The sequence below is a fragment of the Panthera onca genome, chromosome A1, assembly GCF_046562875.1.
Source record: "Panthera onca isolate mPanOnc1 chromosome A1, mPanOnc1 haplotype 2, whole genome shotgun sequence".
Taxonomy (NCBI): Eukaryota; Metazoa; Chordata; class Mammalia; order Carnivora; family Felidae; genus Panthera; species Panthera onca.
In genome coordinates, this window is record NC_138339.1 from 81,001,624 (window position 1) to 81,145,802 (window position 144,179).

At 38.0% G+C, this 144,179-nt stretch overlaps 1 pseudogene; it reads right to left on the reverse strand.

Moving 5' to 3' along the window:
- Nucleotides 1–102,662: 102,662 nt before the first annotated feature.
- LOC132682649 (U2 spliceosomal RNA) lies at nucleotides 102,663–102,891 on the reverse strand (annotated as a pseudogene).
- Nucleotides 102,892–144,179: the final 41,288 nt, after the last annotated feature.

Below are 144,179 nucleotides of genomic sequence, written 5' to 3' on the forward strand. Positions count from 1 at the left end.
AAGTTGTTCTAAATGGTTGGGAAATGAGACAAGAGATGTACACTGGCTGTGATTAAAAGGAAAGGAATAGATTTTAAGAGAGGGAAAACTGAGATGCTCTCTCCCAGGATGACCAGTGAAGAGTGTGCTTCTGAGTGAAGTTGAGCTTTTCCCTAAGATTTCCAAGAAGACATCAAACATTCATCTCCAGCTCCATTCCTAGACTTTGCTACTTCCATCCATGTTCTTGGGCTCAAAAAACTGAAACATTATCACCATGGACTTTTTCCCCTTCTTCAAATTTAACCAGCCACTATGTCCCAAGAGTTTTGAATTTCTAACACCTCTCACATCGTTTCCTTCTTTCCCATTTCCACATCTATTAACCTACATTGGATTCATTTCCTCACAACCATACTGCAGCAAGTTCCTGTCTTGGCCTACACCTCCCCAATCCAAATCAGTTATCGATCTTCTTCCAACATTGGTGGAACCATCCTCATGGTGACACTCCTCTTTGTGTGGGGAGTGAAATACCAGCTCCAGTCTCTGCTCCACCTGTATCTTCAGCCTCATTCCCCACTCCTCCCTCTCCCTAGAATTCCTAAATGGTATTTTCAGTCTTACTGAAAACCCTCAGTGGTGGCAATTATTTCTTCCTTTCTCTGTTCTGTAAACATTTACTGGGTCTCAATTCTCTTCCATTGGTGTATATTTCTATCTGTATGCCAGTGCCCCTAAGTAAGTCTTAGGGACAAAAAAAGGTAAACAGAACACAGTCTCTGTCCACATGCAAGGGAAATTGACATTATACAAATTTGGGCCTTTTGGTATATTGTGGTGGGTATTAATAATACAAGTCTATGCCCAGCAGAGAGAAAACACTGAATGAAGAATTATCAGTTCTCACTTGGGGGAAGTGAAGTTCAGGGAAAGTTTTACATAGGAGAAAATGCTTACTCCGAAAATCAAGAAAACAATTCCATTTACAATAGCATCAAAAGAAAAAGAAACACTTAAGAAAAAATTTAAGGAATTACAAAGGGGCACCTGGGTGGCTCAGCTAGTTGAGTGCCCAACTTCAGCTCAGGTCATGATCTCACGAGTTTGCGCCCTGTGTCGGGCTCTGTGCTGACAGCTCAGAGCCTGGAGCCTGCTTTGGGTTCTGTGCCTCCTTTCTCTCCGCTCCTCCCTCGCTTCTGCTCTGTCTCTCTGTTTCTCAAAAATAAACAAACATTAAAAAAAATTAAAAAAAAGAACTACAAAGCTCATATACTGAAAACTACAAAATAGTCTTAAAAGAAATTAAAGATCTAAAAGAATGAAAAGATATCCTGTGCTCATATATTGGAAGATTTACTATTATTTTTTTGGAAGATCTACTAGTATGGATAGGGCAATACTACTGAAACTGATCTACAGGTTCAAAGCAATCCCGCTTAAATTTCCAATTGCAAGGGACACAGAATAGTCAAAACAATCTTGAAAAATAAGACCACAATTGGAGGACTCACATTTCCCAATTTCAAAACTTTAAGTCCACAGTAATCAAGAAAATGTGGCACTGGCATACAGATAGAAATATACACCAATGGAAGAGAATTGAGAGTCCAGAAATAAGCCCATACATTTATGATCAACTGCATTTTGATGAGAACGCCAAGAAGATTCAGTGGGGGAAAGAATAGTCTTTTTTACAAATGGTCAGGAACATAAATGCATATGTACTTCTTTCTCACACTATAGACCAAAGTTAATACCAGATGGATCAAAGACCTAATATAAGAGTTAAAACTATAAAACTCTTAGAAGAAAAAATAACTAAGTAAAACTCTTAGAAGAAACACAATACCTACAAGACCTGATGTTAGTCAGTGGGTTTTTAGATAGCAGTAAAATGGGGTTTTAGATATGAATAACAAAAACAGAGGCGTCTGGGTGGCTCAGTCGGTTAAGTATCTGACTTTGGCTCAGCTCATGATCTCATGCTTTGTGAATTCGAGCCCCACATCGGGCTCTGTGCTGACAGCTCAGAGCCTGGAGCCTGGTTCGGATTCTGTGTGTCCCTCTCTCTCTGACCCTCCCCTGTTTGCCCTCTGTGTCTCTGCTTCTCAAAAATAAATAAATATTTTTAAAAAATAGGTGAATTTTTACTTCCAACCCACTAGAGTGTCTATAATAATACTTAAAAAAAAAAGGGCACTAGCAAGTATTGGCAAGGATGTGGGGACATTGAAATACTCATATGTTGCTAGTGGGGATGTAAAATGGTGAAGCTTCTGTGGAAAACATCTTGGCAGTTCCTCAAAATTGTAAATATAGAATTATCATATGACACAGCAATTCTGCTCCTAAATATATACCTGAGGGAATGAAAACAGGTGTTCACAGAAAAACTTGCATACAAATGTTCGTAGCAGCATTATTCACAATAGCCAAAAAGTAGAAACAATCCAAATGTCTATCAGCTGATGAATAGATAAACAAAATTTGGTATATATACACAGTGGAATATTATTTGGCCACAAAGAAAAGTAAAGTATGGATCCATGCTACAACATACGTGAACTTTGAAAACCTTATGTTAAATGAAAGAAGCCAGACACAAAAAGCCACAGACTGTATGATTCTAATCATTGCATGATTCTAATATGCAGTGTCCAGAATAGGCAAATCCATGGAGACAGAGGTAGACAAGTGGTCACCAGGGCATGGGAGTAGAGGAAAATTGAAACTAAGTGGTAACAGTTACTAGAGTTCTTTTTGAGGTAGTGAAAATGTTCCGGAATTAGATCATGGCAATGTTTAGTATGTTCAAAACATAGTGAATAAACTAAAAATCACTAAAGTATACAGCTTAAAATGGTGAATTTTATGTCATCTGAAGTTAATCTCATTTTTTAAAATGCTATTTAAAAAAGAGTAGTTGCTTAAAGTGAATCTTGAAGAATAAGCAAGGAAAGGCCCTAAGAGTGGACAGTGGAGAAATAAATCCCAGGAAGAGGATATCAAATGCACAACAGCAGAAGCAATATATTAAGTTCAGGACTCCACAAATGATTACAAAAACAAACAGACAAACAAACAAACAAACCCAACCCATAAGCATCAGTTGTAGGCTAAAACAAACAAAACTTTTAAAGCATTTCTTTGTAAGTCAATACAATACTTCATTTCTTGTGTGATTAGAAGATGATTTTCTTCCCTACTGCATTTTTACCCCACTTTAATTTTTTTTTTTTACATTTGAGAGAGAGAGAGAGAGAGAGAGAGAGAGAGGGAGAGGCAGAGCACAAGTGGGGGAGGGGCAGAGAGAGAGGGAGCCACAGAATCTGAAGCAGGCTGCAGGCTCTCAGCTGTCAGCACAGGGCCCGACGCGCAGCTTGAACTCACAAACCATGAATTCATGACCTGAGCCAAAGTCAGACACTTAACCGACTGAGCCACCCAGGTGCCCCATTCCGCCCCCCCCCCCCCAACTTTAGAAGTAACTTCATTGATCAATAAATAAAGGATGATTGTGTATCATCCCTCTGCCTGGAATGCTTTTCCACGGACTCTCCAGGCCTTTCTTATTTTCATATTTCTTATTCTTCAGGCCCAACCTAAGTGTCTTTTTCTGGAGAGGACTTTCCTAACCCCACGATTTAAGTGGATCCTACTTCTCACTTTTATTTTCCATCACTGCATTCTCTTAGTATCCTGCACAGGCAATTACGTTTACGTGCAGGTTTATTGATTTTAAATTTTTATTTCCCTCCCTAGACAGTAAGCTCTGAGGAAGGGAACATGACTGTTTTATTCAGTGATATGTCTCCAGTGCTAGGACATTGCTCCGTAAATATGAGTCAAAGGCAGGAAGCCTTGATAAGTAGATCAAACCCACCAGGTTACAGGCCTAGAGTCATCTGGCATTGCCTTGTTCTGGAGCTGACACTGTCGAGCCCAGTCCACAATATCCCAGGGTTAGCTGGTCTAGGGCTTGGCTGTGGTTTAACTCTGTGCAAAATTTATAGCAATTGATAGCAAAGAAATTCACCCCTGCCAGAGTCAACACCAATAAATGCTGTGACTCATGGTTCAGTTGCATTAGTCAAGGTTGGGCAGAATGAGACTGGGAGGACATTTCTCTAAGGCAGCAGAGGATTGGGTTTTGAAGATGAGAAGCGAGCAAACCCACGCTGCTTGAGTGAAAGGCTTGTGGGAGAGGAGTTGGGGGACGAGGTTAGAGTGCAAGGTTGAAGTATAAGAGTGTGAAATCAAACTCTTGTAACAGCCCTCTGATTTAACTCTGTGTGAACTGCCTGACAGAAAGTGTGCAAAGTGTCAACCTACCCTTCTTAGGAAAGTATGATGCATTTAGTTGCAGGTCTGGTTCTCTGAATGAGATGCTGAGACAGAGTTTGTGGTACACATTATTTATAAGGAGTGACACTTGGGGATGGAAGACAGATTGACCACTGGTAGACACTGGACTGCAGTGGAGGTTTGGCAAAGCCTTGGCCGACCCAGGGCGAACTCTTGGAAGAGAAATGTCAGGCAGGGTTGCCACACATCTTGCCAAATGGCAGGCCCTTTTTACACCCCTTACCCCCATTCAGTGGCCATATGTAAACTGCTAAAATAGGGCATGACCTCAGTCAATGCAGTTCTCTGCAGCTGAGTCCCCCTGGGTGAAGCTGACAGCTGGAGACTGTTTGCTGAGCACATTCTCTGCAGGTGGGACCAAGTCCTTGCTTGAAGGGATCCACTCAACATACCACTGCCTCTACCATACAAGCCCACCTCAGTGTTGGTAGACATGTGGAACAGGGCTTCTCTCTTTCTTTGCTTTCTTTCACTGTAGACATTGTCCATAGGCTAGTTTTCCCTCATATCTTAGCCCTCAGAAATATTACCAAATTTCTTCCTCATGAAACAATAAGTAGCCAGAAGCAGGACTACTTTATCTTAACTCATGCTAAGGGTGTCACACCAGAGATTACATTTCGCTACCCCGAACTTTGGCTTGATTTTTGAGCTTTTTGATTATTGGTTTTTTGGTTTTTGGTTTTTGATTATTAAAATCACTTAGCCTTTCAAAACCGTCAACTGATAAAGAGAGGCTAATATTTCTCCATGCGTCTGGAAGCTGTTTAATTCTACCTTTCATGTTATTATCTTCAAGGAAAGAGAAATAAAAAAGGAAGGGGAAATGAACTTCATTGAAGCCCCATGTCCAGCTATTTGAGGTGACTTTTCCATATTGTATGTCATTCAATTAGAAGGAACTGCCTTTCAAAGATTGGTGCTTTCAAGGGATCAGTGACATTGTCTATCTCTTATGCCTAGGGACAAGGCATTAGTTGTGTGGATGTTAAATTCTTCTAGATACTTCAGTAGGAGATATGCAGTACAGAATTCAAGTTCATCAGGAACCTCCTTCCTCAGTGATACCCTGGGCATCCTAGGGCTAAGAAGGGCCAGCACATATAAAAAGCAGTTGTGTAATCATCTGACAGTTTCATTCAGTGACAGAGTCTTTGTTAATTGCTTATGTTCTGAATGTGCTAGAAACAGTATCCATACTTACTTCTAACCTGGGCTCTGAAGGTTAAACTAATTTGACAACTTTGAGAACAGAACTTCGCAGGTCTCTGTGACTTATATTATCTCAGAATATTATTATCCTCACTTTGCGAATGAGGAAGCAGAGTGATGAGCGAAGAATGACATCCTAAGGTTTCACAAATGGCAGGTTCAACCTTGGGGCAGATCTGTATGCCTGGCTCTAAACCTATACACTTGTAATAACATCACCCAATTTCCTACAAAGTGGTTGGGTGTATGATTTCTTTAAAAAAAATGTTTATTTATCTATTTTGAGAGAGAGAAAGAGGGAGAGAGAGAATCCCAAGCAGGCCCTGTGCTGTCACCACAGAGCCTTATGTGGGGCTCGATCTCAGGAACCATGAGATCACGACTTAAGCTGAAATCAGGAGTCAGACACTTAACTGAGCTACCCAGGTGTTCCTGATTTCTATATTTCTTTTCATTTTTACTGTTTCATGTGCATACTTATCAAACATGCTTATCCAGGGCATACTTATCAAACAGAAATAGAAACCTTATTCAGTTTATATACACAGTATTAATGTTGTGTCTTTATAGAAAGGTTAAAACTGATTCTTGCCATCTTTGAAGATATTTCCTCTGAGCAGCAAGATATTGGGTGACACCCTCTGAATTTCAAACATTTTAGCCATGGGAGACTGTTAGATCTGCTAAAGCAATTTATTAACTTCCTTCTTTACAGAACACTTTTTAAAACAAGGTAAACTGCCACAACTATTTAGTGCATCCTATTACAAATGGGGCCTTTGTTTGGTGAAGGATAAAAGGATAATTAAGTGGAGAGAAGTTTTTATTCACTGAAATGGCCACTTTGAAAGGATGGTTTAAAAAATCAACATTGCTTAAAAGGATTTATTTCCTTTCTAAATGTTTGGATGAGAAAGGGTAACATTATTTCTACTTTCAACTGGGATTCTGCTCCCACAACAGTCTTGAATGGCAATCAACCGAGCAACTGATCTTTCCTGTTCACCTTGTAAGAGAAGCCACACTCCAAGCGAAATGAAAATGAAAGTATGGCAAAAAGGTAAGTCTCAACTTCATCTTTTACTTTATGAACAGGAAACTTGGGCGTCTGAGGCATAGTACTTGAAGAGGATCCAAACACCTCCTAGTGGTATCAAGGGGCAAATCATCTAGTTGAGTCCCTGGCTTCCTCTCCTCTTCTTCCCAGGAACCACAAGATCCAGGAGACAGTGAGGACATTTACATTTCTGGGCACTGAGCAGAACCTACCCTTCAGACAGTTTCCTCAGTCGGTTAAGTGTTGGACTTCAGCGCAGGTCCTGATCTCGCAGTTCATGAGTTCCAGTTTCAGCTCTATGCTTACAGCTCGGAGCCTGGAGCCTGCTTCAGATTCTATGTCTCTGTGTGTGTGTGTCTCTCTCTCTGTCCCTGCCTTGCTCATACTCTGTCTCTCTCTCTCTCTCAAGAGTAAATAAACATTAAAAAAAAAAACCAGTAACACCTCATTTTTTTTTTTTTTACACTTCTGTAGCTTTCCAAGCATTTTCACGTAGTGGATCACAAATTTTGGGGTTTCACAGACTAGTAAAATTACCACCCCCCAAGTTAACACCCCCCCAATCTAATAACAATATAGATCATCCAACTTTGTATTTTTTTCAAATAGTGATATCTGAGAGAAAAAAAAAAAACTTGCAAATTCCATCACCACCACTGATGAAAGAAAGAACATGATCTTAGCAAAAGAGCAAGGAGGTCATTTTATATATATATACCTTTAAATAGCCTAAAATGGAGTTTTTGGAAAACTCACTATACCATCTTGAAGTTTCTCCTTCTTCTACAGGGCAGTAAAAACTTTGCCTCAGATTTTCACAACCAATTTCTGAAGGAGGTGAAGCAGGTATTATGTTCCTCTTACCTGTTGAGAAATGTGTGTTAAGAGATGTGAAGTCAGAAGGTCTGGTGATGTTACATGGCTTGTCTCTAAACCTTACTTGGGGCATCAAGGCCCTAGACCTGGGCTAGAATCTTGGTTTAGACACTTAGCAGCTAGGAAAGCTTGGGACATTTTAGTAACACCTGAAGGCCCTGGAAATAGATTGAAATCAACTTGCCCTGAGGGCCTGCTTTTAATATAGGGCCAAAGGGTAGATGAGGTTTGGTTGGTTCAGTTACCCTTTCTTGGCTCACCTGCAGATTAGAGTGGACTCCTCAAGGCCAAGGCTGCTCAGTGCTTTTCCTGGATTTCCCAGATTACAACCATGGACTGGGTTGCTCAGCCAGCAGAATCCAATTTGTATCTCTTACTTTCCCTGTGGCTTTGAGGTTGCTGAGAAACACTTAGAATGTGAGTAGGTATTGCTCTTCAGAGACTGGCCCTCTTGGAAAGTCTATGAGCTCCCTAGTATTTCTTTAATGACTTCTTTTTCTTCTTAAAAAAAATACCAGGGAAAATAAAAGAAGAATAGACAGGGATGTTCTTTCTTCTGAAAATCTAAAACTGCATCCCTGTATGTCTGGGTAGACTTGGGATACAAATTTAATGGGCATTAGGTAAGCCAGCTTCTACCTTCCCCAACTGTGTGGATTTTTTTTTTTTTTTTTTGGCTGGGAATACATTGCTTGAACCTAATGTAAACAATAACCTGAAAATTCTTGGGAGGTTCATGTGTGTGCTTGGCCAAAAAGAACGTAATCTCTTTCATTCTTTCTTTACTTTTATGACCACTGATTGTATGGAGGAAAAAGGAGCAGAGGTTGTAGTAGAGTGGGGATAGTGACAACACTAATTTTCTCTTCTCAGTTTTTCCCTCTTCTCTCAAACTGGTTTTCCTTCCTTTTATTAGTTTAGATGATTTTACTGATGAGAAAATGGATGCACAGAGAGAATAGGGAAATTGCCCAAGATTACAGAGATTATGGTAAAATGTGATCTGAATTCTGGCTTCTAGCTTTCTATACAATTTTGTTGCCAGTTTTACGGATTTACCAGAAAAAGGTTATAAGGAGAGAATACTGGAAAATATTTCCTTTGAGTAAAGATTAAGAGAAAATTCCTTTCCTACTTTCTGTGTGAGTGAGTGGGCGTGCCTAGAACCTTAACTAGGAAAACCATCATTGTTACATACTACACTAACTAGTAACCCTAAAAAGAACTTTTTTGTGACCTTTTAAGAGGGAATTGTCATGAAAAATGAGATGTTTTCAGAGTACCGGTACTCTTTATTGCTGCTCACAGATTTATCGATATTAATGAGTTCTGAGAACCAAAACTGTGTCTCACTTCTGCTTCAGAGATTTACAACAAATGAGGCAGTCTCACAGGGAATTAAACTTAGAGGGACGCGTGTCCACAGCACATAGCAAAGACACCAAGAACTCTTCCTTGAATCTATGTGTTGCCATGGAAATAGAGAACCAGACTGATGCCCTGATTTCTTATCTCTAGACACAATCCTTGCACACAGGGCATGCAAACACAAAGCCATACAAAGGGATGAGCATATTTTCTTATTAAATGATACTGGTTCATATTGATTAAGTCCATGAAAAACCTTTTGGCTTTGACATTTTTTGCGACTAGTTTATCTTTCCAGCTAGTGAAAAAGTGGCAAAGAGGTATCACAGATCTTTATTATTAATGATGTTGATAAATAACAGGTGCAGTATTAAGAGGCCTCATACTATATGGCTGTGCCTCTAGCCACTTATTGCATGATTCGAGAATTCTCCTGCCCAGTCAAACTATTACTTTGGAGGAGTATTATATTAGCAATATTCCTTCATTTTAGGAAATTTTGAAAACCCCCAAAAGAGAAAAGAAAACCACTTGGAATCCTACCATTCAGAACTCTATTACTATAGTTCTGGTATAGTTTTTTTTCCAGTTTTCATTACATGCATATATTATGAAATAAACTAGACACATGCGTGTGTATGTTTATGATTGGAATCACACTATATTTCCCCAACTCCTCTAAACTTGTTCAATGCCATATGCTTGGTTGAAATACTCTACTATCTAAGAATAGTTGCCTCTTTCCCGAAGAAGGGTGTGCTTAGAAAACACACAAAGAGGGTGGGTATCAGAATACTCTTCCCTTGAAACAGTTCTGGCTATTTTCTCATTATATCTATAAACATTTGTGGGGAGCCCCAATTCAGTACATGGATAAAAGACAGGCCCAATTATAACCTAGAAAAAACACAGAAAACTTTGTGTGCTACTTAGATCTGGCTGAAATAATATGGCTTATATTTTATTGAAAAATTACCAAATTATTGTGATACAAAAAAAAAAAACAAAACTCTAACATTTCTTTCTTTTTTATTCTAATAAGGTGTGTTAAAATGATGTCAGAGGAGAAAAGAATTTGAATCCTCATGAGGATTCAACCAAATGTAGGAGAAAATGGCATGGAATTTGATTCAGACGGACCCAGATTTAAATAACCACACTACCACTTGATATCACTGAAACCTTGAATCTTACTTTCCTGTTCTCAAAAATGAGGATATAAATACCCCGTTAGAGTGTTGTTGGGAGAATTAAATGAGATTATGTATGTAAAGCTATTAGTAAAGTGTCTAGCTCCAATGGGGCACTCCATGTTGACAGTTGCTATGATTATTTTTTAAACATTTTTTTAACATTTATTCATGTTTGAGAGTCAGAGAAAGACAGAGCACAAGTGGGGGAAGGGCAAAGAAAGAAAGGGAGATAACAGGATCTAAAGCAGGCTCCAGTCTCTGAGCTGCCCCATGCGGAGCTCAAACTCACGAACCATGAGATCATGACCTGAGCCGAGGTCAGTTGCTTAACTGACTGAGCCACCCAGATGCCCTGACAGTTGCTATTATTATTATTATTATTATTGAGTTGTGAAAGCATTAACACAAATGTTTCATGCTCAAGCCCATGTACTATGCTATGAATTTAGCAGTATCCATTAACTTTAATATTCCCTTCATGGCTTGTTTTGAAACTAATAAAAACAAATGCTATTACTGTGTATAAGAGTCGATGAACTGTCACTAAGACTAACACACAATCACAGAAGAAGAGCATCAGGTTATAAAAATTATTGAGGTACATTGGGTCTGATGCAATTTATGAAATACCACAGATACAACCATTTTGTGGAGGAAATATGATTTACATTCCTTGTGTAATGAGGCATTTCACTAAGAGACACAACTAGACATGACTGACTGCTTTGACTTCAGAAGGCAGTCTGTGCTAAGCCCTCCTCCATCAGGACTAATATACCCTACCTGCTAATGTTGCTGCTGGCAATCATCTCCTTCTAGAGGGTTCCACAAAGGATGAGTCTGCACATGGCTTGTACATTTCACACTTGATCTTAGCCAAAAGGCTGAGAATCAATGGCTTGTACATTTCAAATGTTGCTTTTCTCTCTTGAGAAAAGGGAGTGTCCATTTTCATTTTTTCAGTTTAAAATGAATATACTCCGTTTTCCTTTGTTTTCAATGTTTTCTCTAAATAGGTAGATGCTCTCCAGGGCACTTAATGTTTCCTACTCTCCTGATTGGTCAGACTCACATATCTAATGGTGCTTCCACCATATATCATAGCTGTCATATTTGTGCGGTCAACTCCAGCACGTTTTTCTCATTGCTATTTTAGCTGAAAGGGTGATTTAGTTTATGACCTGCACTCCTGAAATTAAGCCTGAATGTTATAGAGAATCACATGTCCATAGAAAAAGAATCAGGAGAATATACTGGACATTAGGTTCAGTACTGTGTGCATTATATCCATCCGATGTCTTTAGTACTATAAGCTGAGAAATCCTAGCTACAGTCTGCAAGCAGCAACTAAGTTAAAATGATTTATTCTTTTGGTGACAGGCAAGAAATTGTCCCATCAGATTAATTTTTTCCTCAACAATCAGCCACCACTATGTTACCAACTCTGTCATGAGCTGAATGCTCATTGGCCATTACACATTTTGGATGTGAGGCATGATCAATATATGGTAGAAAAGAAATAGCCTTTGTTCATAAGAGTTTCTGGCTGCTTTCAGAATTTAATTTCATAACCCAATTGAGGAACAACCAGAAAGTTATAAATAGAATCCTAAGGGAATGTAACAATCCTTAAACCCACAGATCAGCGAAAAGTATACTGTGGTTTTTAAAATCCTCAGACAGAACATCCCTTGGAAATCTGACCTAGTAACTAGCAACTAAATGTAACCCCCTCCAATATTAGTATAATTCCCTTCATTCTTTCTTTTATTGGTCACCGAGGGGTGCCTAAATTTGGTCTGGTCACCAGAACTGGGGAACAGAGGGGCTTGAAGCTATGGTGATTCTGATCAACCAGCCACCAGGGAAAACAAGGACAGAAGCTTTTACCAGTGCAGTCTCCCCATTTGCTGCCTTTTCTGTAGGTGCATTTTCCTTTTCTTCCTTAGTATCTGAACCTTACTTTTTGTGAAGATGCAATCTACCCAAAGGAGTGGCTATTTCCCAATATCTTTTGTAACTAATAGTGACCATGTGATTAAGCTCTGACCAATGAGATGCTACTATAAGTGTTGCCTGGGACTTTTTGGAAGACCGTTTACTTGGAATGGACTTGGTCAGCAGGTATTTCTTCTGCCCTTTTACCTTTCCTATTTCTTATGCCCTTAAGTGATCAATAATGATTGGTGCTTCAACTGCCTTCTGGATCTAGGAAGCAACCTTCAGATTGGAAGCCAGCACTTGGGTAGAGGGAGGGACAACATGAAGATGCCTTGGCCCATGATGGGCTATGAAACTGCCTCACCAGACCTTTTATGTGAGAAAGGAACAACTTCCATCTTGCTTAAACTAATCTTGTGTTTTCTCGTATGGGCAGTTGAATCTAGCCTAATATAGCCATAAAAGTGTCAGACACTCTGGTGTATGAACTCCCTTTAAGAGGAGAACAGAGCCTTTTTTATTTTTTATTATGTTTTCTATTTTATGAGACAAGAGATTTAAATGCCAACACTTTCTGGAGTTCCTTTTAAATCATTTAAGGTACAATGACTATTAGCAATTCCTTACCTGAGGTCAGATTTTGAGGTGGAACCCAGGGAGTTTGAGATGCCTGTGGGGAGTGTGAAGAGGAAGAATGGGCAGGAAGAACAGAAAATGACTTGCAAAGGGGGTTGAAGATGCTTTGCCTCTGTCACATTTTCATCTTGTACAGTCCTCCTGACTCCTGACAGATCTGGGGCCTCATACCTTGCCCTGCAGACCCTAGAGGACATGGAAGAGGGAAGTGCATGCATCTGAGTAGCCCTGAGGCACCCTGAAAGCCTGGCCTTCCAGGCAGCAATAGCAGCAGTGGTAAAAGACTGCCATTCTGCTTATTGCCTACCTGCCAAATACTGGGCATTTACCTGCATTGTTCCATGAACCTCTCCAACGTAGGGTATTAGCCTTATTTTGCAGATGTGCAAACTGAGGCTCAGGGAGATTAAGCATCTTGCCCAGGGTCATTATCTGAGACTCCAGTAAAGGGAACAACTGTCTCAGTCTTCCCAGAACTGAGGGGTTTCCTGAGATGAAAGACTTTCAGGAGAGGACCAGGCAACTGGGACAGTTGGTCACTCTGGCCCATCTGACTGCAAAGCTGTTTTATACCATCTGTAAGCCCCAACAAAGCACACACCTCAGATTTCCTCAAAAGCTGGTTCTAGCATCCTAAAATGCTCAACTTTGACCTCTGGCTTGGGAATGTGCTCCCCTTTCTGAAAGTAGGCCCTGCAGTGGACCTCGTAGGATTGTGTGATGGAACTGAAGTGTCCTCTGTGCTGTCTTACCATTCCAGGCAAGGAACGCCAACTCCACACACCCAGTAGCTAACACCTGATAGAGCCCTGTGTTGTACAAGGAGCAGAGCCCTGTCCTGCATGGGGCAGAGCCCAGGTCCTTGTCCTACTGTGTTGAAATGTTCTCCAAATCCTTTGCCCTCCTTGTCCTCCAGATGTAACTGTTTAAAAAACTATTACAGTACCTTTACATTTTTCCTATTAAAATACTTTTTCCAGAGTTTTAAAAGCACTATTATTTGTCTGCCTGAAGATGCAAAAGCTACAAATTTAAGATGAGTAACTTCCAGGTTCTATCCCTTTCTATTTAAGCTTATCTCTTACTAAATGACACCAATGGGATTCTGTGTGTCTCAACTTAAATAAACCCAAATAATGGCCATCTAGGGTAAGGGTTCCTGGCTTGGGGTTTCTGGACAGAATTCAGGGATACATGAACCTCCCTGAAATTCTGTGCCCTCGTGTGTGCGTGTGTGTGTGTGTGTGTGTGTGTGTGTGTGTGTGTGTGTGTCTGCACACATGTACTTTTTTATAGGGTGGAGGGTCTGCAGCTTTCACCATATCCTCAGGGGAGTCTGTGAACAATAGCTGAGAAGCAGTGGTGAATTAACTTGGAAGAATTTTTACCCTTTGTAAAAGGTGTCTTTGTTTTATGAAATGATTCACAGTAGCAACTAATCCCAGTGTATTAGCCTATGATTCAGGCTATGGCCTTGATGCATCAAAGGAAGAAGGCAGAGAGCCATAAAGAACGAGTGGTCAAGGCTGTGGCAGGGAAGTGAGGCTAAAAGCTCCATCAATTTGGTACCACTCCCGTGGCAACAGAACCAGAATCCTCAGACCCAGAGGAAAGAGCCATGGGGCCCCTGGGGTCCAGAGCCAACTGCCAAAGACTTTTTTTACTTTCTTTGCCACTAACATAGCTGTAGATGGTTGGTTTCTTATTTTTGGTGCTTTCTTTTATATTTTTGCTTGTTTGCTTTTTGAAAAGTGTAACTTCTCTCATAAATACATGAATTCAGCAAACATCTATTGAGTATTGTAGTCCAGTGTCTGAAAGCTTCGACCTCAGTCTTGGGTTTGTCACCCAGCTCCATACTTCATAGCTATGTGACTCTGGGGAAGTGGCATGGCCTCAGTGGCATGGACCCTGTTCTCTGTCCCTCTCTTTCCCAGTAAATTCTGGAAGCAGCGACCTTTAAATAATAGGGCCACTGATAATCTGGTTGTCTCCTCATGACCACAGTCCTTCGGCCAGCCCTCCCAGGCTCCCTGCCCTACCTGCCTGGCATCCTGAATAATGCAGGGTCCATCAGTGCGAGGATCACCTAGCACAGCCTCACACTACCCTTTCCTGTTTGTTTCATTTTCCACGATGCCCATTTGCCCCACTGGTGAGGCAATCTGTGTAGCGTTCACTGTAAGATGAGTGCTGTCTACATCAATAGGAGAGACGGTTATTGCAGAATAAGGAGAGATGAAGAGGTGGGAACTTCTGAAGGACTATGGATGACATTGGTTGCTTCAGCCTGCTCCAAGTACGCTGAAGGCCACTGCTGGGGCCTCCCCAGTGCACAGGCTTATGCTTGTGAGTTGGGTTTTTTTTTTTTTTTTTTTTTGAACTAAAAATCAAAAGCCAAGCCTGTGATCCTTCTTAATGAGGGTGAGGTATTTTCACCTCACAAGCTCAGGGTGGAACATTAGGAGCTGATCGTTTCCTTTTCATGGTTAAAACATATATATATATATATTTTTTTCTTTTCTTTTTTTTTTTCAGGTTCAGAAGAAAAAAAAAAGAACTGAGTAAGAGGGATGGCCTGAGGCCCATTGGCACAAGCTGGGCCTGTGGCTAATAGTCTGACATGAGGCTAATGGTCCACGGGCATACTGTTTGGATTTTCCCAGAATCTTTGGACTCAGATTCAGATTTATCTGCCTGAACAGTTTCCCCTTCCCCCACAGAGAATGAATCATTTCCTCCTCTCATATCCTGCCAGACATTTCAAACCATGCCTCCTATTCTTGGTTAAGTACCCAAACTGAACACACGGTGATGAAAAAGCAACTGATGGAAAACAGTTTTTCATTCTCATTTACAAGCCTCTTGAAATAAGCTTTTTGGAAGAAGCTTGCGGGCATGATACCCTGTCCCAGCTGGATGCTCTTGGTGAAAACTCATTGTCAATGCTGCACCGCTACAGCAGGTTGTACATCACAGAGCCTCAGGAGACAAGGGAACCCGATTCATTTCCCTGAAACAGTCTGAGAAGGTGGGCCTCTGCCAATGTCAGATACTTCATCCAGAGGGAAGTGAAAAATCACTCAAGATAAAATGATGAGCTTCTGCTGCCATCTGGTGGAGTTCTCACCTTTAATAATCGTTCATTAAAGAGTCCCTTGACAGAGGCGACTATATAGGGCAGTGGTTCTCAAAGTGAGTTCCTTGGACTAGCCGTCCTGGTCTTACCTACCATTTACTATCAAGGAATTTGGTGAGTTACTTAACCTTTCCAAACCTAGCTTCCTTGGTGATAAAATCTCTAACTCAGAGCACTGTGAGGATTAATACAGAAAGGTAGATAACGTGAGCAGTAAAAATCAAAATATAAGGTAGCTAGCATTAAATTTAAGGATGTCTGGTTATGAAAAATGTAAAACCTTTCTTTGGAAGACCTTTGTGAATCCCTAAATAAAAGAGTTGTTTGGAAAAACAGAATCTCAGACTCTACTCTAGACCAACCGATTGAGATGGACATTCTAACAGGAGCTCCAGATCATTTGTATAGACATTAAAGTTTGAAAAGCACTGCTTTTCAAGTTTTCCCCAGAGAGATTAATGATTATTCTTATTTTATTCCTACTTTGTGCCTGTAAACATCCTTACATTATTTCCTTAAAAAAAAAAGCTGTCATCACAGACACCCAGCACAAGAAACATCATAAAGTGGATGTTAAGAGCACTGGACTTGGGGTCGGACAGCACTTATTTTATATTCCATCTCTACTACTAAAGACATATGGTGAACCTTTTTGAGCCTTGGTTTTCTTAGTTGTGAAATAATCATGAAAATATCTAACTCACAGCACTGTGAGGATTTAAACAGAAAATGTACAGTAGTAATAAAAAAATATAAGGTGCCTACTATTAAAACTAACAAAAGATGTGCATTTATGAAAAAAAGTATAAAATTTCATTGAAAGACATTCAAGAATACTTAAAGAGAAAGATGAAACCATGTTCAAGGATAGGAAGACTCAATAATGTAAAGCTGTCAGACCTCTTCAAATTAATCTCTACTAATGCAATTCAAATTACAACCTCAACTGGGCTCTTTGTTGAACTTGACAGGCTGACTCTAAAATTCATGCAAAAAAAAAAAGGACTAAAAATAGCTAGACAACCTGAAAGAGAAGAATCAGATGAGAGAGTCACTGTACCACATATCAAGATTTAATATAAAACTAACAGTGAAAGCAGTATGGTGTGACACATGGATAGATGTTAACTAGCCTTAGTTTGGTAATCATTTATCAATATATACAAATCATTATGTTGTACATCTAACACCAATATAATGTTACATGTCACTTATACCCCAATAAAACAATTTTTTTTAAAAAAGGAATAATGAGAATAAAATAATCATATTTTACAACAATCAGCTTGAGTGTTATGATACCAACTGAAGAACCCAGTAGGGACTCTCCTTTATTCTCAGTGTGGATGAAAACCATCCAAGAACCCATGGAGGACAACTGGCATAACCCTATAAAGTTAAAAGCATGACCTTATAAAGCCACCAATCCCATTCCTATGCATTTGTCCTGGAAATGATTTAGAACAAGTGCCCAAGGAGACATTTCCAAGAACTTTATGAAGCTCTCCTTGTAAAAGCAAAAGTGTGGAAACAACCAGAAGTACACTAACACAGGAGGATAAATGAATACATTTTCTCATGGTACTGAATGCCATATAGCAGTTAAAACAAATGGATTAGAGCTGCAAATGATAGCACACACCTCGGAAGCACAATGTTAGGCAAATAATAAAAAGAAAGCAAAGCAATTGTCAAATATATGAACCATATGTTATTTATAAAATTTTCAAACCTGCAAAATATTAGTAAATTGTTTCTGTATCTGTTCATAGGAACTAAGAAACAATATAGGCATCTTAATAAATATCAAATTTAGGCTCATAGCTACTCCTGTAAAGGGAGAGATGATGGCATTCCAGTAAGGACCCAAGGTTTCAATAGGATCTGTAATGTTTAATAATACAAGGTCAGTGGTAGATATATATATATATATATATATATATATATTTCTGGAATTCTTACATGCATGAAACAATTCAGAAAGGAAGATAATGTACAAAAGGGAGTGGCTAATATTAACATATGGCTGTGATTATAATAAAAAAAAATTTCTAATGTTTATTTACTCTTGAGAGAGAGTAAGAGAGAGACAGAACATGAGAAGGTGAGGGGCAAAGGGAGAGAGAGACACAGCATCTGAAGCAGGCTCCAGTCTCTGAGCTGTCAGCACAGAGCCTAATGCCAGCTCAAACCCATGACCCACAAGATCATGACCAGAGACTAAGTCAGATGCTCAACCAACTGAGCCACCCAGGCACCCCCATATGGCTGTGATTACTAGAGAGGAGTGAAATCCTTCCAAATAAATGATTCTGATATTAAATATTTATCTCTGGGAGGAAAATTCTTAAAATACTGCACTTTGAAAGATTTCCTACATCAGCTTAAATCTATTTTTTTTAATCAACATGTCTACAGAGTAAATTAAACATCTAGTAACTTTTTTGGGGGGCACATATCAGTAGACTGGCCAGCAAGCTACTGTGTGTGTGTGTGTGTGTGTGTGTGTGTGCGCGCGCACATGTGTGTGTGTGTGTGTGTATGACACAAAGGGGAAAATACATAGCCTTTAAAATACTTGAAATAAGGAAGAAAAAGGGGAAAGAGAAAGAGGAAGACAAAGAACAGGAGGATGAGGGAAAAAAAGATAATTATTCCAGGCTGGATAGAGATAACATGCATAATATGATAATATTGCTATTTTTATTTTTTTTGTATTTATTTGAGTACACTTTATACATAATGTTACATTAGTTTCAGGTGTACAACATAGTGATTCAAGATGTGTGCATGAATAAACACACAGGAATATTATGCAGCCACAAAAAAGGATGACATTGTGGCCTTTGAGACAATGTGGATGAACCTAGGGAGCATATGCCAAGTGAAAAGAGTGATACTTCTATTTTAACAAGCACACTATTGCAAACATAAAAATGAAGGCTATCCCTTTCACAGTAGCCCCCAATGACTTTTAACATTTATCCTGGAAATGCCACCAATTAGAATATTTTTGGAACTTCTTTTACAATTACCTCTAGATTATATAGCACTCTAGTTTGAGTTTCTATAAATAGGATGCTATTTTGGAGGAAAATTTGTTTTGGGAGAAGAGCTAAGAATAGTGGCCAAATCAGATGATATGACTTTTGGTCAATAACTAGATATGAGCATATAGTATTACTTCTCTTTGTTTTTCATACCACAAAATGGTATTTGAATGGCACACTGGCATAAAATGGACATGGCTGTTTATGACCAGTGTGGGTAACCTGGTGGGGTGGGGGTTGGTCCTCTTAGCTGCCATAATCTCTGTGCAGCCACCCTGGGAACTGAAGGAATTAGCATCTCTACATACTTATAACTAATGATCGCATACAACTTTGCCTCAGACACTGACTGAAAAGCTTTCTAACACAGGGCAACTGATCTTCCTCACATCCTGCTCCATGACTCCGTGTGGAGTCACTCCACCAATACTATTTCCTCTAACTAGGCATATAAATTTGCTAGATCCTCAAAGTTAGCTTGGGGTCACTTGATTGGATTTTGGCCAGTGACATATGGAAGCCCCTTCCAGTCCTGATCACAGATCTCCTGGACAGTTGTCCATGCTCTTCTTAGCCCATAACCAAGCATTCCAAGATGGCAGATTCACACAATGGAAAGGGCCTTAATTCCTGGATCACTATTTGGAGCAGAGTCTGCATGAAAGCTCCCTGACTTACACTGGAATATGATGAGTGAAAAATAAGCTTTTGTAACATTAAGCTAATGAGATTTTGGAATATTTTGGTCACGCAACATAGCCTAATGCATTGTGACTAATGCAGAGGCAATTCTAAAGAACAAATTCCAAAACTTTTCTAAGCAATGGAACCAGTGTCATAAACATTGATTGTCAAGTATATTAGTGCTGGAAGTTTTACTTAAAATGTGGTATTATCATTTCAGAGTCACAGGATGCAGTGTTGCATGGTAAAGTATGCATGTTCTGAGAGCTACATTTCTTCTGAAAGAGCTGGACCTTGAGGTCAGGTTACAATTTGGGTAAGAAAGACAAGGGAGGGCATTCCACATAGAAGGGAAGTGAAAGCACATGAAGAAAAGTATCTGAGTGAGTGCAGGGGAGACAGAAGCAGCTCATTAAAAGGAGGAAAAAATACTCCCCTACACAAAACAATTAAAAACAGATCATGTAATCATCTCCTGGTTTTGATGAATATAGATTCCGGTATATGTCCATGTACTCCAAAATTCTGAAAGTATTTCAAACTGTTAATCAAAGCAAAGAGGCTTCTGGAAGTCACAATACCAAGAGCTAATGTTTACTAACTATTTATCATGTTCCAGGATGTAAGCTCAGTGCTTTAAACTGGGACACATTTCATTAGTATTCCCTGGGAGCTTGTTGGAAATGCCAAATGTCAGACCCTGCCTCAGACATACTGGATCAGTCTCCAAATTCTAACAAGGTCCTTGGGTGATTTCTATACATGTTCAGGGTTTTTTTTTAAACTTTTTAAAAAATGTTTATTTATTTTTGACAGAGAGAGAGAATGAGTGAGGGAGGGGCAGAGAGAGAGGGAGGCACAGAATCCAAAGCAGGCTCCAGGCTCTGAGTTCTCAGCACAGAGCCCGATGCGGGGCTCGAACTCAAAGACCATGAGATCATGACCTGAGCCAAAGTCAGACGCTCAACCGACAGAGCCACCCAGGAGCCCACATGTTCAGGTTTGAAAGCACTGCTTTGAATGCTTTGTTACAAAACCTGCAAAAAGGTTGATTCCATTCATCCTACTTCAAATATCTGCAAGTATTTCACACCATAATTAAAAGCAAAGTACTTCTAGAAGTCATAATACCAGAAGGTAGTATTTTTTAAGTATTTTACATGTTCCTCAAAAAGTCTATGAGGCAAGCACAGGTGTTTTTCAGTAAATAGGAAATAAGGATTTCAGAGATTGTCATTTACTCCCAAATACAAGCTAGCGTAATATTATACATGGGGATGGCATTAAGCCTATGCCCAGCTAACTCCAGAATCTAAGCTTTTACATCCTACACTAGTGGTCTCTTCTTGTGCTGTGAAGAGCATCGTGGCCAGAAATTAGGTTCATCAGTGACCACAAGACTGACGTGAAGAACATACTTAATTGGGAAGCATGGCAGAATAACCTGAGACATCTGGAAAAGCAAATGTGAAAGGAAATCTTTGCAAAGTGAACAAATGGATAAATACACATTTGCTCATATGAAACAACACACATTCAGATACAGGCAGATATACCAGTACTGATATGTAAAAATGTAATTTTAAGTGTTGTCTGAGAGCTTAAGCAAGTAAAGTCTAAAGGATAATTTTGTATTTCTTTCTGAGGGAGAATTCAGTTATTTGGATATCTCCTCATTTAGTAAATTTATTAAGCCAGGAGATTAGAATTAGGAGTTGATTTAACATGACCCAATAGTGAATGGAATGAAAAGTGCTGTGGTCTTACTTATTGCTAACCATTTTTGTTGCTGAGGGCACCTGCTATAGTACTTTAATACAGTGCTTCTCAGATTTTAGGTTGCATCAGAACCACCTGAGAACCTTATAAAACAAGTTGCTGGGCCCCATCCCCAAAGTCAGATTCAGTAGATCTGGGGAGGGGCCCCAAGGTTTTGCATTTTTAATTTTTTTTAAGTTTATTTATTTATTTTGAGAGAGACAGAGAAAGCATGAGCAGGGGAAGAGAGAGAGGGAAGCAGAGAGAGAGAGGGAAGGAAAGAGAATCCCAAACAGCTTCCACACTGCCAGGGCAAAATAGGACACAGGGCTCAAACTCACAGACCTGTGAGATCACGACCTGAGCTGAAACCGGAAGTCCAACAATTAACCAACTGAGCCACCCAGGTGCCCCAGGTTTTGCATATCTAATAAATCTCCATGGGATACTGCTGCTGTTGATCTGGAGACTACAACTTGAAGAACACTCGGTAGTATAATGTTCTAGAGTAAGCATCAGACCCCAAGAGCTAGATTTCAGGTTGTGCACAGGTGGTATATACCTTCCCTTGGTCAAAGAAAATAAAGAAGGGTGATTGGGAGTATTCAGTTTTCTCACATTGTAGACCTTCCTCAGGGTAAAATTTCTCATTCTCTCTAAGCCAACCTTTTGCTTTTAGCTGGATTTCAAGAAAAATATGAGAAACACAAAGCTTTATAAGGTTAAGGCAGGCCTAACTTGGCTTTGTAGGGCTCTCTCCTGCCTCTCTTCTCAGCTCTGGCTTCTCTTCTTCCTCCAGGTCCTCCCTCTGTCTTAGCCCTCATCCTGGCTCTCAGCCATTCCACGAACATTTACTGCAACGGACACCAGGCACTCATGGAGGCATCTTATCTCCAGTAACTCAAAAAGTAGGTGTTATTCTTACTGTACATATGGAAAAACTGAACCCCAGAGAAGTCAAATAATTTTCCAAAAATGATGAAGCCAGTATATAGTGGAGTAGGATTCAAATTCAGGTTTACATGCTTCCAAAGCTCATTTTCCTTCTCTGCACTGCTCACATAGAGACAGTGGCAGTCCGTGTCAGCTGCGTATTAGGATCATACTGATGCCTGGGCCCTGGGTGGTGGTGGTTTTAAAAGCTCCAAGGTTATTCAAATGTGTTGCCAGTATTGAGACTCACTGCTTTATGAGTATTGGTGTGATACTTATGGTTTATTAGGTATGTGTGTTTGAGTCTGTGTGTGTGTGTGTGTGTGTGTGTGTGTGTGTGTATGTATATGTATACATATACAGCAAAACCTTGGATTGCGATAACTTGTTCTGTGAGTTTTCCGCAAGATGAGCAAACATTTCTAATAAATTTTAACTTGATAAACGAGTGATGTCTTGCAATATGAGTAGTATGTGATGCTGAATGTCACATGATCACAACTGAGCCCATGGTTCTTCTGTCTCTCTCTCTCTCACATGCATGTGCTGCAGGATTGAGGGTGATCATATCCCATTTTTAGTTCAAAGGTCCACCTGAATGTTTTCCTGGAATTCCATACTCAGTGTATTGGAAACATGAATTTACCTTTCTCTTCATTGTTCTGTCTCAATGTGTGGTATCACCATCACCTGACCCCCTCAATAGTGAGAGAGCTTGAAGTCAACCTCAGTGCCTCCTGCCTTTTTCATGCCCTCTGCCCATCACAGAAGTGTTGTCAGTTCTCTGTCTCCTAGGCCTCTTAAACCCATCTTCTGGTTCCACAGGCACCAACATAAGTTTTCACCTTCTTTTACTTGGACAGGCAGCAAGGCAGCAGCTAAGGGATACTTCTTCTCTAGCCTTCTTTGCCTTTTGCTTACTGAGCCCAACCTATGAGCTGCTGACAAAGATACTTTTTTTTTTTGGTCACACATCTTTTAAAAAAATTTTTATGTTTATCGATTTTTGAGAAAGACAGAGCACAAGTGGGGAAAGGGCAGAGAGAGAGGGAGACACAATCTGAAGCAGGCTCCAGGCTCTGAGCTGTCAGCACAGTGCCCAATGCAGGGGCTCGAACTCATGAGCTGTGAGATCATGACCTGAACCGAAGTCCAACACTTGACTGACTAAGCCACCCAGGTGCCCTTTATCACACATCTTTGATGGATTGCCATTGCTACAGAATAAAATCTAAACCCCATGCATGGAAATTGAGTAGCCTACAATCTGCCTTCTATTACTTTTAGCCTAATTTCCCATCAATCCCCATTCCTTGTCCTACAGCCATCCAAATACACTTAGTGATTCAGTCCTAAAAAATGAGTCCATATTCTTTCAAGGGACCCTTTAGCATTCTTCTCCACTCCTTTTACATACTTAGAAATTTTTTCCTTCTTCAAATATTCAACACATTCAAGTCCTACAAAGGTCAGTTCCATTACTATGAACTTGATATCTTTTCCCCACAAATTTCCAATCACAATGAATCATTCCATCCTCAATACACCGCTGTCACACTGTTTAACAATTGCCATATAGTGCCTAGCATGAACATTATCTGCACATGTTTATTTTTTCCAGTTCCAAATTTCTAAAGGATTTTGAAGACCAAGACCTAGGGTTAATTGTCATCTTATTCCAGACATGATGGAGTCCATATACTATTGGGATCCCAGAACTGGAATTCTGTCTGCCTTATTCACCCTTGTATCCACAGTGCATAGCACAATGTAAGTGTTCAAAAAACATTAGTTGAGTCAGTGAGTAAATAAATGGGGGAACAAGTCAGAAACTCTATACAATCTAGATGGTATTTACTATTTTCATTTGATTTTTATTGTCATTCCTAATTTTGTACAACATTGAATCTGTCTTCAGCAGAGCTAATGTTAATTTTTATGTCAAAAGCAATAGAATATAAAACCTTCTTCAAAAATTGGAATGCTGGTCATGCTGAAGATAAGGCAGCTAAGATCCAGAGGGATATACACACACACACACAGAGCTGAGCTGTGGTATCCTACAAATTGAAGAAGCTATTTTCCTATAACAAGTGATGAGCAGGAGAGCATTTTGTAAAACCCTTTAGAGAGAAGTTTTCTTAGCAAAAGAGATGGGAAATTTTATGTGAACTAACAGTGAGAAGTGACACAGAGACTTAGATTTTCCTGTTGACAATTTTGCAAGGAAGAAAAATCTCAAGTGAACTGGTGTAGGACATAGAAGCACATGAACAGAACGTGAATCATGAAAGAAGAAAAAAAAATCTCTTTCGTAAATAACTAAAACTATCCCTGGCTATGCTAAAGGTTCTTAAGTTCCTCATTGAGGACCTACTTTAAATTAATATCAGAAATTTGATAATGTCAAATTAAAATGGGATGGGCCCAAGAGGGGCCAGCTCAGAGATACTGGCTAGCTCAACAATATACCTTACCATGGGAACCACTGTCTAAGACTTCCTCTCCCTCACAAAGCACTTAGTGAGAATCACCAAGGCTCATCTCATTGACTTTCCTCTTTTGTATTTTAATGGCTGACCAAGTCTCCTTCAGAAGACATATTTTTTCTTTGGATAGTATTAATGCCCTTCAATAGTTTGTTTTTCCTGTTTCTTTTTAACCTAAAGAAACATCTTACTGGCATGTTAGCCTTAATCCAATTTAGTGTACCTTTTTTTCTCATCTCTGATAGACACAGTAGAGTGACACTGATATCCCAGGGGCCGTATCTGTGCTACCACATATTTCCCCTCCATTTGTAGTAACTGACATGACCATAAGGATGGGCACATGATGCCAGCTAGGTGGGTCATAGTTCCTCACTTCCCTTGCTACAACAATTGGTTGTAGGAGTGAGCATAAAGGGCAATCAGAGTCCTTTCTTGGGCTTTTCAGACTGAGGTAGGAGGTAAAAAGTTCTAGATCAGGATGCTGTATGTCAGGTCAGAGCTACCAGCATCCACGGTCCTAGTGGTAAGAGAGACTGAATTCAACATTCAAAGATAAGCAGACAAACAGGAGCCAGTAACAGAGTCTGTAGTTCCAGAATCCCCAGATACACCTGTGTCCTTTCTGATTATGAAAACTACTAAATTCCTCTCCCTCTCCCACAATAAAACTTTTTTCCTCTTAATTTGGTTTCATTTAAAGAGTCCCAATAAATATATGATCCATTATGCATTGATTTCAAAATTTAAATCTCATAGAAAAATTTTATTCTTTTTATGCCCCTAGTCAGCAATGTTTAGAATCAAACACAACTTAACCTCATTCATTACACTGCAACTACATTGTCCTTCACTCTGGCCCTCAGACACACCAGACCTCTTTCTTCTCCCAGGCCTTTACGCTTGCTGATCACTCGAATGACCTTCCCCAGCTACTTTTAGACCTGGTATATTCTCAGTATTTGAGTCTCATTCAGTGCCACTTTCTCAGAAATGCCTTCCCTGACTACCTTTAACAAAGCCATCTTCTCCAATAAGCTTATTTCATGACGCTGTTTATTTCCTTGATAATATATATCGTGATGAGTATTAATCTTGTTTGTTATCCTTCTTGCTCCATAGAACACAAGCTTTATGGCAGCAGGGTCTCTCTCTAACACTCACTGCCTCATTCCCAGTGCCTGGCATGGTGCCCAGCTCATAGTAGACACTTAAACATTTGTGAAATATTAAATTAAAATGTCATTTCAATTGCTACATAGAACTATTGTTAACAGTATGACATTTGTATACTGTATACTGTATACTGACAGCTGTATACACTTTATATGCTTTTTATTCCATGGTATGCTTCAGCAATTCTCAACCATACTTTGCTCTCCTGTAAGGTTCTGAGTCAGACCATTCCTTTGGATATTCTTCCATATAGACCAGAGGGACCCTACCCGACTGTGACAGGTGGAATTCTGCTGTTCAAAATGGAGAAGACAGATCAGTAGTATTTTATCGAGAAAACTGCCTGCCATCAAGAAGAGCTTGAAGCTAAGTTCAAAGAGGATTTCAGAGGCAGCCCAAAAGACCTTGTCTAAGTGGATCATTACTGCAGTTTTTTATTAAGACACTAGGTGGCAGGTGACTATGCTCTTGGATACAAACAGGAGTAATTGGCAGGGTAATGCTCACCAAATGCTGGATAACTTTCTCTGTTGACACTAAATGTCAACAGGGATTTTAATCATTTGACAAAAGGGTGAGAATAGTGATAAGGGCTTTGGACTTGGTCTATGAAGCGTGAGACGTATTTTGAAACTTGACTTTCAGACTCACAAAGGATATGTGCAACGTGGGAACATTAAAAAACTAATCTAGTAGAAAAAATTAACAGCAGCTCCAGAGCACCACCAAGAGTGATAACTTCTATGCAATGAAACTAAAATCACTATTTTCACTGCAATAACAGCTGTGTACATTTTGGATTAATAATCTAATTTAGTAAATAATTGATTATATACTTTTTTTTCTTTTCAGCTTAAACACCAGGCAGATTTAAAAACATTTTTTTACAACTAGAAAGTGACCAGAGAATCTATTGTCTCCTTGGTAACCTTCTATGCAGAGTCCTGGGTTTGGACAGCCTTTATTTTCTGCCAAGGCCACAGAATATTGGAGAAAACAATCAACTGAGGGACACATGCAAAGCAGATTGTTTAGGTATTCCCTTTTGTTTAATAAACGTCACCTGCTATTAAATAAAGAAAATAGAACATGAGATGTGATAAGCACAATAAATTCTAATGAATATATTTCTTTTCTATCTTGTGGTCTTTAACATATGGTAGTAAGGAAAGTAATAAAAGGAGGATGGGAGGAGAAGCAACCAGATAAGGAAAAAGGGGGAAAAAGATGATTAAGGGAATAAGATATTGAAGGGGAATGGAAGAGAGACATTCACACAGAAGGGAGAGACCAAGGAAAGAGAAGAAACAGAGAGAAATCAAGGGAGAATCAAGATAATTATGCTACCATAATCCAAGATAAATGGTAGCAGGGGAGACGGGAAGTGAGTACACAAAAAGAAAAGCAGAAGGAACACAGACCAAAATCTAGAGGAAGAGGAGCAGACAGAGAGGGTTAGTAGTTTAAGATGTTTTCATTGGTGGCTATTTATCTGGGACTGCTTAATCTTCAAACTTCAGAATAAAAGTCTGTTATTTGCTGCCCTTTGAAATGTTTATTAATCTGTGAGTCATAGTTGACTGTTCTTTAAATGATCTAATCTTAAACCTTAGAAGGCTCTTTTCAAATAAATGTGAGTGAGCCTCTTTTAGGTCACCAGGACCAGAGAGTGGCTCAGGTTTGTTCAGAAAATTAGATTAGATTGTGTGGAAAAGATTCTCAGAGAAAGAAGGAAAACAGGAACAATATATAGCCAGGCCTTTCAAAAAAATAGGAACTGGAAGATATTTTAGGTGACAACCCAGCCCTAGCCACCAGGTGTCCTGTCACTAGGTCAGCTCCAGAAATCTACTGTTCTTCCTTTGTTTTCTTTTTTTTTTTTTCCCATTGCTGTCACTTTACCTTTCATCTCTGCTTCTGCTGATCTTCCAATTATCAATGATTTTCTTCTGTCTCTAAACTCACACTTGGTAACGCAGAGGACCCATGCTTGGTCAATCATCATTTCTTCCCTTACAGGGGAGAGCTCTTGCTTGAGGCCATGTGAGTGACTGGCTAACCTTGAGTTAGTTGCCTACCTATGGTTCAAAGTCTGATCAGGAGTACAATGTGTATATGAGAGATATTTCCTTTTTAGACCATATATATGGCAGGTATCTAGAAAAAGAGAATAAAACTGAAAGGAACAAAGGTTGGTGGGACCAATGCATTGCACCCTGACCCATTAGGCATATCACACCTTTTCTTCTTGGACATATGCTTCGGTTATAGCCACACAACCTAGTTAAATTACTGCATGTATACTCACTTGCCCAAGGTCAAATTTAGTCACTACATCCAGAAGAAATATCAATTACTTCATATTTGCAGTCTGAAGTCAGTGGCCTTTGAGATTCTTTTTTTCTTTTGTTTTTGTTTTCTTATTTTTTGTTTGTTTTTAAACCCAAGCCCAATAAAGCACTAATGCACGATGTTTGGGGTAGAGAGGAAGGGGAAATGAAGGAAATGGGTAAGCTCTATGAGGGAAAGGAAAGAAGGAAAAGGGGAGGCAAAAATATTTTCCTGTGTTGAGAAAGGGAGAGAGGTTTGTGGGGAGTAGATATACCCACACCCAACTCTGTATGGGTGGCAATATATCAAAGAAATGATTGTGAGGCACCTAAGGAAGGGGTTTGCAGCCTCTGCAGAACATTTATGTTCCTCCCATGTTACCTGACTTAAAGTTATCAGACTTCAGGGGACTACTGTGGGCTTAGGCAATGTCAGCGGTGTCCATGACGGATTGAAGAATGGAGAGCCAGAAAGGCAGATGGAGGACAGAGATGTTCCCTGGACATATTGTAAGACTTCCAGGTTCTTATCAGACCTCAACAAGGAGTTCCAATATTACCTCAGATGAATTTCCCAATAATGTGGTTAGATGTATGCTTGAATTTATATTTCATCTGAGTTACAGAAACAGATACTGCTTAAACCTTGAGTTTACAGACTGGAAATCATACACTTGCACTGATTTCAGCACTGGAGACAGCAGTGAATGCAGTCAGCCTGAAGGCATATTGGGACTGTAACCACCCGATCCCCCTTTTCTTCAACCTCATAAATTTTGTTTCCTGCAGTGCTTAGATGGGAGGAATGTGACTGTCCTTCTTGGTCCTGGTCATAGTAGAACCATGTGCAGGGAACCAGCCAGTCTGTGGACAGATTTGGGGCCCTATTCCAACTTGGATGGAGAGAAGTCTATGAAAAAAAAAGGCTTAAAAAGTATCTTTTCATGCATTTGGGATGAAAGGAAATCAACAGCAGAGATAGATGATGTTTTCCTTCGGGGTGACTGTAAGCTCTCATTAGGCATAGGAGCCAGAGCTTATTTATGGAATTATACTACAGTTTTGCTGTCTGGACAGCAAGTTCAACCAATTCTAATCAAGCAGGTTATACAAGTTCCTATTACAATAAATTCCCATAAAATTAGTCTCTGGGTATAGAGCCTCTGGGGCATATGAAAGGCCATGTTGATCCTGAGGGATGGCAGATGTGAGGCTCATCTGACTTTACTACTCCTATCCCCCACTCCTGAAGATTTCTCCCCTTTCTCCTTCCCCCATCCCTCTTTCCTGTTTTCCTTCCCCTTCCCTCTGGATGCCCACTGTGATGATTCAATACTGGTGCCAAACCACATAACTGCTTTGATACTCACTTTACCCACTTATGGAGGGATGATGTCTACTTAGCAGAATCATAATGAGGCCTGAATAAAACAGCATATATGAATATCCTTGCATGACAGAGACACTGAATAATTATCTGGTAGGAATTAGAGAAAGAAGAAAGAAGGCAGTGGTTTAAGTGCCACCCAGTACATGGAAAGATAAATCACTCAATGGAAGGTTTATTGGGTGGGAGACAGTGAGGAGAGTGAGTCAGAGCAGACTAATGAAGAAGTGTGATGTTGGAAGGTGCAGGCTGTCGCTGCTGCTGCTGCTGCTGACGTTTATCTGAAAGAGATAGAAGACTAAATCTCTAGTTGGTGGTAATTAGAGGAGCTCCCTAGGCACTTTATGTGGCTGGGATGGTAACCTTCGTGTCTTGCTTGAGACCAAATCCACTTTGTACAATTATATCCTGACAGCAGGCACCCAGCTACATGTTTTTTTTTTTTTTTTTTTTGCAAAAAGATAATATTAAATTCATTGTACTTTCTGTAATTAGCATTTCACATAGGTGAATGAGGAAAAGATGACAGTGTGCAACCTGGTTTCCTTCTCTTTCTTTGGGCAGATGGGCAAATTTCTGGGCAGATTGTGACATTAGGAAAATCTTGAAAATGCATGAAAATTAAAAGGTGTTCTGGAAGTACTTTCATAATGCTTCCTGATATAGTCTTCATAACATGATAAATATGAGGTCACAGACCCTAAAGTTAAAAGATGGTGCATTCCTAATTGTCATCATCTGGTTTGGACTCAATTGAGTCCTCTCCAAATTCATATGTTGAAGCCTTAACTCCTAATGTGACTGTATTTGGAAATAGTTCTTTAAGGAGGTAATTTAAGTTCAATGATATCATAAGAGTGGTACCCTGATCCAATAGGACTGGTGTCCATATAAGAAGTGGAAGAGATCTCAGAGATCTCTCTCTTCATGTGCACACATAGCGGAAAGGTGAGGACATAATGATAAGAGAGCTGTCTTGTGAGGATACAGTGACAAGGCAGCTATCTCCAAGCCAGGAAGAGAGGCCTCATCCAAAACTTGCCAGCACCTTTATGTTGGCATCTGAGGGCTCTCAACACAGTGTGGTGGGCTGCTTTGGGCCTCCACTCTCCAAAGCTTATTTTTGAGGCACCCCACTGTGATGCATGTGGAGCACAGAAGAAGACAGCGTCATGCATCGAGTTCTATCATTTGCTTGGCTACATCTGGTTTTTACTGACACATCCACAGTGGCCACAAATAGCTTTGCAGCTTAGACCATGCTTCCTAGTGCCTTTACAGGTTTCCTACTGCCGCTGCAACAAACCACCACACACCTAGTGGCCTCAAATAACAATTTTAACTCTCACACTTTTAGAGGTCAGAAGTCCAAAATCTTTCTGACTGGGCTTAAGTCAAGATGTTGATAGGGAGGTTTCCGCAGGGAGGCTCTGAGGAGGAAATCTGTTTCCTTGCCTTTTCCCGTTTTCATGGTTGCTCATATTCCTTGCCTCAGGGTGGCTTCCTCCATCCGCAGACGACGTCACTGCAGTCCCCGCTTCCATTGTCATGTCACCTCTTCTACTGATTCTGACCCTTCCTGCATCTTTTTTTGCAAGGGCCACTGGGATTATAATGGGCCCACCAGGATAATCCAGGATGTGCTCCACACCTCAGTAATTTGCTCTCATCTGCAATTCCTTTTGCTATATAAGGTAACATGCACAGGTTCTGGGGAGTAGGACATGGACATATTTTGGGGGGCATTATTCTATCACATCGTTCTGCCTACACACCACATTCCCAGGCACAGACTTCTTATGGAGCCCATTCCCATCTGCAGTATTCTGTAGGCTCATTATTATGACACAAAGTATCTCCTTCTTGAACATCCAGGTCTTATGCCATTTTGTCCAGGAATCCTTTTCACATTTCTCCAACCCACTATGACTCCTCATATTACTTAAAATATGAGCTCCATTATTTGTCTCTTGTATGTCAGGCTAAATTTAGTTCTATTTTGTTTCACAAGTATTTGTCTTGTGACAAAAACTTACAAATTTCCTAAGTTTTGTGTATCTTCCTCTCATTCCTCTGAAATAATTTCTTTGGCTGTGTAGGTCATATTCTTATCTGGACTCACTGATGCCCATGGGGTCTGTGTCACTCCCCAACCAAGTGATTGAGCAGATTGGTGTCACTGCTTGTTTGTACCCACTCACCCTTGGCCTTGGTTGTGGGTCAGCCTCCTGCTCTCATCCTTGCTGCGGGTTTTTTTTGGAAACTTCTTTTATGCTAATGCCCTCTAGGACTGGGCTCCTTTCCTGGGGCCTGGAGTTCTGCTTCTGATTCCTACTTCACTAATGAGCAGGGCCTAGGTCCATGCACATAAATTCTCCAGATAAGACCTATTTGATAGGAATCTGGGGACCTAGGCCACCTCCTGGCCTTAGGACCTTCCTACCTCACCTTGAGCCATTGGGGTTGTTCATGCAGGAATTTTGCTTTTGCTATCTAGATAAACCTCCAGTTTGGTATCTGTCACAACTCTTCCAGCCCCTGTTATGTCTCAATGCACATGTCTCCTGTGAGCATGAACCATCTTTACCTTTTATCCCGTGTTTCTGTGAATAAGCAGTCATATCTCACAAATCACTCCAAGATATAATCCCTGTGAATTTCCCACAAAGCCTACTACAGACCTAGCAGGTATTTAAAACCAGTACCAATTGATTGGAGAATTGGTTTTATTCTCCTTACTCCATATTGGCACATTCAAGGCAAATATACTTTGTTAAGGACACAATCTGGAGAGAGAACTGCTTCTTTTGTCTCCCTTTTCTGGAGATATGGAAGTCAGCTGCAATTGCCACATGACATTTATCTTTTGCGAGCCTGCTATATGGGAACAGTAGGGATACAGAGATAAAAAACAAAGTCCCTACCTTTAAGAAACTCCTAATCTAATATGGTATACAGAGAAGTAAAACAAATTATAACTGGAGTGAACCACAAATATGCAGTCTATTGCAAAATGAAAATGTGGAACCTCTTGTTAAAAAAAATCAGGAAAAAAAGTACCATTAGCAGTGCAAAAATTTTAAACTTTTTTTCTTCCACAAGCTCTCTTGATTTGGCATACTATTTTTTAATGTGATGTTTAATATCATTCTAAGTAAAGGAAAATTAGAAATTTAAATTGTTAGCATAAATTTTGTTATCCATCTTTATATGGTGCAGTACCAGCTTCAAAAAATCCAAATATGAAAGCATTTGACTCACAGGCAGAATCACTGAAATTACATAATTGTAGTATCTTGTTCTTACCGGGACAGTAGAAACGTTGCACAAAACTAACTCAACTATTTTCATTTCACTTCTTGATATGCATGCATTCTACCACCACTTGCCACCTATAGGCTACTAACGAATAAGGAAGAACTAGAATTAAAGTGACTATGATTACTCTATCTTTCCCTTTTTTGTGTGTTATAATTTTCCATGTAAGGGTTTGGCTAACATGGGGAAATAATAAGAATAGGAAAGGATGTTAGGGTTCGTTGCTCATTTTTAGAACATTACTGTTCTTTAAGAACATTACTGTCTTCTTCTTGTGTTCCAAGCAAGCTCCAGTTGGAATAGAGAGCATGTTCTTTGGGGTTGTAAATGTTGCTTCCTACTTAGCAGTAGATGTAACATGCTTATCTTGTACTTGTTTTCAATCTTCTGGAAATCTCATGCATTGTGGGTCTACTGGAATTCTGTGATCTTGGGGCATTGCAACTGTTTTATGTGAAGGGGGTAGTCAAAAATGGCTGACACCATTACTGAAAGTATCTCCTCTGCTCAAGTGCATGCTCTGCTGTCCCAGGTGACTTGATTTGCAAAACCCAAATTCAAAGATAAAATTAAGAATTTCAAGATGGTGACAGCAGAATATTAAATAAAGTGTGGGGCCCTTCAGAGCAGAGCTCTATGCAACTGTACTGGTACTGCATCCATGAATCTGGTCCCGATGACAATACTCAGTGAGAAATTCCATGATAGAGACAACATGGGGTTCCCTGGGAATACATTACTAGAAGGGGGGAAGAGAGGACTTTCTACAGGAGCTGACACTGGAGCTGAAGCTTCAGGAATGAGAAAGGTGTTGCCAAGTCAACAAGGAAGGAAAAGAGCATGATAGCAGGAGAAATAGCAGGTGCAGACAGAGACGTTATAAAGCACTGCATGTTTGGGAAACTACAGCTGTATGATATAGTTGCAATGCAGTTGGGTCTGGAATAGCAAAGGAAGTTGACTCAAGAAGTCCTAAGGGAATGTGAATGACAAATGAAGGAATTTGCTCTGAATGCCATTGGAGCAGTATAAGCAAAAAAGTGACATAAAAGGATTTGTATTCTCAAGGGGTCTCTCAGATAATTATGTGAATAATAGGTTTGAAAGAGGGAAACTAGCAAGAGAAACCAATTTGAAGCCATTGCAGTGCTACAAGAGAGAAGCTAAGACAGTGGGATTCTTTAATTTTGACCTTTAAAAAATGTTCTTTGAGAAAGACAGACCCATATTAAGTAATAAGAATTAAAATATTAAGTGAAAAATTAACTAAATAAAAGCCCATGCATAACAATAACAATTGCTATAGATTTGGCTTCTTATATCAGCTTCTAAGCCACTCTCTTCAAAGCACTGGACAAATGCTTCAACAAATGTGGATAAGAGAAATGTTTTTTTTTTTTTTTTCCTAGTTTGGTCTATGTTCCATTATTATTCAGTGATTCTTCTGTTGCCATTGCCAAGGGCTTACTGCTAAACAATTCTGTGCATGTTTTAGGCTACGCTGGTTTATATTAAAGCAAAAACTAAGAAAAAGAAACCTTGCCAGCCAGGAACTATTCTTCCAACATTGCTTGGTTGTTGTATAAACTCTACTTATGTAACTTTGCAAGGAGTTGGGGAACTGAAGCAAATATCCAAGCTTATTCTGACTTCCTCACTTTTGATTTGTCTGCATTCAAGAGCTTTGATTTCCCCTTTCTATTTACCTTCTCTCTTTAATCCTTCCCATCAAAATATACCATTAAATGTAATTCATCAGAGCAGTGCATTGCTACCTTTTTTCATGTAGCAGCCCACATAGAAAATGATGATGTGGATATGGCACACTGGGGTTAATGGATAAGACCACCTGCAACTGTAGCGACTGCTCTGGGGGTTCTGGCTGAGTCAGCCTCCACCCACCTGTTCTGAGGGCTGAGGGCTTGAGTGCACCTGTGATCCATTTCCAGCACAGCAGTCTACATCTGCATACAGACCCACAAACTGTCATGATGAGGCTTTGGCCCTTCCAAGAAGCAATGTTAACTAGTTCAGTGTTTCTTAAACCTTTATATGCTTCTGCAACACCTGGGGATCTCATTGAAAATGAATATTCCGCATCAGGTCTGACATTCAGTATTTCCAACATGACCCCAGACCAATGTCAGTGTGGTTCATGGACCATACTTTGTGTAGCAAGGAACTGGGTGATTCAATGATTTAACTTGCCCTGGAAAAATTACAAAATTCTTCAAAATTAACAAAATTTTAAAAAATTATAAAACTCACAAATTTCCTGACTTTTAATATTGGTTACCAGAACACCAGAAACAGTATTAAACAGCCTCTTTCAAATTCCAGGAAAAGTCTGCCATTCTTATTTGACTAAACCTATCTTGTTTCAGTTTTACACACCCAATATATTAGAAGCTTCAAATTGTTGTTCTTGGTAACCCTCTAACACCTATTTTGAATTGATTATAACTGACAGTTCCTCTTATAAGAAACACGTGCTTGGAGTACAGAGCACTACTAAATTTGGTTTTCTTGTAATCAAAGACAGACCCTTGTAAATAGAGGTGAGAGCTGATGATTTAGCAAGACTTGCTCTAGATGGAACATACTCAAGGAAAAGCCATAGTTATGTTAAAAGTTATTATATTCTCCTGGTACTTGAGAAGAGAAGTTATGCTATTAGAATAATTTCTTTGTAGAAGCGCCTGGGTGGCTCAGTCTGTTAGGGGTTAAGCATCCAACTTGCTTTAGGGTCAGGTCATGATCTCAGGGTCATGAGATGGAGCCCCCCACCCCACCCTCCTCTCCACATTGAGGCTCTGTGCTGGGCCTGCTTGGGATTCATTTTCCCTCTCTCTCTGCCCCTTCTTCCCCTCAAAATGAAAAAAATAAAAGAATCACTTAACCTTAAACTAAATATTTTTTTTCCTCTCAGATTGTGACTAAAACTTTTTGCTCTTGAAATTGTTAGTTTTTTTTTTCCAGTTGTCAGTATTGCAGACTCAGAGACAATAGGTTTTATGTCCCACTTCTAAGTAGAAAAAAAAATTTAAAGGCAAATGTAAAAATGACTTTCACATAAAGCTGAAAGTGGTATTTAAAATAATCTCAGTGACATTAAACTTCTTGGAAAGAGAAGGTGAATCTTCAAGATTCAAAACATTTTGAAAATAAAAATTTAAGCTTTCTATTTTTACGTATACCAGTTTTTGAATAAGAGAAACCACAGACAAGATGTGAGATTGATAATGAAACATAGCTCTATTCAGATTATGAAAATTTTGGACATGTTTACACAAATATTTATTTCTATAAGATCGAAACACTTTTATTCAAACTGTTTGAAAATCTTATGTTCAGTAAGATTTTAGTCTAATTCTTGTAACATAAGCATCAACGAGACATTTGAATGTAAAGTAGATTAGTAGGGAGTGAATTTGGAATTATTTAGAAATCTACTATCTTTAAAGTAATGTAAATGAAATCATTCTTTTCTGAATGAAAATGACATTGGAAGAAAGGGTAATTGCAGTAATAAGCTTGAAAATCGGGGAAAGTTGTCTAACTTTATAACCCAGGGAAGAAAACAAGATATGTGGAAAGACAAATTCATGATTCTGGAGGCCTAAAAAATTAGTAGGCACTGGAAGGAAATAAATTATGACATGAACTGCAGAATTCCAATAATAATTTATGGAGGTCTCTTTTCCAAGCAGAGTTTAAAAAGGTGGGCAGGGATTCTCTATATGGAGTCAATAGTTGATTAATTTCATATCAATCCTTTCTTTGAAGATTGCATAGAGAAATCATGGAGCAAAATGCTTTGACTATGGATGAGTAGTTTTATGGCCAATAAATTGTAGTACATGGTGTTTTACATTAGAGAAAAGGGCAATCAGATTTCATGCTTCAGAGTGTAAATTGATTACTCTCTTGGGATCAGAACATAAATCATTTTTCTGGCTATCTTACTGTAATTTCATTCAGCTGGTAAAAAGCACCTTTTTTTTTCTTCTTATCAGCATGAAAAGGATTAGACTTAGACCATGATAGTTAACAAATGACAAAGCCTGGTGAACTGATATCTTATTTTTTTTGAAGAAAATATGAATTTAGCATGGGTTATCACATCTACTTTAATTGTATAGATTTTGGTTAATGAAAGAAACAACAATACCCCAGAAGTTATTATTCCCTCTGAAGTTATTACAGTTCAGGTAATAGCACCTAAATGGAGGCTGGATCACGGAACAAGTCTGAACAGCTAGAGTTCCAATAAGGAAAAACAACAGCTGAGCAACACCTATGGCAGGCACAGTGCAACGCATTTCATATCTATGATCTCATACGAATGATTATCTGTAATAAAGACTATTTTTCATAAAAATAGCCCATCTGAAACAGCTAAGCAGAGCTTCCAGAAATATTCCTTATTTCAATATTATACACAATTAGAACAAAAATGAAGAATGCTCTCACCTTAGTAGTATTGGGAATTTATCGTCAATGTTTCTCAATCAGCTATTTTCTCCTGACTTGAACATAATTTTTTCTTGAAGTTAAATCTCTTGGACTACGTACACAGAGCTGAAATTGAATTTATAATTTATTATGATTAATTATGTTCAAAATTCTTATTTGTTACCCATTTTCTATCCATATTTCTGCTTAAGACACAAATGCCTTTTAGAAATAGAAGAAACCACCATTTTCTTTCTGGGTCCCAACAATTCTTTCCTCACACAGATGACACTCAGAATATTAATCTACTTACATGAGTAGCAACCAATCAAAAAATAATATTTCTTATTGTTTTCTTCCCTCTATACTTAACAGAATGACTATCCTTTCGCTAAGTCTTTATCTGTTTTCTCCAGTGAATCACTTTTAATTCTAGCCCTTTACCTGTTGAACAATGAATAATGAATGCATTATTATGATATATGGGATTTGCAAACTCTAGGCACCAGCTATAGACCCTTCTGAGCTCCAGGAGTCAAAACCTCTGGCAGCTGTAATGGGTTACCGTTAAGCCAGGTCAATTTTGCTTTTCATACCTATTTTATATACCTTTCTAGCTGATGTGGTGAACTGAGAATGAGAGTCTTATTTTCTGAAGACAAAACTCTACTGCTTAAATAACCAGAGCACTTCTAAAAACAAATAAGACTCTATGTTCAGTAATAGCTGAATAATCTTCATGAGGTAGAAAGATCACAGGCTTAAACTCTAACCTAAAGTCTAAGCTTGACGGAAGTTTCATCACCTCGGTAATCGTGAGCATGTTACGTGGTCTAATGTAGGTCTATTGCCTCATCCGTAATACGGAGATAACGCTTCAGGGTGTTCTCTTGTGGTTTACATGGCATAATTTATAGACAGTGTTTAACAGAGTCACTGGCTAATACCTAGTAGGTGTCTGATGAATAGTAATACTGTTACTCCTCTATTCCACCTTTTCTGAATTAACCCCTGATTAACTCTAGTCAGTACGTAATTTATACTGGAATTACTACTATGGATTTGCAGTCCTTTGTCCTTTACTTTGGTCCTAGTTGCAGGGTCAGAGCTATCACTGACATGGCTGTCTTTAGGAAATGGTTGCTTTTATAAATTATAGTCTTCTTTCAAGTGGTTACTAGATTCCCAATTTCTCAGATAAGCTGCCTTCCTCATCACACTGTTAGTGCATCAAGATCTTGTGTGTGTTTCCCCTAAGTACCTGGATTCTAATTGACGTTGAACTCCCAGGTTAGGAAATGTGACTTTCTCTTCTACACTGTGGATAACTGTTTCTTGTTTAATCAGAGCACATTTTTGACTTATATTATAATGATTAAAAAATTTTTAATGTTTATTTTTGAGAGAGAGAGAGAGTGCACACGAGCAGGGAAGGGGCAGAGAGAGAGAGAGAGAGAGAGAGAGAGAGAGAGAAACAAAGAATTTGAGGCTGGCCCCAGGCTCTGAGCTGACAGCATAGATCCCAGCCCAACATGGGGCTCAAACTCATAGACTGTGAGATCATGACTTGAGCTGAAGTCCGACACTTAACCAACTGAGTCACCCAGATGCCCCTTATATTACAATAATTCTTGTCAGCCACTCAATTTAAAAGTCCCCTGCCATTGTTATATTATGGTATGACACAACCCATTGAAAATATTATTTTCTCAGACCTTAAAAAAGCCATTTAAAGAAAAAAAAATTAAACCAGACATAAAAAATCATTTCTAGACACAGGGAAAAACAAAATGTACTTCTCAAGAAGTTATGGACCTGCCTTCTTATTGGCTTTTACAGGGTTAGTGGTATTACCACCTGGTAGCTGTGTGAACTTGGGCAAGAAAATTAACCTCAGAGTGCCACAAATTTCTCATCTGTCAAATGGGATAATAAAAGTGTCTACAGGGAGCTAGTGAGATGTATCTGTTAAAACTGGGGTGATTTTGTTTTGTTTTCCTAACTGATCTCTCTTTGTAAAATCCTTTCCTCTTCTGCTTTGCACAGTGTAGGCATTGCCAATGGTCTTACATGTTTACACAAAATAAATATTAGAGGAGTGAATGAATGTCAAGTGCTATCAGAATTCCATATCTACCAAAAATAATGAAGAGAAAAAAAAATCAGCCACCCATTTAACTTTCACAGCTCTGTCTTGCAGCTATGAAAGAAGGCATACCATAGAAGAAAGGGTACCAGATTTGGATTAAAGATGTTAGACCTAGAATTTGAAACTAGGCAGTCAAACTCTGAATCCTGTGCTAGAAAGTTTCCAAGCTTATTTAATTTCTGAAAACCTGTTTGCAATAGAAGAAGAATTGAGTGTTATAAGAACTCTCTCCCTTGAATAGAAACTATCATTCAAGTCATCACATTAACCCTTATCACCAGCATTCAACTCAACTGTAGTCAGTTCCCAGTACTCACTTGTTCTCCCCACAAAATGACAAAAAAAAAAAAAAAAAAAAAAATGAGGGAAGATGAGCCTGAGATTCTGAAAAGATAAAAATAAATTCAAATGTTTTAAAGTAGAATAAAGAGTTTTGTGTTTAAGGTGGGAAGTTTGAAAGGAGGTGAGGACCAGTTAAAGATTTGAGAAATACAGTAAAACCTTGGTTTGTGAGCATAATTTGTTCTGGAAATGTGCTTTGTCATTCAAAGCACTTGTATATCAAGCAAATTTCCCTATAATAAATAATGGAAACTCAGATGAGTCATTCCACAACCCCAAAATATTCATATAAAAATGATTAGAATACTGTAATATAAGACAAAATAATAAAGAAAATTAAAAATATAAGAAAAATAAACAAATTAACCTGCACTTACCTTTGAAAACCTTTGTGGTTGGTGTGAGGGAGATGAGAGAGGAGGGTCATTGTGTAGGACAACTTTCATTATCACTATTGGAATTCACTGCTATCTATTGGCTCAAGGGAATCTTTTTCTGAATGGGGGCCATTTTATATGCTCTCACGGATGTTGACTACAATACAGTATTAATAAACTCTTGTCATATACTGTATTTAATGTAACTGGCAGTAAGGCATCAGAAGAAAGGGTCTATATCTGTAGGCAGCCTGACCTAGAATAAGGCAAAGAATTCTTAAGCTTACTCTTGTACGGAAAAGCAAAGTACTGTCCATAGGTGCTTTGAAGTGACAAAAAATACATAAGTGCCAGTTCTGAGCACCTGCAACTCTGAAAAATCACTGATGGTTGCCAAACACCATGGCCTGAGACCGAGCATCCAAGCATAGGAGATGATCACCCACAGTCCCTCAGCAAGAGAGAGAGAGAAAACCATTGGCTCAGTTGTGATCATGTGACATTCGGCATCACGTACAATTCATATTGCAAGACATTAGTCAATTATCAAGTTAAAATTTATTATAAATATTTTCTTGTCTTGTGGAAAACTCACAGAACAAGTTACTCACAATCCAAGGTTTTACTATATATGAATGAGCCATTCTAATAGTAATTTCTCAGGCTTTGCCACTCTACATTTACTTTTCTATCTTCGTTAACTTGTGATCTGAGGCAGTGACTATCAAAAATTTTAGCAGTTTAAGTTCCTATTTTCCAATTGAAATATTATATTGCACTGTAAGACAAGCAAAAATATTTTTATACAAACCTATACACTGACATTTGTAATATTTACTTATTAAACAGACAATGATAATGTACATTAATATTTTGGTGGTTTCCAGTGTGTTAAAATTTTGGCATATATCATATTTTAATATGTTTGCTAGTTCAGTTTTTAATTACAATTTTAAAAATAACTATTTAAACATATTTTAAGCACTTGTAACAAGTGCTTGCTGGGCCCTAGAAGCACCTCTGAGGAAGTGTCACAGTTTGCAAACCACAGATGTAGGGAAATGCAGGCATCCAGCCGCTCACCCCCATCCCAATACATAATAAGATGCTGTTCTCCTGTCCCTAAGTGGATTTATGCTGGTCCACGCTCCTGGCAAAGAAGCAGGCATCAGGCTCCATTGATTTTAGACACACAGAGAGTCACTTATCCATATGCTCAGGGTGTTTGACGCTGTGTTCTTGCCCAGTCACATATTAGTCACTTTCCGTTAGTGACTATGAATATAAAGGAGGAATTTTCTGAAATATGGATCTTGTTTCAATAACTAGGGATAGAGAACCCAATAACCATTTTTTCTTAATTTATTATGTATTCAAACAAATAACTTCAGTTGCTGGCCTCTATACATGCGAATGAAATACTCCACCTCTTAAACCAGCTGCCAAAGTCCCAATTGTAAACTGAGGAAAGCAGATAAAAATAGGATAGGAAACTTGCCTCCCTTCCTCTTCTTCCTTTCTTTTATTGAGGTTCACTGTACCCAATTTATAGAATCACAGAGTTTTAGAGTCAGAAGGAAACTCAGAAATCATACAGATTGTTGTCTCACCTCTACAAAAATTACACTAATAGTATTTCTGGTGGCCTATGATTGAACATTCTAGTGCAAGGAGCTTACTACCTCATCAGTCCACCCTTGGAAGGTAGGAATTTATAGAAAATTCTCCCTTATGTTGCATATGCCACAATTTGGTCAGTCACTAGTTGAGGACATTCAGGTAGTTTCCAAGCGTTTTCCCACAACAACATTGCAGTTAAATATCTTTGTAAGTATATCCATAATTTTGGATTTATTTCATTAGTGAACATGCCCACAAGTGGAAATGCTAAGTCAAAATATATTCACATTCTTTAGTTTAGTAAATAATGCTGGATTACTTTTCAAAAAGCTTTTGGTAATTCATATTCCATCAGCGATGTATGACAAACCCTATTTTCCCTCTGGACTACATCAAGCTTTTAAATTTTTGTCTACACTAGCTGAAAAAAAATGGTATCTCATCGTTGTTTTATTTTGCACGCCATAATCATTGCTGAGGCCAAACATCTTTTCAAATGTTAATTGGTTATCCGTGTTTGGTCTTGTGAGATTTTTGTTGTTACTGTTAAATTGTTTGCCTGTTTCTGTGGATGGTTTATATTCTCAATGTGAAAGAGCTCTTACTTGATTAAGGGTTGACCTTTCTACTGTTACTCATGAACCTTAGTATCTAACTTCAAACTATCCTGTCTTATCTTCTCTAAGCAAATTTATTCTCAGATTCTCTTAAGATGTGCTGCTTGCCTATAAATTAATATCTCACCCTAGAAATGATCTGCATAGTATAGGGCCTTGCTCCTCAAAGTGTGGTCCACTGACTGACAGAACCAGCAGCACCTGGGGATGGTTAGATCATAGACTCTCAAGCCCTACTCCTGATCTGCTAAATCAGAATCTTCAGTTTTACAAGATACCCAGGTAATCTGCATGCACATTAAAATTGGAGCAATACTACAAAAGAGCTTGAAGGGATTTTAACTCTTGCTCCTGGCTCTGATATATATATATATTTTAATGTTTATTTATTTTTGAGAGAGAGTGAGAGAGAGAGCATGAGTAGGGCAGAGGGGTGGGGGGACAGAGGCTCCAAAGTGGGCTCTGTGCTGAGAGCAGAGAGCCCGATGCAGGGCTCGAACTCAAGAACTGTGAGATCATGACCTGAGCCAAAGTGAGGCACTTAACCAACAGCCATCCAGGTAACTCTGGCTCTGATATTTATATTATGATTACAATAGCTTTTCAGGTCACAGTAAGTGAGTCCTTTATTCTGCTTTCAAATAAACTGTTGTTGAACTGTTTCCCCATCTACATATTTATTAATGACCATTTTGTACCTAAGTAAAAGGTTTTATCCTTATTCCCAATAAATTTCATCATATTCATTTCAACCCATGGTTTTGATTTATGGTTTTTGCTCTTTGAGTACCAAATCTGCATTTTAATAGAGAGGCTCTCACTATTCAGTTTTGGGGGAAATTAATCTAAAACTTTAAATAAAGAGGTATGGTAAGACCCCATATAAGTCCCTTCAAAGTTGCTTTCTTTTGTCTTATGGAAATATTAAATCCAGTTAAGATTAATTTTTAGATAAGCTTTAAGGGGAAAGAGAAGGAAGGAGATTTCATAATATGCAACATTTAACTGAAGATAATTATGCATGTGGTGGTACTTGAGTGACTTTAAAAAGTGACCTTTTTAAAAAACAATCTCCTGTTGACTGATTATCCTTACCAGTTGTTTCTCTGACAGATGCAGGCATCAAGTCCCAGAAGAAACTTGAGAGTTGTGCCACTGCCTCAGAGCAGCAATGCCTGGGAACTATTCTGCAATGATGACTTTTGCCCCTTAGAATGACTAAGTTTCTAAACACACAAAGTAGACATTTGAGAACCAAACACAATTCCTCTGTTAAGAGTATACATAACTTCCAGTCTGGAAAAAATGGTGTAGACCTATTTCTCCTTGCTCATCCCCAGAAAGTGCAACTGTAAGTCCTGGAAATAACTCAAGAGACAGCCAAAGGATATTCAGAAAGGTGATAAGAAGAAGGCAAACTGACTTGAGAGAAACAGCACGGTGGCAGGGTATTTTGCAGGCCCTACCCAACAGAAGAAGGTGACCCAGACTTGGTATGTCCTGGATACCAGCTTAGCAATAGAAGGGAGCCCTGGTCAGCTCATTTACTCCACTAGACTGAAAGAAAGTCCCTCTGAAAATATCCTTCTGAAACCAACCCAACTTCATCACAGAAGGAATAGAGCTAGAGGTAACTGCTAACACTAAGTGTCCAACAAGTGCTCTCTCTCCTTACCAGACTGGAGACCACATATGCCCCCCTTCCACCTACCAATACCAAAGCTAGTGGGAGGAACTGGCAAGAAGGACCCCACCAAAACATGTGGCCCAACCAGGAAGCTTCTTTGCTCCTGCCCAGAGACTCCGGGGGGGTATCTGTAGGGAGATTCTGTCACAAGTGCCTGACTAAGAAACTCTCCACCTTCACATATCATAGACTTCTCTTCCCCACTGGAAGACAGTGGGGCAGTTATCAAAATCAGGAATGAAACAGGGTATCACTATAAATCTTGGAATTATTAAAAAGATAATGGAACACTCTGAACAACATTATGATCATAAATTGACAACTTAGGAAAAATTAATTAATCTCCTGAAAAACCACAAATTATCAAAATTCAACTAAGATGAAACAGAAAATCCAAATAGTCCTATAATAATTAAAGAAATTGAGTTCATAATGTAATAGTTTATAAAAAAGAAATCTCCAGACTCAGATGGTTTACCTGGAGAATTCCAGTGAACACTTAAAGAAAAATTAACATCAATTTTATACAACCTTTTTTTTTCTGAAAATAGAAGGCACACTTTCCAACTCATTTTATTGGGATAGTATTATCCTAATACCAAAACCAGACAAAGACAGCACAAACAGGGAGACTTCAGACTAATATTTATCATGACTTTTCACAAAACAACAACATAAACAAAACTCCCAACAAAATCCTAGCACATCAAATCTAAAAATTATTTAAAAGAATTACATACTATGGTCAAGTGGATTTATCCTGAGTGTGCAAGGCTGATTCATTACTCCAACATCAATCAAAGTAATCCATCATATCAACAAGGTTGATAAAAATCAAGAAAACTCATATAATCATATCATTTGACACAGAATAAAACATTTGACAAAATCTAACACCCACTCATGATAAAACCTTTCACTAAGTTAAGGTACTACCTCCCCACAGTAAGTAGCATCTATAAAAACCTTACATCACAGTTAATGTTGAAGGACTGAATGCTTTTTCCCTAAGATCAGAAACAAGGCAAGTATGTTCACTCTAGCCACTTCTAGCCACTCACTGGATACTGGAACTTCTAGCCACTGCTATAAGTTGAGAAAACGAAATAAAACATACAAATTAGGAATAAAGGAAACTATTTTTCTTGCATATGAAATGATTGTCTATGTCAAAAGTCCCAAGAAATCCACCAAAGAACCTTCCTAGAACTAATAAGTGAGGTCACAGCATACATGGTCAACATACAAAAATCAATCTTATTTTTACATACTAACAATAGCATGTGAAACTGCATACAATACTATTATAATTACTCCAAAAAATAAAATACTTAAGTGTATACTTAACAAAATATGTATAGGATCTATATGCTGAAAATTACAACTTCTGTGAAAGAAATTTTTAAAAAAGACCTAAATAAATGGAGAGATATACCATGTTTTCATATTGGAAGACTCAACAGAGTAAAGATTCCACTTCTCCCCGAAGAGATCTATAGGCTTAATGAAATTTCTGTAAAACTTCCAGCAAGTTTGGCTGGTTATCTCTCTCTCTCTCTCTCTCTCTCTCTCTCTCTCTCTCTCTCTCTCTCCCTCTCCCCGCCTCTTATCTATTATCTATCTATCTATCTATCTATGTATCTATGTATGTATGTATGTATCTATCTATCTATCTATCTAACAAGTTTATTCTACCATTTGGAAAGGCACAGGCAGAGTATAGACACATGTATCAATAGAACATAAGAGAGAACCCAGAAATAGACCTACACAAATATGCTGACCTAGTTTTTGACAAATGTGCAAAAACAATTTAATGGAGGAAGTACAGCCTTTTCAACAAATGATGTCAGAGCAATTGGACATCCACAGGCAAAGGGACAAATCTTGACCTAACCTTCACACCTTATACAAAAATCCACCAACAATGGACCATGGACATAAATCTAAAATGTAAAATTATAAAAGTTTTAGAAAAAAAACAGGAGAAAATTTTGGGAATCTGGGGCTAGGCAGAGTTCCTAGGCTTGACACAGGAAGTACAATCCACACCATGAAAAACGGGTATGTTGGGCCTCATCAAAATGAACACTATTGCTATGTGGAAGCCCTTGTTTAAAAGATGAAAAGATAAGCTACGTAATGGGAGAAAAATTTTGCAAACCCTGTATTCAATAATTGATGAGATAAATTCAACAAATTCTAGTACCTAGAATGTATAAAGAACTAACAAAACCCAACAGGACAAAACCAATCAACCCAATTAGAAAATGGGCAAATATCTTAGACAAAACAACTTGGTCAGGGCCTGGGGCCTACTTCAGATTCTGTGTCTCCCTGTCTCTCTGCCCCTCCCCTACTCGCACTCTTGTGTCTGTCTCTCAAAAATGAATAAATGTTAAAACATAAAATAAAAAAAAGAAGCCAGAAACAGAGTACATAATAGGGGCACAAGGGAACTTTCTAAGCTGGTGTCAATATTTTCTAACCTGTTTGCGGTGTGGGTTACATGGGTACGCACCTTTGTCGACATTCATCAGATTGTGCATTTATGATCTGTGCTTGTTATTTTATGTAAATTATACCTCATTAAGAAGCATAAAAAGACAAAAAAAACAGAAAGAGTTAAAATTTCAAGGCAACTGAAGATGTCTTAAAGTTCAAATTTTTGTCTTTCTGGGGACTCCCATAAAGATATAGTAGAAAACCATCTGGCTCTTACCAGTTGAGTCATCACATCCAGTGCACAGCTCAAGGGCATAAACCAGAAAAAGTTAAAAAAGAAAAAAGCACCTGATGGGATAGACTCAGCAACCACAGCAGTTACCCACATCACGTGTTGCTCCACCCTGTCCTTCAGGATCACAGCTTTTGTCCTTCTTCCCAATTAGTCATCAGGTAACCTCTTCTTGTCACCACTCAACTCCCTACCTGGTTTATTTCTATTTTGTCCTGAATACGCTTGTTATTCATTTAATCCTTCTTCCTGTTGTCTCACCAAGTCCCAGTAGGCTGTGCACAGTGCTGTGAGCTATGGCCCCAAGGTTTGCAGACACTTGGTAGACAAATACAGAACTCCCCTCAGCTCTTGACAGGCTCACAGCTGTTCTTCTGGCTGGCACACAGTGAGGAAAGAATAAAACTGTCCAAGGAGCAGAGACTAGCAGCAGGTAAGCTTTATTTTCAGCCAATGTACCCATGCAAGTCTTGTTTTGATACCCAAGTCAAATGTAGCTGAGGGGATAGGGAAAGAGAAGACCAGATGATCCCAAACTCAACACAAAAGTGTTACTGAATGGTCTCCCTTAAAAACCCTTTCCACAGTTGTATCTTTCAAGGCTGTGAAGCTATCTGACCTATAGCTTTTGAACAAAGTGAAATGTTGTAAAAAAAAAAAAAATGGCACAAGTTGTGTAATCAGAAAGAACCAGGTTAAAATCTTGGGTCTGCAGCTTACTTGTGCATGTCTTTTGGGCAAATTATTTAACCTCTCTGAGCCTCAGTTGCCACATGTCAAATCTACAAAAGCAACATTTACCTGACAGGGTTGACCTTGGATTTAAGTGTTAAATATTTTATAAAGCATCTAGCTACAATTGCTGGCACAAGGTAAGTGTCTATTAATTAATTAATTAATTAATTAACTAACTAATTGCATTCAACAATTCATTTACTAACTGATCCTATATTAATATGTTCAAAATACAAATTAAGCACTGAATATATGCTAGGCACTGTTTTAGGATGCATCAGTAAAGGTAAAAATTTCTTGCCCTTATGTAATTTACATTCCATTTGGATAGGCAGACAATAAACAAGTAAGTGAACAAGAATATAATATGAAAGGGAGGAACAAGAGCTATGAAGGAAAGTAAATGAGGGTAGGGGTATAGAAGCTGGAACAATGCGCTATCTTTTACCAACATCAATCTCTACCACACTAATCTAGGCCACAGCTCCGTGATCAGTGAAGAACACTGCCTTCCTCACCAGCTAGTGTGATGGGAAAAACTGTGACTACACGAGTGGTATTATGTTATTGGTCTTGAAATTCATTTAGTAAACTTTTTTGAAGGCCTACTCTGTTTAGCATAGGACATTCAGTGGTGAACAAAACATAAGCCCTTTTTGCAAGGATATTAAGGATCTCACAGTCTTGTGAGGCAGATGGACAAGTTTATAAACTTGAGGTTCTCGTCCACAGTACTGTTCAACATTCACAAAGGAGCTACTGATTTTAGATCAAGCTATAAATTCATCTTAGTTATATCTGAGGAGGCAACCTGTCACTGTGATGTCAGTCAGATGGAATTAGACTTAGAAAGTCTCAGACTAAGAAATATGATTGCGAGCCAGGTGCCACCTGCTTCAGGCGAACAAAACAGGTGAGGTGTAATGTCAAGCCAGGGCCATAATCAGACGTCCAGTTCACCGGCTCATAGGAGAAATTTGTTCTGTGCACATATAAGAGGGTAGGCAGGCAGTAAACAGTTCTATCCAAATAGTAAAACAGTGCTGAGGGCTGTCCAAATGAAGACTGCACTAACTGTAAGTACTTTTATGGATCCTATGGGATATTGTTCCTCTATCCTCAAATGGCTGACCCAGAATTTGCACACAGCACATCTCACTTCCAAGCATGAATACTTGTCACTCGAACAAGAACTGTCTTCCTGATCGCCACATACGTCACATGTTTTGTGGCAGAAACAGATCCATGAGTGAGAAGGTCTCTCATTGTGCTATTTCTTTTGGGAGCAAGAGGGGCAGGCACGTTATTTAAACGTCTGTTTCTATAAAATAAAGTTTATTTCTATTGTTTGGTACCTAGGAACCCTCAGGGAGTTTCTCCCACTCATTATCCTAAAATGTGTAACAAAAACAGCTGAGGAGGTGGCAGCCAGAGGTCTGTGTTCCCGGTGCGCGGTGTCCAGAGAAGACATGGTCTGCACAGAGCATAGCTGCTGCTTTGTAGCAGAGCACTCTTCTATTTTTGGCTCTGACACAACATCAAAGGCTGTGCTGATTTCCTGTGCTAATTACTCCTACATATATTATTCTCTTTCCATACAATTTCCACTGTCCCTTCTGCTTGGTTTTGGTTAAGGATATTCTCCATAGGTATCGATTTAGTTATCATACATGTTGACAGGCATCCATTTTAGTTTCTTCTCCAGTCCTTTCAAATACCTCCTTGTGTGGCAAAGTAAAGAACCCCATGAAAACAAAGGAAATATGCACAGAAAGAAGAGTGAAGAAGGAAGTACCTTACTTTGGGGTGAATGAGGGCAAAATACAATGCCAGAATACTCCCAAACCCTCTTAGTATTAAAGGGATTAATCAACCACCTTTACTTTCTGCCTCTTACTAGCAAATGAATAGTGATAGCACATCTGTCAAAGATGCACGGTGGTGTGAGAGCCTCTAGAGGACTAAGGATCCCTAACTTCCTGGTGTGGATTCAGTCTCTACTCAGAGGCAGAACCTGCTTGTCCCTTTCCATTTAACAATATTAACTGCTCTCCATTACCCAGAAAAGAGGTTTCCAAACTAAGCTCAGTCAAAAAGCGCCCTTTCTTCAGAAGAATTTTTAACCCAAACGCTGAGAAATCTAAATCCATAGAGTGGAGGAAAGCAAAACTGCTATGGTTAAATCAGGAAAAAAAAAAGTCACCCACCACCTTGCTGTCCCCTCCCCTCCATGGGACTCCAAAGCTCTGCCAAAGCAGGGTTTAATATAAATTACAAAATCCTTAGATGACTCTAAAACATCTGCATCAGCTGGGTCCTAACAATCTGTCTGCATCAACCCCTGTCTGTATGCCTGACACTGCATACTCTAAATGTCTACAGAAATTGCCTACAGGTCATTAGCTCTCCCACGGCCTAATGTTCATGGATGTTTATCGAATTAATGCATTATGGCATGACTGACTGTAAATGAATGGAGTATGTACATGAAATAAAGACACAATATAAAGCCTGCTCTCAAAGGGCAGGCAAGCAATTTAGTCAATAGAAAAAATAAGCACATGTTAAGAAAATGGTGAGCAGTCAACTGAGTGAAAGCCCTGATTTACAAAAGCAAAAGCCAGTAAGAGGATATCCTTATGGAGGAAGTAGCATTTACAGTTTCTCAAAGGATGTGTTAGGATTGGATGTGCAAGGGGAAGACTATGGAGATGAGAACTGGTAATGCCGTTTTGTGGTCAAGGGTTGCAGAGTCTGGCAGGAAGGAAGGGCTAGCACTGGTAGGAATAGGAAATATGTGTGGATAGAAATGCTGGGGCAAAACTGTAGAGGGCATTGCAAATCAAGGAGCAGAATTAGGTGTGATTCCATTTCCAGTGGGGAACCATCATCTATAAGAGCTAGGAGAGAGTGACATTGTAAAAGTGGTAAATTAAGATCTCGAGGAGAGGAATAACATAATTCAAGTCATAGGCTAAGAAAATTAGTTTAGCAGTGTTATGCTGATGAAAGACTAGCTAGAAGGCTGCTTTAATAATGAATGAGCTCTCCTCTTTCCTGCTGATAAAGAAATGTATATGCCTACACTCAAATTCAGAAACTCCCACATAATTTGCAGCAAATGCTGACACCAGTTCTCTTGGCCCTTCTTGTGCAGATGAAAGCAACTCAATGTTGGGCTTAAAACAGGTTCATATGTTTGCAAACAAGTACATGTGGAAAAAAATACATAAATAAAACATTCTCACTGTTTTACAAACCCAATGACAGTGTCTTGATTCATTTTATTTTTAAACTCCATTTGTATACTCAAAGTTATGGCAGTTGTACATTTTATCAATTTTAAGTTTTCAAACTTGCAAATACAAACATGCTGGTTTCTGTACCAGGTTTTGGGCAGTAGTAGGGGCCATGTGTAGTCTATATACTTTTTAAGTTACTAACCCTTTCCACCCCTCCTTTAGCTTTAAACTTTAAATGACTTGAGGATATCCTTTGTAACACCCCGTGGTGCCTAGCTCAGTGCTCTGAATATAGTGACTAGTAAGAGAATATGGATCACGAAACTCTCAGACCATATTTCCAGAAGATCCTGTCTTTGCAGAGGATGCCAGCTTTTTCGCTTAAATGCCTGTGGTTCATCCTGTTTGAAGAAGGAGCAGAAGCTAGTAGCCATAGTTGTGGCGAACATAGCATAACCAGAGAGTTGTTGAGTAACTCTTATATACCTGAAACTAGTGTAACGTTGTGTGTCAACAATACTTCAATTAAAAAAAAAAATAAAAAGAAAGGATAAGTACAGGAAAAAAAAAAAAAGAAGGGGCTTCTGGTTGTTTTCTCCAATTTCGTGTCACCAGTGATGGATTAGCACCACCCTGTCATGTCTTCTCACTAATTTTTGCCCTTCCTGTTTTGCTTTTGGGGCTCATCTGCTTCATTACCATGTTAATTTGAAAGAGAAGGGATTACATTAAAGGAACAATGGAATCAACAAGTCTAATATATGTATCAGACAAATTCCTAAAGTGCTTTTCTCTAAGGCAGAATTCACACACAGAAATTCACATTCATTAGGCTAAAGGCAGAGCGTGTCAAACCAGTTGCAGGTTTAATAGAGAGGTCAGACCCTTTCCACTCTGTCATTCCTACTGAAGACATCATTAGAGCTACAGTAAAATAAGAGAATGTCACAGAATGTCAGCCTAGTCATAGTGCAACTGTTCTTTTTTCATTAGTGACTCAGCTGGTTGCTATGGCAACGCCACTCTAGATTCAAGGATACTAAGGCTGATGCTTTCTGCCTCTATTTTCAGTTAGGATAAATTGTGCTCCCACCTCATGGGCTCCTGCCATGATATTTATATTTGGGTCATGATAATAAAGCCAGTTGGAAATATGTCTGTTGAAATTCTAGCCAGGCAGAGAGGCTTCTCACTAAAAGGGAGTGAATATAGGATTTCTAGGTTTGATTTGAGCACCAATTATCCCGTAGGTGGGTAGGTATTCCCTTTTGCCCTGTCTGTCTCATGGGGAGATTGCAGACCTCTCATGTACTTGTTCTGTGCATTCTCTAGGTTGGCTCCAGAAAAATTCGGCAGTCTATTTTCAATGTCCCTTCCTGACACCCCCCAGGGTTCATCTATTTAAATGCTTTTTTTCTGAGAGGGCTCAGTACCACTTCATTTATTCACTCATTTATCAATTACAGAGTAATTATAATGGATCAAGTATTGTGTTAACCAGTAACATTTAGCTTCTGTTTTACTCTAGCTATTCATAATAGCTAGACATGGGTCAGAGAGACAAGCAAATTTTATAAAGAAATGCCTATAACCTCATGTGATGCATATTTTAGTCAAGGTATGGGCATGTTTTGAAAGTTTAGAGGAAGGAGAGAATAACTCTGCCTGGGTAAATTGGTAGATACTTCACAGAAAAGGTGTTTAGGTTGGAGTCTTAATGAATGTGTTCTCTAGATGAATGCCTCAGTAATTCAGAGCTGAGTTTAGCCTGAAGGATTTTTGTTATGGCAAAGTGTTATTTGGTTTAATGTCTGCTTGCTCTTAAAAAAATGAAAGTCTGGGGGCGCCTGGGTGGCGCAGTCGGTTAAGCGTCCGACTTCAGCCAGGTCACGATCTCGCGGTCCGTGAGTTCGAGCCCCGCGTCAGGCTCTGGGCTGATGGTTCGGAGCCTGGAGCCTGTTTCCGATTCTGTGTCTCCCTCTCTCTCTGCCCCTCCCCCGTTCATGCTCTGTCTCTCTCTGTCCCAAAAATAAATAAAAAAAAAACAAAAAACAAACAAACAAACAAAAAAAAAAACGTTGAAAAAAATGAAAGTCTGCTTGCTCTTTAAATCTATCTTAAAACTCTTGAACACAAAATATTTTCTGGCAACCAGGATGGGGTTCTGTTTAAAATAGAAAAAAAGTCTGGAAAACCAAGCAAGCTTCAGAAAACAGTCTTTGGAATCAGAACAGACCCAAGTGAAAAAGTCGATTTGAAGATCTTGTTGTCAGCTAACCTTTTCCCTGGAATTGATACATTGTGAGAGATATCCATTATATCTCCTGAGCAAACAAACAAAAAGATGCTGAACAAAAGTGTCCTATGCTCCTTATAGTTGGAGAGGCATAAAAGGAGACCTCACTGAACCTATTTCCTGTAAAACTAAGGCATTTGGTGACCCTGTGTGATTAATAAAAGCATATTTCTCTCTCGCATATTAACCATTGTTCAGAAGTAGAGGTGACAGCCTAATGAAATCATTATGTAGAAGACAGCATTCTTTATGAAATGTATCATGAGACAAAGCCCCTTGATGGAACCAAACTGATATTTATAATGGTCTGGGAAAATCCTTTCCTATTGAGACCACATCATCACTACATAGCTCAGAAATTTAAGTAGCACCTCCTATGATGAATACTCTCCACAACCTGCTGACAGCAAAGAGTGCTGCCAACATGGTCAGTGAAATACAAGAGACTTACATCTCCATATATGCAGATCAGATCAGGACACAGGTCTGTGTAAGCTCAAGAGGTCTCACCAATGCCCCTCTGCCCAGATCCTTGAATAGGGAGGGCAGGTTTGGTACAGGGAAGAGGCTCCTGGACAAAATGTGTTCTTTAAAATCCAATTAACAGTGGGATCCAGTAATTGCCTTAGTGAGCATCACTAGTATATTTAATTTTAAAAAGATTATATGGGTTGCCTGTCTGGCTCAGTTGGTAGAGACTCTTGATCTCAGGATTGTGACTTCAAGCCCCACATTGGGCATAGAGCTTACTTAAAACAAAAATTTAAGAAATAAAACATATTTACATTTTTGTGTAGGTAATACATTTAATATGGTACAAAATTCAAAAGTATCTAAATGTAACATAATAACAAATATGTCTCACTCCTACTTCCAACAGTTCAACGGTTCACTTTCTTGGAGAAAACCACCATTACCAATTTCTTTTGTCACCTTCCAGGGAACCCCATGTTCACACATACATATAAATATTTGCAAAAAAGTATAAAGCTATACAAATGGTCTGCACCTTAATCTTTTTCACTTAAAAATATTTCTTGGACATAATTTCATACCCCAAATGACCTTATTATTTTTTTTAATGAGCCAAATGAATGGAGGTAGCATAAGCGTTTAACCAATTCCATTGTAATGGATATTGCCTTAGTCCATTAGGGCTACTATAACAAAATACCACAGACTGGGTAGCTTATGAGTAACAGAAATTTATTTCTCACATTTCTGGGAGCTGAAAGTCCAAGGTCACGATGATCATGAAAGTGGAGAATCATAGCCTCTCACTCATATCTTTTTTTCTTTTTTAATGTTTATTTTTGAGAGAGAGAGAGAGAGAGAGAGAGAGAGAGAGGAAGGGAGGGAGGGAAAGAGAGATACAAAGCATGAGCAGGGGAGGGGCAGAGAGAGGAAGACACAGAATCATAAGCAGTCTCCAGGTTCCAGCTGTCAGCACAGAGCCCAATGCGTAGCTCGAACTCATGAACCGTGAGATCATTACCTGAGCAGAAGTCGAACACTTAACTGACTGAGCCATCTAGGCACCCCTCACTCATTTCTGATCTATGTTAATTCATAAACCCCAAAGCTCTTCATTGGAGGGGAGGATGGGTCTCATCTTATCAAATATTGGAAATACAGAATGTAAATCTTTCTCCAAGACTTTGCCAAAGGCCTTAAAATTATTGTACATTGGGTAAAAGGAAATACCCAGATTTGGGAGGAGTACTAGACATTGGCTCTGAACTGACTAATCCCCGGGATACCAAAATACTATTGTGACCAATGTAAAGTGGGGCTATGGTTGCAGGTATTAGATGGAATTTTAGCTCAAGTTTACTGACACTGTACCAAGTTGGCCAAAGGACCTTCCCTTGTGTTTATTTACTCAGGTCTTGAGTGTACAATGGGAACAGACATACTGGCCAACTAGTAGAATCCCCACATTGAATCTCAGACCCTAGAATTTCCTTCCACTTCCTACCAAGATAGTGAACCAAAACCACTATGGCATCCTCAGGGAAATTATTAACATTAAGACCATTGAAGATTTGAAAGAAGTAGGGTGGTAACTTATTATAACCCCATTTGATTCGTCTCTTTTGCTTGTGAAGTCAGATGGATCTTGGAGAATAGCTATAGACCATTATAAACTTAATCAGGGAGTGACTCCAATTACAATTGCTGTCCCAGATATATCTTCACTAATAAGATCAATATGGTCTGTGGCACTTGCTTTCTGGCTTCAATCTGGAAAATCTCCTTTTCCCCATAGTAATTTGCAAGGACTTCATGAAGCACTTTCCTTTTATATGGTATGGCATAGTTCACTTTCATAGCCTTGCCTTAGAGCTATGTCAGTTCTCCTGTTCCTTGCTATATAATACAGCCCATAGAGATCTTGATTAAATTAACATTTCACAAAACACACTGGTCTACTATATTGGTGACATTATGCTAACTGGATCTGATAAGCAGATAATAGCAAACATTTCAGATGATTTAGGAAGACATATGCAAACTAGAGAGTGGGCGATAAACCCCTCAACAATTCGGGAGCCCACTGCTTGAGTGAAATTTCTGAGCTCAGTGATCTTGGGAATGTTGGGATATCTATTCCAAGATAAAATACAAGTTGCTGAATCTTATATCCCTGCCACTAAAAAGAGGTTACAATACTTTATAGTCTTTTTTTTTTTTTTTTATTTTGGAGACAATATATGTTGCTTTGGTCAATCTGGAATCACCTATAAGGCTTCCAGTTTCAAGAAGGCAATCTCCTCTGCCACTTAAGCCATATTATCTATTAGATCCAATAATACTTATAGTGTGTGCAGCAAATAGAGATGCCATATGGACCTTTGAGCAAGCCCTAGTAATAGAGAATCACAATGAAGACTCCTAAGATTTTATTGATTGAATGATTGATTGATTGATTTATGTACTGCATCATGTACACACAGGCAGGGGCAGAGGGAGAGGGAAAATCTTAAGCAGGCTTCATGCTCTGCATGGACACGGGGCTCAATTCCATCACTGTGAGATCATGTCCTGAGCTGAAATCAAAAGTTGGATGCTTAACCAACTGAGCCACCCAGGAGCCCTGAGACTCCTAAGATTTTAGAGCAATTTTTGCAGATAACTATTTTCATTTTGAGAAACAACTTCTAACTTTCTTAATAAGCCTTGATAGAGAGATTGAATTCCTGACCATGTGATATCAGAAGAACATGTGTCCTGAGCTTTCCATCATGATCTGGGTGTTTCTGATCCACCCAACCATAAGTTTGAGTGTGTACCGAAGCAATATATCATCAAATAGAAATGGAATATGAGACCAAGCTTGGGAAGATCCAAGTAAGCTAAACAGGTGGCTCAGAAAACTTTAACAATGTTGCATGGTTTCCTCTCTCTCAATTCATGACTTTGGTCATGTAGGATATTCTTAATGACCAACTATCTGAGGAAGCAAAAGAAAAAAAAAACCCTGGGTTTACAGATAAGTCTGCACATTATGTTGATATGACCCCAAATGGACAGCTGCAGCACCATAGTCACTCTAAGGAATAGAGTTGCAGGACAGTAGTGAAGGAAAATCAGTAACGGTGGGCAGAACTATAAGCAGTAAATTTAGTTGTACAGTTTGCCATTAGTAAGAGATGGCCAGAAAAATGGATGTATTAATTGGCAGTAGCTATTTGGCCCATTATAGGCAACTTGGAAGGAATAAGACTGGCAGATTGGTGACACAGAAGTCTGCGGAGGAGATATGTGGCTGAACTAAAAATAGTGAATGGGCCCAAACAGTGAAGATATAATGTGCCAACTAAATGGTTATCAAAGGAGGCTCTTAATGATCAGCTGAAGAAAATGATGCACTTTGCATGCCAGTCAGCCTCTTTCCCCAGCCACTTCAGTGCTTGCTCAATGGGCCTATGAGGTAAATGGTGGAGTGGCATGGGTACAGGCTATGCATAGACTTAACAACACCAACTTCCTCTTACTAAGGCTGTTCTGGTGAACACTATTGTGTTAATATATAGTTGGCAAGTAAGTATGTAAAAAGATGCCTCAACATCATTTGTCATTAGGGAATTGAAAATGAAAACCACTACACAACTATTAGGATGGCTAGAATTCCAAAACTGGCAACATGAAATACTGATGATGATATGCAGCAACAAGAACTCTCATTCATTGCTGGTGGAATACAAAATGCAGCCCACTTTGGAAGACAGTTTAACAGTTTATTGCAAGACTAAGCATAGTCTTGTCTTAACAGAGTATCCATCAGTTACACTCCTAGGTATTTACCCAGTTGAGTTTAAAGCATGTCCACCCATGAATGTCTATAGCAACTGTATTCATAATTACCCGAAACCAGAAGCAATCAAGATGTTGTTCAACAGATAAATGGGTAAGCTTTGGTATATCTATACAATGGAATATTATTCTATAATATAATTGAAAAAATAACCTACCAAGCCACAAAAGACGTGGAAGAATCATAAATAATATTACCAAGTGAAAGAAATCAGTCTGAAGTGGCCATATACTCTATGATTCCAATTACATGACATTCTGGAAAGACAAAACTATACAGACAATAAAATAATTCACTGCCTGCTAAGGGTTTGTAGGAGTAGAGAGGATTGAATAGGTGAAATGTAGGGGATCTTTAGGGCAGTGAAATTATTCTTTATAATGCTGTTATAGTGGATATGTGGCATTATGTGTTTGTTATATCAAATAGAAGTTTACAACATAAAGAAAAAAATCTTAATTTATAAAGGAAAAAAATCATTTAGGAAGTCAGGGGATTCCAAGATAGAATGCAGATTGTATATGACAAGAGGATGTAGATACATTGCAAATGTATGAAACAACCTCCAAGGAAGGATTGAAGGAAAATGTGCTGACCTAAGAAACGTTGGAAATGAATGGTGTTTTAAAGACTAAAGGCAAAAAGAACTATACATAACTCATAACTGACTTGTGTCAACAAAATTTTCTTCATGGGGGTATGGATTAGCAATTCTGTTACTGCTATATGTGTGTACTGGAATTAAAGAGTAAGTAAATGGATGGCAGATGGTGGGGTCCAGGCTTTTCACTGTTGGACTAGAAATATACAGGTCAACAAGAGGAATAGGCTAGAATAATCCATTTGGTAATGGAAATATCAGTAAGAACTTTGTTTAATTTAATACAGACACAGATTATTACATATATTTATAGATATGTGTATATACACATGTTAGTATATACACATAATTTTGTTGCTCTGTCAGCTGAAAGGATATAAATGAAATGACATTGCATTAACATGAGTACGCCTAGCACCCAGATCTTGATTTCCAATGCTATTCTCCAATAAAAGGAAGCAGGGCTTTTGGGAAAAAGGCTGTTTCTAGGACTGAGGTACAGAGTATACAAGATGAGCTTAGAGCAGCTTGGCATCTTACAGTGCCAGAAAAAGGAACTACTCAAAATCAATCACATCAATATATGGTAAAGGGGCACAAGAGCCAAATGAAAGAGTACCTAGTAGTCAAAGCTGGAACAATTCAAGCTATAAAATAAATAAAGTACTACTGAATTATAACCCAAAATATTAAACAGGTATTAATGAGCCCATACTGATACAAATAGATGATTAAACAAATGAGAGAGAAGAGACGAATCTCTCATATAGAGAAATTCCAGATAAATTATGTAGATACTGCTTTCTAAAGCACATGGAGCAGTAGAACTCCCAATCTTTATGTGTGTTTTCTACATTGTGACTTCCTCCCAAAGAGTACAGTGTGGAAAGGGGACAAAAAGAGTAACTTTACAATGGAGAAACCTGACAAACACTACTTCAGCCAGGTGATCAAAGACAATGTCATCAGTGATGAATAATATTGATAATATACAACTTTGGTATAATATGATGAAAATGTCAGTTACCTTTTTGCTCTTTTTCCCCAAAATGCATAACCCCAGTCTAATCATGAGAAAAATATCGGACAATTTCCAATAGAGGAGCATCCAACAATATACATGGCCAGTACTCTTCAAAACCGTCAAGTTCATAAAAAAAATAAGGACAGTTTGAGAAAGTCACTAAACTGAGAGGCACCTAAGGAAACCTGAGAACTACAAGTTATGTATTACCTTGGATGAGATCCTGAAATAGGATAAGGACATTAGGCAAAAACTCAGGAAAGCTGAATAAACCATGGATTTTAGTTAATAATGACGTATCAGTATGTTTTAATTAATTGTAACAAATGCCCCATAAGATTATAAGAGGTCAATAATAGGGGAAACTGAGTAGGGGGAGATATACGAGAACTTTCTGTAGTATTTGCTTATTTTTTGTAAATCAAAAACAGTTTAAAACCTAAAGTCTATTAAAAAATACTGGGAGAAAAAATAGTTTTTGAGACTTACAAAATCTGAATGAATCCAACATCAGACATGTGCTACAAAAAAATGCCAAATATCTTTCAGACAGAAGGAGAATGATACCAGATGCAAATTCAGATCTATACAAAGGAATGAAAAGCAACAAAAATGGTAACTCATGTGGGTTGAATTGTTCCTTATTATTTAAATATCTTTTAAAAATAATTGACCATTTGAAACAAAAATAAAAACAATATATTGTGAAGTTTACAACATACGTATAAATTTTATGCCAACAACAGCATAAAGGCCAGAAGGGGAGAAATGAGATTGAACTATTGTAAGACTTTTATTCTATACATATTTAAAAGTGTACTGTTATAAGATAAAGATGCATACTATAAATCCTAAAACAACTATTAAAATAACAAGAGTTATGTCTAATGAACCAAAAAAGAAATTAAATAATAAAAATATTCATTTAATCCGTGAAGATGAAGGAAAAAAAGAGAAAAAAGAACATAGTATGGATGAGTCAAAATAGAAAACAAAGTGGCAGATTTAAATCTAATGATATCAATATTCACACTAAATGTAAATGGTGTAAATACACCAATTAAAGGCAAAGACTCTCAGATTGTATAGAAAGGAAGTCCAAACTTTTAATATAAAAACATAGCCAGGTTTGGGGCTCCTGTGTGGCTCAGTCAGTTTTAAACGTTCAACTCCTGGTTTTTGGCTCAGGTCATGATCTCAGAGTTCATGGGTTCAAGCCTCACATTGGGCTCTATGCTGACAGCACAGGGCCTGTTTGAGGTTCTCTCTCTCCGTCTGTGTCTCTACCCCTCCCCTGCTCATGCTCTCTCTGTCTCTCTAAAAATAAGTAGATAAATAATAAAAAATTCATAAACAGGTTAAAAGTAAAAAGGTGGAAATGATATGACATGTTAACATTAATCAAAAGAAAGCTGGAATGGCTATATTAACATCAAGGTAGCTTTCAGAGCAAGGACTATCACTCAGGAAAAAGAATATCACTTCATAATGATAAGGGGGTCAATTAATCAACAATATACACAATTCTTAACATTTAAGAACCAAATAACAGAATATAAGCTATCACCATCCCACTTTTTCATTTTCAAACAATGAGCATGATATAAGGATTTCATTGTCCATTCAAATAGGCATGTATGTTGTCCCAAGACTTTGACTTTCAAGTTTTGCCAGTTTCCTCAGCCATTCCATATATTTTACTTAGTTTTGAACACCATGAGTCATACTGCTGAATTTTAAAAGGGTGATATTTTGATATTTGCTGTGATTGTCTTCATGCATATTTTATGAGAAAATACAAATAAGAGAGAACAGAGTCTACATTTACTTTAACTGAAAATGTTAGTGGCTAATGGGACCAATCTAGCAGAATAATTATAATGAAAGTTCTGTGGTCTTTTTCATATAAAATTCAAAATGATGTGGTGTCACTGTATTGACCAAATAAGAAGAGCTTCCTCTTAGGGTGACATGACAGCAGCAGAACCATTAAAAACGGTGCCTCTATGAGTCACTTAATATTGATTTTTCATCTTCACTTCCTGAGGATCGTTTAAGGCCCTAGATTTCCAGAGTGCAGTAACCTAATATTTCTGTCCAATGTGGGAAACAGAGACAATATCTCAAAGGTTATTAGATTTCTGACCAGAAGACCATATAGCTGAAGGAGGTATGGGAGGTCTTATATGTGACTGATGATGTAGTAATTCAATACTACCTTTTTTGTTCCTTTTGATTTCAAAATACCCATGTTGCAAAATTTCAGGTTGAAGTTAGTTTAGGATCATTTAGCTATTTGAACACCTTCTGGTTTGCCCATTGATTTTGATCATGTTATCAATCCAGAAATACAAGAGTTGTTCCAAAGTTTAATAATATTTTCCAATGTTTTTTAGGCTATTGGTCATATACTTTGATGGCCCTGTGTTTGCTATTAATCTATATGCCTTTAAGTGAGTTCCAAAGCAGTAGGTTTCCAAAAGGCTTTTCAACCATTATCTTTTCTGACAGATGAATATAGGAGAAGAATAATTCTCCTTCTATAAATAGGCATAATAAAAGGACCACATCCATATATCCTTATATAATTTTATGTTTGTATGAATTGCTATTCACTGACCTAACTTTCCTAAACACTTCAAATCAACTGGCAGTTATATCCCTTCAAAGAGTCAAAGTATCCATCCCTAGAACCTGACACCACTCTTCCTAACCTCTGTGGTTGAAAGGAAACTACTCACTGGAAGGTTTGAAGGACACCAGGTGACCCTAGTTTGTCTAACAAAACATTCTTCTTTGGCTGGCTGTTGTTTAATCAATTCTTGCCTTGTGTGTAAGTTACATGATCTGGGTGGGCCTTGCAGAGGGTTGAGGGGGAGGACAGAGAGAGCGGCTTGCTAGAGGCATTAAGAAGAGAGGGGTCAAATAGGAGATAGGGCTGGAAGAATGAAAGATGCTACAGGAAGATATCTTAGAGGAAGAGCTGAGATGATCAGTGTGGACATAAAGGAAGCTCAGAGACAATCAGATTATTCCTGGAAATGGCACCTCCAGAATAAAGGAAGAGAAAGTCATCTACCTGTTGCTGCTATTTTTTCATTTCCCTACTGCTTCCAAGATGGCAGAATCTATAGGTAACATGGAAGAAAGAGAAATGAGAAGAAATTAACCTCTTTGGAGAGTAAATAATGAGTCATTTGCTATGAGAGTTGAAAAGGAATTTTTTTTTAATTTTTCTCCTATTGCTCACAGAAATAAAATAATCAAAGTGTTTTAATTAGTTGTCATCTCAAGGCCATCAATGGATCATCATACATATATGTGACTCCAGTAGTAAAAATTAGATGGCTTTTTAAAACCATAGTACAGCTGAAGGGTAACAGAGAGTATTTAGAAAGTCTAAATGGGGGGGAGGATGGCTTGCATATTGTTTTAATTAGAGAAAAATGTGTTTAGACATTTTTAGGCAATCTGTTGAAAAGAGACAGGTTGGTTTTATGTCCTTCTGTAGCAACGTGGATGGAACTGGAGAGTGTTATGCTAAGTGAAATAAGTCATACAGAGAAAGACACATACCATATGTTTTCACTCTTATGTGGATCCTGAGAAACTTAACAGAGGACCATGGGGGAGGGGAAGGAAGAAAAAAGGTTAGAGAGGGAGGGAGCCAAAACATAAGAGACTCTTAAAAACTGAGAACAAAGTGAGGGTTGACGGGGGGTGGGAGAGAGGGAAGGGTGGGTGATGGGTATTGAGGAGGGCACCTGTTGGGATGAGCACTGGGTGTTGTATGGAAACCAATTTGACAATAAATTTCATATTAAAAAAAAAGAATCCACTTCAAATCCAGTTCTGAGAGGGGCTTTTGGGGGAAGTGAAGCACAGTGACTGAGTTGGGTTAAGAGTATGTGGAACAGAGCTCAGCAAGGGTAGGTTTCAATATGACATGAAGCCAATAAACCAGTTGGTAGGGGAAGCTTGATTATTCTAGCCACCATATTGAAACCTTCTCTTGCTTGGAAGCAGTCTCCATGTCTCAGTCATACTTCTATTTCCCTAAGACCTTTTATATGTTATGTGCTAAATTCAAGCAATGGGTAGGTTTAAATTATCTGAGAGACTTCCAGTTCTAATGAAAGAAGGTAGGCTGATTTAGTAACTTTAATCAATGAGAAAGGGATTATAAGTTCCCATTCCAGCCCCATATCTGACTTAAATATATAGTAAATCACTATATTTTTACTCATTTCCCCCTTTTTTATAAGGAATGTTCACATTGTTACAAACATCCCTCCACCAGAAAGTCAGACCCTTACTTATCCTGATATTTGGGGAATTTCCTGTGCAATTACCCCAAATTATTGATATAATTTCATATTCTTCTAATGTTGCACAGATTTGATATGACAGCTCAAAAAAGCATTACTTTGAGATGTGTGATATGCAGAAAGAAAAATGTAACAACACTCCTGTAATCCATGAACTTTCGTCAAATCTCATACCTGTGCCTTACTTTGCTCTTTTATAATTACCACTCCTTAATTCATGTATTAATCCACAACAGTCCACTTCCAGCTCCATCAGTCCACTAAATCTCTTCTTGTCAAAGATACCATTGCTCTCTACATGGGGCCATATATAATAGACATGTCTACAACTTCATGTATTCAATTTTCACTGGCACTGGACACCGTTGGTCCATCCTCTTCTTCCTCCTCTGCCTCCTTCTCTTTTCAATATATGAATATCTAACATATGGCTAAAATATTTAAACATGAAAAAAGCCCATCATTAAAAACAAAAACCAAAAGACAAAAAACAGTGTATATGGTTGTTAGATTTAATAAATACAAATACTGGACATCCAGTTACACAAGAGTTTCAGAAAAACAATGCATACTTTTTTAGTGTAGGTATATCCCATGAACTATTGAGGACATATTTTTATTAAAAAGTATTTTTGGAGGTGCCTGGGTGGCTTAGTTGGTTAAGTGTCCGACTTTTGATTTTGGCTCAGGTCATGATCTCACAGTTCGTGAGTTTGAGCCCCAGGTTGGGCTCTGCGCTGACAGTGTGGAACCTACTTGGGATTCTCTCTCTCTCTCTCTCTCTCTCTCTCTCTCTCTCTCTCTCTGCCTCTCCCCTGCTCACTTATGCTCTCTCCTTCTCTCTCTCTCCAAATAAATAAATTAAGAAAAACTAGAAAAGTATTTTTGTTATTTATCTGAAATTTAGATTTAACTGAGTATCCTGTACTTTATCTGGCAACCTATGCCACCATATCCCATGCCTTGCCCTGCTCCCCAGAGGCAACAGATTCTAATTTTAAAAAGCTGTTTCTCATGGTAGTTAGCTCATTCCTAAATGACATTTTAAAATTTCTTGATTTTCTCATTACTTTTGTGATAATAAATGAGAATTTACTTCCCTTGCATTATTCCCATTCCTCCCTCTACCATTCTTTCAATAGAATTATATTTGCTATGGTAATTGTCATTTCCTTACATGGGTTAGTAAAATCCAACACTTTCAAATTCTTATTCCATCAACTATTGGTAGCATCTTTTGATACTCTGTAAGGTAAGGAAATTAGTGTTTCTGACCTATTCTTTATCTCTCCTTCCTACTTCTACCTTTCACTTTCTGCCTTCTGCACTTACTCTGTTGAATTGACAAGGCTAATACTATTTACCACTAGTTTTGTAACAATAATTAAGCCAATAAGTTGATTCTAAAAATTGCAAATCAATAAAATGTTTACATTACTGTGACTTTGTAAATGTTTGTTCACTTGAAGAACTAATAAGCCCCAATGAGAATATTTTCTTTCATATTTCACCAAAAAGGGCAAATAACATTTCTTAAAAGTTAATTATAATATGGATCTGACATCACACAACTGAAGTTTTTGCACTCTAGTATCTATTGATATATCTATACTTCAAAGAGTTCTTTTACTCATGTATGATGTTATAACATTATGCATTGTTTAGAAAATGCTGATTCAATGAATTATGAAGATCTTCCAAATGTTGAAACATTTTATATTATAATATCAACAATAACATTTTTTAATATCATCATTGATCTCATCAGGAAAGTTTGGGAATTTGTCAGGTTCACAGTAGTAGATAAAAGTTTGCCAAAATCTCATTTCTCCTTGGAAGTTTGTAATTTATCAGTGGCAATACAAAGTTTCTATTGTTTTCTTTGAAGTAATGGTCTCATTTCACTTATTTTAGGAAATGTCTGCCAAAACATTAAGTTCAAATAACCATAGTTCGTCTATCAGTGGTTCAGTCAAGTAGAAATGGTGTTCTATGGTAAAAGCATCTAACTCAGCTCCCAAGTGAAACAGGTGTACAAGTGCTTATCACTAAGAATATCTTCATACTGGGGGAGACAGGATTATACACCCTTATTTGATGCAGGAAATATTAAAAAGACATGTACTCAAGGGTCAAGATGAATAAAATAAATTTTACTACTTCATCAATGACATCCTTAAATAAAAGTTGGCTTTTTTTCCTCTTTATAACCAAAGTTCAGGGCAGTGAAGAATTTAGTGCCTCGCAGGTACCAAGTACTGCTTGGTACCACTGCATTGATCTATGGCAAAAGTGTCAGCACTTTTAACCACCATTGCTTATGCGTAATCAATGCAAATGTCAAAGACATGCAAAAGGCTTATTATATCTTAGTACCATTATGAAAACAGTCCTGCGTTCCTCAGGGCTTGGTGCAGCCAATTTGAGAGTCATTAATCTAGTCTGGTCCTGGAGACTTTCCTCTGAGGACCCTTGTACTTAATTCTCTCTGGGCAAAAATCCTGAGACTTCTTTTCACAGTTGTGGGTTAGAGCTCCTGTTTTATGAATCCTCTATTATCTTTTGGTGTTGTTTACCCCTTGTTTTGTTACAATATAAAGATAGTTATATGGGAGGTAAATTTTTTTCTGAGTCCTTGCATATATAAAGTGCCTTAATTCTACTTTTACACATGATGGTTTAGCTAGATAGAAAGTTATAGTTTAAAAATTCATTTTCCCTCAAAATTTCATGTTGTTCCATTATCTTCTAGTAATTAGTGTTGCTACTGCAAAGTCTGATGAGGTGATTCTTCTCTGTGTGTGTGTGTGTGTGTGTGTGTGTTTTGAATAAGTTGTTTCCTCTACACCTCCAATGTAAGAACATTTCAGATCATGTTTGTATCCTTGGTGTTTCTAAATTTTAGCAAGATGTACCTAGGTCTGGATCCTTTTTTTTTTTTTTCCATTCATCGTACTAAGCGCTTAGTAGACTTTTAAAATCTGTCATATCCCTCAGTCATATTTGAAATATCCTTGCATTATTTCTTTGATAATTTATTATCTACCATTTGTTTTCTAGGACTTACATTAGTCAGTTGTGAAAATACCTTGATAGATTCTTTAGTTTTACTTTTACATTTCTAATTTAATTTGCCACACCTTTGACATTTTGTTCTAATTTATATTTCTCCCATTTTGATTTGTTATCCTTCTGTTGAATCTTTTTATTTTGGTAGTCCTATTTATTTATTCAAGACATCTTTTCTATGTTTTGATTGTTTCTTTTTTCATAGCAACCTTTTCTTGTGTTGACATGTAATGTTTTCTCAAATCTCTTTGATATGAAATAAAACCTTTTGGAGATTTGTTCTATCTCATACATATTAAATTTTTACTTCCTCCAGTGTCATTTTTACCTTTGATTCATCTTGATCTCTCTTTTTTTTTTTCATGTTAGAGACTTTCTTTAAAAAAATCTAACTTTAACAGTCTATTCATATTTAAGAATGGGTCAATAAAATGTTAATTGGATGCTCTGGATACATGGACAGGCCTTATTAGCTCACATATTTAGATTTAGATTAAGTTTAAGATACTTATTAGGAAGGTAGATGTTATCTATGTAGGTAATTTCTAGAAGCTGGAGAATGTAGGCCTTCAATTTCTATAGAGGTGATTTTTTTTTTCCTTCAGAGATTCAGAATTCAGCAGTGAGTCAGGTGGCATAGCAACAACTATGTATACTTCCTTTCAGTTACTCTGTGTTGAGGCCCTCATCTCAGTCCAATTTTCTGTCATCCCTGACATATCCTGGGCTATTCCAGAATCTGGAGGGCAGAATGGGTCTGTCCTTAACCCTTCTCCCCTACATGTTCTCTGTGCTCTGGCTTCCTCTTGCCACATTCCATCACTCCTCCATCTGCCTTCATTCTCAAGAAATTATTGAAATCAAGCCAGCTATGGCTCTTCCTTGTTTCTTTGTTGTTGTGGGTTTATGGTTTAAAATAAATTAAGTTTCCATCATTTCTGAAAGTCTTGGTATAGAAAGGGAAAAAGGTATGTGTTCATCATTCCACCATCCTTAACCAGTAACTCCCTCTTTTCTTTTGGCTTCTATGAGATCATTCTGCTTTCTCAGTTCTCCTGCTGGGCTCTTTTGCCGGCTCCTTTTCCATACTGACAACACAATATTAGAGTTTCTCTTTACTCTGTACATTCTTTTTAGGCAATCTTATACACTGTATCATTTACAAATGTTTATCTGCATGCTTATAGTTCCCTAATTTGTATTTCCCTCCCTGATCTAACTCTAGACTCCAGGCTCTTTATTCAATTTCCTGCTTGAATTCTCTAATTTGTCACAGATACTTCAAATGTTGGTTTCCAGTATCCCTCCTCTCCAATTTCTTTCCCCTACTCAGTCTTCCCTATCTTGGTTAAGGGCTCTTTCCATCTGCAGGACTGTTCTCTCTATCTGTATGGCTAATTTCTTCTCATCCTTAGACCTTTCTTTACATGTCTCCTAGAGAAGCCTTTGGTAGTTACCCTGCATAAAATTGCTCCCTCCTTCCCACATTGCTATTCTGTCTCTAGGTACTCTATTACCAGTCCTCATGGAATTTTTCAAATTTGACATTATTATGTTTTTTTTTAATTTTATTTTTTATGTTTCTTACTAGATGGTGAGGCCCACAGTGGTAGGAACTGTGTTGTATATTTTTCACTGCTTTCCAGTGCTAAATACTCCTTGATGCATAGGAGGAACTGAATAAATGTGTGTAGAGTGGATAGATACAGTTTCAAGTGAAAACTAAAATCTCAAAAAGTTTTTCTTATTTATAATCATCTAGAGATTACCTTAAAAGATCTCAAAAATACTCTAGCAACTCCTCATTGCTTGTTTTTCAAACTTCATTGAAACCTAAAAATGTAGTTCAATTAAAGCATATGACTCTAATACTTATGAACATAGTTTAGTCCAGAAAACAATATGAGTGTCTTTCAACTGGCATATATCATTTCCTGAAAGACTCTTAATCATCTATAGGCTTACTATTCCAAATAAATTTTCTTTCCATCTTCTCCTTTTATCCTTACTTGACCCAACTTTATGAAATTAACATGGCTTTTTCAATATAGACCATGAATGTTCAGTTGAAAATGAATTATAAATCATGACACAACCTGAGAACACAGGAATAATAAAGAGGTAAGACTCCCTGCTAAACCTAGACAGCTTTCTATATTTTGCTCTTTTAAACCTGCCAAATAAAATGTCACGAAATAGATCAGACAGATCTAGAAGATCTCACTGTCAGGAAGAGCTGTATTCATCAGGTGTATATCAATTGTCCTGCTACAGATTCTTGGCTTGATTCCCAACACCCATTTTTTCAGAGAAGAAACAGAAACACAGAACTGGTTATTCAGAGAACTAAGCCCTGAGAACTGACATACAGAATAAGATATTATTAATGACTATGGATGCGATATTTTTCCTGGTCTAGTCATCACCACAAGAGCCTTCTATTATCTCTTGGTACTAGAAATAATCACTCGGACTAGCCTTACATATGCTATTAGCTCTCATAGGAGAAGAATATCTTAATAAGCTATAATTCTTGGTTTTAATGGAAGAATTCTTAGAAATAATCATTTTACCCATTTTTTAAAAGTAAAGTACTTACTTGGTGTAGTAATTCCTCTGGTCTCAAGGGAGGTGTAAAGGGAAGTAGGAAGGCCCAGCACAGGGGGTCAATGGTTGCCAGGAGAGGTGACTAGCACAGAACCACAAGTGGGGAGGAAGCTGCACTAATTAACTGGATCTGGCTCTATAGCTTCATTGGTCTCTGAAGCCCAGGATGACACCTGCCTCCCTTAGTGTAATCTGGCTAAGCTTAGAATTGCTTCCTAATGAGGAGAATGAACCAGTTTGAGCTTTGAAGTCCGACCACCTAGATTCAAATACCACCTCTGCTACTTCCCGGCTATGTGACTTTAACAAGTCACTTAGCCTCTGTGAGTTTCCATTTTCTCATCTGAAAATGTGCATAAAATTGGAACTTCTCTCTGTGGATTTTTTTTAAGGATTAAATGAAAGTGTTCTTAGAATTATAATGATATGAAATGAGTGCTCAGTAAATGATTACTGTTAGTTGCTGAGGCCATTGCAGCTAAATCAATAGTTCATCCCCTTCTCTCAGAAACTACCTCATCTTGTTTGGGTTTGTATGTCCACTCCTGCAAGCCCCATGTATTTCGGGTGAAGCTCTACACACCTCTGGATCAATATCCCTCTGGCTCTAGATGTAGGGCTCCTGGCTCAGGCCTAAACTAATCAGCAATGCCCCACCTCCTGGCCATGGTTTCTGGTTCTAAGGTAGGTTTGTGATCTAATTCAGTCCAGTGAGACTTGAGATGATCACTGAGACTTCTAGGAAAATAAGCTTACTTGCTTTCATGATAGAGGTTTCAGAAAGGAACTGGCATCATCATCATCACCATCATTGCTATTACTATTATTATCATTGTGAATGATAATTCTAGGTTTTCTGAAAGGTCCTGACATTGGCCTTTTATCACCTGCGAGCCTACTATGGAGGGAGGAGTCAGAACTTCACACAAAACAGACCAAAGGGATTTACTGAACTTTTCCATGAGCATAGGGAGCAGGGACAAGGTTAGAATATCCATAGGATTCCTCACAGGTTAGACCCTCTGTGATCAGGGTCAAAGAGCTAAGAAACTTGGGATCTAGTGTGGTGTCTCAAGAGCCTTTGAAAATTCCTCATGAATTTTTTATTGCAAGAAGGCAGAAAGTTATGTGATATCAACAATCCTGACAAAGTGAAGTCCCTGTCTTATATCCAATAACATAGAACAGGGAAATATTTTAATAGATTTTTTCAAATTTCTAGTAGCAAAAGCAATGGCATTTTGGAGAATACTGCAGTTGCGGAACTTAACTACTTGAAGCCCACTTATGAAGTACTAATGCAGACACCAGCAGTCTATGGCTTGTGAGCCAATTATGACGCACAGTTTTCATGGTCAGGGGGAATCACTTACCACTTTCTCCCTCTTTACCCTGGAACCAAAGTTACCTCTGGTTGAGAGAACTACTATAGGGAATTAAACACAGTAGCTGACAAATGTCATCAGCCTCATGTTAACAGTTATGTTTATCTACCTTTGGGAGACAACCCTGGCATGCAAATTTTCAATGCTTGCCAACTTTTATAGCAAAACATAGTAAAACTAACTGACATTATATTTTGTTTTACCACTTGGTTCCCTGTAATGCTTATATTTTTCTTTAGCTTAACCAAGTGGTACCCAGGCCCAATGTTTGTTCTTGATTAAGCAAGCAGAGGCATCAAATTATAATTCATTGGCAGAAATGAGGACCTCAAAAAAGGCATTTAATCATATAGATAACAAGAAAGGGAAGGGAAAGAATGTAACTAAGCTTGATTCTAAACAGCCTTTTGAAATGCTTCATGAATTTTTAACTGCAAGAGGGCAGGAGCTTGTCTTTATGACTCAGCTGAAGGATGGTTCCTCATAACCCACTGGTTTCATTGGAAATTCAGAAAAAAGAATGTTACCTACTAAATCATCAATAGCACTGGTTATAACACCTTGAGAGTCTCTTGGAGACTTGGTTCTGGCATATAAATCTGTAACAAGCCCCAGATTCAGGGAAAGAACCACGTTAAATACCAGTAGAAAGTACCCCCAACCAGCACCACCCACAGCTTTGTCAAGGGGAGGGCCCTCCATGGGTCTGATTTCTGAGCGATACAGCTCAAATAAAAAAATCCTGGCTCATTTATTTCTATAGCCAGTGTGATCTGACAAAAGGTGGATCAAATGACAGGATGTGTGGGCAAAGTAACATATATGTAGTCTATCATAGAATAATACTTACCTCCAAGGAGTTTATAGCCTAAATACTATGTATGATTAAATCAGTGTGGGAACACATAGCACACTGATGAGCCAAGAAAGCCAGATGAGGAATCAGGATGAATCATTCTTCAGTGATCAATATCATTCCAACTTACTTCTAAACTTGGCCCTCAGAGACAGCTAAGCTACACAAGAATACTGCAAGGTTAATGCCCAGGAAGGCTGAGTTCTACTTCTACCTCTACATTTTGTAGCAGGAATAAATATTAATAATACGTAGGTTTAAAAAATACTATGTTGGAAAATAAGAAGCATCTCCCCAAGCTTAATTCTACTTGTGATGGTGGCAAATTCATCCTTGATCTCATTTGGGGGAGATGCCTCTACCTTGCTAGGGTTAGATTATGGTCTCGGTTAACTTGTAAATTCAGAATATAGGGGAAGGATACTATTGGGTTCACCTTGGCCATGTTCTCTGGGAAATGCACAGCATGAGCATAGGGAACGTTTGCAAGGTTGTGAGGTGCTTCAAGACCCATATCCGGTTTCCTGAGACACAACACATAGTCAATCTAAGGTAGGATGTATGTGTGTCCCAGAGAGCTATGAATGAGCATGGCACTAGTCCCCACTCCCTGTGGAATGGCCAAAGTACTGACCCCTTCAGCTCTAAGGACATTGTAATGCCTCTCTCCTCCTCAAATTGATCCAATTTTGCTTTCCATACACTTTGGAACCATCTTACTCTTTCAGATACTTTGCTGCCATTGTTTCCATGAGTTTACACATGGAGACTGAGTTTACCTGCCAGGCACCTGGAAACTTCTGCTTTTGGTTCTACAACACAAGAGTCTGTTAGTCACGTAGACAAGAGACTGAGCCAACTTTTCAGGATAGGAAAGGAAAATGTATCAACAACAACGAGAATGAAACATGAATTAAGTTATCTATAGGTGGTCGTGCCACACATTGATGTGGGTGGCACAAGAAATTCAATGATCTGTTCTGCTTCCATGTACCACTTTTAAATCCACAAAAAGAGGAGACAAAAGAAACCCATATCTTTCTTGCAGAGAGTCCAAGCTATCCCCAAATATATATTTTTGACTCCTTCCTTGGTAACACTACTGCTGATTTAGCTGAAGACCTGGATACTTATAATAAAGATCACATTTCCCAGCTTCTTTTGCAGCTAAATGTGTCATTGTGGCCAACTTCTGGCCCATGGAAGGTAAGTGGAAATGTCTGGCTGGAATGCAATCACAGTGTCTGAGGCTCCCACAGCAATCTGGGGTCCTGTGGTGTGCTGTGTGCATTGAGGATGGAGGAGCTGAAAGATGGGTGCTGGTGACCTTACAAAGCTTCATCACTAGCCCTTAACTGCCTACCTACAGACTTCTTCCACTCTACAAGGACGTAACTTCATGTCTTAAAAAACATAACTTTATCTTGAGCTATCCCAATGGATACTCCTCAAGGTAAATGAAGTAATGCCAGCTTTTACCTTTTCAGAATAATTCCACACCACCAGCAATTTCATAATACCAGAGAAAAATAGAGAAACTTCAGAGTACCAGAGAAAACATGTAAGTTTTGAGTTTTCTCTGATATTTTCAATAAGAACAAGTATGTATGTATGTATGTACGTATGAATTGAAGCTAGCTTGAGTGTCTGTGATGCAACCATAGGCTGGCTTAGCATGTGTATGTGTATAAGTAGCTATGGAATTTCTGGGAGTGAGACAGTCCTAAGCAAAGAATGAGTCAGGTGCACAAGATGGGTATGGTCACTGGATTAGAGGGGTAAGTATGAGGATACTGAAAATATGAAACTCAACTCACTTGCAAAATATAACTTGTTTGGATTTATACTCAAGTAATAAAGTAAGAAGGGTCTGAAAGTTAAAACTGAGAGAACTATGGTCCTTAAAATATTTGTGAGATTGGGAACCCATTCCACACAGCTTTGGGGCCTGTAGAACACAACAACAGGTGTCAAGAAGAAGCAGTAATAGTGGTGGCAAGAGGTGGTGATAGGTGGTGGCAGGTGTTGGTAGATCCTCATAGGTGGTGATACTAGGAGATGGCAGGCGGTTGTAGGTGGTGGCACACAGTGGCAGGTGGTGATAGGTGGTAGTAGGTGGTAACCAGCAGTGGTAAGTGATAGTAGGTGGTGGTAGGTGGTGGTAGCAGCACCTGGGGCAGCAATGGTGCAGTACATAAGCAGACAAGGCATGACACCAATAACTCTTACAAAAGGAGGATGGTTTCAAAGGCAGCAGGAGGCAGTGCCACAGGTTAGGAGTTGGCCAGTGGCATCGGGAACCATGGAAGGTGTCAGAGTTGCCCTTTGATTAACAACTTGGACAATAGGAGCCAGGCAACAGCAGCAGCAGCAACTTGCAGAAAGTGAGAGAAGAGGCCAGAAGAAGCATGGTGGATACCACATGGATGCCGAGAGGACTCACTGTTTTGAAACATTTGAAATATTTCTTAGGTCCCCTCAAAATATCTAAGGATGGAAGAGAAAGTTTTGCAAAAAGTTTGAGATCCTATAATACTAAGTGGGGGTCAAAGCAGAGCAACAGTTTTTATTACTATTAACATGACCCCATTTTACCCTGAGGTTCATGTGGCCTGGGGAAAACATAGGTTACATTTCTTACAAGGCTTTTTACAGCTATGGCTGTTTTTCACTGAAAACATCCTGTTTACCAATATATAGGCTTGAGACAGGCTAAAATGGTCCTTTCCAACGACTACCTAAAGGTATTTTAAATTGGATAAGGGAGATTTGCCTTCAAGAAACTAATATTGTCTTGTATATGGAATGTGTAAGAAGTAATAAGCAGGTGACAGTACTGATTTACTATTCTTCTAGAAATGGGACAAAACACTCCAAAGACAAATAATCTTTATATTTGAAAACTAAGAAAAATAGAGAATAAGTGATCAGTCAATAAAGCATTTGAATCTAAAGCTTTTGAATTTGGTTTGAGAATAAGACCTTGAATTCTACCTTCTGCAGAAACATTGGATAACCTGAGGTTTTGTCCTTCTCCAGTAGTCCTACACAGAAGAGTGAAGGATACACAAGCCTATCCATTCATTAAATCCTTCAATCAAACATTACCTAATTAGCCCATATATTTTAGGAGCTGAGATATGTTTCATATGAATTTATAGAGAATTCAAAGATTAATAAAGTATAATTAATAAAATAGAATTCTTGCCCTTGAAGAACCCAAAGCCCATGGAATAAGTGTGTGTGTATGTGGGGGAGATAGACATACATAAATAGATAATTACAGTACAATGGGATAAATAAAACTATGTGACTATGTGGATATAGGAGTGACAAGTCCTAGGGGTGAATATGTAACACATGTGGATGTGTGATCTTTGAGCTGGTCATGAAGGACAAATGAAACTTTATGAAAGGTTGACAAGTCAGGTAGAGCATTTCATATTAGCACTTGAGAAATTATAGAGAACATTATTTTGGGAGCATGAGCAATAGTTTGGTGTGGCTAGAGCAATAGGAACATGACTGGGGACTGGGGAAGTTGAGGCCAGAAGGAAAGGTTGGGGCCAGCATGCAAAGCATTGCCAGGCTAAGGAATTTGGACTTAAGCCTTTAGTAGTGGTAACTCATCAAAGGGTTTTAAGGAGCAGAATGACAAGATCAAATTTGGTTAGTTTGGCAGTTGTTTCATTAACACTTAACTGAGTTTTTATTAGGTGCCTAACACTGTTCAGGGGATAAACAGAAGGGTCCGCTCAGGGACCTTACAGTCCCATAGCAGAGGCAACCACAGAAACACGCTTGGGCAATTGTCCATGCAGAACTTACTGGGCTGAGCTCAGCCTGGGTGATTCAGAAGAAGGTCCAAGAGGATGGAAGTTGAATCTTGAAGAAGTCATCTGGATGTGTGTCTCCTACTAGAAAGGAATCTCACAGACTTTTTGAAGTGATCCTGGCACACAGTGTTATAGAAGTGTTTGTTAAACTAAATACATTTTAAAAGCAATGGCAAAGACTAATTTGTTCAGTGTCTGGAACAGTGCCTTTACACAGTATGTGCATCACAAGATATTTTTTGAAGAATGAAAGAAGGCAGGAAGGAAGGATGAGCTGAGGTGAGGAAGAGTGTTCTAAGTAGAATGAACAATACACACAAAAATATGGAGGTATGAAAGAACAGAAGATGTGTAGCTGAGTATGAACTTTTAATATTGAGGAGCAGTGAGTACAGAGGCAAATGAGGTACTGTGTGGTACTATGCTAAAGGAGGTACTGTATGTATAAAGGGTTGAGATTTATCCTGTCAGGCACTGGAAGCCAGAAGGATTTTTAGAAAGGTGATGCCCTTTAGGTATCTCATTTTGGATCCAGTTTGGAGAATGGACTGAAGGAATAAAACCAGATTTTATCATGCTACAGCAATAAAAAGATGTCAAGGAATGTATGGATATGCGTATTCACGATGTGGAGTAACTAGAGGTTTGGACATTTATTGTGTAATAAGGATGAGAGAGGGAGTAGAGCAAGGATACAATGCATTTTCTTTCTCGGTTATTCAGGGAACGCACACATAGGCATGCATGTGTACATAGTGTGTGCCAGCATGCATTCACATGCATAGAAGCTGGTTGAGGTAAAGTGTTTATTTCGTACATTGTGAGTAGAGCCTTCTGTAGAGCATCTGAGTGTGCATGTTCAGAGGAGTATTGGCAATGCAGATTTGGAATGAAGAAGAGAATAGGGGCCACCATGGGAAGACGGCACACTGAGCACATGCTGCATCTTCCCTTTCTAACCTCTAGAAATAGCAGAAAAAACAGAAAGTAAAATAAATCCAAATCAGTGCTGGGAAATAGAATGGGATATTCTAAGGGACTAGAAATCATTCGAAATCTCTGAGAGATAAAAGCAGATGGATGACAGTGAAGAACAGATTCCACAGCCAGTCTAAAATGTGGGCCAAGTGAGAATGGTTTTGAGGGGCTACAAGGACAGAGCCTTCAAAGAAGGGCACCAGAAGGGCCTTCTGGAGCCATGTAAGAATGACTGGGGTATATCGGAGTGGCAAAGTGGTTTTAACACTTTTTTTTTTTCCAAAAATGGATTTAAGTACAAAAAGATGCATATAGTATAGTGAGATAAGATACAAATAGTTTTAAAAAGGGAAGAAGAGAAAATAACGATTAAAAAACAAGATGAAGCATGGTGTATAGTGTATCAAAACTCATGCTATGAAATCCTATGTATTTGCTAAATAGAGTTGGGTCACATATTTGACTACAAACTTTGAATCAATGAGAAAAGAGAAATGGTTTCTTTACATAACTGACAACATACAAAGGGTTAAAAACAAATTACCTACTTCTAATCTGACTTACACAAGCCTAGCCCATAATTTGTTCATGTTTGCAGGAACCATTGGGTTAGATGTGTTGGAGGAAGTGAACTACTAGTTATAGCACATCTTCTTGGTGCCAGGAACTACCCCATATGTTTAAATTTCATAATCACAAAAACTTTGCTCTGTCTTAGTCCAAATTCATTGTGCTTTTCATTGTCCTTTGCTTCCTGTCAGGAAAAGGTCCTATATATTTTGCTCTCTGCTGAGTACTTATCTGTGCAAAATAAAGCCTAATTCTCATGGTGTGTATCAATAATTTGTAAATAAATCTTTCACAAGATTTGAGTCAAAGGACTTTATCCAAGATTATTGACATAGCTATCCTTTAAGATTACAATGAATTCTGTTGATCCTTGCTATCAGGCAAACCTCAAAATCTTTCTAAGGGATGGTTGAATGGCCCAACACAAAGCTTCTTGGGATCACTAGAAATTCCTGTTCCAAAGCTTTGTAACTGTTAGAATGCCTTGGCCATGGAATGATGCCCACAGGTGTTCTGTGAAGAATTAGAGCTTATAGAGACGAGCCAGTGTTAATCCAACTGAGTGCAACCCTTGAGTCAATCCACCTGCAAGCTTAAATGAACATTTTAAGGTAAATTTGATTTAACTGCCTAATAATACTGTGCATAGCAAAGGAAACTACAAAACTAAAAGGCAACCTACAGAATGGGAGAAGATATTTGAAATGACATATCTGATAAAGGGTTAGTATCCAAAATATATAAAGAACTTATAAAACCCAACACCCCCAAGACAAATAATGCAATTAAAAATGGGCAGAAGGTGTGAATAGACATTTTTCCAAAGAAGACCTACAGTTGGCCAACAGACACCTGAAAAGATGCTCAAGATCATTCACCATCAGAGAAATACAAATAAAAACTACAATGAGAGATCACTTCACATCTGTCAGATTGGTGAAAATCAACAACATAAGAAACAACAGGTGTTAGCGAGGGTGTGGAGAAAGGGAAACCCTCTTGCACTGTTGGTGGGAATGCAAATGGGTGCAGCCACTCTGGAAAACATATGGAGTTTCCTTAGAAAGTTAAAAATAGAACCACCCCATGATCCAGCAATTGCACTGCTAGGTATTTTCCCAAAGAATACAAAAATACTAATTCAAAAGGATACATGCGCCCCTATGTTCATAGCAGCATTATTTAAAATAACCAAATTACAGAAACAGATCAAGTGTCCATCGACTGATGAATAGATGAAGATGTGGTATACATGTATGTATATACAATGGAATACTATCCAGCCATAAAAAGAATGAAATCTTGCCATCTGCAATGATGTGGATGGAGCTAGAGAGTATTATGCTAAGTGAAATAAGTCAGTCATAAAAAGACAAATACCATATGATTTCACTCATATATGGAATTTTAAAAACTAAACAAATGAGCAAAGGGGAAAAAAAGAGAGAAAGGGGCAAACCAAGAAACAGACTCTTAACTACAGAGAGCAAATTGATGGGTTACCAGAGGGGAGGTGGGTGGGATAATGGGGATCAAGGAGTGCGCTTGTCATAATGAGCACAGGGTGATGTACAGAAGTATTCAATCACTATATTGTACATCTGAAACCAATATTACATTGTATGTTAATTAATAGTAATTTAAATAAAAACTTAAAAGTAAAAAAAACCCAAAACCCTAGTAACCCTGAAATAGGAAGATGGAATAATTTGGGTGCTATAGCTTTCAAGTATAACTCTCTGACCCTCCCAGATATCCCATGAGTAAATGGATCACTTTAATATATCCTTTTTCTCTTTTAGCTAGCTAATGTGGATTCTGTTTTTGCAACTAAGAACCCAGTGACATAATAACTGCAGAGTAAAAAAAGGAAAAGTAGTAAGATTTATGTTGGACATTACCCTGTAATTAAATAATTACTAAAATGTGTATAAGTACTGGAAATCCATATTATTGCCCTAGTGATATTCTTTATTACTATGTTTACTTCCTTATTTAGATTTAAAGTGTCTCATAGACAAGGACATTATCTTCTCATCAGACAAGTACTTAGGAATATAGGCTCTGTTACCAGACTGCCTCATATGAATCCTTTCTACCCCATTTTTTTAACTGTATGACCTTCTCTGTGCTTCAGTTTCCTCATTGGTAAAATGAGAATAATATTTTCATTTCCTTATAAATGTTCGAATTCAATGTGATAATAATCATAAAAGGCTTATTGCAGTCCCACCAATGTGGTAAGACTTAATAAAGACTAGCTCTCATTATTATCACATCACAGTACAGAACTAGTTATAATGACAGTGATAGCCAGTGTGAACAAAGGAGTGGAGGAATGGATGGAAATCACCTCCAATTCTTTATTTTAAGATTTGGGGATCTTCCCTCAAGTTTTTTTCTTGTTCACTGGTGGAGCAGTGGTGAGCGTAGAAACATTTCAAACTGTCAACTTACTTTAGCATCCCCAGGCTTCTTACACAACTCATTCTGGCTGTACTTACTGCCAGCTCCATTTATATATCCTCCTTCCCAAATCTCTTCTATATCTCATTCCCCATGGAAATCATTACAGGCAGTGTTTATGCAAGTCTCCATGGTGACAATCCATTCTCTGGTCTCCAAGGTGACACTTGCAAACACTTATAACCTCTCAAATTCATTTTGTTTGTTTACTTGAAATGTCTACTGATTTGATTTATCAGCTTAAGCCATGCATAACAACATAAATCTACATCTTTCTAGGAATAAAAAGAGAGACAGGAGAGAGAAGGAAGTGAAATAATATTTAGGGCATGTTTCATATGGGAATAATCCTTTAAAAGCTGTATGGGGAAACCAAAACCAAAATTTTTATCTCAGTCCTTAAATATATAAGGAATGCAAAATTAGCACATAAACTTATTTGCAGATTGTCCTTAATGGTAGATCAACTAGAATATCAGTAAATACAAAGATGTGTGATACAAACATCACTGAGTCGATAATCAGAAGACCTGAAATCTAGTCCTAATATTAGGATGACCAACCATCTCAGAACTGAGGGGTTTCCTGGCACATGGGACTCTCATTGCTAAAGTCAGGACAGCCTCTAGTGCCCTAATTTTCTTCGTGTTATTGAGGGACTGGAAAGATGCACTGTTGTGGTAACTTCCAGATTGGATGTTTTATGGTTCTACAAAGCAGAGCTTGTTGTTTTCCCCAGGAGCATCCAAGTTCACCATGAGGATTGTATATCATGCTTCATTTCCCACTTATAAATGCATATGGGAAGTAAAAGCACATTTTTGTTAGAGCTGAGTATGCTTAGATGTGATAGCCAAGCAGCTGGTCAAGTCATAAACTCTAGCCCAATGACTTAAGTCATACATATTCTTCTTTTGTGGGTTTTTCCCACATAACATTTTCACCAAATAAGGAAATCTGTTTTGGAAAGTAGGCAAAAGTGAGTTACATTTATTTTTCAAAGCAACTGTGTTGTTTAGGGGCCACTGTCCTATTGCAAAATACCTCTAGCCCTCAATATGAAATTTGTGGGTGTGCAGATTTATACATTTTCCCCATCCTGCCTAAGAAAAGATAATAAAATATGCCAGGCCAACATATTTCTTTGCTTCATAGCAAGAGAACAAACAACATGCCAAAAATATAAAGAATTATTCAGAACAAATCTCATTTTTTAATTTTTGCATAACTGGAAGATTTCATCATGTTATTCAGGAATGTGGGAAATTGGGGTGCTAGGCAGAGATGTTTTGAACAAAAGTAATGTATTGGTATTTCCATTTAATAGCACTTGCATGCCCCTTGCAACAATTTCTGTGTGAAGAAATATAATTGCTTTTGCAGAAAGAATATGTACAAGATTACTTTTCCCTCTAAAATGCACATTCACCATGTTAGGAGAGGTTTCTTTCTTCATAGATAATTCTTTTGCAACTTGATGACTTTTTTTTTTTTAATGTTTATGTATTTATTTTTGAGAAAGAGAGCATGAGCAGGTGAGGGGCAGAGAGAGAGGGAGAGAGAGAATCCAAAGCAGCCTCCATGCTGTCAGCACAGAGCCCAGCGCTGGGCTCAATCTCATGAACCATGAGATCACAACCTGGGCTGAAATCAAGATTCAGATGCTTAATTGACTATGCCAACCAGGTGCCCCTGCAGGTGAGGACTCTTATGTGAACCATTTCTCACTAGCACAGTCTCATCATTGATAGGCTTGGGTGTATATTGCAGGTTTATCTTTGTTTATCTTAAAGAATATTATATATGAGACAGTGATTATATAGAGAATGATTACAGAAAAAAAGACCCCTAATTATAAAGATCTTTCCTAGAAGTCCTTTGGACTTACTCATCTCAGCTTATTCCGATTCAATTTTCCCTAAAACTTTTTCAAAATTAACTTTACTGATTTTTCTTCATTATTATAAAATTAGCCCATTGATTATTCTTTTCTGTACCACGATGATATCTTCTGTCACCCATTCTTGCCCTTGAAGGGGAGGGGATGTCTTCTAGAGCATAAAGACACTAAAATTATGTTACGAGAAGTGATTGATATTAGCAAACAGAGTTTTGTTTGCCTTATCTAGGTGCTACACGCTGAAGAATTTAAGGATCTATCTTTGTTTTCTTGGGCTAGAAACAGGGACAGATCTTGCTGTCCTGATCACAAGGGGCAACAAAGATATCCCGAGGACAGGACAGAGAGTACAAAAGGAAAAAGAACTTTCCACTCTAAATGGCTGGTCAATTCTGTATGGTCTGAAAGGTAACTTCCATGACAAGAATAAATGAATATTTGGACCATCCTCTGAACCCTTTGTATGTTTGTGATCACCTATGAATAAAATTGGATTCATTCTTGTGATGGGTTACATCTTACAGATACGGGAGGGGGTGGCATTGTTATACTACAATATAGGAACTGGCCATCTAAATGAAATAAGCCCAGACCACTATACTACTGAAGATAAATTATATGCAGACCCAGTCTGAGCTATCAGTGTACTTGGCAAATCCTCTCATGAAGAGGAACAACAAGTGGTTGGTGTGATCAAGCACTGAAATTTGCAGCATGGGGCTACAAGACAAGATTACAGATAATGTCTCAATAAAAATCTGGAACTATAATGTGAAGGCTTATAAGTATGATTCTACAGATTTCCTACAGAAGATAGAAGAAAGGGTGGTATGGACCCCTATGTTATACAATGCAGAATTTAAAGAAGGGTGAATTAGTTCTTTGCAGGATAGAAAGTGTACAAGTGAAATGCTAGAATTGGTGAAAGAACCCATCACCAGCAAATCTGACCTACCACCTCCAGCACACATGTTCCAGAATCCTGGTATGAGAAGTAGGAAAGCAATGAAGCTTGTGCTCCAGAGTATCAGGTCCCAGAGAGCACAAGCTGATGACGTTTGTGGACACTGTAGATCAAGTGCCAGAGAAAGATTTTGAACTGTTGACTGAACACATTTAGGAAATGCTCTAGGGATGGATTATCTCAAAGGCAGAAAATGGGAAGATTGTGGTGAGATCAGAGGGTCCCATCCTCCACTTAGTCCATGTGGCAAAAGCTGAGAAGGATGCACATTAGATTGTTGGCTCACTCCAAGGCAAGTCTTTGACAGAGATGTGATTGCCAAGGGCATATGCTAAGCCCTGGCCAGCAAAGAGCAGATGAGATGCTTTTCAGTTTTATTTCTTAAATTTGTTCTGAAAACTCAGGGAAGGTTGAAATCTGGCTATCAGGAGCCATAAACACCCAGGATCTGGTGGCCTGACTAAGATATTGAAAGGCTTTTAGCGCTTTCTTTCTGCTATCTCCATGTATTCTGAAGGGTGATACAGCAGTTGGACAGTGTGTTTATCTGAGAGAAGCAAAGATTCTCTCCCTCCTGCAAAGTTGAGTGGCTATATCATTTAGGATCCACTCAGAAAACAGAAAGCAGTCTACATATTTCAAAAAGAGGGCATTTTATACAGGAATTTATTATACAGATGATGAAAGATCTGGGAAGTCAACAGGATTCAGTGAGGAAACCTGTGGATTAGCAACTGGAGAGAGCCCCTACCACTGCCAAATGAGGAGATGAAGGGAGGACATGGTGATCCTGGATCTCAGGGGCTGGGACAACTTGGCAGAAAGAGGAGGTTTCTCTGTGGAGAGAAGGTTGTCTGATGAAAGTTAGTTACTCACTGAATGACAGAGTCTCTCTTGAAGCAGAGCGAAAGGAGGAGAAATACTCTGGCTTTTCCCCTCCTTTTGTCCTCTGGTATTCAACCAGAGCGTCTTATGGGCTGACTCACTCTGAAAAGTGGAAGGAGAAGGAGCCTGGAAATGTCATTCCCTGGAATATAGAGCAGAAATGAAAAGGGAGGAATTGGGTTTAGGCTAAAACAGAAATATTACCTCCTGCACTAGAATTTAAAGGAGGGTTTGGTTTTCTTCTCACAGAAAGGAAGGAAGGAAGCTGTCTGATGCTGGTATAGTGGCTCAAGATATTAGCAGGAAGTTACACTGCTTCTTTTGCTCCACGATTCTTAGTGTGTAGCTTTCATTGTCAATGTCACTTTAGACCCTGAATGACTGCTGTTACTACAGTTATAATATTCGCTTTTCAAGCAGGATGGTTGGACATGACAGAAAGAGGTTTTCAGAAGTCTTTCCCCAAGACTGCCACTTACATCTATTTAGCTATTCCTGTTGGCTAACTAGGCTTTAAATTGTTGTTTTCCAGTTGAGCAAATTTTCCATAGCATTCTGCCTTTAAGGAAAGGGAAATTTGGATATTGGGGAAATCACGGGCAATTTCTGTCACAGAAAAGGAAAAAATGGCATTTAATAATGAGTAAAAAACACATAGAATAGCTGGGAAGTATCTCAGACACAAGTGCAAGTCTTATGATGCAGAGAAATCCAAGGCAGAGGAAGGAGGGGGAGAGGGCTGGGGTAGAAGTGGGAGTTACTATTTTATACAGCTCTGTTCAAATTTGAGTAGAAACCCACAGAAAGTATTGAACATTCAGTATAGTTTTGACCAACTGTGTTCTCTCTCTGGTAATAGAATAACTTTCTAGATATTTGGGTACATAAAATAAACATCATCATTCATTCATTCATTCACTTATTATTTTAGGAACTACTTGGGCAGGGACCACACTTTATTTCAAGTTTATAGCCCTTTTGGTAGGCTCCTCAATCTCTGGCCCAGAGTTCATAAATAAATAACACGTGAGCTACGTATATGATTTATTTGCCCTACAGAGTGCTAATGCAGTATTTTTTTTAAAAGCATACCAACTGCATACTAACACTAACCCCTAACTGATAACTGTTAGGGGTTAAATTGTGTCCCCCCTGCAAAATATATGTTGCAGGCTAAACCCCCAATACCTTAGAATGTGACCTTATTTGGAAAAGGGGTTATTGCAAATGTAGTTAATTAAGAGGAAGTCAACTGGTAGCACGGGGCCTTAATTCAGTACTGCTGGTGTTCTTATAAGAAGAGCTACAGACATGCAAAAGGGGAGTACCTGTGACAATGGAGGCTCAGACTGGAGTGATGTGGCTCCAAGCCAAGGAATGGTAGGGATTGTTGGCCATTACCAGAAGCTAAGAAGAGGCAAGAGAGGATGCTATCCAGTCTCAGAGAAAGCATGGCTCTGCTGTTATCTTGATTTGGACTTCTGGCCTGTAGAATTGTGTTAGAATAAATTTCTGTTTTTTAAAGTCACCGGTTTGTGGCACTTTGTTATGGCAGCCCTAGGAAACGAATGTAATAATTAACCCTTAAAAAAAACAGGATATTTTACATAAAAATTCAGATTTCCAGTTTCTCTTGGAAGAGAGCATATCTGTCAACACTGGACCCAGATCTTACATGACAGCAACGGTGGAGCTGAGTAACCACTATATTCTCCATTTACATCAATTGATCACTTTTACATCACTTTTCCATGGGTCTTACAGGAATTTGTGTCTGTACCTCCCTGTCTCTAGCTTTATTTTATGCTTCTGGCCACAGCCTTACTTGATCACTGAATTCTGTGTTGTCAAGGGGCAATAGGCCTTTACCCAAATCTCAGTGGAGATTTCTTTGCCCATCTTATTTAATTTACTACACCCACACACTATTCCCTGCTTAATTGTTCTCCATAGCATTTTATCTAACTATGTATCCATCAATCTACCTACCTATCTACCATCTATCTATCGACCTACCTATCAATCTACCTACCTACCTACCTACCTACCTATTTATTTTAGCTTTCTTTACTTTTTATTATCTGTTGCCTCTGGCCAGAATACAAGTTCTCTAAGAGCAGGTATTTGTTTTGTTCACTATGGTAATTCCAATGTTTAGATCAGTGCCTTGTGTTTGAACTAAGAAAATGGAAAAATATTCCATGCTCCTGGATAGGAAGAACAAATATTGTTAAAGTGTCAATACTACCCAGAGCAATCTACATATTCAATGCCATCGCTATCAAAATAACACAAGCATTCTTCACAGAGCTAGAACAAACAGTCATAAAATATGTATGGAACCAGAAAAGACACTGAAAAGCCAAAGCAATTTGAAAAATAAAAACAAAGCAGGAGACATCACAACCCCAGACATCAAGCTGTATTACAAAGCTGTAATCATCAAGACAGTATGGTACTGGCACAAGAACAGACACTCAGATAAATGGAACAGAACAGAAAATACAGAAATGGACCCACAAACGTATGGCCAACTAATCTTTGACAAAGAAGGAAAGAATATTCAGTGGAATAAAGACAGTCTCTTCAGCAAGTGGTGCTGGGAAAATTGCACAGAGACATGCAGAAGAATACACCTGGACCATTTTCTTACACCATACACAAAAATAAACTCAAAATGGATGAAAGACCTAAATGTAAGACAGGAAGCCATACAAATCCTAGAGGAGAAAGCAGACAAAAACGTCTTTGGTCTTGGCTGCAGCAATATCTTACTCAACATGTCTCCAGAAGCAGGGGAAACAAAAACAAATAGGAACTATTGGGACCTCGTCAAAATAAAATCTTCTGCACAGTGAAGGAAACAATCAGCAAAACTAAAAAGCAACCAACATAATGGGAGAAGACATTTGCAAATGACATATCAGATAAAGGGTCAGTATCCAAAATCTATAAAGAACTTGTCAAACCTACCCCCAAAAAGCAAATAATCCAGTGAAGAAATAGGCAAAAGGCATGAATAGACAATTCTCCAGAGAAGACATCCAGATGGCCAACCGACATGTGAAAAAATGCTCAACATCACTCATTATCAGGGAAATACAAATAAAAGCCACAATGAGATACCACCTCACACCTGTCAGAATGGCTAACATTAAAAACTCAGGCAACGACATGTTGGTGAGGATGCAGAGAAGGAGGCTGTCTTTTGCACTGTTGGTGGAATGCAAACTGGTGCAGCTACCCTGGAAAAGAGTATAGAGTTTCCTCAAAAAATTAAAAATAGAACTACCCTATTAAACAATTGCACTACTAGGCATTTATCCACAGGATACGGGTGTACTGTTTCGAAGGGATACATGCACCCCATGTTTATAGCAGCACTATCAACAATAGCCAAAGTATGGAAAGAGCCCAAACTTCTGTCGATGGATGAATGGATAAAGAAGATGTGGTACATATATACAATGGAGTATTAGTCAGCAATCAAGAGGAATGAAATCTTGCCATTTTCAACTATGTGGATGGAACTAGAGGGTATTATGCTAAGCAAAATTAGTCAGAGAAAGACAAATATCATACGACTTCACTCATATGAAGACTGTAAGAGAAAGAACAGATGAACACAAGGGAAGGGAAGCAAAAATAATATAAAAACATTGAGGGGGACAAAACATAAGAGACTCTTAAATATGGAGAACAAACAGAGGGTTACTGGAGGGGTTGTGGGAGGGGGAATGGGCTAAATGGTTAAGGGGCATCAAGGAATCTACTCCTGAAATCATTGTTGCACTATATGCTAACTAACTTGGATGTAAATTAAAAAATAATAAATAAATAAACTAAAAAAAGAGAAAAATTTTACAACAACAACAACAAAAAGCTAATGGTGAGATGTAAAAGCTGGGAAAAAAGTCCCAGAAATCAACGAATTGAATCCCCACTCTTTTTTGAACCCCTACCTTTTTTAGTACTGAAGGAAACTAACCAGGCAAAGAGAAGGGATGTGATTTGACAAAGGTCATAAAATTGACTAGTAGCTGAGTGAAGTCAGAATCAGTACCCAGGTTTTCTGCCCCCCCAGTCCAACAATTGTTCTGTGGTTTGGCTTCCTCCCTGCTCACATAGATATAGCGTTTGAATCTTAAGTACAGACGTATCAAAATAATAGAAAAATGATAGCTTTTATGTATTCCATCTAATTTATTTATCTGCTAAATGCTTTCAGAACAAAATTTAAAAAAAAATCTTAGTTTCTGTTCCTGATACCTGAAAAGGTGACACGAGATTTATTGCCTCTTTCATAATAATTAATACCAGTGATTTAATTGTTATGGTTTAGCAAATGCTTTTTCAAAAAATAATTCAGTTTTAGAAGAGAATGCAACTAAATTTGGGGCGCCTGGGTGGCTCCTTCAGCTCAGGTCGTGATCACATGGTTGTGGTCATGAGATGGGGCCCCATGTGGGGCATGGAGCCTATTTGAGATTCTCTCCCTCTCCCTGTGCCCCTCAGCCTGTGTGTGTGCATGTGCATGTGCACTTTCCCTCTCTGTCTCTTTAAAAAAAAAAAAAGCACACCAAAAAACAGAAGACAACGCAACAATTTTTTTTTCACTGAAGTGTTACTGACATACAATATTCTATTAGTTTCATGTGTACAACATAGTGTTTCAACATTTGTATGTATTGCAAACTGATCACCACGATAAGTGTAGTCACCATTTGTCACCATACAAAGTTAATACAATGCTATTGACAGTATTCCCTGTGCTGTACATCACCATGAATTATTATTTTATAAATGAAAGTTTGTCCCTCTTGATCCTCTTCATCCATTTTGCACATCCCCTATTCCCCTTCCCTTCTGGCAACTACCACTCTGTTTTCTGTATCTATGACTCTGAGTTTGGTCTAGTTGTGTTTGTTTGTTTGTTTGTTTGTTTGTTTAGATTCCATTTGTAAGTGAAATCCTACAGTGTTTCTCTTTCTCTGTCTGACTTATTCTACATAGCATAATACCCTCAAGGTCCATCCATGTTGTCCTGTTGTCACAAATGGCAAGATTTCATTCCTTTATATGGCTCAGTAGCATTCCATTGTGTATGTGTGTGTGTGTGTGTGTGTGTGCATGTGTGTGTGTGTGTGTGTGTGTGTGTGTGAATGTGTGTATTCCATATTTTCTTTATTCTTTTATCAATTTCTGGATACTTAGGTTATTTACATATTTGGCTAATGTTGTGATAAACATATTGGTGCATATATCTTTTTTAATTAGTGTTTTTGCTTTCTTTGGATATATGCCCATAAGTGGAATTGATAGTTCATATGGTAGTTCTATTTTTAATTTTTTAAAGGAACCCCCATTTGCACTAATTGCACATTCTCACCAATAGTCCAATAGGGTCCATTTTTTTTTCAACTTCCTCACAAAGATTTGTTATTTCTTGTATTTCTGATAACAGCATTCTGACAAGGATGAGGTGATAGCTCATTGTGGTTATGATTTACATTTCCCTGGTGATTAGTGATGTTGAGCATCTTTTCTTGTGTCTGTTGACCATCTGTATGTCTTCTTTGTACAAATGTCTATTCAGATCCTCTGTTCATTTTTAAATTGGAGTGTTAATGTTTTTTTTTTTTTTGCTATTCATTTGTATGAGTTCTTTATGTATTTTGGATATCAGTTCCTTGTCAGATACATGATTTGCAAATATCTTCTTACATTCAGTACGTTGCCTTTTTGTTTTGTTCATGGTTACCTTAGCTGGGCAGAAGCTCTTTACTTTCATGTTGTCCCATTTGTTTATATTAGCTTTTGTTGTCCTTGCCTTTGGAATCAGATACAAAAAATACTGCTAAGATAATGTCGAGGAGATTATATTTATGTTTTCTTCTAGGAGTTTTATGGTTTTAGGTCTTGCATTCAAGTCTTTAATCTACTTTGAGTAAATTTTTATTAATGGTGTGAGAGAGTGATCAAGTTTTATTCTTTGCATGTAGCTGTCCAGTGTTCCCAATGCCATTTATTGAAGAGACTATCTTTTCTTCATTGTACATTCTTGGCTCCTTGGTTAGAAATTAATATGCATAGGTTTTTAGTGGGCACTCTATTCTGTTCTATTGATTTGTATATTTTAATTTTTTTTAATGTTTATTTTTGAGAGAGACAGAGACAGAATGCAAGTGGGTTAGGGGCAGAGAGAGAGGGAGACACAGAATCCAAATCGGGCTCCAGGCTCTGAGCTGTCAGCACAGAGCCCAACATGGGCTCAAACTCATAAGCTGGGAGATCATGACCTGAGCTGAAGTCAGACGCTCAACTGACTGAGCCACCCAGATGCCCCTCTATTGATCTGTTTTTATGCCAATAGCAATACATGCCTGATTTCTTGATACTTATATTCTGTGTGCCTTGTTAATGAAGTACTAAGACACACACAGACACACAGATACACACACACACATACACACACACAACTACATTCCCACCCATAAGGTTTGAAATATAGTATTCTAGAAAGTCAAATGATGGCTTTTCATTAATTAACCCATCTAACCTTTATAGAAAAATTCAGTCTCCTTGTTGAAAAGAGAATATCAAGTCACAAAGAGGCTTGCATGTATTCACCACTACCTGTTATTCATTCATTCAGCAACAATGTAATGAGGTTCCACTATGTGCCAGATCTCTTCAATGACTAAAACCAGATAAGGTGTTTGCCTTGTAGGGCTTAAGTTCTAGAGTTATGTTTGCCAAAGGTCCCTAATGGGAGCAATCTCCTTGGGGGTGGGAAGCACTTGCAATAATGCAGATTCCTAATCTGCACCCTAGACCTACAGAATCAGCATCTCAGGCAAAGAATTGGAAATCAAATGTTTACCAAGCACTGAAGTTCATTTTTATCAGGCAATTTTCATAAACAGTTTTAGAGGGAGATATTGACATTAATAAAGTATTTACACTAATAGATGTGTAGTTTGCAAAGTAAGTGCTATAGAGAACTGTGTACAGTGATTATTCATCGACTATTTATCCAGTATGTATTTATTGAGCACCTAATGTGTGCCAAACACAGCTTTAGGTGCTAGGGATATAGCAGTAAACAAGTTATAAGATCCCTGTTCTCATGAATTTTCATTTTAGTGAGGGAAACAGACAATAAGGAAATACTCAAATGAGTATTTCCCTTTGGGAAGTCTTTCTGTGACAGGTAACCAGGCTAGGAGGATGGGAAGAAAGGAAGAAAGGGGCAAGAGGAAGGTGCTGAACTGTGTAGTGCTTCCCTGCCACATTGTGAGCCAAGCCTCAGGGTATAGACAAGGACTCAGATAAGTCTGGGTTGATTTCAGAACAAAGGTCTTGATTTGTCCTTCTCTAGACCCATTCTGGAAAAAATGCATGCTTCTCAGAGAAACCCAGAGGTTAACACTATCCACTATATCCAACCAGACACTAGGAAAAGATTAAAATTGGTGGAGTAAAGTGCTTAAAAGACTGTATGGGATGTCCTTTCTACTCCATTGATTCTCTATGGCTTTCCCCTGGGGTGTAGGGGAATCTAGAAATTTCTACATGTCTGGGCGTGATGGGTGACATGTGGAAATAATTAAAGGTATCAGTTGGTAAACTCACCAGACAAGAGGGGTCTCTGTGGAAGAGACAATATGGCTCTGTAACTGAGAGCTAGAGCATGGATTACCCAAACCATTGGGAATCACAACCAGGGGTCTACTGGGAATCACAACCAGGCCTCAAAGCATCAGTATCACCTCCAAAAGCATAAATGAGAAATGAATGCGCAAGAGGAAACCATAGGGCTTCATCTATGCTGGGCTCAATTACTCTTCAGGGATAGACCCAATGAGGATCCAGGGATCTCATCCATGAAGATGAGATACTGTACCACCATTTACTCTAAGAGGTTAGACTGTCATCTTTACAAGATGGAAAAGAGGAGGGAGAGACTGTTTTAGGTTACAAGGTTTTTTTTTTTTTTTTAATTATGAATATTTTCAAACATATGTAAGAATAGAATAGTGTAATGAACCTGCACATATCTATCACTCATATTGTGGAATTTTTTGTCACTTTTCCCCCTCTATAATCAATCTTCTTTTTTGAAAGAGTAAATTTTATAGCAAATCCCAGATAGAATGTCATTTTGTTTCTATGGACTTCAGTAGGCATGTCAAGAAATACAGGCAATTTCTACAGTGCTACAGACATTACCACAGTGCTATTATCACATCTTAAGCAATTAACAATCATTTCAGGGAAAGTCTAATATGCAGTCCATTATAAATGTTTTTGTTTCAAATTGCCATTTTTAGTTGGCTTGTTTGAATTGGGATTTAATCAAGGGTGATATGATGTATTTGGTTGTTGTTTCTCTTAAAAGTCTCTTAATCTAGAGATTAATCAGCTCCTCCCCACCCCAATCATCCAGGGTAGGAATTTAAGAACAAAACAAGATCATCTGAAAAAAAATAAATCAAGTTATCTGATTTTGTTCATGTGAGTCTGAGGGTGACCTCATTGTGCCAATAAGATGCCTTAATAGTCATAGAGAATTTCATCCAACTGTAAGGTAACTTTAGGAAATCTTCCTGGATAAAGTGTATTTACTGAAAAGCAGGTAGAATCTACTGGAGCAAAGCCTCTTATTCAGAAAATATTTTAATGCACTATTTCCACAGGCCATTGGACAGACGTTCCCCTCAATTTCCTACTTGCCATCCAATAAATCCTGCAAGATTCATTGTTAGCAGCACCTACTCTGACTCATAGACTATTAAAGTTTATTAAGAAATAACTTGGACTTCCCAGAAGACTAATTTCTAATTTAATTCAGCAAGCAAAAGGATAATCATAACCATAAATTTTAGACCTATCCATGAGTACAGCTTGTTTAAAAAAATTTGGTAGTATTTTGTTACTTTCAACCCAAAGAAGACTTAGATTTCTTTTTCTTTTTTTTTTTTAATTTTTTTTAATGTTTATTTATTTTTGACAGAGAGAGAGACAGAGCCTGAGGAGGAGAGGGGCAGAGAGAGAGGGAGACACAGAATCCGAAGCAGGATCCAGGCTCTGAGCTGTCAGCACAGAGCCCGATGTGGGGCTTGAACCCACAGACTGCGAGATCATGACCTGAGCCAAAGTCAGATGCTCAACTGACTGAGCCACCCAGGTGCCCCTCTTTTTCTTTTTTAATAATCCACAATGTCTTAAAAGCTATCCAACTTTATTGATGTTCCTTTACTGCTACTATGCAGGGTAACATCATGTAAATTATAGCTGAAGGACCAAAGTTCATTGTTAGCTTCCCTTCGTTCTGTTTTATAGGTTGTTGGGAAACCAGAGAATAAATATTCTGAATGAAAACAACACAATTTAGATAATGGTACAAATAAGTATAGAGAAAGCCCTCACATGAAAAAGCATTATCAGTCTTCATTTGGTGTAAATTCCCATTTTTAGAAATTGAATTCATTCCCTTTTATTGGTTTATTGGTTAATTGCTACAAAAGTGCCTCTGGGAATGACTCCTAAAAATGGTGATTAAAACAATCTCCTGATATGCAGACTCTCCCCATGGCCAACCCAGCTAATTCCTCTCCATTCTCACATTAATATTTCTCTAGCTTGTGGTTCTGGCCAAAGATGGATTATTTATAGCAGAAACACCAGAGCTCAAAGCATCCCGCTTACCTTTTGTTGTCAAGGTAACAACTTAGATTTTTCCCCTTCCGTTGAAAGGTCAGATTTCTTATGATATGAGTCATGAAGCTCAGGGGGATTTTAAAAATTGAGACAGCACTTTTTAAAGACAAATTAAAAACTAAGATTTTATAAAAACCCATACAATTTAAAATGGAATTTAAACCACCAGGTGGTTTACAATAATTAACCCTGGTGCCTCCATGGTGGTGCTTTGAGGAAGTGAGGCTCGATCACTGCTCCTGGGCTGGCAACCAGCACAGACCTCCTCCACAGATGGCAGCCCTTTCATCCCCTTGCTGAATCTGTGCTTCATCAACCAGAATTGCTATTTCTACTTTGTGTGAGGTGTGAGTTTCTTTAATACATTTTTTTCTTTAAATTTCCTACTTACAAACCTCCAAAATGACAATGGGGAAGAGTATTTTGAGATCGACTTTGAAGGGAAATTTTAGACCAATGATAATGATAGCATTTACCTGTGGCTATCATTGTGTGTAGTTAATAAGCACATCTATTAACTAACTTAATTCTCAAAACAACAGTTTAATGTAGAAAATATTGTCATCTCAAATCCTTTTTTAGCAACAAGGAGGGTGAGACACACATACCCCAGGTCACAGGACAAATAAAGGCAGAGTTTGATTCAGTTTAATAAGTAAGTCTGAACTCATAACACCTCTGCCAGGATTCCTTTTTATAAGTGCAGGCATCTACCTGAGAGAAGGAAATCTGTAAGGCAACATTCTTCCCAGGAGCGGTGCTACTTCCTTTCCTTGGACCCACCAACTCCCCAAACACCCTTGGTGCTGTTACCCCCCCCCCCCCCCCCCGCATGGGCCAACAAAGCCATCCATAGACCTTCGAGTGAATTTCTCTTTTCCAAACTGCATTTTCCTAATCACACACCTGGAGAAAGACAAAACATTCATAAATTTCCAGAAACTCATCTCCTGGTTTCACTAAAATTCAACTTGATGTTGCAAATTTGAAAGGGTGCAGAATTCCATATGCTTTGAGTCCCAGCCATGGCAAGAGCAACTGACTTTACTGATAATAATAGCTACCATTTATTAAGCATATACTACATGCCAGGGACTCTAAACAAATTATCTTTTATCTTTACAACATCCCAGTGAAAGGTTGCGAATGCAATTGTGAAGAAACTAAGGGCCAAGGTCCCAAGAAAGTTGCCCACCTGAAGTCATGCAACTGAGAGGAGGTAGAGTCAGAATTAAAACTCATGTCTGCCTCACTCCTAAGTCTATTCTCCTTTCACAGCATAATATCCTTATTTTAATAAATAACAAATCAGGGATATAAATAGCTCAGTGCTTCAATCCAATCTTATTCAAATACATCCTAAAAACAAAATAAAAAAAATAGGTACGTAAAGTTAGGTTTTGTGAAATGGATTGGCTCCTTTGAACTGACCATAAACAATAATCATGAAAGGGAGTGGATTTTTTTTAGAAAGATAACTAATCTTGGACAAAAACAAAATTTATAATAACTGGTAGTGGCTTTTCACTATATGTAGATGGCCTTTCACAATTACCAAAAGGCCCAGCTCATTTTTGACAATGAACTTTGTGTCAGAGACTTACAAAGGACAGACTCGTGAGTACAGAGAACCCTCCAGAGTCCTCTTGAAAATAACCACAGACCCATCTCTCCTCCCTAAAGTCAAAAGTAACCATTGTTTTCTGTAGCACCTCCAGTCTCTAGTATTCAAAGAAGGAGCAAGATCACCAAGGAATTTTAGCTAAACCTATTCTTTTGGTTCTTTCCATAAAGCTACACAATGGAGGTTCATCCAAATTTATCAAAGACTTTGTAGATACTAGGAACATCTGACTCATGTGTGTTTGAGATCTGTATTACCACAGATAGATTTTATTGGATGCACCAATTTTGTGTATCAAAGAAAAAAATTGTTATAAACTGGTGGGCTGTACAGTTTTGAATGAGGCCCAGCAGAAGTCTCATGTAACCCCTCAAGCATAACCGCAATAATTAGTTAAAGCTGATGCAACAAAAGGAGGAACGAATGGATATTTATTTAGCTTGTGTGCTTGACCTCTCCCAATTCCTCTCCCTGCCCTCAGTTTGGCTGGCTCCTTCTCATCCTCAGTTCTCAGCTCAGATAGCGCCTCTGAGGGGGCTAGATTGAGCACTCAGGCTAAGGTAGGGACATCTTGCTCTTCTCCCTCCCTGGACTCTGGATTCTCCACCCCTAACACATACACACAGCAGGGCCCTCGTCATAATCCGTCAATTGTATATTATTTGTTTACCTGTTTACGGTGTGCCTACTCAACAGTCTGCATGCTTTTGTGAGGACAAAGACCATATCCACTCTAATAGCAACTTTGGGGAGACTGGCTCCTGGCCCAAAACGTGTGTGTGCTTTTTCATGCCCAACCATAGACATTTACAAAGGCTTTACCTGGCAGGCCTGATAGAGAAAAGCTGTCCTCCCCACATTAGTCTTGGTGCACAGCCACGTACTGCAGTCTCTGAAGGGAGTGCAGTCTAGGACACAGGCCCCCTGGCTGGTCACGCTCTTACACACATCTCTATTCCTAGCCAGGAGACTACATTTGCAGGCCTCTTTATCAGTGAAGCCCTCAGGTAGAGGCCTTCTCAAAGGCCTCTGCAGGGACCTCCCAAGGAGAGGAGGGGAGACAAAACTTGAAGACTACTTTTCTCTACTCTACTCAATACTCAGTACTTTTTCACTTCTAGCTCTTTCCCCTCTGCCTTCCTGCCCTCCCACCCCCATGGCTATCAGGTCCATAAGATGGCAGGAGTCTTTTGAGCAGGACTCTCCTGATAGTGAGATAATACTTCATGTCTGTGCCGACCCACCTAACCCTCAATGATGTCATTCTTTGGGGGAAAACGGAACGGTGAGGAAATTGATGTTTTCTCCAGTGTAACTTCTTGTGTGTTTTATCACAGTAAGTGATTAACGTTTCACTGTTTCATTTCGACTTGTCTTAATCAGCTACTCTGATATTTGGTGGCTCAGCTTAGCTTTTGACAAACATGTAGTAGGTGCTCAATAAATATTAAACAGAAGATTGAATGAGTGAATAAATGAATAATCTCTCCAGGTATTATGCTAAGTACTTTAGTCATTCTGTAAATGTTTACTGAACACCTACTATGCATCTGGCACTGGTATAGGCTCCAGGGATCCATATAAAGATTCCCTGCCATCAAAGAGCTTATATGAATCACATTCTATAATTATCTTAGTTAATTCTTACAGCAACCCTTTGAGATAAAAACTGAAAATTATAACAGTTAATAATTTGCTTAAGGTCAAAAAACTTGTAAGTGGCAGAATTGGAACTGAAAATTGTCTTCCTTGTCTGAGGCTGTGGCTTTATCATCCCAAACTGCCAGGGTAGAGTCTAGCCTCACCTCTGCTCCCAGGGATCCAGAATCCACAGTTACCACAAGATCAGGGACATCCTGGCCTATCACTTTGCATGCATTCAAGAGCCCCAGAAAGCCCCTAGGTGCTCTGTTGATGAAGCACTTTCTAGCAGCTTCCATCATGCTAGTGGCTATAGGATTGGCAAGATCTGTGCATCCAGGATCCTCTGTTTCTGTCCCTTCAGAATACTCAACTGAGTTCTCTAGCTAAAGAAGTCTGAAAATGGCACCTTCAGCTGTAGCCCTTGGAGGTGGGGCAAGGGAAGGAGAGATAAAAGGACTAATAGTCAATGGTGATACTGTACTTTTTTTGTTGTTGTTGGCAGAGTTCTAAAGAAGGCCTCTTGGCTAAAGACAGAGTAGGAATGGAACAGGATTTAAGAATATTCCCTTTCCTTAGTTCTGTTACTTTTTTTTTTAAGTTTACTTATTTATTTAGAGAGAGAGAGAAACAGTGTGGGAGGGAGAGAGGGAGAAAGAGAGAGGGAGGGAGGGAGGGAGGGAGAGAGAGAGAGAGAGAGAGAGAATCCCAAGGAGGTTCCACACTGTGACCACAGAGTCTGATGTGGGGCTTGAACTCACGAACCATGAGATCATGACCTGAGCCGAAATCAAGAGTTGGATGCTTAACCTGCTAAGCCACCCAGGCGCCCCTAGTTCTTACTTTTATTGCCCAGGATCCCATTTTTAATAACTTTGGCAAAGAATTCTCAGAGTTTTTATTTATTTATTTTTTAGGTTGGGTAATTTCATGGCAAATACAACCTTGAAAATGACAAGTAAATATTTTTCTTAAGAATTTGTTTGAAGGTTGGCAGTATTTTGTTTCTCATTTTTATTTTTTCAATGTTTATTATTTATTTTTGAGAGAGAGAGAGAGAGAGAGAGAGAGAGAGACAGAACATGAACAGGAGAAGGTCAGAGAGAGAGGGAGACACAGAATCTGCAGCAGGCTCCAGGCTCTGAGTTGTCAGCACAGAGCCTGACAAAGGGCTCGAACCCATGAATTGTGAAATCATGACCTGAGCTGAAGTCAGATGCTTAACTGACTGAGCTGCCCAGATGCCCGGGCAGTGAGTGTTTTAGGGAGTTAAACATATACTTACCATATCATATGATCCAGAAGTTCTACAACTTGCAGTTTACCCAAGAGAAATGAAAACATACGTCCACAAAATGACTCCTATGCAAATGTTCACAGTGGAGACACCATAGTCAAAAACCTGACACAACCCAAATGTCCATCAGCTGGTAGATGGGTAAAGAAAATGTGCTATATCCACACAGTGGAGCACTATCCAACCATAGAAAAAGAACAAAGTACTGAGACACACAACAGTGTGGATGAATCTCAAAAACATTATGCTAAGTCGGAGAAGCTAGACACAAAGGACTATATATTATGTGATTCCATTTACACGAAATTTCTAGAAAAGACAGACTATAGAGACAGGAAGCAGGTCAGTTGTTGCCTGGGCTGGAAGTAAGAGCAGGAGCTGACTGCCAGAAGCAAGACAGGAGTTCTGAGGTGACTCAACTGCTCTAACACCAGGTTGTGGGGACAGCTGCCCAACTGCATACGTTTGCCCAAACTCTGCAAATTGTACACTTAAAATGGGTGCATTGTATGGATAACTTATCCCTCAATAAAGGTCTTACAGGAGGGAAAGAAAGAAACCGTTTAGGGAGTGATCTTCCCTTAAGATTAAAAACAACAACAACAACAACAACAACAACAACAACAACACGTATTTGATTCAAGAAAAAGTTTCCTAAAGACAAACTATATTCTTAGGATATGATTTAAATTTAAAATCTGCTCCTGGAGAAATTAATATTTGCTCAAACACAGCTACCACCCGACATTTCCAGCTGGTCTGTGTGTGGGTGGAAATATGCACGCACATCCGTGTCATCCTCTCGGGGGAGTCTCGGGAGGACTTGGTGACAGGATCGGAGGATGAACTGCCACCACGCATGGGAAATGAGAGGAGACAAACAGTCACTGTGCTGCACTGGATGTGCCGTGAAGGCTTTTTAAGAGAAGCCAGAGGGCCAGACGAAGTGGGGGAGAGGAGGGAGAGGTGGGCTGGGGGCTGGCGGAGCGCCTTTAATCTCCTCCCCACAACTGAGGGTGCTTGGGGACAAAAAGCAGAGGAGCAGGGGTCATGGGTCCTGCATTTGAACGACAGTCAACCAGCCCTCAAAAAAAGCAGGCGCTGGTCAAGGTGGCATTTTCATAAAGGTGGACACCTGCCTCCTGCCCTGAGTGTCAGCCCCCCTGCAGCCTTAAGTCTCTCTCTCTCTCTCTCTCTCTCTCTCTCTCTGAAAGCCTGCTACAGCCATATCAGCTGGCAAGATGAGGTTTCTTTTCCATTTGTTTCCTACTTTTGAAAAACCAGCTTGAAGCTGTTAGGAATGTGCGCGAGGCAGTCTTATGAAATATGAAAGTGGGGTGCAGGGCTGGGGAAGAAAAGCTAAGTATTGCGGAAGTGTTCGAAAGGGTGAGATAAAAGCATGGTTACGGGAGGCCGAGAGCCAGGTCGTTTGGCTGCTACCCTTGGGGCTTCTATTCCCTCAAGTGAGACTATCAGAAGGAGTCCACGGTTTTCAACAGAGCAGCATGACATTGAGCGGATGGTTCCTGAACATTGGCACTCCAGACTGCCGGGTCTCTGCAGGTGGGTTTTATGCCCTGCTCTTTGGTTGCTGGAATAGAAATCCCACATGAATTGTGCAGCCGCAGCAGGCTTCACGGATAGCAAAGAGGATTATGTGATGTGGGAAAGTGCCTTCCTCCTCCTTTCTTTTTTCTTTTCTTTCTTTTTTAATGGAAGCATTCAACTTCTCAAAGAGATGGACCCGTGTCTTCATAGCCAAAGTGAAAGGGAGGCTTGAGGCAAAACTCTATTAATACAGACCAAAGGGGACTTGTGCGGGCCACCCCTCCGCTTCCATTTCACATAGAAGAAAATATTGCCGATAAGTATTTTTTAAGACAAAAATAGAAAAATGGGCAAAGAATATAAACAGACAACTCACAGACAAGGACATATAAATTACAGTTAATATATAAAAAGGCTGCACACCCCTGTTAACTATGGAAATGTGAACAATGACATACCAGTTTTCACATTTCAGATTGTCAAAAATTAAAATGTCTGATAGTACTCCAAAGGCAGAGAGCAAGCCCTTCAATGTATTATTAGTGGGAATGTAAATGACAACAGCCCTTTAGTAAGGCAATGAAAAGCTCTTATTTTATTTTATTTATTTGGTAAGTTTATTTATTTATTTTGAGGGAGAGAGAGAGAGAATGAGAACGAGCAGGGGAGGAGCAGAGAGAGAGGGGGACAGAGGGTCTGAAGCAGGCCCTGTGCTGAGAGCAGAGAGCCTGATGTGGGGCTCACACTTAGAAACTGGGAGATCGTGACCTGAGCCGAAGTTAGACACTTTAACCGACTGAACCACCCAGGTGCCCTGAAAAACTCTTTTAAAGAAAAACAAAAAGACCCCTGAATTCCCACTACCCTACAGAAATAAAAAGCACCAGCATCTTGGGTGGCAGAAAAACTGGAAACAACCCAAAACCATCAATAAAGGAGGAATGAAGAATTATGCTACATCTATATTGTAAAGTATCATGCAGATATTAAAAGGAATTAGTTGAAGCCATATTTATTAATCCGGACAAAAATTTCCATGGTCTGTTAAGTGTGTAAAAGTTTCTAAGTAATGTATAGTAGATCAAATATTTAGTAATAAATATAAACTCCCATCCTTTCTCACCAAAAATATATGAGTAAATAAGTTTGGATAGACAGAAAGACATAATTAGGTCATCTTGACTACCTTAAGGAAGGGAGAGAGTAGGAAAGGATTAAATTTTCTTTGGATTATTCATCTGTAACAATGACTATCATTACTTTTTAATTAAAACAAAGAAATTTAATCTTAATTTAAATAAATGGATTTAATTAAAATGAAAGAAATTCTTCAAATTAAATGTCTTTAGTTAAAAAAAAAATGAAATCAGTCCTCAGCTGAGATCTTGCTAAATTTAGAACCATATTTCTTCCATCAATCAATTTACAACCTAGTCCAAATAATACGAATGAAGAGGAACACAACCAGAGAAAAATAAATGAAAATACATGTCAAGATACTCCATCCCTTTGGAGGCTGGACAGCAATGTGAGTCAAGGCAAGAATGTAGAATTATGTGTTGTTTTTCTGGGTTGGGACAGGGATAGAGTAAGGGATTTGAAGAACAGGATTTGGGTTATGGGTACTGTGGTAAAGAAAAGCTTAAATTACATGATGGGATTATTGGATCAATCTCGCTAATTGTGTTTTTCTAAATCTTCTAAGTCCTTACTGATGGCTTTGCCTTAAAAAATTACTGTAAGATTGTATTAACACTTCCATTCTGATGGTGGATTTATTCATTTCTTTTTTTTGTTCATTTGTTCATTTTGTTCATTTGTTTATTTAACCTGTAGAGAAAACAAATTTTCTTCTGGAATATTTTTGCAGTTTTATGGCTATTGTTAAGTATTTTTATATCTTTCTGGTGAATTAAACCTATTATGATTATGTGATTACTGTTTTTATTCATGGTAATGCTTTTATGCCTTAAAATAAATTGTCAGATATTGATGTTGTTACACAAGTGTTCTTTTGCGTTTTTTTTTCTTTCTTTCTCCAGCTTTGTTGAGCTATAATTGACATATAGCATTGTGTAAGTCTAAGGTGCGCAATGTGATGATGTGATACACATATATCGCCAAATGATTACAATAAGGTTAGCTAGCATATGTGTCACCTCAAATAGTTACCCTATTTGTAACTATGTGTGTGTTGTGTGTGTGTGTATGTGTGGTGAGAATATTTAAGATCTACTCGCTTAGTAACTTTCAAGTATACAACACAGTACAGTTAACTATAGTCACCATGTTGCACATTATACCCCCAGAATTTATTCATCTTACACCTGGAAGCTTATACTCTGGGACGAACATTTCACTTCCCCCCACCCCTCAGCACCTGGCAACCACCAATCTATTCTGTTTTTATGAGTTCTGTCTTTTTAGCTTTCCTATGTGAGCTCATACAATATTTGTGTTCCTCTGACTTACTTCACTTCGTGTAATGTCATCAAGGTCCATCTGTGTTGTTACAAATGGCAGGGTTTCCTCTTTTTCTAATGGCTGAATAATATTCCTTCGTGTATAAATAATACATTTTCTTTATCCATTCATCTGTCAATGGACACTTAGGTCCATGTCTTGGCTATTGTGAATAATGCTGCAGTGAACAAGGGGGTATAGATATCTCTTATATAGAGATATATATCTAGATCTAGATATATATCTCTATATATAGAGAAATAAATCTATATATATCTCTTATATATCTATATCTATATCTATATCTATATATATCTCTTATATATCTATATCTATATATATCTATATATATCTCATATAGATATATATCTATATATATAGATATATATCTATGTATATCTCTTATATAGATATCTCTTATATAGATATATATCCTTAAGATATATATCCTAAAGTAAAATTCCTGGATCATACAGTAGTTCTATTTTCAATTTTTTGCACTGGTGTTCTTTTGATTGGTATTAAAGTGGTGTGACAAGTTTATGCCTTCATACCTACCATTTAGGCTTGTCTCTGGTTAATTGTTCATAGGTAAGATTTTTTTTTAATTTACAATTCTAATATTTGTTTGTTTTTTTTTTTCTTGGAGGAGGGAGTCCACTACTTTTTATTTTTTTTTAACATAATTTATTGTCAAGTTGGCTAATGTACAGTATATACAGTGTAGTCTCGGTTTTGGGGATAGATTCACGTGATTCATCGCTTACATACAACGCCCAGTGCTCATCCCCACAAGTGCCCTCTGCAATGCCCATCACCCATTTTCCCCCTCTCCCCTGCCCCCCATCAACCCTCAGTGTGTTCTTTGTATTTAAGAGTCTAATATTTGTCTTTTAAATGAAGAGTTTTTCCCTGTAAATTTACTGTGCTTACTGAGTTACTTAAGTTTGTTTTTTACTGTATTATTTTGTGCTGTATATTTTCCCCAGGCCTTTACATTCAGTAGTCTCTTTCTCTGCCTGATACCTCTGGTATCTGAGTTATGGCTTTTATATGGATCTAGGATCTCTGCCTAAGTTTTCAGGTTGACAGTTCAGTTAGGTATTTTACCTGACTTTATCTTAGTTATGACTTTGTTTAGTTTTTGTTTACACTTGGTACACACAAAGGCTCATTCCATTCCTTTCCACGTTGCCTGCTACCTCACTGGGCTCAGGTCAGATCCAGTACCTGAGACCACTGTTTCTCTGGGAAGACCTTTAGGTACTTGTTGTCCTCTGGGCTCTAGTTATTGGATTCATCTTAATTTCTGCCTTTTGCAGACAACAAACTATGACCATTTTTCCTTTAAAATCTATTTCTCAGGGCGACTGGGTGGCTCAGTCAGCTAAGCGTCCAACTTCAGCTCAGGTCATGATATGGCGGTTTGTGGGTTTGAGCCTCGCATCAGGCTCTGTGCTGACAGCTCAGAGCGTGAAGCCTGCTTGGGTTCTGTGTCTCCCTCTCCTTCTGCCCCTCTCCAGCTCACACTCTGGCTCTCAAAAATAAATAAACATTACAATTTTATTAAATAAATAAATAAAATCTATTTCTCTTCCATCCTCTATTTCCAAAACCACTACCACAATTGATCTTGGCCAAAAGGCCAAGAAGCAATACCATAACCACCATCACATCCTAAGTTTAGGTTATAGTGCTTCACAGTTACACATTTAATAGCTATTATAGTGGCTCTTCTAGACACAGTACTTTTTTTTCTCATGTCCCTGCCATCATGTTTTTCTTTCAACAGAGGATACGGTCATGACATGACTATACTCAAAAATTCCCATAGGCTCTCCAAATAAGTTAAAGTTACCTTCAGAGCAGCATTCCAAAGCAACCTAATCTACTACTTCAACTTTACCTAATTATTCTCTAATTTGCTAGCATTGATCCTACCCTCCACCTCTACTATAAGCTTTCTCATAATAGTGAATTCTATCATGTGCATTTTTTTATTTGTTGCTTCTTATCACCTTGATTTCTTGGTGATCTTCAACATCCTAATTATACCCCAACACTCTATTAGATGGTGAATTCACTGAGGGTTGACTGACCTTATCATTGTACTTTATTATGACAAGAACATAATAGCTACTCAGAAAAGATTTAATTACATACTACTATATATTGGTTGCTGCACTATGGGAAACAGGACTGTCATTATCATAGACAATGTTTATATATACCTAGTTTCAATATCTGTAATAATACCTGGTGGTTTTTTTAAAAATTAATGTTTATTTATTTTTCAGAGAGAGAGAGAGAGAGAAAGAGAGAGAGCAAGGATAAGCAGGGGAGGAACAGAGAGGGAGACAAAGAATTCAAAACAGGCTCCAGGCTCTGAGCTGTCAGAACATAGCCCTACACAAGGCTCAAACTCACAAACTGCAAGATCATGACCTGAGCTGAAATCAGATGCCTAATGCACTCAGCCATTCCAGCGGCCCCCTAGTAGGTTTCCTAATACAGAAATTTATGGATTGAGGCAGGAGGTATTTATTGCCATTTCAAAATCCGATCTTCCCTTTATTTATGTTAATAAAACCCTAGGTTTATCTAGATATTAAGAGGCATGGCACATAAGGAAAGTGGCTCAGCACCAAGGGACAAATTGTGATTAGTTTACACCACAATTGTAATCCCATTCTCCTTGCCAACACTTAGACATATGCCTTTGTTCTGACCAATGAGATATGGCAAGGTCTTTGAGTGATTCTTAGAAAAATTTCTAAATAAAAGAGACACCTGAGGACAAACTGGCCATCCTATTTTGGGATATAATTGGATACAGAAGTGATGCCTGAGACTGACATCACCATCCTGTGACCCTAAGGGGACAAACTTGAAGAAGAAAATTGATATGCTGGGGGGGGGGGGAGCACAAAGGTGGAGAGAAACTAGGTTATTGATGACATCAGTCCTGGAACCAGCAACACCTAGATCCTGTTCTTGCTGCCAATTATAGACAAGAATTCTTCCACCTGCAGGCTAAAACCAAGGAGCTCAGAATGTGTAAGCACTCACTGTAGATTATTTGTGAATGTGTTATTATACAGTTAAAGTACTAATATAAGAAAATAATAATATCTATAAAAGAGTTGATGTTCATTTTGACACTGATTTCATTCAATTCTTCCACACTAAGGGATTGGTTAAAAAGGTTTAGCAGGTGTGGTTAAGAAGACTGTTTCTGGCTTGATCCTGTTCTTGCTGTTCCATGCTTTCCTGGTCATTGTGTTCTTACATTAGGAGTCTTACTACTTTCAGAAAAAAGATCTCAACCCCAACTCATGTGAATGATTACTTGTATTTTATTTTAATTTCTGTATATTATCCAAGTGTGGATAAGGATCAGTCAATATATGCTGAAAACTACCCAGCACAAGTCACCATTACCCTTGGATTGTACTGCTACAAGGGAGCTCAGTATCCTCAAAGAAAACCTGAGGCTCCTTTCTCATTCTCTTGGCAATGGTTCAGCCTCTTTGCTTGCCCTTGCTGTTCTTGGACTGCCCAATTCTGCTCTCTCCTGTAACTCTATGCCATGAGTGGTTAGCAGAAGTCCAGACACTGCTGAAAGAGGAAGGGAAGACATGTTTTATATTTTGACTTTTTTCTTGGTTAACTTCAATGAATTTTCTCATTGCAGAGTAACACGGATTCTTTGCTATTTCCTACTTCCTACTTCTGCTACAACATCAATAAACCTTTGCCCTGCCATATTTCAAACCCTGTGGCACATAGTAAGGGTAGCATGAGGCTTGGAGTCTGTGGGGATACACAGTTTAGAATTTCCAAGGTACTGAGCTACATTTGAACGTTTATTTTTTGCTGTTTGCCCAACTCCCAACAGTGGAGTTTTGATTTAGTTAGTGAGGAAATTAACCCTACTTTCCCTTATTCTTTCTCTGGTAGAAAGGCAAGAGAGGGAGTACAATTATATTGCAAGACAAAAACTTCACTTTATTTCATACCTGGGAAGGCACAGTACTTCCTCCAGGCTGAAGAGGAGAAAAACTGAACAGAGGTTCAACGCTGAAGATAACTAAAATGGTATAAAAACGGTATGGTATATAAAAATGTTAATTTCAAACTAGAACTAAATCAGTTAGGTATTTTTATATATAGGGGTGTGTAACTTCTTGAATGGTGACTATTTTCTCTATGGGTTTTAAAAATAAATCAGTTTTTGTAAAGCTCTTGTTTCTACCCCCTAATTTAGGCAGAATACTTTGGTATACAGAAAATAAAATCATCTGTAGCTTTTATGTGTAACTTTATTGACCTTTGAAAGCATTTCGTAATTTTTTTTTTTTTATAAAAATAGGGCCATGTGTATGTGACGTACACATTTAAAAATATATCTTTCCCACTCCTGAATCAATTGGCCTGTTATCTTGTTCTCTAAACCTATGTCATTCCACTTCACTGAACTGCTTGGGGGCATCTCTACTGCTACACTCCCATAATTAATCATTTCCTTTTTGGCTGGTTTGGCTGAGGGCCTCTCATTAGCCTGACATCTAGTCTCCTCTTCTCGGCTCAATAGCCTTTAGTTTTATCAACTTCCCTATGTGCTCTGGATTGAAGTTTATATTTGTCTTTTAACCATTCATTAGGTGGTGACACTAGAATGGAAAAGAATGTAATTGACTGGTGGGCATCTTGACAAGAGAAAATAGTAACATCTTTATTTTCAAGGAGAGAAAAACAGAATACCCAAGAGAGAACTCTTCAAAGATTCAAGTAACCAGGAGGAGAGCTTTCCTGCATGAGCAAAAAGCTCTGGTGACAATGTTTCCATAGGGGATTAACATATTAGAGTAGGAAGAGATTTGCAGTCGTTGCTGATTTGATTTGGATGCAAGTCAGGATTTATATTCCATTGATTTTTAGAAAAAAATCGCATTTATTATGGAAAATTTAAAACACATACAAGATTAGAATAATATAATGAAGTCACATGTATCTATGACCCAACTTAAACAATTATCACTCCAGGGATCTCTTTAGTTTTTTTCTTTTAAATAGGGTTTCCCTACAGCTTCCTTGGGCTGAGCTTTAAGAGAGTAGGGGCCTCCCTCAAACAAGAGTAGGTAGCAACTTTGAAGATTCCTTCCCAAGTCAAATTTTTAAAAAGTGAATTATTTTATCCAAACATTATATACATAAAGAAAAGTACACAAATCAAATGTATAGCTCAGTGACTTTTTATAAACTGGATACACCTGTGTAGCCAACAGCCAGTCAAGGCACAGAATATTACCAGCCTCTCAGACACCTCTGTGCCTACTTTGAGTTACTAACCCCCGAGGCGGTATTACCTGCACTCAGTCCTAATACCTTAGTTTTGCCTGTTTTGGAACTTTATGTAAGAGATCGCATTGTATAATATGTACTATCCTGTGTCTGGCTTCTTTCTCTCAATTTTGTGAGGTTCATTCACTTTGTTTTATGTAGTTTCAGTTTATTCATCTTTGTTGTGTATCTTGTTCCACTGTATGATTAGAACACTATTTATTTATCCACTGTATTATTGGTAGGTATTTGGGTTGTTTTTAATTTGCAATTATTACAAAATGGCGTAGCTGTGAATATTCCTACACATATTTCCAATATGTTTATTCCTGTTGAGTATAGATCTAAGAATGGAATTACAATGTCATAGGTCTTACATATAATCATTTTAAATTGAAATACTTAAATATTGCCAAACAGTTCTCAACATGGCTATTTCTATCTACATTCTCACCTCCAATACATAAAAGTTCAAGTTGTGCCACATTATCACCAGGATTTGGTATTGTCAGTCTTTTTAATTTTAGCCATTCTGATAAGTGTGTATAGACATCACACTGTAATTTTAATTCACATGTGTCTGATGACTATCAAGCTTGAGTACCTTTCCATGTTGCCATATTCTCTTTTTAAAGTGTCTCTGGGGGCACCTGGGTGGCTCAGTCAGTGGAGTGACCATCTGACTCTTGATTTCTGCTCAAGTCACTATCCCAGGCTCATGGGATTGAGCCCACATTGGGCTCCCCCATGAGCGTGGAGCCTGCTTAAGATTCTCTCTCACTCCCTCTGTCCCTCTCCCTGATTTGTGCACTCTCCCTAAATAAACAAAAAAAGTGTCTCTGAATCTCTTACTCATTTTTCAATTGTTTTGTTTATCTTTTACTCATTGAATTATGGGAGTCATATATTGTTGATACATATGCGTCTTTTGTTAGGCACTTGTACTGCAAATATTTCCCACTGAGTGGCTTACCTTTTCAGTACCTTATTGGTGTTCTTTGATAAACAGAAGTGTTTCGGTTTTGTTTTTAATATCAGGCACTTTTTGTATCCTATTTAAGAAATTTTTGTTTACCCCAAAATAATCTCCCATAGTTTTCCTCTAAAAATTTTTATTGTTTCTCACTTTGTATTCAGATCTACAATTCCTCTGGAATTGATTTTTGCATATAGTTTGAGGTAGGGATTCAGGTACATTTTTTTCCTGTATGGGCAAGCAACAAATTTAGCAACACTTGTGTAATGACTATCTTTTCACCACTGCCATGCAGCATGATTTTTGTCGTGTGTGTGTGTGTGTGTGTGTGTGTGTGTTTCTAGACTCCTTTTTTCTGTTCCATTAGCCAATTTGTTTATGATTATGCCAGTACCACACTGTTGCTATCATTTTTTAATATGTTCTGATAATGGGTAGAACACCTCCTCCAGCTTTATTGTTCTTTTTCAAGACTGACTCCGACTTGCTATTTCTGGTCTTTTACAATTTACATGAAATTTGGATCAGCATGTCAATTTGTCAATTTATACATGTACAAGTGCACACGTGCACACACACATACACACATGAGCCCTTTTGCTAAAATTTTGGTTGAGAATTATTTGGATAGTGACCTGTTACAATCTCTACGTATAGCAGGTGGGAGGTTGGGAAGATAGCAGGCCAGAGAAATAAATGGGCCTAGGTAAGAGCCCAGAGCATAATAGATCATGTTAGATATTTTGAGCTTTGTTCCAAGAGCAATGGAAAGTCATTGCAGGGAAGCTAATAATCCTTTGGTGACACTTACCAGGCCCTCACCAGTGGTAGGTTCTGTGAGGACTCAGCTCTGTTTTGTGGATGTCTAAAGCACCAGAAAGCACATGTGTTCAGATGTCATATCTTATGAAGCCTGATCTACAGCTGCATTTTCTTCTTCGTTACTGTCTGAAGTGACATAGAAGGACCTCTGGAAGTCATCAAGTCCATCTCAAAGAAGTAGATTCTTTCTTATTGAGAGCATCAAAACCATTGTTCCTGAACTAAGTGGCACTAATAAGCCACAGTCAGTTTAATTGCCTCTGTCTCTATGTGATAGAAATATCACCTCAAATCCCAGCTGTGTGAAAAGAGGGGGGCATCCCCTATAGGCTGTTGGGGCCTGTCAGTAAACAAGAGGGGCCACATTCCCTAGACACTGTTGTTATTGATAGTCTTGGGGAAGGGGATCAGGCTGGAAGGGCAGGAAAGGAGAAGGGAAGTATGCAAATAAAATCTTATGTCTGATTTCCCACTACCAGCCATAACTCATATGTGACTATGTTGACCTAACACATGGGGCATCTAGGACAGCCAGAAGTAATTATTACTCCTTTTCTTACTGTAGATTTCTGTGATGTGTGTGCATATGTGCATGTAAAATATTATATAATAATGGAAATGTAGTGAATTATATGCAATCTGCACCATCAACAGAACAGTTTCCTTTGTAATCAATGAAGACATTATTCTCTGTGATTCTGTACTACCCAATCTGCACATATGTAAATGGCAACCCTGGTGCCATTATGAGTTTCTTTATTCATCGAAGAAGAGGGGCTTGACCTTAGTAAAACAGAACCCAAGTTACTCCTTATTCACCCTTAGATCTACTTCAATCTGGCTTAAAAACAGAACAGAAATTGTTGCACCTATGAGTCTCTGTTGAAACCTAGATCAGTGTTTGCAAATGCAAGACAACTGTTTGTAATTACCCTCTCAAAATTTGTCATTCCCTTACTTGATGGAAACAAAGGGCTTTGGATAGCTGAGCATTTGCCATATAAACTAAATGGGTTCTCCAGGAGTTTTGTGAATCCAATCATTGGGCCCAATTAAGTTCTTCTGAGGTCAAGTTTGTACAAAGGTGGTCATGTCTGATATTGATTCCAGGTCACCTATCATGCCCCCTTCTTTCGAGCCATGCTGCTCTTTCGGGTCCTTGGTGTCTTTTCCTACCTGAAAAATCCGTTTTGCCATTTCCATTCATTGTAGAAGTTCAAAGAAAGTTAAACTTAAAAAGGAGAATTTAGGGTCTTGTTCTTATTTCTCCCCAAAGGCACATTATTCTCTAAGTAAATATACTAAAGTTTTTCTAGTGCCAAGGATAGAGATAAAGCCTTTGTCAGGTCACAGATGGTTCTGCTGCATCCTTCTTCCAAGAAAATGGTTACCATTCACCGCTGTAAATTTGCATAACTTCAAAAATCTAGGAAACAGAGCCTATTCCAACAAAAATCTGCTCTAAGGGGCCTGCTACCTCTATCTGGAAACACCTGTATGCAGGCTTCTCTGGATTAAAATAGCTATTACATCTCACCAGGCACTCTGTAATATGTAAAACGTTTGGTCAAAGTGCCATGTTCATACACACCACTCAAAAAATGGCAGTTATTATTAAGCTGTTATTTTTGGGTCTTGCATTTTTTTCACATTGGAAAAATATTGTAAGATGTGTAACAAAAGTAAGAAAATGGGAGAAGTATGGTTCTTCAGTGTGTATTTTGCAAATACTCAGTTTTTTGAATGTTGCTTTTTAATTCTGGATATCATTAAACGCTGGTAATGACTTCTTACCATTCAGGAAGAAATACCTAAGTTTATTTATCAGAGAACACTGAATTCCCAGGAAAAGGGACTAAAATTCCCCAAATCTTTTACATTCACTTCAACCCTGGGTAAGACTATTGAATTAAGGACAATCCTTCCCATAACACACTGAATTAGCAAACAAATAACTTTTCTCAAAGAGCTTTCTTTTTCTAATCCCACTTGGTTCAGTTCTGAAGCATAAAGTTGCCTTTATAATTACAGTAACAGGTGATATTTTTAGCCATGTGTCCAATTTTATTAAAATTTTATGAGTTAGTCATATTGTATAAAATTCTCATTAGTTACGTAAAAGCAAAAAGGAGATTATTAATGGTTAGTAGAATGCTAGAGAAAAATCTTACATAAAAGTGTTTGCATTTTTGTTCCTAACGTATAATGTCATACACACCTCAATCTTCTGTTTAACATTTTGTGGTCAGTGCCATATTCTGATGCCATCCTGATTCATAGCAATGACAGAATATACATTGAGTTTCATTCATATGCTTTTAAAATTCATACTCCAGAATTAAATTTTGAATTTGCTCCTTGGCTAAGTATTTCCTTCAAGAGAATTATTTATACTATAGTTTAAAAGGAGGTTCATATTAAGGCAGAGATGTTATCAGGCTACCCAGAGTACCCTAAAATGGCTTAAACTTTGTGAGTTACCCGTGATATAGAGTCCTTTGTTCTACAGTCTCTAAGTCCTGATAATATTAGTGTCTGAGAAGAGATCTGTCTCAAGGACCAATTCACATTAACTCAAGTTCATGATATACCAAAATCTAAGAACCAGATAGCTAATGTATTAATTTGCGGTAAGACAATAACTGATATTGGAAATGGAACAATCCATATGGGCTTCCAAATGATACTGAGAAAATATGAAATTAGGAAATGGTGATTTAATTTTAAGTTTAATATTCTTATGCTTTGACAGCATGATGTACCCATTTATATGAAAGACAAATACCCATCTTCTCTAATCTCTAGGAAGAATACTAGGAGCATTCCTGTGATTTTGCTATGTTGGAGAGTAGGCCATGGTTCTGCAATGTTTTTGAATAACTATTTTACTGGCATTCTGGTGAGGAGGTACAACCTCATTATATAGAACTGTCCCACATTTTACAAAAGTTTAACATTTCTGGCCCCTAGTAAGGATTACAATGATACTCTACAATTATTATTACAGCCCCCAAACAGCCTCATATACTTTCCAATGCCCCAGTGGAGGAAGGGGTCCTCTCCTGGTTGAGATCTACAGGTTGGCCTTCAATGGAAAGGGTCAAGAAGTAAAAAACTACCTTCTGTACAGTATGCTTACTTTTTGATTGGCTAATTTCTGATATTTTATGGTCTTATGCTTTTCTTTCCCAAGGTAATCTTTTAGAGGTCCATGTCATAGCTAGAAGATACCAAGAGATATTCACTGGATGCCACCTGGGGACCAGGGTAGAGTCCATAGGGAAGAATCCAAGGAGCAGACTCTAAGGGTCAACTTTATCAATGCCAGTGAGGTTTTTACACTTTTTAGTGACCAAATCTGTCCCCAAGAGATCCTACATAGAACCCAGTGTAATATACAAATGGAAGTGAATACTCTAGTGGGAATTTGATGAGGTACAAGGGGAAAATCCACCTATTCAACTTTCTAATGCTCCCCGAGGCAGCCCATGGGATAACTTTATGAAACTCGAGGGATGTAAGGAATGTAACTTCAAGAATTCTGTTTGTCTAGGCCTTTGCATGGTTTGGTTATACTCATTGAGGTAGATAATCACACACGGATTTGAACCAAAATCCCATCTTATAATGTAGTATGTTTCTCCCCAGAATGTGCTCTCAGGAGTCTACAATAGCAGATGACAGCTGTTCCTTCAACTGGGAATTCAGAGTGCTGGCTGCCTTTTTCTCAGGAGCATGGATTACTAGTGATCCTGCCTTCCTGAGATGGTAATTCTGGGCCATATATCACCACTACAAGACCCTGAATTCCCACTGGCACTCAGCTCCCATCTTTCCTTGACTTTGGCAGAAGATATGATGGCATCTTTACTTATCTCTCTCCTATCTTTGGAGATGTTGTCTATCTTTATGATGGCCTTTTAGGCTCTGCCTTGATCTAGTATATATTTTTCTTGTTAATTTTATAAATACTATTTATGTTAGACTTCTCTAGGAGTCTAGAGGTGCTCTTCAGTGGTCCTAGAAACCACCTATATAACTTCTGCAACTGTCTCCAAGTAAAACTAAAGGAAAAAAATGCAAGAGAATTCAAGAGATCAAAAGGAAATCCTAAGTTTTAGTCATAGTGTGCTCTTTGTTTATCCCCAGTGATTAGTAAGATGGGTAGTTCATAAATGAGGATGCTTCTGTCAGTCCTCTGTCTTCTATTTCAAATACAGAAAGGAAAACCTTTGAGTTGGAACTGAGAGAAGATGGACTCTCTCTGGGCTCATTCCCTGTCTCCATGAAACAAGTTCACTGTTACACAGCTAGTAAGATGATTATTAAGAAGATTTTGTTACACCTTATCTGACTTCTAAGGCCAGCCCAAAGCAAAACATGTTCTTTTTCAATGATTCTAGTGTTGAACTATTTACATTTGGGTATCTCTTCTCCCCTACTCTCCCTGTACTCCCACTTTTGGTGCCCATTTTTTTCCCATATTCTCTTCCTCAGGCCACCAAATGAGCTTTGATAATTTTAAAATTATATTTCATTAGCTATAAAAATATCTAAAATAAAATGTTTAACAGATTATATTAGTAGAATTCTAGGCATTATGGAATTAAGTAAGAATTATGGATGTGGCACTAACTTTCTAGAACTCTGGATATCACTCCATGTAATTACATCCATGTAGTGGGTTACCATCTTTTCTTTCTACACAAATTCTACCCCTTCCTAGATTCTTTCCCATTTCCAAGGGAAGAGGGTTGATGATTTGATTGGTCAACTTGGGCAGCATTAACATGAGAGTGTTTGTTCTGTCCATGTATATCACCACTTTAGCTCTCACCCTTCCATCCATGAGACTAGGTAAGAGGACCCATGGGCTATCTTCAGTGACCCTGTGACCATTTCTCTCAAGATGAGGCAGAAAATCCACAGAACTAGGAAACTCTCCTTTCTTCCCTTGTTTTCCTTATGCCATGCATGTAGCTGAAGATTTCAATTTCAGAAGAGGTAGAAGTCCCATTTACGATTTAACTCTAACTTGTTTACTTCACCCCTGCCTTTGTAGAGAGATATATTTGAATATTGGACATTTATTAAGCTTTTAACAAAAGTGTACTTATTACCATTTGGCTGCTTTCCTTTGCGATGAGTTTCCCCAAGGAATTTAGTTGACAGTACAGAATAGGAGGAGGCACAAGGGGGAGGGAAGAGGGTAGCATTAATTAACAGAGCAGGGATAGAAAAATCCTAGATCTGTGGCCATAAAAACAATGATGAACCTCTTAGTTCTACCATAATATCATGAGCTCATTGGAGTTCATTATTCAACACCAGGGTATCTTGAGGGCTTGAGATATTCTCTGATCAAAGGGAAAAATTCTCCTCTTATCCTCTTAAAACCATATGGATTAGTAAGAGGAATTTAGAAAACTGAGTTAAACCAAAATGGTAAACTTATCAATAGAAAACGAGAATTAGGAATGGTGGAAAAGTTCAGGCTTATCATTATTTCATATCAATTTACCATCTGTTCCAGATTGAATAACCCATCTGGTGTCTGCTGCCAACAACTATCAACACATCTTCCAGATGCCTCTGCTGAACGTAATTATTAAAGTTTTTACTTGATTTAAAAACATGTAGAAGAGCAAAGTATGTATGTTTCATCCCAAATGAAATTGCAATGGCTTTCACTTTTCTGACGACTGCAATCTATTCACACTAAGTCATTAGCTGGGCTGAAGGTCTGCTTGAGAGTAACAACCGGTATGTGTCGAGCAAACTTAACAATTATGATGGCGAACACAGCTATGGGTAATGGTAACCAAAGGCCTACAAGAGGAAAAGATTCAGAGAAATTCCAGCCTCTTATAAGAACCAAAGAGTGCTAGAAATGTAAAAAGACTGACGAGAGTTCTCACAATCACATGTACTGACTTATTAAACATATATGTATGCAGGTGTAACTCCAGCTGCTGAAGTTTGGAGCTTAAGAAGATGGATGCCTCACTGAGAGAATTAATTGTCAGTAAAAGTTGAGTCTGCCTAAAATAAAGCCAGGCATTGACTTCAAGTAGGCAGCCGAGAGGCTGCATGGTGCAGACAGAACTTAGTACTGAACTTGAAATCATATGATTTGGGTATGAGCCTTGAGTCTGCTAGTTGTCTGACTTGTGCAAATCACTTAATCTCTCTGGCCTTGTCTGCTCATTTTTCAAGTGTCACCAGAAGCATCCTGATAAAGCTCCTTGTAAACTATAAATCAAAATAGAGCTATTTTACACCCTTTTAGAATAAATCAAGATACAAATGGATTTTAATAATCAGTCAGTAAAAACAAGTTTATTACGTAAAGTATCCAAAGTATGTTTTTTATCCAGAGTAAAATAATTAAATATAAAATTTAAGTCAGACACATACACCCAAACTGATTCACAAAGACTGAAAAAACTTCATGAGGGACAAAGTTGGAATAATTCTTTTACAAATCCTCAAATTAATCTTTGTTAATTCAAATTTTTCCCTACTTACCTTCACTTTTATGAAGTGACCAGCTTAATACAGTGTGAATTTAATTCAATAAATATTAATTGAGTGTTTACTATGTGCAAAGGTTAATGTCAGACTCTAGAGACAAGTACAGAATTGCTAATCACCTGGCAACTGACACAGCTATCTTTCTTGTCTATACTCAACACCCTTTCTTATTGTTGATACTTATTCTGCACTGACTATTAAAGATTTGAAGATCACCTCTGGATACATATATCAATAAAACACAGTTTCTCCTAGCCTTTGCCCATGCCTGAGCTTCATCTCAGTTTTCTAAATGCACAGTTGGTATAGGACACTAATTAAAGCATGGAGAGTTAAAGCACCAGTTAGTTTTATTGACTAAAGTGTACTAATTGATTCATTTGGTTGACATTAGGAGTTTGGCCATTAGAATCTAACTTAAGTTTACATTTTGTTGGGGAATCTGTGGCTTCCTGTCTTGACCCATAATTTCTTTAGTGATATTTTTATTTTCCTGTCTGTTGATAAAAGCTTCTCCTGATAAACTAAAGTTATCTCTATTATCCTGACAAGTCTGTAAAATCAATACTGTTGTCACTTGATAGGTTGAGCTAGGATCTTAGATGTGTCTAGTGTATTTCCTAGGCAGTGGTGACTAGGTAGTAAAGAAGTTGACTCCAGATCTGTCTGATCTCAAATGCAGTGCTGTTTTTTGTTTCTTGGGTTTTTTTTTTTTTTTTGTTTTTTTTTTTTTTTGGCTATTCTCTACTGAATGATTAGCAGGACTTCATCTTCATCATGGGCCCCATTTTATCTTGAGTCATACCCTACTTCTCTCCAGTATTTCTATTCCTTATCCATCAGATTATATTTCAAATAGGAAACCCACATTCCCATGGTGAAAAGGGGAAAATTTCCTCTCTCACCACAGCAATGAAGATAAATAACATTTATCCTATGATCAGGCAGGAATATCTCAATCATCACAACTGAGTGGGTAGTGAACTCCTGGTACCATTAATAAAAAGGGACATTTTCTTCATTGCAAAATCTTCTGCTACAGAATGCACAGAATTCTAGGGGTTATGGGACAAGAAGGCTTACCATGAATTTCTATAAATGAAGACTCTCAAGACTCTAAGTGTCATCCAAAACAAAATAGACACAAGAGTAATTCCCAGAAGAGGGGTGGGGGAATGGTAGGCAATTCTCCTTTATCATGCTTTTATTATATGTGGGCACCAGATCAGTGGCTTGCATCCACTGCTTCATGTAGTTAGGTGGATTATCCTCCTTAGAGAAAACTTGTGACTCTGGTTTCATCACAACTAACTATGTGCTAAGCTTTGTAGGTTCTGGTTTTTCTCATTTCCTTTCTCTTCTTCTCCAGTACTATCAGGATTGTACTTGAAAGATCACATTGACAGATTGCTTCCATGGGATATTTTTAGTGTTGTGGATAAGAAAATCTCCAGCAAAGGTCAGATCTTTCACTGTTTTAATTAAATTGCAGTGGAAGGAGATTATATCATAAGGGTGGCCAGCCAGCTAACTCTGCCGCAATATACACAAAGCCATCATAAGTCTCTTTTGTTACCATGTGTGCGTAAGAGTGACGTGGGGCACCAGGGCCAGGTTTTAATTTAAAATGAGTCTTGATAATTACTTCGATTTTTTTTTCAAATTGTTGTCAAGGGATATTAAATAAGGTTTTGTAGATTCACAGTGACTCTGATTATTACTTTTTATTAGTATGATATTTTATTACTTCCCCTTCAGACATAAGCGGGCAATTTTTAGCCATCAGTTATTTGATACCACCAGCTTAAATCCTTTCCATCACTTGTAGAAGATATATGCCTCCCCTGGAAGTTTTCAAAAAGTTTTTCCCCCGTTTATTTACCTTCTTGTGTATTCTCCCAATGAGAAAATTGAGTTCATTTCGAAAACAAGTATCTTACACATATCTCTTCAAAGGATTCTTTGTTCTAAGGGAAAGAGAATGTTAAGGGCTGTTTCTGAAGTGCTCTATGATGAGGTTGAAATATTGCTGCTTTGAAAATGAATACAGACAGTTTCACTTATAATATATGTGCTTCTTACTGGACTCCAAGAAAGCAATAACCAGCTCCACAGACGATTCAGCTCAACATCCCTTTTAGTCTAAGTGAGTGGGCAATGAAGAATTTTAAATTGACTTTCTTGGGTTACAAATCAGGTATCAGCATATTTATTTAAAATTCTAGAAAATATCCTGAAAACTACTTTTAAAGGATATAAAAGAAAGCTCTTATCTCAATTAGAACTACCTATCACTTGGCTCTGTGGGTTTTATAGATTCACAATAAGTTTGATTTATTAAGCAAAGAGAAAAGCCATTGTGCAGAATGTAACAAATGAGAACTGGTTATCAAGACTATGAAAACACGATAGTGCTATGGTACATGACTATTACTGATTATCTCTTATGATGAGTTCCTTTTTTGGAAGACTAGAGAAGCTTCTTACATGCAATATATAGGGATAGAAAGGCTCAAGGGAGAGGGAGAGGACAGAAAGAGACAGGGAAAGAGATGGGGCACTAATCAAAATGTATCTCTATTTGACTTTTTCTGCTTATAAAAAAATGATGTGAAGGATCCCAACATCCTTCCTCTGCTTCTTCCATACACATTCCTTTTTTAATATTGATAGCTTTCTCTCCACCTGCCAATTTAGCTGTAGTATCTCTCCTGAGAAGACTATGAAAATTATCCATTAGATCCAATGAATTCAACTTCAGTGGCATTCTTGTTCTTTGGGTAGCTATTTGTGATCTAAAATCTGGTCCCACCCTAACTACTGCCCTAATTAATTTTTCCCCTTCATGGCCGAAGCTCTTAAGAGAGGTATTCCCACAACTTTCATTTGCTCCACACCCTCTCTAATCTGCTCTCTTTTAATTTGACTTATTGCCTGTTCCATTTCACCCGAAGTGCTTTCAAAAGGTCAATGATAACTTCTCTGTGAAACTTGAAAGTTTAGACCACCCTGTCCTTTCTAAAATACCCTCTTCTCTTGGTTTCCATGGCACCACAATATTTGTTTTTCTTCCTACCTCTTTAATTACTTCTTTGTCTTCTTTGTGAAGTTCTTCACCTTTGCTCATTTCATACATGTAACTATTGCTCAAAGTTCATTCCCAGGATATTCTCTCACTTTCTCTGGGTGATCTCATCCATCCACATAACTTTCATTCTCATTAAATGTCAATAATTTCATATTTTTATCTCCAGTTAAGCCTACTTGCTGGAGTGCCAGATCCATTGGTACAATGGTCTAGAGCACATATTAACCTAGATGTATTGCAGGCACTAAAAAGACAACTTTGTCCAGAATTGAATTCATCTTCTTTCTTCTAACCTCAACCACTCCAAACAGATTCTTCCCATGCTCTGTATGCATAATGATTTAAAACAGTTTACTAGGATTCAACCTGGATTTCTCCTTACCTGGTTTCTAGATTCAATTCCCTTCTTCCCATTTCCATTGTACTACCTCAGTCCAGGCCAGCAAATTTCTCTGGATGGACTCCCCATGAGTTTCCTAGTTGTTCTAACTCCTGTCTTAATTCCCTACAACCCACACTCTGCCCTGCAGACAGAGTCAACTTTCTTTCCTACAAGTCTGATCATGTTACCTTGCACACTTAAAACCATTATTGTCTTTCAAAAGCCCTTAGGACAAAACACAAACTCTATAATATAACTTACAATTGGCTGCTTGTTTTAGTGGCTTCTTAATTTTCCAGCCTCTTCTAATAACTCCAACACCCACTGACCACCCTCGCCAGAGTTTTCCCCCAGCTCTCCCTCACCTTGGACGAACTGTACATGCTTCTCCTGCTGCCTGGAGTACACTTGCCTTCTTCTTTGCCTGGTAAGCTATTATTCTTCCTTTAGGCCTCTGCTGTATTTTTCCTCCTATATTTTATTATAATTTTCCTCTACCTCCACAGGATGTAAGGGTGTCTGGCAAATGGTAGTTACTCACCAAATCTTTCCTTTTTTCTTTTTTAATATTTATTTATATTTGAAAGTGAGAGAGAGAGAATGAGCGCCAGTGGAGGAGGGGCAGAGAGAGCTGGTGACAGAATCTGAAGCAGGCTCCAGGCTTTGAGCTGTAAGCACAGAGCCAACATGGGGCTGGAACTCATGAGCCATGAGAGCATGATCTGAGCTCAAGTTGGACACTTAATAGACTAAGCCACCTGGGCACCCCTCTTTTTTTTTTTTCTTTCTTTATTTAATTTGAGAGAGACAGGGACAGCATGTGTGGGGGAGGGGCAGAGAGAGAGAGGGAGAGAGAGAGAATGCCAAGCAGGCTCCATACTTCTAGCACAGAGCCCAATGCAGGGCTTGAACCCATGAAATTGTGAAATCATGACCTAAGCCAAAACCAAGAGTTGGACACTTAACTGACTGAGCCACCCAGGCATCCCAAATCTTTCAATAATTAAATTTCAAAGGCTAACTTCACAGCTACTTTCTCCAAAAATATCTTCACTCATATGTGGAATTTAAGAAACAAAACTAATAGGGGCACCTGGGTGGCTCAGTTGATTAAGCATCCGACTTCAGCTCAGGTCATGAGAACAGTGAGAACTGTTCGTGGGCTCGAGCCCCATATTGGGTTCTGTGCTGACATCTCAGAGCCTGAAGCCTGCTTCGGATTCTGTGTCTCCCTCTCTCTCTGCCCTTCCCCCTCTTGCACTCTGTCTCTCTCTCAAAATAAATATACATTAAAAAAAGAAACAAAACAAATAAACCAAGGGGGGGAAAAGAGAGAGAGAGAGACAAACCAAGAAATAGACTCTTAACTGTAGAGAACAAACTGATGGTTACCGGAGGGGAGGTAGGTGGGGGGGATGGGTGAAATAGGTGATGGGGATTAAAGAGTACACTTATCATGATAAGCATTGAACAATGTATAGAATTGTTGCATTACCATACTGTACACCTGAAACTAATAGAATGTTAACAATACTGGAATTAAAATAAAAAACTTAACAAAATAAAAAAGAATAATGCTAGGTGAAATAAATCAGAAAAAAAGCTATCCTCACTATGCATACTTACTTTCAAGGACTTCTGTTGAACTAGTGTAGATAAGTTGACTGGCTGGTGATTTAATAAAATAGACAATCAAATCCAGAAGCAGCTGCCAACAATATGAGTTCTTTTGTCAGCAATGACCCCTGAGCTTTCAGTCCACTAAAGAGATGAGGTCTCCAAGACACCAGGAGGAGATTACAATAGGCAGATGTCTGTATGTAGGCTTCTAAATGCAGTCTTCCCCCAGGTGGCTTGAGAACTTGGCTTGGGTTCCATAGACGGATATCCTACACCATGTGGATCCTTCCCAGTGCTCACTTCTTACTATGATTTCTACTATTCTCCTGTTCCCACAGTTACACCCAATTAGCATTTTATTTCCCTTCTTACCTCCTTTATTATTATCACCAATCATGCTTTATGTATTACTTCATGTGTTCAGTTGGTTCTATCAACAATCCCATGAGGTAATCTTTACTCCCCCTGTTTAATAGGGAAGAAACTGAAGCCTATCTATGGTCATCTAGCTATTCAGTAGCCAACTTGGGCTTTAACTCAAATATCAGTATTTATTTTATGATTTCTGGAGTGTGAAACCCTTCTTAATACATCATTGTCACCTGTCATGCTCAATGGCATGTGTTAATTATTCAGTGAGTACATTCTTATTGGATAAATGTTTTAAATAAATTAAGATGTTGGAAATAAGACAGAATATTCTTTCCACTTGATGTTAGTCTGTTTTACTGTAGTTTCTTAATGACTATGTGTAGGTATATTAAGCACAATATGCAACACACTCAAATAATTAACCAACTAAAACAGCAAAGAGTAAAAGGATGTGAAGGTTTGCCTTGGCCAATAGTAGGAACCACTCACTTTCCAGAAAAGAGATAACACAGAAAACTAAGTGAGCGTGACAAGAAGACTAGAAACAAATAACTGGGTAATTTTCATTTTGTACCTCAATCCTACAATTTGGCCAATGTGTATTTTATATCAAATATGCTTCATTTCAATTGATGTGTAATTTTAAGATACATAAATTTAGTAAAGTAAAATGAGGCACAAAATATACTTATTTTTTATTAGTTTTTCACATTAGTTTTTTATTTTATGTTACTGGAGATAATATATATTGAAGTCTAGCTGGGATCTCTGGAAATCTCTCTCTCTCTCTATATATATACATATATAGAGATATATATGATATTTATACTATTAGTTCCTATCCTTATGTTTCTAGGATAGATAACATACTCATTTATTTAGAGATAAGGAGGCGAGGGGGGAATTAAGGACTTTATTTTGATAAGGCAAATTACAGTAAAAGTCATAAAAATGTGAGATTTTAGACAATATTAATGATTTAACTCTATTAAGAAAAAAGTGAAATATTTGACTGCCTAAAGTAATCAATGATCTGGGAAATACACTTGTATCATTGCTTAAAAAGAAATGCTAAATTAGCACTGCGGATCAGGGGCATGGAAATAGGTATTTAAACATTTGGTTTGTGACTCTGGGGAGTACAAATTCTTTGGATCCCACTGTCTTCTAGCCTAGTTATTAACTCCAACTTCTTGTCTGAAAGTGCCATCTTACAAGCCTTGCTTGATGAGAAAAATCAACAAGCCTTTCTACCCTCCCACTATCACATCCTCTCTGATGCCCTTTATAGAACCCTTTTTAGAACCCTTGATTATATGTTCCAATCTGGTACTTGCAACCTGGATAATTGAATCAAATTGGTGAGAAAAATGAATATTCTCACCTGCAAAAGAAATGATCGGATAATGATGACTAGGGTAAAAGGACATGCAGATTTTTGTGCTAACATCTCTAAAAATAGCCCAGAAGTTGCACGGAGAGCGTATACATCCTGTACCACCAGCCTAGGAACACTAAACACCATCATTGGATGTTGAAACACTATGGATCAAAATATAATGGTGGCTATTGTGGGAGTAATTGCTGATAATAATGTCTGTGAAAGCAAATTGTGAAGATGGTTGCTGACTTATCCCAAGAAATAACTATTTTATAAAAAGACACTACTTAACCTGGGTTGATGAATCAATTAAGAAAGTAAAAAGAAGAAATGAATGGTCTACGCACACAGTGGAGTCTAGAGATCCTCACATTGTGTCTCTGTGTGCATAGCTCTATCTTTATCTCTATCTCTATCTCTTTCTACCTCAACATCTCTATCAACTGATAGATGATAAAAAAAATCTCATTAAACTGATAAAATAAGTAACCTATTTAGATTAAATGAGTCCTACAAATTATCAGCAGACTTTGTACAAGCTTGCCTTATGAAACACAAAAAGTAGTCTTTTGCATTTGCTAAGACTGAAAACTTTCGGGTTTTGGACACATTGATCTTTCAGTTACGAGATTAACAACTGTGAAGGAAATAGAGAATTAAAGTCTAGCTGGGATCTCGACATAATTAAAAGGCCCTGAGAAGAGACTTCTTTTCAGCTGTCCACATCACGACTGACATTAAAAAATGTTTCTTTCTACACTAAGACAAGTGCTGTCCAATTATTTTGAGGCAACTATGAAGTGTATATGCAGGAAGATGTGTTATCAGAGTGTGTGCATGCATTTGCATGCTTGAGAGCATAAGAAAGGTATAAAACTGCATAATTATCTTCTTGTCTATTGGAAGTTGGACTAATTTGCCATGGATATAAGATTGTCTCAAGGGATACCCACATGGGCAGTCTTTCAGAGTAAGTATAGAAAAGGCGCTATTCAAAGAAATGATATTTTTGAAATGTGTTTATAATTTTCCGTGGAGCTTTCATTTAAAAATGTTTCAAGTGTTTGGGAACAATGTAAATAATAAGAAATGGGGAAGTAAAGAGTGATACTGTTCTGTCTCTGGCTTTAGAAACTCTGGACCATGGCTCTGACTAAAATATCTTTCTGGATAATTGCTAACATTACTTCAGAAGTGTTGCTAGGAGTGATGATAACTGGTCAACTTGGCATCATGTAACTATGATACTTTCTCAAGTTAACATTGTTAAGAGATAATCAAGTCACACAAACAAGCATAAACATGGGGGGAAATAAATTTGGTGCCATCTATAAATAAAAGCAAAAAGCCCTAGACATGAAATCAATCAACAAAAATAATTTTTAATGCAAAATGTGTTTATATCTAAAATTTACTCACTCTAACCTTAAATGTGCACCAAAAACGCAGTTTCTTTATTTCCTATGGCTGACCTGATTTTCCTTATGAGGTTCTCACGACCTGGGAAAGGACTTGCTAGTCATTAGTATTTTAGCTCCCTGTAGTTTAAAAGGCCTCTTTTCTTAATGTTCAACTGCAGGAAGAAGGGTTTAAAAAATGGCCACTTCTGGATGACTCATTTTTCTTGCCCAAGATGAAGCAATGGAGTTCTGTATATGAAGGGAAACTACCTGTGTCCCTAATGCATGAGTAGCCAGAGTCTTAGATCCACTGACTGTCCACTGGATCCTCACTTCCCTCTGCTATAGCTCCTGTTCTGCTCTTTACCTACACCGGTGACCCCTGTGCTGGATGCAACTGGTTCAGTTTGGCCAGTCAAGAAGGTGAGCTCCCAATTACTTGTGGAGCTATAGTCCTAGGCACATGCCTCTTGTTTTACACTCTTTTTTGCAGCAGCATCTTATTTTATTCCCAAATCTTTACCAATCCATATCACCTCCCTGGAAGATGCAGGAACTTCCAGGACCCCTGCTTGTCATACAGGACCCAAGTGAATATGTCAAGGTATTCTGTGTGGTCAATAGGGTGACCTCCTGACCTCTTCTGCAGGTGCTCCCTCACCTAGCAACCCTGGAGCACTTGGCCCTTTTAACCTTCTTTACAGGTTAACAGGTTTACTGTTTAACAAGAAAAGCTGCCGGACCTGAAAGCTGCTAAAAAAGGTATTATCCAGGTTACTTTCTTAAGATTTGGTGTGAGATGGAAAGGAGAATATCTAGAGATTTTCATTATTTATGTCTTCCTGCAACTAGAGCTGGGGCTTAATCTTAGTGGGATTTAGAGACTTCAGTTCCTTAGGGGCAGAGGGAACAAAGTGCCATGGTAATAAATCCCCATGAACTCATGTGAGATGCAGATGATGCTATGAGAGATAAAGCCTGGGAGGTGTGATCCAGGTTATGTCCCCAGCTACTCAGTCCTGGTGCTTCGTTTCCCCACAGACCAGTTGTATTTAAGACAACTTTGGGGACAAGGACAGAGATGGAGTACTGAGCATTTGTTCTGCCATGGGGAGTAAATGTCTGCTGCTTTTGGCCCAGTAACACCAGCCAAAGGGCAGAGAGCAGGTGAGGGCTTACCTCCTGGTCTCTTCTCACCCAACAACACAGATTTTCTTCTGTTTTTTTAATCAGGCACAGAAAGAATAAATATCATAGCTATTTGTCTCATTCCACAAGGCAGTCTGGCGTGATCCAGACCATCCAGTTTCTGGTCTCCTTTATAACACCATCTCCTATTCAAAGTCATTGCCTGAGAACAAGACCCTAGCTATACCTCAAAACTAGTTCCTCGTCTTAAATTCAAATGTCCCCCTTTTTGACCACAGTCTTCTTCCTTTCTCTCACATACTCCCTGCACTTTCTTTCTGTTATTTCATAGAATCCCTTGGCCATTTTGGTTGCCCAGCACATGAAGCTTCTTCCTACATTTGGGGGAGTATCTTGGGGAGAGAAAGAGGCACTTCTTGTGTCAGAAATAAAACATGCCAAATATTTAGCTTCCTTGCAAGCTAGAATTTAGACACATGACAGCCTGAACCTCAAGACCTCCTTCAAAAAATTTGAGTTGGGAGATGACACAGCTGTGGATAGTAAAGAAGTTCCAGGTGGGGGGAATTTTCAGGGCCCAGAAGCAGGGGTTTTGGTGACAGTATCCTGTGTCCACTGGGGTTGATGCTTAGCAGTGGTGGCAGTGGCAGCATCAATGATCACTTTTGCATCACAATTTGGACTTTCTTCCTGACAGTGCAGCACTACATGGTCCTTCAGGTCTGGAAAGTTCTGTGAGCTACCCAAGAAAATTTTAATGCTTTCATTTTCTGCTTAAAGCTTCTGCCAAAGCTGGTTTTGAATTGTATCCAAGAGCCCTACATGATACATATGGCTTACAGGAACTTTTAGGATTTGACCATGACTTTCCTCCCTAGATTCATCTCTTAGTGTGACTTCCCACCTTGTTTCCTGCAGTTCAGACATAATTAAAGTCTTTCATCTTTTCTTTCTTGGCTCTATCTCACTTCCAGACCTGTATAAATATTCTACCCTCTGTCTGGAGAATCCCTCCCGGCTTTCAGGCCTGGGAGACCCTTATTTATACTTTGAGTCTCCATTTTGGCATTTCTCTATCATAGGAACAGGTTTTTTTTTTTTTTTTTTTTTTTTCAAAATCTACTCACTTGTACATCACTAACAAAACTCCAATTTTGCAAAGACCAGTGTGTTCCCAGTTAGTGCTAGTCACCTCCTTAGACTCTCTGAAACTATGAATGGCTATGTGATTCAGTCCTGGCCAAAGAATTATAAGTAGAAGTCTCCCAGGTGGGGCCTCCAGAATATAAACGGTCAGTCTCAGTTCACAAATGCTTCTTTCCCTTCTCCTTCCCTTTTTACCTGTAATGAAGACCTGACATCTGGCATTGAAGCAGACATTATGTAGCCATGAGAACAAGAGCCACACTGGAAGAGAAAGAAACCAGAGTGAATCTGGGTTCTCAATGACTTCATGAGCAGTTGCACCAGATGTGAATTGCCTACTTCTGATGTCTTATATAATATGAATAAATCTCTATTTAGTTAAGCCACTGCTGTCATATTTCTGTTATGTGCTATTGAGTGCAATTTGGAGCACCTTAGGCAATTTGGCCTTTTGCTTCCTTTATGAAAACACATCATCTACTTGTAATTTTCTATCTACTTATCTGTATCTTTACTCTTAGTTGTAAGCTCCAAGAAGACAGTGACTAGAGTGGGTTGAATTGTGTTCCTAAAAAGTCATGTTCTAATCATGACCCCTGGTACTTGTGAATGTGACCTTATTTGGAAATAGGATTTTTGTAGATACAATCAAGTTAAGATTTGGGCAGGCCCTAAATCCAATGACTAGTGACTGTATAAGAGAATGGAGAGGGAGACTTGGACACAAAGACACAGGCAGGGAAGGAGGCCTGTGATGATGGAAGCAGAGATTGGAGTTATGCTGTTACGAGCCAAGGGATACCTGGTGCCTCCAAAAGCTGAAAGAAGCAAGGAAACATTCTCTATTAGAGCCTTCAGAGATAGTATGGTACTGCAGACATCTTGATTTCAGATATATAGTCTCCAGATATGAGATAGTATACACTTCTATTGTTTTAGGCCAGATGCATTTGGTGGTAATTTATTATGGCAGTCTCAGGAATGCAACATAGTAACCAGATCTGAGTTGTTTATATTTGCAACATGCCCTCTTATATTAGAATCACCAACCTTAGTATTTCTCTAGAGTCATCATGTGGGGTAGATAAGAACCAGAAGAGATACTAGAGATATCTGCTTTGTGAGCTAGCAATTTGCTGATTCCATATTCTGGGTCCTGGCGTACAAACACAGTATGCAAGAATCCAGAATCCAAGGATAGTAAATAGATTTCATCTTGACTGTCTAGAGTGTTGTGTTGCATAAAATTCTGAAGCTGCATCTGAGTCATTCATTCCATTTATTCAACACTTATTTATAGAATTTATACTATGTGAATACGTCAGGTAATATTCTGGGTCCTAGAAATCCACCGCACACAAAACAGCAAAATCAATCAATCAATCAATCCCTGTCTCCATAGAGCTGGCAATGCAAAGAAAGCTGTGATGGATTAAAGATGTCTTCTGTACACAGGGGAAGGAAGAATTGAGGCAGGTTCCCTTATATCTGCTATCCTTCTAGATTGGCTCTAGTCATAATATTGAATTTTCCGGCAGTTCTTCAGATATGTGTATCTCTTCTTTAGAACTCATATAAACAACTCATTCCACTTATTGGCAGCTCTTTCTTCTTTCCATGTTGAAAGAACATACTAGTGGCAGACCCTTTTGGTAAGGGGGGCTGTGTAAGTTTCATTGGTAGACCTAACAGACTGCTAAAACCAGGGGAAGAGTTAAAGACATTCTCCTGCCTTAATCAGAGTCTCTAAAAACTCTGAGTGCACATCAATGAAGCAAAGAATTTTATTCTCCATTAGAGGTTGGAAGATATTGCAGACAAGTAAAATAATAGCTGAGGATAGTTTATCGAGAATAAAGCTGGTATAGGGTTGAACGTGTCCTTAGCTAAACTTCTGAGAAACAGTAGAAAAAAAGTAAGCTAAATTTAAAGACTTAACCACTCTAATACGCAAATACAAATTACACACGCACACTCAATTTGAAAGGTTAACTTAAAGTGCTCCCTTGATCTCAATCAAGCCAGCTCTAAAATTTGGTGAGAGTCAGGAATTTACTGGAAACAGATGCTGTGTAGCCAATCTGTTTTCCAGATTAATAAAATTTCATTGCCTGTGACAATCCTAAATTCCCCAGTCTATGTAGAGCAGGCATTTTTATATCAACATGTCAGACACCTCAGTTCCTGTTATACCAGCTCCTCTGGCCATATCTGAGGTCTCTTTTCAGCCACTTAAAGCAAGATTATTTTCTGTATGGTAACTCATTTGCAAAAACAGGAAATAGATCACAATTTTGGCTGGAGACTGAGGAAATCTGGGATATTATGGCATTCTCACCTTAGGTTTAAAGTGAGGTGTGGTTTCAGCGTGAATTTCCTGCTAAATATTTTGGCAAATATTCTATTCTCCGTCAGCTGATATCTGAGGAATATCTGGGAATTACTGATTTGGTATTTGGAAGTGACAGAATGGTGCCAATTTGACCTGTCTTCAATTCGGCTGTGACATCAGTCAAGTCACTTAGAGTTACTGTAACTGTAGGGTCCTAATACAATTACAAAGACCTCCGAGTGTGTTTAATCCAGCTGCAGGGTTATTGGAAGGAAAATTCTCTCTAGATGACCCAAAAGCCCTTCTCAACTTCATAATGTTTTTTTGTATGAAAAGGCCCTGAGGTCAGCCTACCCAGTGATACTGGGCACTGAATCTAAGATCTTACAGTGTAAAACTGTCTAGACAAACAATTTGTGACATATGCATGCATTAATTTATGGCTATTTTAAAAAGTATGCAGTTTTCCTTTGGGCATGTAACCAATGGCTCTTAAAGTAAGCTCCAAGGACATAGGCTACCAATATACTTCACAACTCTCTCAAAATGCAAGACCCTTCTTGGTTCTTATATGAAGGGAAATGCAAATCCAAAGACTCTTATTTTCACTTAGGACTTAAAGCTATTTATGATTAAATTAGTGGTGAGCTATTAGAGTTATTTAAGTTTGATACTTGCAAAATGAATTAGTGTTAAGAGAGCATACTGGGCACTTAAATTTGGTATCCTACTCTGAAGACCAGATGACACATTATGCTACAAAATGTGGTAGATTTTGACTATTTCATTTATATACATAATTTGAATGTCAGAACTCAGATATTGATATAATATTGTGTTAAAGTAGACTTCATTTTTATATGTTGCTCATTCGGTCTTTCCATTCTATCTTATTATTATTTTAGCTACCTTATTATCTATTTATTGTGGTAGTGTGGTAAAAGCCATATATAGTGCTTGGTAATGTGTATGGGCATGAACACTATTTTTGACCTATGACCCATAATTTCTGTAAGGACTAGACTGTACATGTCTATTTATGTGGTTTCAGTATGATTTTACCATTTCTAAAATCAGAGTGCCCCTCTCTCTATCTGTGTGTCTGTGATGTGCATGTGTGTGTGCGTGTATATGTGTATTTACTTATATGATAATACTTCCTTCTCTTCACCTACTTTTTTTCTCCTTTGGGAAGTGGGATATGGGTGGAATGCTGGACATGGTATGGAATTTGGGGTCCTGCCAAAGAAGGCCATGCTAAAGAAGCCTGAGATATAATGATACAGACTTGGATATAATGAAATAGAACAAGAAGATAGATTCATAAAAGACTGATACTTGTGTTTTTCATTTTAATTCACACCTTCTTTTTAATAATGTTAAAGTTACTTAAACATTATCTTCCTTGGAAAATTTCTACAAACATAAAATACATATATTTGTTTACCCTCATCTCCCTTTCTATCATGTGAGATATGATCCTTCACAGAGATATTTTTCAAGAGAGTACAATATGATTGCCAAAGTAGAAAATAGGACCTGATGTAAATCATATGTATATACATATGTGTGTATTATTTGTATGGTTTTTTTCTTTTTTGGTTTTGCTTTGTTTTGTTTTGTGTAGAAAGAACCCTAAGAGGATTTCTACTTTATTTTTTTTAACATGAAATTTATTGTCAAATTCGTTTCCTGTATGGTATTTTCAAACCATTATATTTGCTCCATTAGAATGAGATAGGGAGGTTCTCATCTCAATTTATATTTGAATCCTCAAAATCACCTATATCAGAAATCATCCAACTGGAATAAAATGACCAAGTTTTCTAAATATGCAAAGTTGGTACCTAACCTTTAAAAATTATTTGATAATAGAAAAAAATCACTTTGGCAGTTGAATTCTTATTGGAAGAAGGAGGCCACTTCATATTTTACTTTTCAGTCAAGAGACTCAGCTTGTCACACATCATCCCACCACACAAAACATAATCATGTACAATGTACTGTGACAGGTGTTTTTGAACATCTAGACTCTCAAATTAGAGTTGTACAGGCTACATGATGATATTGAGAACAAACACTTGTTCTTGTGGGAGTGCATTTAATCACGCTGATGTACTTTACCATCTATTTAGAAATATGAAATCACTCAGTGGTTGAGCTGCCACAAAAATTACTTTTAGACACGATACTCGTAAATGAATCACAGCTATGGTCTCTCTGTCATCCGCTGCATATATCAGTATTGGAGTAAGAGACATAGAGACAGCATTCTTCTGTAATGGGTTCTAAACAGTAAATGTGCTTTTAGCATCAATCTCTTTATTGAATTAAGTAGCTGGGGAGAGATTTTCTGGAATAAAATTTAAGTTCATGTGTAAGTCAAGCACATTATTGTTATTATTATTATTGTTGTTGTTACTATCATGTGTAAGTCAAGCATATTATTTTTAGCATAGCTGGAACTAAAAAAAGGCATCTGCTCTAGAAGAGATCCTCTTTATCTTTTATTTTCTCTAATTAGCTTTGAAATGCCAATACAAAAATACATCTTTCTCCTCCATGTTGTCAGATTCTAAAGGAGGATGTTTCGATATGGACAGCATACTAACATACCAAGAGTCACTAAACACACAACACAATTGCCTTCCTAATTTTCTTCATGATCTGTCTCAAAAATTAAGTGAACTGAAAACAATTCTAATCACACTTTTACTTTTGAAATCTTCAGTATTCTTATCACAGAAAAATTGCTCTGTAACTGATTTAAAATAGTTTTATGAATATAGGGATTTATTAACCTAGCTGGTGGATAATGTTGCATATTTGTAATCACCACCATGGGAATGGATGGGATAGACACACCCCTCAGGCTAATGCTTCTCAGAATTTGGTCTCAAAATCTGGGTATAATGCGGACTGGATATAATGCAGGTTCCTAAGCCACACCAGACCCACTGAATTAGAATATCTAAAGGACAGGGCCAACTAATGTGCATTTTGGCCAGCATTCCAGGTGATTTTTATGAATATTACTATTTGAAAATTGCTGCTCTAGACAGATGCAGGTTTCATCTAGATACTCTAAGTCAACAGATAGTAATTGTTTAATAGGAAGGGAAATAGCATTTATTAAGTGCCCACCAGAGTGTATAGGTTACATCATTTAAATTGTATACCAGGATTTGAAAGAGAGATTATCTACGTTTTACTAAAGAGGACACAGAGCCTCAGACACTAATGCATTTAGAAAGATGGACTTATAAATAAATGGTGCTGAGAAAATCAGCAATGATTTGGAAAAATGTAAAATTTGATCCACACACAGGAGTGTACTCTAGGAAAATGAAAGACCTAATGTAAAAAAATGAATCTATACAAATACTAGAAGAAAAATATGAATGAATCTCCCTTTAATCTCATTGTAAGAGAAGTATTTCTAACTATATCTTAATATCTAGAGGGAATAAAAGAAGTGATTAATAAATTTGAAAACAACAACAAATACTTGTGTGAGGCAAAAAAAAAAAAAATCTACACACCATAATCAAAGTTAAAAGAGAAACGATACATGAAATGAAAATATTTTCTTTTTTTAATGTTTATTTATTTTGAGAGAGAGTATGCAAGTTCATGTGCCTGCGAGAGGCAGAGAGAGAGAGAGAGAGATCGAGAATCTTAAGTGGGATGTACACAGTCAGAGCAGAGCCCAACATGGAGCTTGATCTCACTAAATGTGACATCATGACCTGATCTGAAATCAAGAGTCAGACACTTAACCAACTAATCAACTGAGCCACCCAGACATCCCTAAGAGAAAATATTTTCAACATATATCACAAACCAAAGACTAAAGTCCCTAATACACCAAGAATTCTTAAAATGTGAAGGATAAAAAATTAAAAAAAAAAACAATAGGAAAATGGGAAAACAACATAAAAGACAGTTTACAGAAAATAAAAGAATGTAAAACAGTCCTGAAGCATATCAAAAGATGTTCAAAATTATTAACAAAAATTATTAACAATTAGATAAATACAAATTAAAACACTGAGGTAATATCTCTTACCTATCAGATCAGCAACTATTAGAATGTATGACAACACACTGGTTCAGCAAGGCTATAGGGAAACTGTCTTATACATTGCTGATGCAAATGTAAACTGGTACAACCATTCTAGAAGAAGCTAACAATTTCTAACAAAACTATATATGCATTTACCTTTGACCAAGTGATCCTACATTAGGAATTTTCAGCTCTAACCACACAAAAGCACACATGTACAAGGCTAGTCATTGTCACAATGTTTGCACTGAAAAATATTAGAGACATTATAAATCTCTATAAAAAGTAGAGTGGTTAAATAAATCATGGAGTACTATGCAGCAGTAATAAAAAGAGTGAGAAAGTTATTTATGAACTGATAAGGAATGATTTCTAGGATATGACACTGAATGTAAAAAAGCAAAATGCAAGAGTATCTATACTATGCTATCTTGTAAGAGAAATGGGATAGAAGATAAAATATCCTTATCTGTTCATCTATCCAAAAAAATATAGGAAGGGCAAAACAAAAAATAATGAGATAGGTTACCTAAAAAGGGTGCATGGGAATGGTATGGAAAGACAGGAGAATTGCAACAGCAAAGAGGGATGATCAGAATGACATTGCTCTAAGTGTACCCTTTCATAAAGTTCTGACTTTTGAACCATGGTAATATTTCACAACTATTAATTTATTTTAATTTAATTTAAAAATAAAATAAAATTCATCTACACTGTGAAAGCAACTCCAAGTGGAATATACAAACAGTAAAAAATATATCCAACTGCAAAACAAATCAACAACATAGTCACAATGAAATGGGGTGGGAGAAAAGGGACCTAGGAAACTGTAAAACAATATTTTCATAATAATTCTAAGGCTAAAGACTATACAGATATAGTACTCTAGTTAAAAAATTTGTTTTTCTCAAGATTATGGTTTAGAACTGAAAGTATATGTATTTTAGGACTGAGAAATACATAAATATATTCTGTATAATGAGATCTGGGTTTCTCTTATTGGAGAAAGGAATTGTAAAGTAGGGAAATGGGAAGGCTAGGATAAACCTTGTGTTGGATTGGAATTGGAGGAGGTATCAGTTATAAACTCACGGGCGTGCACGCACGCATACACACACACACACACACACACACACACACACAAGTGGATATTGAGATACAGATACATGTATATGTATGTTTGTATCCATATTTTCTATATTTCTATTGTTAGTTAACTAACAAGTTCTAAAAGTAATGAGATTCCAGTAACATTGAGTACCTAGACCTTGACAAAATTCAATATCCATCATGATTAAAAGACAAAATCCCTTAGCAAACTGAGGAAAAAAGAAAATGTCCTTAATTGGACAAAGATTATCTATAAATGCTTATAACATATGTTATGCTTAATGGTAAAGATATTGGAAGTTTCTCTTTCAAGACAGGATGTCCGGCATTGAGACTTCTATTTCACATTGCACTGGAAGTCCTAGATGGTGTTGTATGTTAAGAAAAGTATTATAAGAATTAAAAAGGAAGAACAAAGATTATTATTTATAAATATATGGTTTTGTAAATTAAAGAAGTCTAAAGCAATTAACAGACATAAAGGGAGAAACTGACAGTTAATACAGTAACAGGAGATTTTAACACCCCACTTACATCAATGAATAAATCATCCAGACAGAAAACCAACAAGGAAACAGTGGCTTTGAATGACACATTAGACCAGATGGACCTAACAGATATATACAGAACATTCCATTCAAAACCAACAGAATACACATTCTTTTCAAGTGCACATGAAACACTCTCCAAGATAAATCACATTAGGCCACAAAACAAGTCTCAATAAATTTAAGAAGATTAAAATTATACCAAGCATCTTTTCTCACCACAATGGTATGAAACTAGAAATCAACAAAAACAAACAAACAAACAAAAACCAACTAAAGGAATCTATAGTTACATTCTTAGAACTAAAAAGACAGATGAACAAGTTTGCAGGATAGAAAATCAATACATACAAATCAATTTTCTTTCTAAATGACAAGATATAAAAAGAGTAAAATTTAAATAGAGAAAGCATTTATAATATTATAAAATATCAAATACCTAGGCAAAAACATCCCTTAAAGTATGCCCAAAACTTCAGCACATATATTTATAAAATTTTATGAGATAATCTTTATAAGATCGAGTACCTAGAAATAAATCTGCCAAAGCATATGCCAGACTTCTGCAGAGACCATCATAAAACTTTATGAAAAAAATTAAGACCTAAAGAAATAGTTGATAAATATATTTTGTTCTCCATATTAATCTATAAGTACAATGCAATCCTCATGAAAATCCCAGCAGGAGTTTTCTAGGATGTGTAAATCTCTTTCTAAATGTAAGTGCAGCAAAAATAGGTGAATAACTAAGCCCTTTCTGAAGAACAAGCTGGGAAGACTCACTCTAATGGATGTTGTCTTAGATCATTTGGGGTGCTGTAATGGAATACCACAGACAGGAGAGCTTATAAACAACAAATCTATTTCCTACAATTCTGGGGACTCAAGTCAGAGATGAATGTGCCAACATGGTTGGGTGAGGGCCCTCTTCTGGGTTGTGGACTACTTGTATCCTCATAGAAGGGAAGGGGGGGCTGGGGACTTCTGTGGTATCTTTCATAAGAACACTAATCTATTCATGAGAGCTCCACTCTCACGACCTAATCACCTCCCAAAGCGTCCACCTAGTAATACCATCACCTTTGGGGATTAGGACATGAACGGGAGTTGGAAGACACAAATGTTCAGACATATCAAATGTCAAAATTCCTATAAATCTATACTTGGCAATGTTTCGTTTCTTAACCTATGTAATGACTACATGAGGGCTTACAATATACATTAACCTATTCATTTAGGTTTATTCACTTTATTTTGGAATAATTTCTACTGAGTTACATTTCACATTAAAAGGGATATTTGAACAGGGGATTAAAAAAAGGTTCCCACATTCTGTCATTCTGTAATTCCAACCAAGGTTTATTCATGGGTATTAAGTATTTGGATTGCAAATGGCTCAAAGCCATGTAATATGTGATTTGCTCAGTGGCATTTTGGCTAAATGCTCCTTGACCTTTGTGGAATTAGCTACAGAAAACTTCAGTGTAGTGAAATTATCTTGTAAGAATAAACTATGTAAAAATTAGGACTTTTACTAAAATCTCACTTTTATGTACAGATGATAAAATTTTTTAAAAAGAGGCAAGTGGTTTGGAAAAAGAAAAAGTGATGGAGATGAAATAAAAGTCAAAAGATTGTACAAGGTCAAACCAAGAAAGATAAAAGAGAAGAGACATGGAGAGTTTAGTCTTAGGTAGAGAAGATGGAATAAGAAGTAGAAACACAAAGATAGCTTGAGGGGAGTTAAATTTACCCATGGGATTTGACTGGGGTATGAATCATCTATACTTCATTAATCCAAATATGACTGACAAAGCCAATTAGATAGTCCTTTAACATAAATCAATAGTGGTATAAATGGATTGAATCTGAGTAATAGCCATTTTCCCTAAATAGAGGTTTATTATTTTCAAGAAAATATTTTCGGAAGAGTAGGAATTAATATTGCATTTTCCTCCTGGATAATATTAGGAATTCAGGTTTGGAGTTGCAGAGCATAGTCAGAAAACCAGTTAGGGCTAGTGTATTTTCTATAATGTAGTTCCCCAGAGAAGCAGAATACTCGTAAAGTTACTTTGAAAATTTGAAATGGTCCATGATTATGACCTTTTCTAAATCAAAAAGCAACAACCCACAGGATTTGATTTCACCACAAAGGACACTTGACATTTTCTGAAACTTTCCTAAACCCACCTTAATATTTCACTGTACATCATCAATGTACAAGAGAAAAATAAAGCTGAGTTTCAAACCACAAATGCTGTGGAGAAAAACAACAGTTGTCATATGTAATTTTGTCTCCATAAATGAAATCAGGAATTTTTATTGTTATCAAGCTCCTACACACACATGTCAACACCATATCACCTGCTCCAGAAATGGAATATTCATAAGCACCATGCATATGGATTATCATACTAGCAAATGTCTTATAAGAATATTGGAAATGGGAGGCATTTTAATGAGACGCTTATTCAGGCCTTTTTTTTTTTTTAAGTTTATTTATTTATTTTTGAGAGAGGCAGAGAAGGTGCACACAGGGGTGGGACAGAGAGAGAGGGAGAATCTCAAGTAGGCTACGCACTATCAGTGCAGAGCCTGACGTGGGTCTTGAACACACCAACCATGAGATCATGACCTGAGCTGAAATCAAGAGTCGGACACTTAACCACCTGAGCGGTTTCTAATTTTCTAATTTTCATTGAGAAAATGGTAGTGGAGACTGAAAATCAAAATAATGATAGTGAAGCATATTTAATAATTGATTATTGTGTGCCAACTGAAGTTTAGACACCAACTGAAGTGTCTAAACTTATATTTAATTTAATCCTCATAAAAACACGAGGTACATACTACTAATACCCCCAATTTCTATTTTACAAATGAGAACATTTAATCTCTAAAGGGAGGTACCATTTAGGTAAATAACACTTGATATTAATGTTAAGTTGAAGTTGTAGTTCGTCGACGTGTACGAGATCTTCATGATATTTAATAACCAGTTACTTCATGTCAGGCACTGGGATAAAGCAGTGACAATGAAATGGAAGACAAACCAGAAGGGATTCCTCGACCTCACAGGCTTACAGATGAGAGACCAAAAGCAGTCAGTTAAGGAAGCAATAATGTAAAAACTTTTAAGTGCACTCTGTATAAGTACAGGGAGACTATAGTAAGCAAAGAGACGTCATATCCAACCTGGTAGGAAAGAGTCAGTGCTGGGGAACAAGATTGGGTACAGTTCATTACAGAACTGAAATCCAAATCCCTTGATTTCTAGGCCAGACCTCTTTTCAATACCTCATACTGTACTGCCTCAATGTACCTCCATTAGGAAAAAGCCTAGGCAGCCATTACTAGGGTTGTGTACCTGTGCTTTTCTGTTTGGTTAACAAGCAGTTACAGCCAATCAGGTCCCTGCAAACAGAGTGCTCATCTACTTCAATGTGGGTATCAGCTTAATCACTTGGTTTACATCAGTACTTAACCCAAAACTTGACTTTGTGAATAAACCATAAGAGACTCTTGACTACAGAGAACAAACTGAGGGCTGCTGCAGGGGTGTTGGGTGGAGAGATGTGCTAAGTGGACAATAGGCATTAAGAAGGGCATTTGTTGGGATGAGCACTGGGTGTTATATATGTGATGAATCACTAATTCTACTCCTGAAATCATTATTACACTATATGTTAATTCAATTGGATTTAAATAAAATTAAAAAAAAAACTAAAAAGCACACATATATTATGCCCATGACAATTATTAAAACATGACCCACATTAAGTGATACCCACTGACAGGGTAAAATCATCCCTAAATTAGAATCAAATGTACATTCTTAATTTAATTAATTTGGTCTACAATTCTAAAATAATATGCATCAGGTGGTAAACCAGATGAAATACCCAGCCCCATTTCACCTGTGGTAGTTTGGAGGCCTACTCAGAATCATTACAACTGACCACTTAGTAAGAAGGCTATAACCAAAAAGGTGGATAATAACAAGCATTGGAGAGGATACCAAGAAATTGAAACCCTCATTCCCTGGAGGGAATGGAAAATCAGGCAGTTGTTTTGGAAAACAAATCCTGGTAGTTTATCAAAAAGTTAAACATACAGTGACCACATGATCCAACAATTCCACTCCTACATACCCAAGATAATTGAAAATGTACATCCATACAAAAACTTGCACACAAGTGTTCATGGTAGCATTATTCATAATTTCCAAAAATGGAAACAATCCAAATGTCTATCAACTGATGAATAAACAAAATGTGAGATACCCATACAGTGGGATATTATTTAGGCATAAGGAGTGAAGTAGTGTTATATGCTACTACACAGACAAATTTTGAAAACATCCTACTAAGTAAAAGAAGCTACACACAAAAAGCCACATATTCTATGATTCCATGTGTATGCAATGTCCACCACAGGCAAAGCCAGAGAGACAGAGAGCTGATTAGGACTTGAAGAGTCTGGAGGAGGGGAAACTGCTAATGGGCATAGACTTTTTGAGGGGAGCAGTGATGGAATCTTCTAAAACTAGGTAGTAGTGATAGGTGCACAACTCTGGTAATATACAAAAAGAGCCCCACTATATTGTACGCTTAAAAAGGGTAAATTTTACAGTATGTAAATTATACCTCAGTAAAACTAGTATCTAACACATTATGTCTAAACACTTAATTTATGCACAAGTCATGAATATTGTTAATATTTTCCTATATTTCTGTCCACCCAAAACAAAGCATAAAATTGAAGAAAATGAGAGATAATTCAAGCCTAAAATACTCTTTCATAAATATCAACCTACTTCTTGTGAGCATGACTTTTTCCATTCCATTGCCCCTGTTCTCCACGTCATTTCCATTCACATGTATAAACAAAGCTAATGAATGTCACTTTTTATTCTGACCTGGTTTTTTGGACTTTGGAATCTCCTCAATCCATATTCTCCTTGCAATTCTTTTCTCTGTCTCTATGTTCTCCATGTCCTCAACTCTTTCTGTTCTTTTGTGACTATCAGAACATCCTTCTTCTGGGCTGGTTCATGAACACACCTATCAGGGTGCAGCTAGTATGCATAATACTGAAACTCCACACACTTGAGGCATATCCTGCCACTGGATCAGAGCCTCTTCTACTTCGATGACAATGGGACTACTTGTCAGCATTTATCACTGTCTGGCTGTTGACCTGCATATTTTCCACTGTTTTTGGTTGGATGGGTCTGGAGTTGTAAACCAAATAAAAACCTGGTTGCTAAGCCTGGAAAGACCCAAGCTGTTCACCAACTGCTTCCTGTTTGCCCTGCATGGTGTGGGCAGAGAGTAGGGCAAGACCTCATTCTGCTTACGTCTGCTTGTACAGAAGAGCAGGAGGGCTTTTTGGGTCTTGCTTACCCAGACACACTCACTCAGAACTGCTTTCAGGATCCATCTGTGGTGAAATCTGAAAATGCTCTATGCACAATTACACAAGCAAACACAATGTCCCAAGGCAAATATGCCCTATTAGAAAGCAAGCCAGAATTGAAGTAAAAACAGGTGTTTCCTATATTGGATCTGATTGCCTACATGTGTGGCTACTATGAAATTATTTCTTAATTACTTTGAAGGGTTAGCTCCAGCTGAGAGGCAGTGAGAAAACTCCACAGGAGTCCTAGGGGCTTGTTGGTCCTATGCTGAATCAAAGCTCAAGCAGCTGAATCCTGTAATTACTTAATTTTTTTAAGAGCAATTATGGTCCATTTTTTTCTCTAAGCTAGCAAATTATATATTTCAGCTACTATATTAAGTTTCCTCTTAATATTATTTCTAGATGATCACAGGTTTTTAAAGTCAGGTACCCATTCTAATAGGGACCTTACTTGACTTTGTGCCACATGGATAAAAGGCAAAATGCTCTTGAACTTGTGATCTATATCATATTATATATGACTATAAGAGAAATGAATTATACAAAAAGAGATTATAAAGAGGCATTCTGTCATGTTTGTATTGCCAACACTGGACCATCCTAATTAGCTCTGGAAAGCAACCATTTATTTCTGAAAGGTAGAAAAGACTAATGATTTTGTTTCTCAGACTCAGTATTTTCTGTGCATAAGGCAGAAGATACAATGTGGGAGCCAGGAGAACTCTCTATCCAGGGGACTAATTCTATATAGTACAGGAACCCTAACTATATTAGTATCACATTAGATGCTAAAACGGTAAAAAAAAAAAAAAAAAAAAAAGTACAAATTGTAGTCTCCATCTCCAAGGGTATTAAAACTAATTTGGTACTTGGGATGCATAAATAAAGGTGATGAATAATAAAAGACAAAAAACAGATGCATTCCCATATAACAGTCATTCTTAGTAGGGTGAGATCCAGGAGTGTGAGCTGGGTAAAGAAAAAAATGGGAAAATGGGATAACCTAGGACTTGTTGGTTTATTTAAAATAATACAAAAAAAAAAAAGGATCAATCTGAAAATTTTCATGACATGTAGAGAAAAGTGGACCCTATATTCAAACTAGTTAGATTTAACTCTAAAGCCCCATGCTTTTTTTTTTTTTCAACATATGAAGTTTATTGTCAAATTGGTTTCCATACAACACCCAGTGCTCATCCCAAAAGGTGCCCTCCTCAATACTCATCACCCACCCTCCCCTCCCTCCCACCCCCCATCCACCCTCAGTTTGTTCTCAGTTTTTAACAGTCTCTTATGCTTTGGCTCTCTCCCACTCTAACCTCTTTTTTTTTTTTTCCTTACCCTCCCCCATGGGTTTCTGTTAAGTTTCTCAGGATCCACATAAGAGTGAAACCATATGGTATCTGTCAAGACCCATGCTTTTAAGCATACAATATTCCCTTTATTCTGAGAATATGTCCATTATTATTTCTTTCTGCTATAATATACCTTCTTTTATTAAATTCTGGTGATGATAACATTTGTTTAAGGGTCTTTATTGGCAGTACACTAAAAGTTGGCAGCTCTGTGTTTGTTTACTCTCTTCTCTACCTCTTTAATTTTACTGGCCCATGAAATCCCAAAGTCTAGTAATTACTTCTCTAGATCTAAATTTCTGTAAAGGGCCAACATTAAATATCTTAGGCTTTGTATACCATACGGTATATTTTGCAACTGTTCAACTCTGTTATTATTGTACAAAAGCAGCCATAGACAGCACAATGAAAAACGAGTGTGGCTGCATTCCAATAAAATTTTATTCATGGTCACTAAAATTTGAATTTCATAAAATTTTTGTGTGTCACAAAATATTATTATTCTTTGAATGCTTCAACTATTTAAAAATGTAATGACCATTCTTAGCTCTCAAGCTGTATAAAAATAGGTGACTGAGCAGATTTGGCCCTTGGACCATAGTACACTGACAACAGACTGCACAAGCCATAAACCCCATGAAAATAAGGAACAAGACTTATCCTGACAACATCCTTACATGTAAATCAATTTTAAATCAATTTTCCAGAGCAAAATCAGTAATATAAAAAGGATAAAATGTAATAAGTTTTAAAATGCAACTGTAAGGGACGCCTGGGTGGCTCAGTTGGTTAAGCAGCCAACTTTGGCTCAGCTCATGATCTCATGGTTCATGGTTCGAGTCCCACATCAGGCTCTCAGCCAACAGCTCAGACCCTGGAGCCTGCTTCAGATTCTCTGTCTCCCTCTCTCTCTGCCCCCACCCCTGTGCATGCTCTCTCCGTCTTTCTCTCTCTGAAAAATAAACATTTAAAAAAATAAAAATAAATAAAATACAACTGTAAGCTGCACAAGTAAGTTATAACCTAGCAAAGAGAAAAATTATAGCTGCCTATCTAGGCACTCAAGTTTCTAATGACTGAGTTAGGTATATGAAAGAAATATTTTGTAACTGACATGAATTCAGAACTCAGAACAATGGTCTTGATTGTCTTGGAAAAGTTGAATTTTAAACCACTTAGATTTCCAAGTGATGGGAGTGAGTTTTAGGGAGCTATTAGGGATCACTGCATACTTGTAAGAGATTTTGCCTGTAGGAAACCTACAAAGGGAATGACAATTTTTGTGAGAATAGCGGTTCAAACAGGTATGTTTAGCTCACTAGAAACTGGTCCTTATAAAGTTTTAAAGTTTCCGATTCAGTTGCCAGCATTGATTTTGGTAGAATTCAGGGGAGCCTGGGTGGCTCAGTTGGCTAATCTTCCATCCAACTCTTGATTTTGGCTCAGGTCATGATCTCATGGTCATGGGACCAAATCCAGCATTGAGCTCCAAGCTGGCAGTACAGAGCCTTCTTGGGGTTCTCTCTCTCCTTCTGTCTCTGCCCCCTCTCTTTCAAAATAAACTTAAATAAATTAATATAATTCACTTGAAATGTTATATTTCTAGCTTCTCTTGAAAAAAATCGAGTTCTGGCTTTATTAGCATCTTATACTCTCATGGCAAATATTGGGTTAGCTAAGTCCCATCCATCATCTTTAGTGAGATGAAGTCACCTTTTTCCAAGTCATCAGCTTTCTCACTACTTCATGGTATCCTCCAAACACTTAGAATGAGGGGAAATTCCTTTCTGTAATCATATTCCTGCTGTCTTCACTCATTTGCGCTCTCTATTTTGGACCCAGAGGGAATTTTTATTGTCAACTGGATCTTCAGAGTGAGCTCTTTCTCTATATTCAGTGTTTTCCCCACAAAACCTCCCTTTCCTCAGCCTTCAGGAGCCCAGTGGCCCATCCTTTCATCCATTAACATTTGTTTACAGCCTACTATGCCAAATAATGGAGTTATGATGGTCTCTAAATAGATAATTTGCTATCACAGACCTTTAAGTATAAAGGAAAAGAGAGAAAAAAATAACAAATAAATAATTACAACTATGGTAAGAGCTATGATGTAAATGAATTTTCAACAAGAGAGGATATATGGAAGGAAGATATGTATTTATGTATTTATTTATTTACTAGAGAGTGAGTGTGCATGTATGCACCCACACATACATGCAAGTGGGGGAAGGGCAGAGAGAGAATCTCAAGCAGGCTCCACGCTAAATACAGAGCCTGATGCCGGGCTCAGTCTCATGACAGTGAGATCATGACCTGAGCCCAAATCAAGAGTTGGGCGCTTAACTGACTGAGTCACCCAGGTGCCCCCAAGAAGATCCAATTTAAATAAGATATTCAAAAGAGGCTCCTCTGAAGAGGTGACAACCTAGTAATGTGAAAAGCCAGGGAGCAGATGTCCGTGACCTAAGGGAACATCAAGACTGAGGTGCAAAGGAATTTGGCTCTTTTGAGGCACTAATAAAAGGACGCCAAGAGGCCTGGGAGATTCTGAACCAGAGGAGAGAGCATGAGAAGATTAGAAGAGAAGCAGCCAGTTGAATCTTGCAGGATGTCATGGGTTATGGGAAGAGTTTTTGTTTTATTTTCAGTGCCATGTGAAGGGCCACTTAACATGTAATACGTCCATAAAAATGATCAAACCTTGCTTTCAGAAAAGGATTTGGAATGTTTTGGATTAGGCTAAACTCACTGATAGGATTTAACATGTTACCTTTTTTGGTGAACATGGATTTTTATTTTAATAAGAATCAAAACTTTTAATTGAAAGAATTAACTATGACAAAATGAAATGAATTAGCAGAACTCATGGAGATTAGAACATGAAGACCCCATTATCCCTGAAATGATGTATTTGGGTAAAAGAGATTCTACCTTAGAAAATAACTTGACTGAGGATTAAATTCAAATTGTGAAAAATGAATGAATTTTATTTTTTTTTTATTTTTTTTTATTTTTTAATATATGAAATTTACTGTCAAATTGGTTTCCATACAACACCCAGTGCTCATCCCAAAAGGTGCCCTCCTCAATACCCATCACCCACCCTGCCCTCCCTCCCACCCCCCATCAACCCTCAGTTTGTTCTCAGTTTTTAACAGTCTCTTATGCTTTGGCTCTCTCCCACTCTAGCCTCTTTTTTTTTTTTTTTTTTTCCTTCCCCTCCCCCATGGGTTTCTGTTATGTTTCTCAGGATCCACATAAGAGTGAAACCATATGGTATCTGTCTTTCTCTGTATGGCTTATTTCACTTAGCATCACACTCTCCAGTTCCATCCATGTTGCTACAAAAGGCCATATTTCATTTTTTCTCATTGCCACGTAGTATTCCATTGTGTATATAAACCACAATTTCTTTATCCAAATGAATGAATTTTAAATATTATTAGGCTGTATTTATTTATTATTTACACCAGCACCCCCACTTATTTAGAGGTTATTTATCTGGAAACTCCTACTAGACTGCTCACTTGGAATACAAAGGTAAAGAAAATGCCTCTCAGCAGCTAAAATAGATATCACAAAGCCTCTGTATTAAGCTCATGTAGCACCCCACTAATCATATAGGAAAGGTTCCAGGGCACCCAGGTGGCTCAGTCGGGTGAGCATCCTACTCTTGAATTTTGGCCCACATCATGATCTCATGGTTCATGAGTTCGAGTTCAAGCCCTGAATAGGGCTTCTCACTGAGAGAGCATAGCCTGCTTGGGATTCTGTCACTTTCTCCCTCTGCCCCTCCTCTGCTCTCTCTTGCTCTCTCTCAGCATAAATAAATAAACTTTAAAAAAAAGAAAGGAAATCTTCCTTCTGCCTCTCCAGAGCACTCAATTCCAACCAGGG